The 144,179-nt window shown below is 40.3% G+C and overlaps 1 protein-coding gene across 6 annotated transcripts; it reads left to right on the forward strand.

Moving 5' to 3' along the window:
- The first annotated feature begins 12,691 nt into the window (after window positions 1-12,691).
- On the forward strand, window positions 12,692-70,454 carry pbx3 (PBX homeobox 3). Of its 6 annotated transcripts, XM_022753713.1 has the most exons (11): window positions 12,692-13,430; window positions 14,040-14,113; window positions 57,730-57,971; window positions 58,902-59,092; window positions 60,148-60,283; window positions 61,114-61,143; window positions 65,051-65,216; window positions 65,795-65,872; window positions 66,320-66,432; window positions 67,348-67,437; window positions 69,204-70,454. In XM_022753713.1, the coding sequence occupies exons 1-11, from the start codon at window positions 13,183-13,185 to the stop codon at window positions 69,294-69,296; spliced, it is 1,461 nt and encodes a 486-aa protein (XP_022609434.1). In that variant the 5' UTR covers window positions 12,692-13,182; the 3' UTR covers window positions 69,297-70,454. The 6 variants fall into 6 exon arrangements, with proteins under 6 accessions (XP_022609434.1, XP_022609442.1, XP_022609450.1 ...); XM_022753721.1 differs by lacking the exon at window positions 61,114-61,143; XM_022753729.1 differs by lacking the exon at window positions 66,320-66,432 and having other exon boundaries at window positions 69,204-69,256.
- The last annotated feature ends 73,725 nt before the right edge of the window (window positions 70,455-144,179 follow it).

Here is a 144,179-nt window from a genome sequence, read left to right on the forward strand (position 1 = left end):
TATCGATGATACGTGTAATTTCTTCTGTACGTGGTGAAGATATTTCGCTAAAAAAAAGATGGAATGAGAAACTTTCGGGAGAAATTGCAGAATATTTTTCGCTGACCTCAGGTACAAAACAAAAAACAAAAACGGGTGCTCTGAGGTAAAATGTAGAAAAGAGCCAAGGCCAGTTCCTCAAGGTGGAAGACTTTTAGAAAGATTTTATTGAAGGCGAGTTGAAACTGAAACAATTAAAAACTCAAACAAGTGACCATCTTTACCATCTTGGTTTTTGGAGTTATGAATTATTTCAGTATGAACTGGCGTCCTGAGAGAAGTAACTTTTGCCTTCTTGCTGCTCATGTGGTAACAAAAAACTACTACTTTCAATAATGTACTGCACTGGCATATCGTATATTAACTCACTGACAGTAACATGTTAGGAAAAGGATTACTGTTTACTGTTTGTCTTGTGTGGAGCCGTTAATTAACATCTTAATCAAGTGGCACTGGACATGATTACAGTCCACATTGGCAATATTTTCAAAATCTTTTCAATTAATACCTTCCACAGACATTTTATTTGCGGACTACTCTGTAAATGAATATTATTTTAAAGGATTATGAGACCATCAGCGTTGCTGTTTAAATAGCTTCGTAAACTATGCAAATTGCGTCTCTCTCTCTCTCCACTCTGTGCAAACGGGGGTGAAAAACACCCATCTTTAGCCTTGCCAACCAAAAACAGACATGCACAGCTCACGTTATTTATCTTCCAAATGAACTCATTTTTCACTACTAATTAAAACATGTTGAGATGAGGAAGAACATGGAAGAAGGGAAGCATTTGTTTGAGAACTGCACAGTCATTCATTTGGACATGTATGTTTGGCGCCTGTTTAAAGAAAGCAAAGTGATGTACGAACACAGAGCAAGTTGTTGTCACTAATAGCGGGAGGGAGTCGTTTGTATTGTTGCCATGATGCTGACACACCAAACGGATTGACAGGCCTTAAAAATATTGGGAGGTTTGCCAACCTTTTCTGGCGCCATGCTTTAAAATAGATCATCCCGTCGCCTCTTTAATGTACCTTAATCTATTAGGTACACAGCAAACCAACAAGAATATTTTTAGATGATGGGTTTTATGGCTTTGTGTTTGTGATTAATTGAATAAAATGATGGCATTTCACAAATCATCCCTTTAATTAGTCTGTGAGCGTCAGAGTGACGACGCTGCCTCTGTCTGAAAACACAGAGACAGGGGTGGGGGTACCAGCCAGAGCTCCAGCAGGGGCTGGGGGGCTTTTGGAGAGGAGGGGGTGTGGGTTGGGGGTGCGGGAAGGGGGGAGGCAGCGCAGCCCCAGGCAGCCTGTGCTGCACACCCAGGTGCTGTTGTCAGCTGGAGTCCTGCCCCAGCTGCTCGCCAAAGATTGATTTAATTATTTCCATTCCCTCTGTCCCTGCATTTCTTTAATTCTTTGTCTTCTCTACCTTGTTGCCTTTTGGCTTCTCTCCCACTCTTGACTCCGTGATGATATAAAAACCTAAAGGTCTATTGTTGTCAAAACAATACATCATATATATTCAATTCTATACATTTGGTTTCATGCAAATATAAAGCCTCCTTCACTGTGATCCTCACATTTCAAAGCAGCACACAGAATGTCAAATAGAAAAACGCACTAGATAACTCACATTTTCTAAAGCCGAATTTTGACACTCGTATCACTTCATCTACTTCTTTTCATTCGGCTCATTTTCATACATAATGACACAGATTCATTTTATAATTACAGATGTACTGTATTGTTACAGTCCATAAGTGCTGAAGGAGATTTTGGCTCCGCTCGCTGAGTTTGAGGTCGTAGGACTCGTGTTATCAATTCTCAATGATTTAAATTACTAAAGTTCTTTTTCTCTTATCTGATATTTTAAAGGGCAATGAAAAGGCCCATCTTTTCACTGAAACCCATCCTCAATCACTGTTAATGTTAACTCCATGTACACATAAGAGGGCTGATAAAGAATCATTAGTCTCGTTAATGGAATCACAGGTCCAATCCCTCCATCCTTTTCTATTGAAAAGCGCTCTTCATTTCAAAGTTGTTCTGCTTTATTAAAGCTCATTACCATTTCTCTTTTAATAAGCACTCTTTAAAGTCATTACCTGCAGTGGAGTTAAAGGCTCAGCTATTAAAAGGTTACTTTAATGTGAATAATGGCCTCCTGATATACTCAAGTTAATTACTATTGGACACTGGTTCTAGTTTAATCTAATGCTTAAACCTTAATGAAAGATATGTCACAGTACAATGAAATGGCAAAAAATTGTTCCCGATCAACAGAACTATTTGTGCTATCTCTCCTCGCACAGGCAGCCTTCCTCCATCTTCTGCTCTAAAGCAGCCTTCCAATACATTGAATTGCAATGTGCTATTTTCTCAGAATATCAATAGACACATGGTTAGCATGCTTAATTGCAATTGATGTCAATCGTATTAACATTGTCTTCATCAATCACTTTTTCGAACATTATGTTGCAGTTAGTTCTCTACTTTTATTCCTCAAGCAAGATAGATAGATAGATAGATAGATAGATAAAAGACATAAAATTAAAAGATTTATTATAATTCTTAGATCTGCCTATATAAGTGACATATTGCTGACATCGAACAAACTGTTCACCAACCGGTTTCATATGTTTTCCTGCACTATCCATTCGTATCCACTGTAAATCACTAAAAAACTTTTTTAGGTTTCACAGCACTTTGATAAACCCGCTATAATCGATATTTTCATACAGTGAATCACATGACTACTTGAGTGTGAAAGGGATCAGCTCTACAGAGCTTTTCCGAGTCTTTCAGCTGATTGTTTTGATTTTTGGACACAACCTCACTGTTTTGATTCACTTTTTCGTTTTTACATTTTCGGTCACAGCAGGCAGCAGTTTTCAGCCAAATGACTCAAAAAACACACCGCAGAGTGGCCTACTTGCCCAGCACCAAACCACACACAGACAGTGTTAGTGACTAGCTACAGAGTACAAGGCTAAAATGCTAGGTATTTCTCTCAAAAGATAGTGGAGAGAGAAACAGAACTAAAAGGAGAGAGAATATTTGACTTAAATTCACCAGGTTGCTTGAAACCTGACTCCAAATACATGCTAATGTTGCTCTGTGTCTACCTGAAGTGTGAATGAGCAGCTGGTTGCTATTTCAACTTTATAAGTTGGTGTGTCAGTGGTGTGTTAACTGCCCCCAAGTGGACAAAAAAAAGAGTTATTGTGGTTTTAAGGTCAGGAAAGGTTAAATATTTGAACTGTCAGCAGTGGCTTAAGAGCAAGACACAATGTGTTACTTTTTTAACAGTCTTCTCCTGCACTTCATAGGCCCACCATCCTCCACCTCCTCATGACATCTGTGCAGTACAGGGGCAAATTTTGTTCATTGGAAATAAAGGTCCTCACTGAACATAATCCTTACAGTAATTATGTTTCCCTCAAAACATTACTGGAACATTAAATGAATGTTATAATACATATGTAATTTCTAGGGGACAGGGCTGCATGGTTCATGGCAACGAATTAGTGCAGAAATAACGGCTTGATGAGCACAACCAGTATGTGCACAGATTTGCAAGAAAAACAGTCAAAACCCAGAGTTATTCACCAGCAAATTATTCACCACTCAGAATTCACCATAATCCTCACGCTGTAATATGAGACCTTTGAACTGTGTGTTATTTCCCACTTTGAGGGCACAGGGTCAGATGATGAAAGCTGACCTCTTTGTTTCAGACAGTTTTAATTCACAAGTGAAAAGCCTAATTGCGGCGATCTGCACAGAAGGCCAGAGGTAAAGGCTCCTGAGAAGCATTAACCTTGAGATCATGTGGTGCGGTACACTTTCCAGAGAAATCGGGGCTGCAACTTGGGAAGCAAATTGAGCTAAAATGTGGAACAAAATTTTCACCAAACACAACAAGTCGTGTGATGCTCATGCAAATATCACACATACCTCATACCTCATCTAAACAAAACCTGAACACCTATCGCCTCTCATGCTCACCAACCTTCCACCGCCCCTCTGAGGGACTGACATACATATACACAGTAATTAACGGGTTTCAAGATGCTCTCGCTAACACACTGAGAACTTCTCAAATCAGCAATTTTCTATAATTCGCATATCGTCACAAGAGAAATAATTACAGCCACGATGACATCACCAGTTAACAAATTACTACTAGTCCTAATTGCTAAAGAGCAGATTCCCTTAATGTTTAAGTTAGAGAAAAGAACACATCACTCTAATGCTCCGTTTTTTATTTTTCCAGCAGTGAAATATGTGTCGTATTCATGCACAGAATTAATGTGCACCAAATGCACCACATTAGCATTTTCCTGTGATACGTTTCCCTCTTTCTTAAGGTCATGTGGCTTTAACGGGAGGCTTAAGTAAGACTCATGTGCATGCGTATGACCCATTTCATAAATCCCATCGCCTCCTCAGCGAGATAGTGGATACTAAATGTCACAAACCAGTGGGTCAGCTAATCCCTTTTCCTCAACAAACCACATTAAAACAATTATAAGGAATGAACAGCGGCTGTGTTGGAGGGCTTCAATGTGCTAAAATACTCTGATGACAACAAACATTTTCCGTCATGTCAACAACAAACGGTGCATTCATGAATAGGTTTGTTGAGACGTGGTGGACAGATGTTGTTACAGTCGTTGGTCTCCATGCTTGACAGATTATTTGCAGAACTTCAATGTATCTTTGAAGCCCAGGGGTTGCCTACTGCCAGCCAAACAGAAATGGCACTGTCAGAGAAAGGATGGACAGGAGACTTTCAGCAAAGAACAGCATGATGAAAAGACACAACATTATTTCTTGATCAAGAGCACGAGGCTTCTGTTGAGCATTGGCTTTTAAGATCAAATGTTTCAGTTGAAAAGTGGCTGTAGCACCGGCTGTATGGTGGTGTGCTTCATAAATATTGTACTGTATGTTTCACATGAATGCCTTGCTAACAAGACGAACGGGACACAGACAAGACATGTTCACCTGGAGATGTTTGAAGAAAGCTGACAATAAAAAGTGTAATCTTGTGACTTCATAGAAGCTAAAAATAAAGAATTTTGCTTTTGGCATTTATTAAAATACTCCTGATTACACAAACCAGATTGACTGCTGAGATGCATTTGAGCTTTCTCTTGCTTTCTTTTTGTTTTCATTTTTCTTTTCTTTGAGCTCTCCATACACTTAAGAAGAAGAAGAAGACAGTTATTGGTGAATATGGTCACATTCGCACCACCGCTTGTCACCACTCCAACATTAATGCACTCACTGAGTTGTTAGGTGCCATAGGATCATTTTCTATGTGGCATGTTTTCATGGGAAATAAAGGATGACACATGTTTGAAAAAAGGAAAAACAACTGTCTTATCTACTGACATGTGTGTCAGCATGTCAAAACAAAACATTATAAAGTAAACCTACTTATCACAGTAAATGAGAATTTCAGCTCATAGAATTTTCTATTTAATAATATTAAACAAGGTGTTTTTTTTTTTAAAAAAAAAAGAAAAGCTGTTCATTTAGAGCTAACTCACAATCATCGAATTGTATTCATGCATATGTGGAAAATCTGTTAAATCTGAAAAAAGTTGTTTTATTTTGGGAAATATAGATATACTCTTTCTGACTGAGATGGGAAGTATTTTGGTACTGGTAAAATTATGCTATAGCCAGCAGCTTGTTAGCTAGGCACAGCACAAAGACTATAAACACGGGAAAACAGTTAGCCTGGCTCCTTACTAACGTACTAAAACTCACCTTTTACCATCCCTTAAAGCGGCTATTTGTAAGTTTTCTCTGCCGCCGAACATGATTTCTTGCCGGGAGCAGGTGGTGGTGATTGTTGCTTGACAAGAACTTTGGCCATTGTTGTAGAAGAATATACAGAGACAACGTGATAGAGTTGACATTGGCGTTGCTTTCCACCACTGGAGACAGCTCTTGATGAGTAAAGGAATGAAGTTTGATGCTGAACTCACAACCTTTCCTCTCGACTTCTACGTAAACAGCTGTTAACGCTAACGCTGGCTATGGCAAAACTTACAAATAACTCCTTAAAGTTCACCAATTGACATAAGTCTTATTTGTTTAATCCTTACACAAACCAAAGTGTAAAAACAACATGTTTCACCCTGTTCTTTCTGCTAAGCTACTGTAAGCTAACTTCATGTTTACCGCACAGACATAAGCGTGGTGGCAGTCTTCTCATCTAACTAAGACAGTGCATAATTTGCCAAAATATCAAACTTTGAACTTTGTCACAGGTGAAAACATTGTCAGAGTTTATGTACAAAATATGCATCGTGCCTCTTTTTGCTGTTGCTTCATTCATTTTTTATCCAAATGTGACTTTTGTTTATACACACCGCTATTCTTCCATGCACCAAAGACCATTTCAGATAAGACGAGTTATTTTTCTGAACAATATACTGATACAGCTTTGCTACACTCTTTCCCTCGATTGAGAAAAAAAGACAGTGGCGCTGTACCTCCATAAGAGCCTCATAAAAATAATGAAACTCTGACTGTAGCGGCTCTCCCTGCTTTCCAGCAACACTACATTTGAACTGTATGTCGACAAAGCAACAAAGTCATCACTATCTACAGCGCGAGCTTGCATTATGCTGATGAATGGAGAGCCCTGCCAGATTACTTGATTTGATAAGCAGTACAACCCATCGGTAACATAATACATCACAAATTGTTTTGTCAACAATTTATGATACCATTTATCAAATGACCATCGCAGTGGGCTGAGTTATGGTGTCATAGCTGGCATAATGTCAATACTCAAGCTGAGTTGAGGGCAGTCTGGCCACATTGATTTAGACACGCTACACTCTGACCTCTTCGGAGATTTTCTCTTCATTACCAGACAAATTGATGTTGAAGCGAGACAAAAGTTGTAAAATTTAATGTTTAAATCTTTACAATTAAATATATGAAGGAGATAAAGTAAGTGAGATAAAGTCCAGAGTCAATCTTGTGTATGCCGGGTGCAGTTCGATGAAGACTTCGGATTCACAAAATGAGCCTAAGTTTCAATTTTGACTTTAAAAATGAAGCAGCGTATGCTCAAAAGGAATTCAGATTAATATATTTAATTGGACACTAGTTGATATTTTTGAAAACCTTCAGTTACGTCTGAAGATCGTTACATCTGTCCATCAATTTTCCTGCAGATGATCCACATCAGTGTCACATGGCAACAGAGTGAGCACAGCGCTCCATGACATCCCTTTCATCGCCGACTTCCACCAGTTTTTTGTCACATAAAAAAAAAGTCTTAGAAATCTGTCAAACACATGTGAATTTTGCAATGAAAGCATTGCAATCAAGGTCTGATTTTATTGTGCTCCTGAGAATCAATTTGGGCTGCAGCCTGGATAACAATTAAAATGTAAGGCCTTAAAATGCCTCCCCAAGTCAATCCCTGTCTCTGGTATTGACCAGAATATATGGCCCGTGTCCAAGCCACCACCACTGGCTGGCCAATCTTAAAGGTTACTGCAACCACTACATGTACCCACATTAACAGGACACTCACCTCTCTGGGTTTATGGCCTGTGTAATAATTTTAAGCAAAGAGAGAAGTGCATTCAGTGGAGACAGTAACAGCGAGAGAGTCGAGGGAGGACAAGTATAGTATGATTGATCGTGGTGAGCAGTATAGCTGTGTACCTCTCACCTTCCCCCCCGATTACTGCCTGCTCCTGATCTCTCACATCTGTCTTGACTTCCTAAAGAAACGGATTCCTTACGTATAACACTGTTGGGATTAAAACTCTATCAAAAGGTTGACTTTTTAAGGAACATCCTGCTTTGTATTTGTGCAGTTTCACACATGAATGAAGTGTGGCCAGAGTGGGACACTGAGCAGCTCCACTGGAGTAGCTGAAGTCACAGTAGGTATGCTGTATTGATTAAGATTGTAGTAGTTTCGCCCAGATTTACAAACTACAAACTTACAACTAACAAAGTTAAATCTACCCCTGTCCCACAAACATGTCAGAGATGTATCAACCCTCTAATCGTGCATGTAACACTCTTACCAGTTTATTAGTTTACCTCCCACACTAACACTTGAAGTGATTTAATAACCACAGGGGGAGTTAACAGCACTTGTTAGAAGATGAAATATTTTCTGCATAGTTTCAAACACACTTTGTACAGTCAGTGCTGCAATGTAACAAATCCATCGAGTCCAGCAGGGTTACCAGTTTCTTTGCAGATTAGGATTTTACATAGAAAACATATGATCAGCTCATAAAATATGACACATTGCTGTAGATTAAAGTATTCAGCAGTATATAAAGTGTTTAAAATTAGCTCCTCCGCGACTAGCTACAACTGTAAAATGCTTATTATAAATGTATGCATCAGCACAAATTATTCAGTAATGTAATATATAATAATTCTGCTTGATAGTGTTTTTACACTGTGGCATTGCTACTTTCGCTTAAGCTAAGGATCTGAACGCTTCATGCACCACTGTCTGCAACACACAACACCTGATACCAGGAACTTTGCAGTTCAGCTCTGCTTGGATATTAGTTCACTACACGAAACCAAGGAGCAGATTCGACAAATATTCATGCTACCTCTCTGTGCTTTCACGTGTGCAACCGTAATGAAGACAAAGTGTACGCGTACCAGCGACAAATACCAGGAAATAAATAAGAATAAAGTATCCAAACCAAATGAAAGACTGTTCATAATTGGGTTAGTAATGTCTCTGGCACCGTCTGCTCGGTCATTTCCTCCAATCTCCCCGAGCAACAGGGGGATCATACAGGCGACATTCAGACCAGGAGGTATCTCGCCGCCGTGTGACAGGCTACCTTCACCAGCATACTTTCACTGTCTTCAAAACCAATTCTGATTCGAGGAAGCTCAGAGGAAAGACGAACGTCATCTTCAGATGTAATACAAGCAGCGATTTCACAAATCTTTTAATGATTTGTGACCCCTTTGTGGACAGCAAAATTGTGAAATCATGCACCCATAACTTCTCACTTAATCTGTATTACTCTCATCACAACAGAGCAAGCCACTCTATCAGTAAATGCTAATCTCCTAATTAACAAGCTAATTAGGCAATTACAGCTTTGCAGAAGGATGCCTAAATGAAATATGACAACACAGTCACTTTCTACAGCACCTGTGGGTCTTTTCAGATGTCACAATGAGAAGCATGATGACAAAGTGTTGTCTCTACACTCATAGGTGCTTATTTCTATGCCTCGCTTAGCTCATTTGTAAAAATATTGTCATTTTATTTAACCTAATGCACGGTACATGTGGAAACAACTTGTCAAATTACATGTAAATGATTCCTCTTCAAAGAATCAAACCGGCAGCATTTTAAAGACATTTTAGAAAATGAAGTGTACAGAAAACAGTGGGTAGCACAACCCCTTGGTTGTGTAAACATGGTTTTGTGAACTAGTAGCACCACAGTGTCTTACTGTAAGGAGCTGTCACATACGGAAATGAATTATGTTGACATATGGCTGAAAACAACGGTGAATAGCGCTGCTATGCAATGCAATGAAGAATCATGCACTGCAACAGAGGAGAGGAGCCGGAGCTGTACCTTTGAGCCCTTCTTGACAGGTATGTAGTGTGACTTGACAGCTCAGTATTTCAATGATAAATGCAGTAGTCCTGGGACTCCCATTTACTAAACTCAAGAGTGTGTTGCTCCGATGCTTCAAGGTCAAATGAATGAGCAGAACAACACAGGCCGCTAAATACAATCTGTTTTTTTTTTTTTCTTCAAATATTGAAATCTTGTGATATTTAGATCTATAACTTCAGGTCAACATTACTTATGTCCTCAAGTTTTAAGGACAAACTGAACACTTGTATGAATGTCTGAAGATACTTATCAATAAATTCAAAATATATCAATTTATTTTCATGTAGTGTCATATAAAACTAAATGTACTAAAAGTAATGTAATGCATCATTTGTTCTCAGACCTCTGAAGTTTTGACTCATCCTCAGTTGCTGAAAAAAAAACAGACAGGGTGATGTCCCCTTCATTGTCGAGCAAGATAATGAAACATTGTGAGCAGTTATTTGAAGTAATGACTCACTGTATCGTGACTACAGTCGAACTTCTCGAAGTAGAAGTTGTTTCCTTTTCTGAGGATAAATCCGGTCACTCAGTTCTGACGCATGAAGATGATTCACAACCTAACACCAGGTAATTCCTGATCCGTCCAACATTTTTTTGACCAAAGAGAACATGTTATTTTTAGCACAATATTTTTGATGGACGTACTTAACTCAGTATTCGTCAGAGCTTGCAATAATGACTAATAACAAATGATGGAATTTAATAGAAATGGATGAAAATTGTATTTCATTATCAACCCTGTGTCTCACAAATCGTGTTTATGTCTGTTTGATCTTTACTGAGAAAAGTGAGTTACAGTCTGAAGCTTTGTGTAACACTGTAAAACCAAGAGCTTCCCTGTCAGAGATGTTGTTGGTGTTTATTTCATTTAATCCCAAACCAGGAGCTCAGACTTGAAGGTGATGCTCTACTTGGTGTCCTGCAAGTTTGTTTTCTTTTTACTTTTTCATTTTTTGAAGGGGATAAACACGGTGTTGCAAGACATTTTGCAGATGTTTTTGACCAATTTCACAATCTTATGAAATTGTTCAGCTCCCTTTGTGTTTTCAAACAGCAAATGAAACCAAATACCTAATGACGGTTTGTCTGTTTGTGCATAGTGTAAATAAATCTGTAAGGATGGATCACACAGTGCCTTTAAAAGTGAAAACGTCACGTCCTTGTGTGTTAAAACCTACCAGCACCAACAAAACCTCTTGGAACATGAGAAATGTTTTTTTTTTTTTTTTTTTTCTCTACCAGCCTCCTCAGAATAAACTGTGCTCTTTTGTCAACTTTGTCTGAATTCTGGTCCCTGTTTGTCTCATCAGTGCAGCAGTTCAACAGTGCATCAGTTTAAAAAGAGGCTAATGGAAACAAAAAAGCTCAAAGTGTCACACATCTCTTCAAATGAATTTTACGCTGTTTCCTCTCTCTGTTTTTTTCTTCTTAGCTTAATTAAATATAAAAGTTCAGTGAAACATTGGAAATATAAAAGATCTCTAAATAATGTGTCACTATAAACTACTTAGAAGCCAAACTTTAACATATTTATAGATTATCTGATGGGTTTTCGTAGAAATTACACCCATAATGGTTATTTTGGCTGCCAGAGAAGATAATATCTCATGTGAGCGAACAGAACTGTACATGACGTGGCAGATTTGTCCTTATTTATGTCGACTTTGCCACTTTATTCCATAGTCATCATCAAACCCAAATCAAAGAAACCCCTTCTGTCAAAAGTTCAGCATCATGACATGCTGTCTTTCTATAACACTCCAGTGTAGGAAAATCTAACCTGCCTTTAACTCTTCTCGCTTTAATCCTGCGTGAGTATCATGAAACGCCTACAAAATGAAAGCAAAACCCCATTTTTCCCTCCTTTTTCTTTACAAATCCACGATCTAGATGCTTATTGTGGAGGTGCACAGTGTATTTGCTGCCTCGCATCCAGCTCAACAACTTGTCTGCTGCCATAGCAACTGCGGAGGAGCACAGAGCAGCGCCGCCTGCTTGTGCAATGGATGTCACTCGTAGCAACGACCAATCAGAAGTTCCCATCCTTTTGTACCAGCAGTGTGAAGATGGAGGGATGGAGTGGGTGGGCTTTCGCCATCATGCATCTGCCAGTAATAGGACACTCGGATCGTCAGTCTCCGTCAGTCTAGCCCGGGATTGGTCGAGGAGCTTGACTTTCCAATAATATAAACATGTCTACTGCTTGCCTGGCTTGAACCAAGGCTTACAGGGGACTGTGCAGTTCTACATCAAACTGTATAAAAACTCTCATTATGTATTTGGCTGTGTGGTTGCAGGGCTAAATCTTTATCACTGCTAGAGAATATGCACATAGCTGCACGTGCACGCGTGAGGAAACGAGGATACCCTGCTGCCGCCGCTGCGAGAAAGAGAGAGGGGGACTCTGCCGTGCTTTCATCATTATAATCACCATCCTAAGTACTAGCTCTTAACATTTTGTTTTTCGGTGTTCAGGCGAGAAGTGACAAGAATATAGACCCCTCCTCTGCAGGGCGGAGCGTGCATTTTCATTTCGTATTTTGTATGTTTTTTTTTTCTACCCCTGTTCCCTGCTCTGACACGTCTGCACTGAGTGAGTGGCATTGGCACACTGTCAATCGCTCACTACCGCTGCCATCAAACAACATAAAACACACACAGGCAGAGGCTGGAGCTCATAAATTTCAGCAGGGCGAGATATTTTTTTGCGCATCGCCTGTACACAGCGTTGTATCCTAATTAATTTCTTCTCGCTGTTGCCTTTTTTTTTCTAAAGAGAAACCCCTAACTTTTTGTACATTTCATATTTTTTATAGTCACATTTGGACACCTTATGCAGCAGATTGTGTATATATTTTTTTAAATGCTGTCAGTTGTCGCGGGAGTCATTTCTGCACATTTATAGTTGGCAACACCTGCAAGCCTAAGATTTTTTTTTTCTCTCTCTTTTTTTTTTTTTTTTTTTTTTTTTTTTTTTGATTTGTTTACACGTTTCCACATTGGATATTTTTGTTGCCGGTGCTTCACGCGGAGGATTTGGACATTTTTTGGAGAGGAAATGCGATGGGAATCCCATATGAAGAGCGCTAATAAATGAGAGATCACCAAGGAGCGTTTCTGTCTCTACCACCCGTCAAATCCCAGAGAAAAGACAGATTGGCATGAGGATTCGTGCGGGATACGATGGACCGTCAATTTTGACAGAGAAGTTTTAAGAAGAAGATAAAAATAAAGATTTATGCATTTTTCTACAAACGCAGCCACGCGTTTTGGCACTTTGGACCGCGCGTAAAAAAGCGAGAGGACAGCGAGAACTTGGACACAAGATTTACGCTAAAACATCTCTGCTAGTCTTCATTTTAAAAAAAAAAAGAAGAAGAAAATCACCGTGTCTGCTCTGCATCGCTGAAGAAGCCCACGGCCGTACATCCCTCCAGTCTGCGGCACATGTTGTAGCCGATTTCGTATATGAGTTTTTCAATTTGTGTGGCTCAGTGCACAGACTCTTTAGCGGCTACAATGGACGATCAAGCCCGGATCATGCAGTCGATCGGCGGCGTTAGTCTGGCTGGCCACTCGGTACAAGGAGGCATGGCACTGCCGCCTCCACATGGACACGATGGGACAGACGGAGACGGAAGAAAACAAGACATTGGTGACATTCTCCATCAAATAATGACCATAACTGATCAGAGTCTGGACGAGGCGCAAGCAAAGTTGGTTGATTTATATGTTTTATTAACTTCGCCCCCCCAAAACGCTGAACGCATCATTGCTGAGTTGTGGCCCGCTTAACTTAACTCCCCCATGCATAACAATAGACTGGAGTGGCTTTAATGATAATCTTCCACTGAGGTGTATTTAGTGCCTCGCAGGGCTTTAACACATGAGAAAGTTGTCACTGAGGGAACAACAGCTTTTTATTTAAACTGCCTGTGTGAAACTGAGAGAGGTCGTGCTGTTCAGAAAGTTCATGTGCACACATGTCCTGTAGTAAATGTTCATACATCTGCACAACTATAGGCTAAAAGAAAATGAGTGCCTGTAGGCTCATTATAGAAATGAATTGCCATTGCATTGGCATTGTATTTATAATGGAGCATTATTATTAGTCTAATTTATTTAACAGATACTTTTATTTCCTTTTTCCCAACTTTGTGCAAATTCTCCACTGTTACAAATGATAACTTTGGAAAGACCTCTGTGTTGGACCATAGTGACAACTAAACTTTATATCTGAAAATATCCATTCACTTGTTAATGTTTAACATGTGATTGATCAGTGAACTTATTTCAATATTTTATCTTTTCTCATACTGAAACAGGAAACATGGACTGAACTGTCACAGAATGAAACCAGCACTCTTCAGCGTTCTCTGTGAAATCAAAGAAAAGACAGGTAAGACCTTTATGTAAAAATATCAACTCATAGAGAAATAGCACAGGAGCCTGAATGCGATAGCACATAGAGATTTCAACCTCCCAGGGATCCGATGGCAGCCTGCATCCAGGTTACAAGGGACCTCTGCCCAAATTAATCAATCACTTTTTTTTAAATATGTCATTGTGCCACACAGAAACAGTCCTGTTGTAGCAGCAGAGGTAGATTTTTTTTTTTTCCTTTTCCCACTGAAGATGCTCTTGTTTCATCTCCTCCAGCACTGGTTGCTTGGATTTAAACAGAAAGTTCAGCTCCAGCTTCCAGCCCCACTACACTGGCACTGAACAGGATGGGGGAAATCCCGCAGCATATGCTCTACATAGCTGAGATCACACAGAATTCATGCTTTATAACCTCCCAACAATTTCCACGCTTTCAACATATGAAGGCAACTATACACTCTCAGTCAGTAACTGTCCTGCACTTGCATGCAGACGCCTTCCCCACAAACGTGGGCTGTTGATGCTTGTAAAATGCAACTAACACAATCAGCTTGTAGGAAATTATTGAAAAAAAATTCATTTGGAAAAAAAGAAAAATTTTGTTGCATATTGTGCAGTTGCTCTGTAAAAGCATCAACTCTCAGGGTTGAAAACTTTCAGTGTGTGTGTGTGCACATTTACACACATATATGAGAGACAGTTCAAATTAAAGCTGTCGTTTTTGTGTCTTATAATTTTTCTTATAGCTTCAACTTTATACATTATATATGTATATTTTAAAAAGACACCTTTGTACAGACAGATTGCTGTTTTTACACTTTGCCCACAATGTTTATGGGGCGTATAATAAACTGCATCCCTTTAAATTCTTAAATGATTTTCGGTGATAACAGCTTTGTACTGACCTTGATGCTTCACATATTGAAACTGCTGTACATTTTCCAAATGATCTGTACATCTCTCAGACAAAGAGCAAATACAAATATGTAGAAAACAATGCTGTGGGTTGAGTGTAATTTAGCAAACCTGATGTCTTGTCAGATTTGTGACCTTTGTGCAGTTTATGAGGAAATTGGCTTCGGGGAGATCATAAAAGTTTATGAACTTCCCCAACACAGGTGGCGTCCACAGGGTCAGGCAGAGGGTCCACAGTGTGAGCCGAGGTGCTCTGCTGTGTTTGTGTGTGAGATCACACATCTCGCAAGATGCCAGCTTTTATTTTTGTGTGCGCTCATTGATTTAATGTGAAAGTGTCTTCCAGGACAGAATCGTTGCTGCATCTGTCGAACCTCAGTGAAAAAAGAAAAAAAAAAGATTGCTATTTATATTTTCAAACTAAAGTTATATTATCATCCTGTTACTCTAGTCACTTTAATCATCAGATGTTTTAGCAGTTTGCTTGTGGAAACTTGTCTCTGGTTTCGGTGTTTTGTACTGCCGCTTTAAGTAGCATGAAAAAGTAAATGAGAATGACAACAAAAAAAAAAAATGGATTAATATATGTTCATGTGTCAAAGAGTGTATGTGCTCGGGAATATGTGTGTGTGAGAAAGAGATGAGACAGAGAGGAGAGGGAGAACAAGCTTGTGTGTGTGTGTGTGTGTGTGTGAGAGTATGTGTGTGAGTGTGTGTGTGTGTGTGTGTGTGAGTGTGTGTGTGTGTGTGTGTGTGTGTGTGTGTGCATGGTTAACCTGTGGTTTAGAGTCACAGCCTCCCCCTCTTAGCCATTGACAGAGCTCAGCTGGTCTGGTGGCCTTGTTGACCGGCCTGTTTTTCCAGCACACACTGAGCCTTTCACTGGCTCCTGTAGCACCGTTCACAGGGCTCCCCTTGGTCCTTTCATGTGCGTTCAGATGGCACAGGGGCCGCTGTCTTTTAGCCATGGGATCCACCGTTGGCTGAAAATGACTTTTAATAATAAATTTGAAAGCCGTCCAAGAATCATCTGTGTAATTACTGCGCACATGTATCATGTTATCTCGACCTATTGTCTCGTGCGCAGATGAATGGTGGGTCTAAGGTTTAGCTTCAAAGCTTCGGACGTGTTTATTGTAAAAGTATTATGTTGCGAGACAAAGTCAAATCGGTGAGAACGATGTTAATCTTGATTTTTCTGGGTTTTAGCAGAGGTGAAGACGTGCTGTTTCTAGCACTGGAAAGCCATGTTGAGGACTTTTCAGGGTGTTTAGAAGTTTCTGGCAGTCTTCTAACTGTTATTATAGAGCTACAGCATATTTCTGCATTGCTAATGCCCTAGAAGTATTAATTCACTTTGATATGCTAATTAGAGAGCATTATGCAAGAAATGAGATTAAGTGGCAGCATGAAGTCATTTGCCTGTCACTAAATTGAGTGTTTTTAGCAGGAGGGGTTTTTTTTTTCCTCCCAGATTTTCTTGGTTTTGCATTTAGATAAGCTGCATGTGAGATTCGGTTGGCGAGTGGTGTTCTTTGTCCTTCAGTGTGTGATGTTTTTTTCTTTCTTTTGGTTGTATACATAAAGAAAAATGGCAATTAAAGTGTTTGATTCTCTCACGTTTTCTGACCGTTCCAGGACAAAGGCTGCGTTCATGCTGCACCTCTTTACCTGTAGGCTGCATGGGAAGACAATGAATGCATTGAGTGAAAATGGCCTGTGATTCAGATGAGTTTTGCAGTTACTCCTCTGTGCTGGGTTTGTTTTATCCTGCTGGCTACTCCCTTGTCTTGCTCTCATGCTTGGAAGAGAAGCTCACAGCAGCAGCAGCAGCGGGAGCGGCAAGAATAACAAAGGTGAAAGATTACCTCCATATGGTATTTCTGACCAGGAAAAGAGAGGTTCTGTAGCAGGACTCCTCTTTGATGTGAGGTTTAATCAATAGAAAGAGATTACAGAAAACTATTACAGGCTAAATCACGGAGTGCCACAGAGAGGCTTAGCCCTCTCCACAGCTCTCTCAGCTGCATGGCGCTTCTTTTGGCTGCGTATTGACTTGTTGTTTTCCTGACCTTTGACTCATCAGGTTCAGAAACGGGGGGTCTGGAGAGGCAGCGGAGAGAGAGAGAAAGAGAGAGAGAGAGAGAGAGCGGGAGAGAGAGAGCGTGTGGCAGATTCAGGCTGATAAATGCTCCGATCCAGTGTTTAAAGCAGTGGATTAGGGAGGGACTACTCTCACAGTCCGAGCCAATGTCGGCGTCGTGTTTCACATGTTTGATTTGGCTTCTGGAAACCGCTAAACATGCTCTCATGTCTGTTTATCGCTTCGCCTATGTTATATGTAATGTTCAGCTAGGAAGGACTGTGTTAACTAAAGACAGTTCAGGATGAGCCTGTAATTAACCACATGCGAGGCTGACTAAAAGCATTACCTGGAGTAAATAGAGTTAGGACTGAGGAGGTAAGCATTTCTGAAATCTACAGGGAACATTAATTTCAATGTTCCCTGACAAAGTTAATGAGCCTTCTCATTCCAACAGGGTTATTATTATTAATACAAAATTATTATTATTGTCATTATTATTATTATTATTATTATTATAATTATTACTATTAATATTATTAATATTATTATTATCATTATCATTATCATTATTATTATTACTATTATTATTATTATTATTATTATCATAAGGAAGAGAACAAAAATATATTTAATTTGACTTTATTTTTCTACCTTATGGGTTTTCTTTGTGCTGAAAAAGCTCCAGCAAAGGCATGACAGAGAACAGAAAGCTATTCAGCAGGAGAGACAATTGACTTTGGCTGCTTTTTGTCTCAGAGAGCCCCAGTGATGCGGCTGCAGTGACTAGATAGTGTTGTGCCGAATGGCTCGCGCACAGCTGGGTTCCTGACTGGCTCAATGGCAGGGCCACTAGTGCTTCCTCCTCTAAAGCACGAGGGGGACCGGGGAAAGATGTGGTTATTATCTAAGTAGCTCCCAAATACCCTCCATTTCCCCATCAGCAAAGATGAGAAGAAAGAGAGGCAGACAAAGAGGAAAAGGGAGAAAAAACAAAGAGTATACATGTCAGTTTCGTTTGGAAGGGTAAATGCTTTTGTGCCGTGGAGATGGATGCCTGTGCACCGGTGCTGCCTGGTATCCGCGCGCACGGCTCCTCAAACCTTTTTTTTTTTTTTTTTTTTTTTTGTACGATGATTCAGTGCTGTCCCTCCATCTGCACACACGGGCACCCATCTTGCACACGTCTCCCTCGCTCCCCCTCCAATCGCTCCAAGCGTTTTCTGCGGGCTCCTGCGCGATCAACAGCTCATAATTGTTTTTTGCACATACGTTATGCAAATGAGTCTTTATGGCAACTGGCATAACAATTAGCATTCTCCAACAATATTTTAGTAGGTTAATTGCGAAATTTCTGAATTGTACATCTGAGTTGTTAATTAGGCATGACAGAGGTGGTGAAATAGTTATCTTCAGGCGGTGGCAGCCAGCAGAGGCTGCTTTGGATGCAAAAAGGAAGGATTGATTGAAATTAGTTTACAGCAGTAGGAACGTGGCTGTTGCCTCTTTTGCTTTTTGCGGCATCTGTTTGTGGCTGAGTGTAGAGATAGAAACCCGAAGCTGACAGGGAGAAGCTAGTTCAAGTGATGACCTGAAACACTGAACAGAGATGTGAATGATACAACTTGTTGTCTTGTCAACATGTACTTTTTTTTTTTTGAACGCATCACTGCGGCTGTGCTCTTGTCAAAACTGTAAAAGACCTTTGACCTGCCAGACACAGTTAAACCAAACTTTCCTTTTTTCTTTTTTTAAAAGGACTTTTTACTGCTTGAAACAAAGTTAATGCCAAAACCAAAGACTTTTAATATTTCACACTTTCTGTTTTATGATGCAAAATTAAAAAAAAAGCTGACAACCTGTGTTTATGAAACACAAAGTAACAAAAAATAAAATAAAACTCACGCGTGTATCCTCCTTATTCTGTCAGCGTCCAGCTCTGTTTATTTACAGCAAAAAAAAAAAAAAAACACTCAGATTTTTTCTTTCAACATGAACTTTTCCTTAAGTCTCCTCATGACATGACGTTCATTAGTGTGTCACTCGATGGCTGAGGAGATGTAACTCCGTAGAGCCAGTTATTAGTGTAAAAAGGGTTACAGCGAACGACTGGTGCAAAGCAAGTCCTCTCTCAGTAATGACTCTGCTATTTATAGGTCCCTATTTCATTAGCTCTAGTGTTTCAGGGAAGAGTTTTCCTCATGGGACAATAGACACCATGATGTTCATTTACTCTGTACACATTACATGTGGACAACTAAATGACCTATCATTTGTGAGTGCAAGAACACTGAAGACAATCCTGCTTCTGTCCCTATTGTTGTTTTTGTCCAAGTAACTATTTCTTTATTTAAATTTTTGATAGAGAAACGGCTACTGAAATTTTTTCTTGGCAGATAAATGCCTGTATTTTAGAACATTTTGGTGTGTGTGTGTGTGTGTGTGTGTGTGTGTGTGTGTGTGTGTGTGTGTGTATTTGTGTGTGTGTATGTGTGTGTGTATGTGGAGGTGTTACTCCTACAGGTAAAACACAAGTGAGTAAATGTACACATTTTAAATCCCACTTGTAATATTTTGACACTTTAGCTTGTTGCCTGACAAAAACAGAGTGATACACTGCCGTCACCTTTCTTTTCTTTACACAAGATTGTTTTCCAAAAACAGGAAAAAGAAAAAAAAAAAGAAATCTGAGCTCTTTTCCTCATTTGCGAGCTTGAAAATGAAGCCCCTCTTCCCATTGTTCCATCTGCCATTGTTCCACATGTTTCATACATTAGAATGATATATTGAAGGCAGAAATGGGAAAAAGACTGCAATGCAATGAAATTTTAATCAGCGTCTTCTGCTGCTTTAATAAGGCAAATAATTCTTATTGGCTGCTGTGTTAAGATTTCTGATATTTAATTCATAACAAACCTTGCATTATTCTGCTTTAGCCCTGAGACAAGCTCCACTCTGCTGCCTGCCAAGAGGCAACTGTGGGGAAAAAAGAGAAGTAAAAGGAAGTGCAGACTGAGCATTTTTCTTATCAGTTGTGGCATAATACTATCACACTGATTTGATACTGCCTGTGAATTTAAATATATATTTTATATCTTTATGAATAAATGTGTTAGTGGAGTTAACGACAGACAAACTGGTCACCTGAAACTGATCCTGAAAATTTTTTTTTTTTTTTTTTTTTTTCCTCGGGGGGGGGGTTTCGTCAGTATGACCATTCGCCAAGCATACTATCTCTTTATTTTCTTAAGTCCTTGAAGTTCATTTTTGTGTCTGAAGTAATGGAAAGATGGCGAGGGGCCAGCAGCTAGGTGCTGGCTCATGTTACAGTGAAACGGCGGGCCCTGTTTTCGTCTCTCGGTGAAATGGCTTAATTGGTGTCAGAGCCCCAGGGATAAAGGCCTCTTGCTCTGAAACACAGCCACACAGGCCCTGTCTTCCCTCAAACCAGGAGGAACGGCCGGCGTCTGCTGGTGAATGAGGACTAAGCCGTGGCATAACAATACCAAATGATGTTTGGGATGACAGAAATTAATATGCGCTTGCTCCCAGAAAGCTATGATTAATGACGGCGAGCAGGGGAATGCTGTCCCTCCTTTAGCTCGTCTTTGATGGGGATTGAAAAGCAAAAAAAAAAAAAAAGCAAAAAAAAAAAAGGCTGGTTTCTCCTCTCTTTAGAAAGTGGAGGTCATCCAGAGTACATTACTGCTATTCTTCTCCTGCTTTTTCCTCAAGCAGGAGGCAGGAAAAGGACTGAGCGCTTGTAATGAATTTTGGAATGATTCACTAACGCTGTGAGCCAGTGTATTGTCCCATGGCATGTGGCTCAAAAGAGACACATACCTGTGTACCTCTGCAAAGACATTCACCCACTGCTCGTAATTTTACCTGTAATAATTAACAGTCTGAATCTCAGTCTGATAATTACAGATATATTTTTAATAACCTGTGCAGGATCATTTGAAGTGATAATTTGTACTATAAAGGAAGCACTTCTAATTTTAATAATGGAGCTAATATCTGATGTTCTGGCAGTGTCTGTTTTTTTTTTGTTGTTTTTTTTCATATGGAATTTTATACACACCCATTGATTCAGATGCAAACGTGTGAACAAAATGGTGGTGTGCTGTTGCCATGATAATGATCTGTATCTGTTGTGTCCTAGGAGGAGACACATGAATATTTAATTGTGTCTGCTAGAGAGATCCCCAGACCCTTCTGTTCATATCTTACTTTCCCTAATGTGTTTCCACCCTCCCAGGTACTTCCTCTCTAAGTAATGGAGAATTAAAGTGCACATTAAAATGATATAAATTGCAATGTAAGGGATTTCTAAGGACATTTGTCTCCGCACAACGCGGTTGAAAATTCAAATGGCAAGTTTTGACAACGGACATTCTGCTGACATGGTGTATTTGCCTCACGTTGGCTCCTCAAATAAGCATTTCCTCTGTCACCGGTGATTGATATGTATTAAGCGTGCGCTTTTTACATCACGGTGCTCTGGAAGATGATGTGGGTGCAAGGATATGAGTTTTAAACAGAGGATGAGTTCCCCTCATATTGATCTATTTGCGTTGCCGGAGTGGCAGGTGCTATACGAAGACCGTGTCAGCTTTGATTGTTTGTGTCAGTGATCCGAGCCGACACTGAGCTCTCGTACTGTTCGTCACTGCACTTGGCTCCTCTTGATGAATGGCAGCACACTGCACAGATCCTCAAAAAAACAAACAAAACAAACAAAAAAAAAACAACAAAAAAACAACTTGTGTCTATGCTGTCTCACAGACGCTGTGAATCAGCATTGGTTTTCTCAGATTATTTATCACTCGCGTGCGCAAGATTGTGGGACATCCCTGAAACGTCCCAAGGGTTTGTTTTCGGTTCTTTAATAAAATGATGTAAAAGCTTTCCCTGTGAATGTGAACATCAGTTGTCGAGGGACAGGAGGTGTGGTTCCTCTCCTTCTCTAAATATTCAAGATCAGTTCTTATCCTGTGTGTGTGTGTGTGTGTGCGTGCGTGCGTGCGTGCGTGCATGCGTGCGTGCGTGTGTGTGTGCTGGCAGGCCTGCTCGGGTGTGGCGTGAAGGTGAGGTGCGTGATGCTCTGTAAGTATGCAGAGCACGGTGGGCCTCTCGCGGGTGCTGAAGGAGAGCATGGAGTGGCAGAGTTAATTTATTTAATGACTGAGCGTCTTATATCTCCCCAGCCCTGATTAGAATCCATGCTTGATGAGGGAAGCGATAGAGGGGTGTGCACTGCCCCTAGGCCCTAGCACGTACGTTCATGGTTTTCTTTCTCCAGTGCCTATTTTCCCTACCCCCAGTCCGCTGGGTTTTGCAAAGAAAGAAAGAAAGAAAGAAAGAAAGAAAGGATAATTTCCACTTTTGTCTGTTGCAATATTATGTGATTATGTCTCTACGTGTGATCATTTTGTTGCACATTGACAGGGAATTCAGCTCTGAGGCTGATTAAATGTGTGTGTGTGCGTGTGTGTGTGTGCGTGTGTGTGTGTGTGTGTGTGTGTGTGTGTGTGTGTGTGCACGCGCTCCGTGATAAAGACGAAGCGCTGTGGAGCTCTATGAACGTGGGAAAGCCAAACAGAGTGTGTCACTTTGGCAGCACGGGCTGTCAGCATTGGGGAGCTGCAGTTGTAAAAACCATGACCTTCCTCTTTGCCAGCATGTCTCTTGCAGAGCCAAAGCGCTGCCCTGTAGATCTGGGGCTGGCTGTGGGAGGGAATACAAACACAGAGAAAGGACAGACAGTGGAAAAAAACGGTAAGAGCCATAATTGTGAAGAAGGAGGGGTGGTGGGTGGGGTGGGGTGGGGGGTTGAAGTAATGAAATACTTCTTGGAGCTATCATGACTGAGAAGGTGAGGGAGGGAAAGCAAGAGGACTGGCGAAGAGGGAAAAAATACTCCTAGGCTTCCAACATTTCCATGAGCCATCATCAGTAATGCCGCAGCAGCCTCACAAACCAGAAATTATTTCTTCAGGCGTCGCTGTCAAGTGTTATTCAAATAACACCAGCCTCACATTTGAATAACAGCCGACATTTTGAATTAATTAATCAGACAAGATAGTCTGGGCCTTTTCTCATTAGTCTACAGGTCAGGCTGGGGAAGATATATGCGCTGGTGATGATATACTTGTCTTTAATAGTGATTTATGGAGATTTTGGATTGTACTCGATTCGTCAAAGGGCCCAGTAGCAGAAAAATAGGACAGTGCATATTTCATTACCTAATCTTTGATATGTTGCGTGATGCTAAAAGATACAATCCTGTTGTTTAGATGCACAGGAAGCTCGTTTATATTCACTCTTCTTGAGTGAAGAGGCGCAAACACACACTCACACACTCTCACACACACACATAGACACGGACTTGCATGCACGTACACACACATACACACATTTAATCTCCTCTCATAGACCTCTCCCATTTTACTTTTCCTATGCAATTAAGCGAGGGCTGTAAATTATAACTGTGTCGTACTTTAATTATCATGGTGTAAAAATAGAGTTCCTGTCTTTGAGAGGATTTCATTAACTTACTCAATATTCCATGTCAGTTCAGAGAATCACAAGATTGCAGTGAGCTTTAACATGATCCGAATCAAGTGTGTTATTTACTTAGATGTTATTTACATTTAGTTGAAAAATAAAAAATAAAAAAGTCGGTTTACATGTAAACATACAGTATAATTTTTCAACGCTGCATTTGTGGATTGACCTTAGCGTAGCCTGTTTGCTGGTGTGACATTTTATTTTGGTCCAGTATAGGGTGATGTGTGTGACCATGGAGGTGTAAATGGAAATATATATTTTTTTGAAAGGATTGCTGGTGCTAACAATGTAGTGTCACCTGCTTTATTGCGTGTGAAATATTAATGAACACATTCTGTTTAGCGACACTGTACCTACTTTTTTTTTCTTTTTCTTTACATACACAGGTTTTAATTATCCAAAGTAGACATGTAGCACATGCAATATGCATCTGTGATTTTGTGCTAGACCATGTGTGTCTGTGTGTGTGTGTGTGTGTGTGTGCGTGTGTATGCGTGTGTTAGAGTATGTATGTGTGTGTGTGTGCGTGTGTGTGCAGTGTCAGGAAGCTACGAGCTGTTGCCATTCCGGTGAGCAGCCCACACAAAATGCACCAACACCAGTGTGACAAAACATTCAAATAAATTGCTGTCAGGCTGCTGAAACACCAAGTGCAGCGATTTTTATCTGACATGTGGAAGACCCAGACATGCAGTCCTGACAAGTAACGCCGTAGCACCTGTGAGAGACGGGCGATAAAAATCAGGATGTGCCTGATCCTCGGCATAACAATACCTATCATTACGTGATATTATTACTCTTCTTTAAGAGAGAGCTCCAGATGGAAAGATAGTACGCGTGTTGGCTCTTTTAAAGCCTGGATAGTAAATGATCTCAGGCCGTTGTTTGTGCAGATGCATTTTAAATTTACAGTTAAATTGAATTATGCAGTCCGATGGCATATCAACAAGTACTAAACTGGCTCTCATATTCATGCAGAATTGTTTATCATTTAGAGGAAACTGCCATGTTTTTGTCTGCACGCTCATTGTAAACAAAGTCCAAGGTGAGGACATTTATTTATTCTAGTCCCAGCATCATAATTCGCAGATGTGCTGTTTAAAGAACATAATGCATATATGAAGATTTTAGTTTTATATATTATATATATATATATATTTTTTTTTTTTTACAGTACAGTGTTAAAAAAAGCTACAAAAAAAATCTGTAGAATAAATTCAGTTTTTTCAGTTCTTTGTAGTTTAAATTGAATTTGGTGCAAAATCAAGCCGCCTGATGACACTGATTGACTTTGTTTTACTGTTCCAAGTAGCATGGAGGCACAAATAAATACTGAGAGAGCCTGTGTTGCTTCACTTATTTTCATTGAGTCTACAAAATTGACTCAGTAATTCTTAAATCCAATTGAGAAGCGTAAAAAAAAAAAAAATGCTTTTTAGAAACTCTGAGACAAAGGACTCGCTGTGCAACGCGCCATCCATTCTCTACTGTATTGTTATTTTCTCCCTTATAGGTTACTAATGAGGAATCGGCCCTCATTATGATTTTAAGGATGAGAGAGGAAAGCTTTTAATTAATGATATGTAAATGGTTCTGAATTGATTATGTTAGAATATCAAGAGAGATGGGTAGAAGCTGTGGTGTAATATATTTTAATTAAGAATTAATTAAAAATGATGGCAATTTTATAGAGGCTCACAGAAAATAGAAGAATTTATTCTCTGTCACAAGTAAATCAGCCCTTGATTAAATAAACAGACACATGCTGTATTCATTGAAGAGTTATATTTATACTTTGCCAGGAAGAATTATCCTGATTATTAAAAAAAAAAAAAAAAAAAAAAAAAGAAAAAAGGATCTGTGCGGTATGTCAGTGGTCGACCACAAGCTGGGTTCTCCGGGGGTTAATGGTGATTTATCTCATTCCTAATTCATGAGATCCTCCTGGTCTGTGTTAGGTGGATCAATAAAGCTGTGTTTCCTTTTTGAATTCAGTGTCTACTATTAGATTTGCAGCGTGGAACACAATTACAAGTAAGACATGAATGCATGTTTTTATCACTTGTGGCAAGTGAATGTGCAACCCCCCTATCAATCTGTTTAATGGAGGTAAAAGAAGATTTGTAGTGAAAAAGATGAGTTGTGACTAGACCCGTGGACCCATCGTTAACCTTTTTAATTGCTATTTCTGCTTTCTTTCATCCATTCTTCAGGGCGGGGGGGGGGGGGCAGAAGATGTTAGCTGCATTAACGGCGTGCGCCACTATTAAAGGGAGAGAGGTCTTTGTTTTCTGCTAACGGTGGCATGCATGCTCTGTGCTAAACTCTGCGATCAATGGCAGAGAGGCTGCTATCACAGCGCTCAGAGCAGGCGTAGCTCAGGGGGGAGGGAAAGGGGGAGGGAGGGAGGGAGGGGTGGGGGTCCCTGGTGGTTCATTTTGATTGGAGCGCAGAGTTTTGTGTTGAAAGGCGAGGGAGAGACAGGCTGTTGGAAGCAAATCCCCCTGGATCAGTTAGAGCTTTGCAACAAAAACACCTTGATATTCCTGGGAACATTTGCTTAGGAAAAAGAATGAATTTAAATAAACGGGCAACGAGAGAACGAAATGATCTAAAGCGTTTCTGAAGGTTTGTGTGTTCAGAGAAAGCTCCTGTATCTCAGGCTTAGAATTAATTTAGGAAGCAGTGTAAAAAGGGGAAATCAGTGTAACTGTATTCTGTCGATATGTTGTTCCACATTCCTAAAGAGCTGTTTTTTCAAAAGAATAATATATATATATATATATATACAGTATATATATATAAATATATATGTATGTATGTATGTAAGGAGATGGTGTGAGGTTGATTACAGTACAGTGGCAGTGTGTGAGTGTGTGGCAGTGGTGAGCCTTTATGAGCTAACCAATCTGTTATGGGCGACAGGGAGGATGTGCTGCTTGGGATGGAGGGAGTGTTGAATGGATTATTAGTCTGATTCCCCCCCCCCCCCCACACTATACCAGGTCACATGTACAGACTTACAGGCATCATGCACATTCACACATCAAACGTCTGCGAGAGCGCACGCACGCACACACAAATATACACATACATGATGTGCAGTGGGACGCACGTTCGGAAAATCACGCAGGGGCACAGACGTGTGCATGCATGCATATATACAGTGCATGCACACCAATGGCTGGCAGAGCATCTCCTTTTTGACACCTGCAACTAGTTGCAATACATCACTGTCAGGATCGCTTTCTCCACCTATCCGCATTTGCGCGTTAGTTATCCGCGGAGGCCTTCGTCAAAAAGTTGAGCAGTCTTGACATGAGCTCCCTAGTGGGAACAGAAAAGGTGAAGTTGTGCTGGGAGGTGCCATGGCGGGTGTCATCGCCATGTACTCTCTGCACCCAACAGCATCCTAATGACAACTGAAGAGAAAAATGATGCTTTAACATACAAACATTATGCCACAATTAATCTTGTAATTGACGCGTGAGGTGAAATTCTGAGCGGCAAAAGCAAACATCTTGTTTGGTTGCTGCTCTTTATCTCCAGCTACACAGAACGCCGCACTGTACACATACTGTATTTATGAAATGAATAGCAGGGAATGACATAATAAAAAGCCAGGCTGAGGTTTATTTTGTTTAGGGCCTCTTGTAGTGAATGTATGTTGCTTGTGTAATTTACAGCGAGTGTGGCTGTTGAGGAGGAAGTGAGGGCACGGCGCCTCCTGTGTGAGCTCACTGTGGAGATGAGGAGAGTCTGCCAGTGGCACTGCTAGTGGTGAGCACCAACAGCTCTGGCCATGACAGAGAGGAGGTGGGGAGTAGTTGGGGGTGGGTTGTGTGTGGGGGTGGGGGGTGGGGGGTCAGCGTCTGAACTGGCTGATGGGAGCCAGAACATGAAACAATGCCGGGGGAACGTCTGGTGGGTTCGCTGCACAGAATTACAAGCGAGGGAGCAGGCCTGCTGAGGCAATTACAGCTTAATGGGGTCATTTGGAAGGCAATTGCCAGGGGTTAATGTAGTATGGAGAGATGAGGTGAGATTGAAGTGAAATTTTTGGCTAGAAAATGTGTTCAAATGAAAAGGGAGCAGGCAGACAAGTCGCGCGCTGATGGGGTGGGAGGTTGATTGGGGGAACTGGAATACAGGCTTTCACTGCCACACAGATAGACGCGAGGCCCGGGCCGCCCGCTTGTATGTGCACCAGTGCAGGCAAATGCACATGTCCATACAGGTGCTTTTGCGCTCTTTCTCCTCTCCACAAGCCTGTGCTCACTTTTTCTGGCGTCTCCTTACTGCCCAAACCGTGAACAAGAGCTCCTCTGTTCCACTTTGCTGCTGAAAGCTGTCTGCTTTGCTCACAGACGTAGTAGCTGTAGCTGTGGTTTTTCTTTTGTCTCGGATTACCTGTGATATCATTTCCTTTATTAGAGAGTACCAACCACCGGGACGCAAAACAGAAAAGTGTTACAAGTTGTTTTTAAGTGATACAGAGAAAGATGTGTCAGAGAAACTACAACAGACCGACACCCTAGAGAACGAGGATAAAAAGGATCATTATGCGCTGTTACGTTAGCCAGTTCATTACCTTAATTGCCCAACATAATCCGGTGTTGGAAGGGTGCACTGGAGCTTTGGGAAGGAGTCTTTGCCAGGACCTCCGAGCCCAGGTCTCATCTCCCTGATCCCCTGATCTGTAGCAAGCAGACCAGTGGTGCTAACGTTAAACTTTGATCAAAGCCAAACTTATTTAAGGTCAGCCATGTGAAATCCCCTGGGAGCCGCCGTGTGCGCTGAAGCAGACTGCGATATAGGAAGTTGTACAGCACTGTGCCTTGCTGCTGCTGCCTGTGACCGTGCTGGATCACTGGACAGCAATAGCATTATCATCAGCCCTTTCAAGTCTTCAGCATTTTTACGCGATTATGCTCAACAGTGGAACTCAACATCATCCATGGGTGGAGATTCCTTGAGAGTGTTCTCTCTCCCTCCCTCTCTCTCTCTCTCTCTTTCCCTTCTCTGTCTGTCTGTCTCTCTCTCTCACTCTCTCGCTCTCTCTCTCTCTCGCTTTCTGTCATCTCTGTGAAGTCTATGCCTCCCCTCTCCTCCCCTTCCCCTCTACACAGGGTTTTGGCCAAGAGCCGGCCACTTCACTGAGGCAGATTTTCCCAGGCTCCCCAAAGGCTATTTTACCAGGATTCCCATTAGGTCTTTACCCATTACCAATGTTCCAAATCATTTACAGAAGAATCTATTTACTTTATGTGGTAATGGATTCATTTTACATGGCTTGCACTAAGGAAACTCGACATTTAACATGCACTTTCCCCCAGTTGATTCTTTTTACTGTATTTTCTACGTTTGGTTTATTTTTATCTGTTATCTGTCTCGCCTTCAAATCCTCCTCACACTGTGCTTTCCATTACAGTACAGTATTGCACAATGTGGAGGTGGTGGAGCATTGTGTCAGTGCTGCAGGAAAAACAAGTATGATGCAACTCTGTTGTCATTTTCGAGTGACAAATAGACAGTGGCAGACAATCAGAAAGGGGGAGAGAGTGCAGTGGTGTCGCTGACAAACTGCTATGACCTTTGGGTCCTTTGGCCTCCAGAGTGGCACATACAGTGTTTACCTCAGGTCAGCAGCAGCGTGAACATGCTGGTGTCCCCCCCACCGCCCCCCCCCCCACCCCACCCCCGACTGGAGAAAAGTCCAGCCTATTGCACTCATCACATTTGAATCGTCAAAATCAATAATCAGTCAGATAACCTTTGGTCAAATTGGAGGCATGTGTCTGGAATAAGCTATAAAAGGAGGGTGTAGAGTCTGTGTGTCATTTTACATTTTAAAATACTATTAGTTGGCTATGCTAAATCATACTTAATGTATAAACGGTCCATAAAGCAAAGCCTTTACTACAGCAACAGAGAAGCATAGCTCCTAAAGCTACTGAGCCCTTCTCCTTCCCCTATTCCATGTCACCAAAGCATCCCATCAAAGCCTGCCTCCTTCCTGTTGTAAGGTAGAAAAAAAAAAAAATCAATGCCGCAATCTTTTCTTTTTGCCTCCTCCAATCCGTAATTGAAATGGAAAATCAAATGAACGGCAAGCAGATAATTGTTTTATCAATATTCCCTGCCTGCCCTACAAGGGTCAGTGCAGAATGATCATGAGTCGGGGATATGACGAGGACAAAATGTGAAATTGAACAGCTAGGAGGCAATAAATCAGCCTTGACAACTAAGAGTGACCAGCATGTAGCTGCAGCAGGCAGCTCTCCCTTCAGAATTTGTCCTAAAGCTGTCTACACTAAATGGGGAATATTCATCTCATTATTGTTGCACTTAATATTGCTATCAAATATTATTCTTAGAGTCCAGACGGGAAGTCAAGGTCACTCGTTCTATTATTGTTGTCATTGTTAGTGTGTGATATTGAGAGTATAATAGAGGGCAAAGCCATATGGTCGGCTAGGCTTATGAAGAGGCAAAGAATAAATTTAGTCATTTGTTAGAGTTGAGGAAAGAAGTGGTTTCCTTTTGTCATGTTCATGACTATTACTGCTGCTTATAAATTGCTATTTAAGGTTAAAAACCAACAAATGTACAAAAACACAAAGAGCAATGTTGTCATCATCATCATCATCAATAAAAAACATTTTCTGACAGATAACAGAGCATTTATGCAGTTGTCAGGTTTCACTGTCAAAATGTTGATTTCTGTGGTATTGTGTGTTGAGTCAGAAAATATAAATGAATGGATTCAGATGCAATAAATAAATTAATAACCGATAATATGCATGGTAACAGTTTGAGCGTTGATGATTGCAGACTGAAAGTCTGTGGATATTTGTTTAGACGTAGAGGTTTTAGACAATAATAAACCATCTCAGTTGTTTATTTTTCTCAACCACCAGTCCAAACGGTAACACAGTATAATGAATATAAAATATGAATAAATGGTTTATAACACAACATAATGTAGTTGCAATCAGAAGTAAGTTGTTTATTAATGCATTTGTTTTTAACTGTAACTCTTCCTATGGGCACCCAGTGGCGTGGAGGCTGGTGTATAAACACATAATGACAAAATTGTAAAACACAGTTGCAATAATATGAAATATGTCTTCATAGGAGACAGTTCTTGACATATACTGTACATTAATTAAACAGCTATATTGGCCTTATATCTGCTTACAACCACAGTATAGTACGTTATAAATAATTTACTCCAAAAATAGTTGGTTTACTAAGCTATAAGAGAAGCAAACGCTCATAGTTTACACGCTGATGTGAGATAATGATTGACACTGATAATTAAAGAAATGACTGAAACGATTAATCAACTAGTAAAATAATTGCCTTTTAATTCTCTGTCAATCAACTTATCAATTAATAACTGATAGTTTCAGCTCTACCATAATGTATGTCAACTTATTTTTGCTCCTGCCCCATTATATGTCTTTAAATAAACCCATCGTGTCAGCTTTCTAAGTCTTGTAAAAACTGCAGATAAAACAGTTGCCAGAAAATCGACATCCTAAATCATGTGACGTCCCTTCCCATCTGGCTCATCCAGTTGCAAGGCATTGACAAAAATATGAAATTGATTTGGTTGAAGGGTGTTAAAGAGCCGACAGGAGAATGTCACAAACAATGAATGGTCACAGCTTGGAGGAAAATCAATGACAGAGGTTGAAGCCAGTCTAGAGTGCTACTTGGCAGTGCTACACTGTTCCTGGAAAAGAGCCGTCTTGTGGCCTTGGTTGTCTGATCAAAAGGAAAACTTGATAGGTTTAATGAAGGAGGATACAATAAAACTGACAACGGAAATATAGACACTGTTTTACTTCAATGTAGGTGGCGGCTATATGTTTGCACTGTTTGAAAGTCATTTGTAATTTGCTGCTGTGGAATGACTTTCTATTTCCATATGTATATGCAGGATTGCAATGCAGAATCAGTGACTGCCCTACTAGCTTGTAGGGCAATTGCTGTCACCTTGTAAAGCTCTAATGTGTACATATGATTATAGCGTTTGCAGTACAATTTTACATTTTGGAGATATGTGACAACATTGCTCCATAAATCATACTGGAGTCAACTGATGAGAAAAAATGTCTCTAACATGTATTTCAAACATGGTATGTGAATTGTACTGTGTACAGTAGATTATGATCCTTGGAAGGAGAAAAAAAAATGAATTGGCAGAGTGTCTTTCAAGTGGACAAAGTGATGAAAATCCCCCCTACTTTGTTGGGATTGCAGTTGTAAGCTTTGCACCATATGCTACTTTCCTCTTTAGCTGGGATTATGCCATCATTATTGCTGATAAAAGCTGTTTACTGCCTTGGCTCCAAATCGATGCTCGGGGCGCTCTGAAACTGGCATTCCCTCTCCAGAAGAATTCATTCCATGCCAGCTGCTCAGGATTCAACCCCCTTTGTTTAAGATTTCACAGTTTTTGTGATGTTTATTTTCTATTTAGTTTTTGCCCCCACCCTCCCCACACCCACCACCCCCCTCACCCTCACACATGAGGTTTTTCCTGCATTAGCATATGTTTGCAACAAATTGACATTTACATTTGATTTACTTACAGCAGATTGAAGGTGTCTGAGACATGCTTATACAATACTCTTGGTGCTACAGTGCTAGTTAACACAGCAGAGGCCGTAGAACACAAATAATAAGGCCTGATTTGAGGCGATGTTTTTCGGTATCCAAAATGCAATCACGGTGTAGAAAAGGCTCTGAATTTGGAGCAATGTCCTAAAGGCTGCCTTCTCACAGGGTTACCAATCAATGGCATAATCAGTCAATGCAGATTCAGCCCGACAGCTGTGTTAAGATAACAACTGGTTCTCATGACTATAGCGGCCCCTATGACCTTGTGTGCCTCAAATTAATAATGTAAAATCAACACAAGACAACCACCCCCCTGGTTCCCATGCAGACAGTGATGAACTACCTTTTCGCCTTACCATCAAAGGCCACTCAGACTAAGTCATGTTTCAAGGCACAGAGCATAACGTCACCTTTTTTTTTTTTTTTTTCAACTTAGGCTCCATGTCCCTTAAATAATGTCTCTCACTCTTCCTCTACAGCTCCCTAGTACCCAGGGAAATCATACTGATCAATATTTCCCATTTTAGAGGAACTGCAGCAACATTCACACAGGATTTACTGTAGTCCCCCGTTAGACTTTAATCAAGCTATAATTTAGATCTAACAAACAAAAGGTTCAGTTGAAAATATATGGAAAGTCAATTAGCTGATAAATGATCTATCCATCTATCTATCTATCTATCTATCTATCCATCTCCCTCCCTCCCTCCCTCTCTCTCTCTCTCTCCCTCTCTCTCTCTCTCTCTATGGATTTTTTTTTCCATTTTCTTATTTTTCAGCAATCGTGTGTGTTGGTGTTCATGCATGTGCTTGCATGCATTCATAATGTCTTCACAGGGCATAAATCAGAACATGCTATCTCAGTACTTCTTTATATTGGTCAAGGGCCATTGAGCAAAACAGCTTAATGCGCCCTTAACCATCTCAGTCATGGCAGGAAGTGGAAAGACTGCTGACTGGCTGACTGGCTGGGGTCGACACCTTCTGCAGTCTGTTTATTGTTTAAACATAGTGTGTCTGAAAAACCACACCACAACAACAGTTGTTGAAGACTTAACAGAGTGGAACAGTAGTAAGCATAGAATTTGGGTACATTATAGGCTAAATGCAGCTAGCTAACCATTTGGTTAAAACTTCACTTATAGCCTTTCATATCAAGGGCTTCTGCTAACCCTAGTAAAAGGCTAGTCTTTTACTCATCTACCATCTTCCGTTTTTTAAATCGCAGTGTAAAATGTCAACACATTATGTCTTGACCTGCAAAAAATAGAAGCAACCTGAAAAAGAGAGAACACAATGATGGATTAAGTGTTTATCTGGTTTGTAATGCTAGCGTTTTGGCAGCTGATATTCCTTTTATACCTCTTGGGTATTGTGTAGCAGCTCCACATCCATACACGACTGTCGACACACAAACTCAAGCTTAACCCCGTCGAAGGAGCACTACCAGAGCTCCCAATGGTTTAGCAAGCTCAGCCAGGATGTGGAGGACTGGAGTGGAGCTGAGGCAAATCCATAATGAACATACAGATGCAATTTATGGGACATGTGCACATAAAAGGAGAAAGTGAAGATGGGTGCATTCAGGTGGTGTATGGCGTACTGCAACTCTTTTTTTTTTAGTCAAGAGTTTTTGCTGAATGCATTATTGCATTATTAACTCATGAAAACTCTTCAAACAAGTATGGCCGCTGTGCCTGTTATGTAATGGATTTTCTGATGGGAGACATTTGGTTTTGCTCTTTGATCTCTGCTTGAACTTGCTGGTAACCGGGTGACCAGAGTGCAGACTGTTGTTGACTGTTCTCCATGGCAGGTGGTGACAGAGCATGTGTGGTCCCCATCACAGGCGTGTGCAATTAGCCTGACAGCTAGTCCTGGATTGCCACGAAATAAGACCCTCCACTGTTTATGTGACTGTGTGTGCGCATGTTTACGTGTCTGCTTTTGTGTGCATTAGTGTACATACTAGTTACCAGCAAACATAAACTGCTGTGTCACCACGAGATCCTTTAACAAAGCACCACGGTGCAGCAGTGTTTGACGCTTTCATATAGTACACAGTGTAGCTCCAAACTGTCTAGGTCTTGTTGCGAGCTTGGAGAATCTGTGTGTCATTTATTCAGCCTCCTGTAATGGGGAATGGACTTGGAAGAGAAGAGAGGGTAATGTATTGGAAAATATCCCTTTCAGCACCTCAGCATTACTTGTCATAGGTCAGGCTTAAAACGTAGCTTGATACAGTTATTAACTCTAATCCGGGCATAAACGCAAATCCTCAAGCACCAGCCCAATTAATAATTTGCATAATTAACATGCATTTTAAATAGAGGCTGGTCTTGTCGTTGCCAAAGCAGGGATGGGGGTAATTAGGGCTAACGGAGCAGTGCCTAGGGCCCTTACCCGCGGACGTGCTGCAGTCGTTTCCAGGGAAGGGATTGACAACAGCAAGACAAGCTCTCTCGGCTTAGAGTGAAACCCCCTTTGACAGAATTAATAGTTGACAAACTGCTCCTAAAGCCCTGGCATTGTTTCTGTCAGTTGTTTGGTTTGATGTCACTGTTAGACATTATAAATCAATAGTGTCAGGATTTAGTAATGTTTATAGCCAGCCATGGTTTATTATTTCATGTGACTGTCATGGACAAATAGTATTTATCATAGCTGTCTATAAATTACTGCAGACAGACTGTTGGTTTACCCAAACCCACTCTGCTCTTACAGGGCCCATTCCAACGTCCACTTACATATTTAGAGTAATTTATTTTCTCAGCCGTAGGCCCACATTAACCCCTCTCTTTCCCACACTCCTCTGAGACTTATTGTGGCTTGATTGCTGTGCCTCCGCTGACACATTAACACATCAAAAAAGCTGATCAAAGCTCGTTCGAAACTGCTTGTCGCGTCTATTTCAAGACTCAACATATTTTATCTGTGCATGTTTTCAAAAAGGCCTTAAAAAACAAAACAAAATTGACAGCCACTTCCTTTCATGTTTTGACATTATATACTGTCATTGTCTCCTCTTTCTCAGGTAGAACTGGGTTATTATGTGGAGTTAACTTATTCAGTGAGAAGCAATTGTTAAGTGCTCTAGTAAAAAAGTCCAGTCCTGCTTCATCAGTGTCACACTTCAACGTGAGCAATTTATAATGCATTCATTCAACCAGCCGGCTTTCAATATAACAAAACGGTCTTAACCTTTGCATCAGTGCCACACTCATCAAAAACAATTAGAATCATCAGTTTTAATGAGATGATTGATTAGTGAGCTCTTGCAACATCTTGTCAACACAGAACGAGAACACAATGGCTGCATTCAGTGTCAGGTAACATTACTTACATTAACACATGGATTTGTCTTGTTTACATTCTCCATCATAATGAATATGTAACAATGACACGTTATTGACCAATGTGCTTTGTGTTCAGCAGTCACCATTCAGGTGTATTGATCAGATTTTATTCCCTTTTTTCTTATTATAAAATAAATATTAACACATGAGACGTCTATGATAATCTGGTTTAATATTGTATTAAACTGCCTTTAATGTCTTTTCCAAGGTTGTGAAAGGATTTCAGTGAAAACTAAAAAGAGAGAAGAGAGCGTAACCTGAGCTGGAGCGGTGATATTGATCAGCTGTGCCATCGACTATAAGGTCCACTTTCAGCAGGGAGGTCATTAGTTACTCCTGTGTGCTAATTCATCCCCGGGTTGAGGCGTATCCGTTAGAATGCTAATTCACTACTATGATCTGACAGCTGGGGTAAAGAAAGGGGCAAGCAGGCTGCCGCAAAGAGAGAAGGGGAGGGGGCTGCAGCGGCTTAGTGGTCTGGTCTTGTGTTTGGGTAAAGAGGAGGACTTCAGTACATGGAATGTGCACGAAAAAGGGGTGCGGAACTGACCCCTGCTGTCTTTGCCCCCTAGCAGTAATGATGTAAAAGAAAGATGACATTTGGTGTCCACATTTAACTTGCATTTGCAGTCCACTTGAGAGGTCCAGTATGCGTGACCTACCTTGATTAAGCCTGAGGCTGCCTAGGACTGTACCCTTTAGACTGAAACAAAAAGTGGAAGCTCGCAGGAGAAAGCTGAGCCTGTATAATTGGGCCAAGTAGAGCTGCGGGAGGCAGCCAGTCTCCGCTTCGCCTTTTGTATATTCATGACCCCCCCGACTTGATTGATGGAAGGATAGCATTTGGTGACACTGTCATTTGCAAGTTGAAAAGGTAGTGCAGTGGCTGGAGCGGCACTGTGGCTGTGCCTTAGAAGGGGCATCGAGAGGAGGCTCATTTCTATGCTGATGATATCCAGCCCCCTCTCATTTTCTTTGTCTCCGTTAGAAGGACATCTGCTGACAACACAGAGTTTAAAAAGAACCAAGTTGAAAATGAAAAGGGGGGAGAGAAACATACATCTGTGTGTTTGCATGTGAAAAGCACATGGTTGAACTGCGATTTTAATCAGTGCAAAAGTTTGCTATGTGATATCTGCATAAATGTGTCTTACATTTCAAAGAAATGGAGCATTTTGAAGCAGATGGCTTAAGAAACAAATGATATAGTGACGGAAAGACACACACAGACTGTTTTTGATGTTTTGGCTTTGAACTCATGCTGTCAAAGAATCTAATCACCAAACATTAAGAACAGGTAGCTTTGATTCTGACAGATTAAAATCATATATTTTTCCAAGCACCTATTTTACTGTACTGTACTGTATCACCCATAACTCCATGTAAAACCTCTAAAGTTTCTGTTGTACTGTTGTCAAGGCTATAATTAGGATTTAAAATGAATAATGACTTTTGATTTAACTTTCTGTTTACACTCACAGGTTGCCTACAAGAACGTAACACAAGAGTAAAATTAAGGGAATGTGTGGCCCGATAATTGGCCGTGATTATTGACTTAGACAACTACATTAACAGCATTTTTGTCTTTGCACATCTTATTCAGAGTCACGTAGTGGTTTAAGTCACTACTCATGACATTTTTTGTAACCATGTGACAATTTTGAACAAGATCATATCCATGACATTAACCCAGACAGTGCTGATACCCAGTGACATTGATATACAAGCAATTATTCATGTTAGTTTTACAGTGCAAACACTTGAATTCTTTCCTACCATGAAGATAATATGTATTATTAGTATTATTATTATTATTGTTGTGGTTGTTGTTGTTGTTAAAGTCAGAAGTTACAGCTATTTTAGTTCCTTGTTGTTAGTCCTGATCATGTCATAACACAAAAGCATCCCCCAGTTGTTGAGTCATTTCACTGCATTCAAATGGAAATTCTGGAGGCTGGGGTTTTTGCCGTAATAAAAAAGAGGCCAATCATTATATTCCTATTCCAGTAAATAATATGCTATAAATATATATATTCTCTGTTTGAATGAAGCGGTTGTTGCAGATCTGGTAGAAATGTAGAACCATATACCCTCATTTAATCCAGGATGGAAACACTCTCATGTCTTGTAAATGAAGTTGACAACATGGTCTTGAAATAGTGACATTTGACATCCAAAGGTACATGAGACGTTCAAAGCCAAACCGTGCAAAGATGTCTTAAGCTGTCCAAAAATGTTTCAAAGTACTGTGCTTTGAATGTGTAAACAAGAAAGAGGGCTGGTGACAGAAATATCAGTTTCCTAGAGACACTTCTGCTATTCCCTCAGTACTACAACCCACACTTATCAGAGCCACAATTTATAGCTGCGGTGTGAAGTGTTCGCCTGCAACTCCCATCTTTGTATTTACACCAATTAGCACATAAACTCTAATTACCGAGATCAAGGCAGCCGGGAGTCCATAAATGCAAAGCGACATGGAGAACACAAGTCAGCTGACAGAGAGGGAAGGTGACAATAAATAGGGAAGTATCAATTAGGCATCAATGACGCGATGATGCATGTGCGTGCTGGGAGGTGTCACACAGAGGGAGGTGGGAGTGTGAAATGTGTGGGGGCAGCAGGGTCCACAGAAAGTTGCACAGGCTGTGGGGTCTTGTAACTCACACGCTGACACACAGCGCGGTGACACGTTGACTGTACAACATGTTTCCATATTAACACCATAGCACAATCAGGCACTTCTCTTGTGTCTCAGTGAAAAGTAGTATTTATCACAGCACTGCGCTGCGTATAAGGTAACAATTAACACAGACTAATTTAAGGGGCACGTTGCAAAGTCGAAAGGTATAAAAGTTCAAAATAAGAAGAAATTAATACGTTACAGCGAAGGGTCATTAAAGAGCCATCACAAATGGAGGACAGGTTTGACAGTTTAAACTTGTGCTTAATTATAAGGACTAGAAACTCAATCACAGCTGGAGAAAAATAGAGGCTTCTTATAATGATTTGAAATGGATCGTAGACCACGCTTGAACCTCAGGTTAATCCCAATAAATTGAACTTGATCAAAGACCATAGCAGTAAAAAAGTATGGCTCTGCACATTAATCTAACAAACGCATAAAACAGGACTGGCTCAGCTCTATAAATTAAACTCTGGCTGCAATAACGCTGATCAGGGGAAATTTTGCCAGCATTGGCTCAAGCCGCCTCTGTATGCCTGAAGTCTTGTTATCCCCTTGTCTTGATCTGGAAGGGTGTTATCTGTTCCCTTCTCCTTGTGCAGCTTGGGTTTTTTTTTTTTTTTTTTTTTTCACAGGATGGCCCAGTGATGGATTTGCAAAGAGGCTGTTTACAAGAGAGTGTAGAGCATTAAAGAGCTGCCAGAAGGTCCATTAACATAAATGTTTAAATCAGACACACAAACTTATGCCCCCAAAATGAAGATGTTTCCTGCATTAATCTGCCACATCTGCCTTTGGTCCAACAATTAGTCCCCTCTAATCCAGTGCCATGTCTCGCTGGGTGACCAATGTAAGTAGAAAAAAAGACATGGAGCAGCAGATATGACGCTCAATGTCACTGCTGAGGCTGCAGCTTTCCTGGGGCCACACCAGGATTCAGAAAATAATTGTCAGTCTTGTATATTACAGCCAAGTTTGTGGCATTACTGTGAGGTCCTGGTGTGAAGCACTAGACAGTTTACTTCTTCTTTTTCCTCTCTCTATCAACACATGGCTCCACTGCTGATTTAAGGCCTTGTAAAGATGTCTCATTTTAAATACTGTTCGCATGCGGGCCCCTGGACGACATTTCATGCTCACCAGATTTACATTATAGCCATTATGATGATTTTATGATGCTGAAACCTTAAAAACTATTTCCTCAAAATGCTTGGGAGCCCTTAGAGTATTGGCAAGTGTAAATATTTCCCTACACTATGTCTGAGTTTCTCCCTCACCAAAAACCGGAAGGTCCCAGATATCACCGGCCACTTTTTATTTTTTTTTTTCCTCAGAGGGATAAAAGCTTCTCTCACTGGAGGTTAATGACATGTTTTTCCTTGACCTAAAATCAATGTCAGGGTTAAGTGAACTTCCCAGAATTTAGAGAAACAATGAAAAATTAAGTGACACACAATAGATTTCCTACCAGTTTCCAGTGAGCGACCTTAATCATGACAAATTCTACTAGAGTTTCATGTTCCTCACCTCTTTCCTGTGAGAGCAGATTGAATGGTCTGATTCTTCTGCTGCTGAAATCAAGGATAAGATGACAGAGGTAGATTAGAGTTAGAATTAGCCTCTGCTTATGCTTATCCTTCACCCAGCCTCATTTCCTTCCATTATCTTGTGTTTGGAGACATCACACCCGTTTATCAAAAGTTACCGTTCAGGGCATATTTCACCGACACTGTTCTCTGTCTGCTTCATGTCCTGGAAGCACTGTAGGAAGCAATCAAATGTAGCCGAGGCCGAGAATAAAGCATGTGAATTGATTCCTCCATCACCTGGATAGGCTGTTGATTTTGGGGAGAGTTATCGCTGTTTTCCTAAGTGTGGCGTGGAGATTTGCTGGAGGGCTGAGTGATCGATTCAGCAGCCTGGAGCATCCTAGTGTGTTTATACATGGCTTGTATGGCAGCTTTCATAAGACATTTACCCCATGATTTGCGATGAGCTTATGTGTGAATAATTAATGGCAATTAATCCTTAATTACAGTAATTAGGCAAGTCACAGGAAATTAGGCTGCAGCTGGAGAAGCCCGTGCCTAGGAAAGGGAGGACTGGGGCTGAGAGAACGTGCCATTTAGTGACAGTGGAGCCATGGTACAATGATTGTGTGGCAGGCCTGCACCAGCGTGTTCGCTTGCCAGCAGAGATAAGACTATAGGAAGACGCAGATGCTGCCGGCCAGCGAGCCAGGCCCTGCAGAGCAATCACAAGCACAGAGCACCAACACAGGCAATAAAACCTACCAAGAAAAGTTCCAGCGAGGCGACCTTTGACCTCAGCAGCACTTAAGTTTGCTTAGAATTACCCGTTAAGAGGTGATGAAACAGGTTGTGACTGATGAGCTATCAGCAAGTGGTTAATGCTACACATCCAGCACCTTTTTTTCCTCACTTTTACAAAACTAGATTCACCACTTTATTGAGGCCCCCGAGGCTGCGGACTTTAGCACCCGGTGTGCTGTTAACACCAACTTTATGAATCTGCCGTGGCTGGAAGGAGACACAGTCCAAGAAATATTTATTTGTACTTTCTAATAAAACAATTAGCCCACTTGGACTTATTAAAGGAAACTACAGCAGGCGGAGTTGTTTGGTTGCTGATTTCATTGTTTGGTAATGGCGGGAGAGATTAGGTGGATCTGTTCTGGGCAAAGACAGCGCAGAAGAATAGGGATGGAGCTCTCTGTGTCTCGCTCGGAACTCATTTGTGCTTTTCCATGCTTGCCTTGATGAATTTCCGTTTCTTTCTGCTCCTGTTGCTTTCAATTACACTCTTATTCACAATCCTAATTGATATGCCAGTCTCAGTAGATGAACCATGGACTTTTTACAGTCCATTTTTCTATTCTTAGACCAACGTTTTTCCATGATAAAATGGAACTATGGATACCACAGTTGCAAATTTCTCTCTTCAGATGTTATTTTACAACACTATAATAATGTATTGTTTGATTAAAAACATTAAAATATGATATTCTTTAAATCTGTCAAACTAATTCTCTTATGGGGCCTGTGAAAGATTAGCTTTTGGAAGTAACGCTTTTGGACTTTTTGTGGGCCCTCTGCCGTCATGGACGCCGCAGTCGTCACCTCCTTTCATGCATTGCATACTTTTTCTTTCATTTTTTTTTTTTTTCACAAAAGGACTTTTAAGCTAACAGGGAATGTAAGTGAGTTGAGGAGGCATCCAACTGTGATATTACATTAACCCATAGTGCTTGGCCATGTCTGTCAGTGACTGCAGAATAAAGAGAACATGCTCTGCTCTACTCTTTAGCCTTCAGAAGTGCTATTAGAAATAATGAGGATTTATAGTAAGATAAAAGACGCTCTCCTTGCTCCTGAATTCTGAATGGCTGGTCATATTCCAGCTCCAAAAGCCAAATAAGGCTCATTGGTGATGCATACACAGCCATAATGATATGATTAGTGTATGCATTGTGTTAGATATTACAGCCTTTCATTTCTGACGCATTTAGAAACAAGCTGGATGTTCAGAACCTTTGCTGTGATATGAGCTCCCGCTGTATATGTAATAAAATCTTTTCTCTTCAGAGTTCAATGGGCATGGTCATGTTGCGATTCAACAAGCAACTGCTCTGCTGTCACACTCCCAGGCCCTTAGTCCCTCCTTTATGTATAACACAACCAAGGAGCCGCTGAGTGGTTGGGTAACAGCACCTGAACACCAGCAAGGCTCCTCACTAGCACGGTGAGATGCTGCTAACAGTGACAAGGTCAGCATGTTCTACAGGCCCCGCACATACATTCTTCACTATAAGTAATATAAATGAGGCTGCGTTAGCCGTAAACTCACAGCATGTTGCCTGTAAGCTAAAGGGTAACTGCGCAAGAGCAACGCCTCCAAATCTCCTCTTGAGCAGGTCGGACCGTGCAGTGGGGTCTGCAGAATGAGAGATGGAGCCACCTGCTCGAATCGCATCTCCTGTGTGAAGGATTTTGCAGAATTGAGCAAATCACAGTCATTCCCAGTCAGTTTTCACCAAACATGGTTAAATTGCAGAGCTGAGTATATACACAGAGGCTGCTGCCGGATTTTTTTTTTTTTTTCTCTTCCATGATGTGTGTGACAGACTACAGTGCAGCATTAGCATGTATCCACAAACTCAACTAAATTTGTCGAGCGTACAGCTTTAAGTGGGAGCAGCAGAGTTTGTTGTTAGGGGCATTCTTGTATCTACAGTGGTGTTTACTCACATTGGTAATTAATTATTAATGCAGAAGCACTGAGAGGTTACAGCGATATGGCGCTCAGGCTTTCCAAGCACTGTCTATATATGAACAGTCAACATAGTGAGAGCTTCAAAGGAGCCCTCTGAAATGTTTCAGACTCTCATGGAGAAAGCTTATTACAGTTGAAATGTTTTTCTAGGAGCCCCAGATATTCTTTGTGAATGCTATTGCCTGGAAAATATGGGGTATTTTTGTTTGTCTATATCAAGAAACATGTAAACAAAGAGACAGTCAGCACTTGCAGCTTACTTGGCGTGAGTATAGCAGTTCACAAGCGAGAACTTGTTTGTGCAAAAAAAAATTGTTTTGCCAAAAACTGTGAAGATTTGACAAAGAGCAAAGATGTAGGAATCCATTTACCAGCCCAAAAAAATATATGTATTTTCTAATACAAATCATCACACATGGCGTGTGCACAGTGCAAGGCTAATCAATTTCGCCCATTAATTTCAGAGATCATATGTCCAAGTAGGCACAGGCTGTAAGGGTTTTTAATAATGAGTCCAGAGATACACATCAATTGGCAATCTGCTCTTTTTGAGGCGTCCTCGTTGCCTGCAGAGCCCTCCTGATGACACCTCTGTGGATCTGCTAATGGAGGGAGGACCTGTAAGGCTATCCCCTGGCCTTTGTCTGACCCCTTTGTGGAGCTGAATTCTTCAGATGTTTGCAGGATCAAGTCACTTAATCTGTAGCACAGACTAGGGCCAGGAAAAAAAAAAAGGACAGGGGGAGCGTAGTAGAGGGAGGAGGGGGGAGGAGGAGGAGGAGGAGGAGGAGGAGGGTAGCAGACAAGCACCTCACTCTGTCTGAAGGCAGAGCATTCAGCGCGCAGAGTAAAGAACTGCAAATGTCTGCCTGTTCTGTTATGCACCATTGTTTCATACAGAGCTGGAAATAGACAGAAACAGTGTAGCAGCAGAGCTCTGGCAGGCAGTGCGTATCATTACTGCTAGACCATAGACTCAGACATTAGTGAATATGGCTCATTAAATAGCATGGAATGTTACCATTTTACATAATTCCTCCTGTATCGTTGTTGTAAATGAAATCCTGCCTCTGTCTCTGACTGCACTCCAGTCACTCAACAGCCATTACAGCTTTCCCATCAGGCCCTAGCCCTCCTTGAAAGCAGCAATCTATAATTTCAGGTCTGTGTCACACACACAAAAAGCGTGTTCTCTACAGGCCTAATGGTATGGCGTGGTTGATGTGAAGAGGATAAAGCGCAAATAGGAGGAAATCTGGAGAAATACTTGAGAATTAGGCAATGATGTATTCAGATGGCTAGAGAGACTAGGGTGGGCAACAAATATAAATAATGTATGTGGCAGGGCTCCTAAACATAAGCTGGAATTTGCTGCTGTACTTTTTGTTCTCAATCACCTTGATGAAACAATCCCGAAGCAATGGCTGTGTGAATGAGACCACTGACAAGCTGATTTTCCACCCCTGGCATGAGGCTGCTTTCTCCACTTAATGTTCTCCGATAAAGTGTAGCACAGAAGTAAACTAGAAGAGCCTCCACTCCTGACACATGTGACAGTATTTGCATCAATTATGCAGTCTACGGCTGCGGCAGGAGGGAGCGGGAGAGAGGGGAGGAGATAGGAGAGAAAAGGGTTTGTGACAAGATGCAGAGGCAGAAATGCGAATTTCTCTTTAAAATGCATTCTTTAGAAAATAACATTCAAGATCATTTACATGAAAGCGGCTGCAGCGGTGAACTCGACAAAGCGGCAACAAAGTCTGCGGAGCGTTTTGACACTAAAGACTTTGGCAAACAGAGTACAGTGTAATGGAGAGTTCTTTGTCTCCTCTGTATTCACTGTACGCTGAATATCTACCCTGAAGAGTAGTGGAGCAGACAGTGAAATGAGGAGGGAGACTGGGTTAGAGCTGAGAGGGAGGCTTGAGTCCCTTATTGCTAAATTCAACCAAAGGAGTAGAGTGTACAAGGCCAAATAAGCCAAATAAACATTGCACTGCACGGGCTGGACTTTACAGCCCAAGTGGTGATCTTCTGTAAATCAAAAATCCAGATGCATCAAGAAATGTGCTGCGATTGCATTTGACGATTTCATATTGTGCAGGCTAACAACAATTTGCAAAGATGTGTGCGTGTGTGTGTGTGTATGTGTGTGTGTGACAAATGATATTTGCAAACCAATGAGGTTGTGAATCCCTTTAAAACCACAGTGGTGGAGAGAGATGCCTGCTTATCGGCAGAGGGAATAACTTTTAAAGCGTGTCCCAGTTTTAACAGACTCTAGCACAGCATTTTATTTCACTGTGTCCAACCCTATTTCACATCCTAGTTAAGAACACTTACAAATCTGCTGTGCCATGGTTTCTAACTTCTCATACACATGTGAATCCACACACACGCACACACACTCACACACAGAGTCACATCACCAGGCCTGTCACTGCCTTTTATCCATCGTCAACCTTCAGCTGTATGGTTTATCCGTAGTGACACTATAGCAAAGTGCATGACTGCTTTTTGCCAACAGACTGCAACACTTTAACTGTACTTAGTCATGCATCATTATGGCAGACTCAAAGCGGTGTGTCTGGGAACGCCTGCAGATGGTGGAGGCTGAACCATTTGGAAAGGAAAGCTCTGTGACAATGATGCTTATTGCATGAGTAAGCGTGTATGGACACAGGAGTGTATCTGTGTACAAGTGCTGAATAGAAAACAAGTGTATTAAAAAAAAAAAAAAAAAAGAAAAGAAGAAGGAGAAGGTGCCCTGCTGCTAATTCAACAGGCTTCTCTTTGCAGTATCTGTTTGCGAGATATGATATATGAAATAAACATGCAAGTCTTTGTTAGAGGGAGTCTTTTATGTGTGTATTGATCAGTCATTGTTTACTCCAATCGATGCTGACTTTGTGAAATGCAGCCGCCTCTCTGTGAGCTTCGTAGAGATTTAACCCTCTCTGCATTGCATTGCGTTTCACCGCTTTGTTCTCCCCTTCAAACCTTCCTTCTGCTGAAAATGTGATAGCAGTTACTGTCACTTGTCACTTTCTCTTTATTTCAACAGATGACAAAGCTTTTACATTGAGAATTCTGCGCCACACATGGGTATTTTCAACAGATCTCTCCTGCTATTGAAAGATAAATGTTAACTTCATTCAACAGAAACCTCATTCATGGTTCATACAAAGCTGGCTTCTTTATTCTTTAAGGAAATGAAGAAACCATTAGCGAAATATTCACTCACGGAGAAAGAGAATCTTATCTTTATTCCACATGACCATGCAGAGCCATATTCCTTTTGACATCATTATGTAAAACCAATTTCTCTTTCATATCATTTCCGCTGTGCTGCATTACCACATCTATACACTCACTATTCTTTATTACAAAGTAGGTGGCCTAGAGGAAAATATATGCATTTGTTCCCTATGGCATAAAATATGCATATAGGTGCCTCATTTCATCTCCAATCTGTGTTATTCCTTTAAAAATTCACCACTGCCTGCAGTCCCTCTTCAATATTTAATTTGACAACTTTTTAATCTGTCTTTATGCAATGATGAAGTAATCGTCAGCTGTCACAGAAATGATTGAATCATACAATGGGATTGTAGAGACTCATAGGTTATAGCCTTCATTATTTGTCTGAAGTGTGTTAGTGGTGTGTTATCACACACTAATTTATCTTCTATCTTTATTCATCTTCTCTCCTGGGCCCCTGCGCACACACACACACACACACACACACACACACACACACACACAGCAGAACTATGTATAACATTCATACATCATTCATGCTTTGTTTACTGGCTTTTAGTTTGAAGCAAATCAAAATACAAGAGCCTGTTGGTATGTAAAAGACAGAGAGTATTTAATTGTGAATCCATGCTACTTGCTGCTTTTTCAAAGTCCTTCACTTATTAGTGGGAACCACAGAGCAATGATAATTACTCCCAGTCTTTTCTTAGCTCTTCTGATCTTTAATGATCACAGATTATCCATCACACTAGCTAAATAATTAGTGGAAATGTCTCATGAACAAGCCACCGACAGATGCTCCAACACCCACAAGGTGAACATTGGGCGCACTTCCTCCTCAGCGAGGTGACCGAAACGGATTCGTTTGGAAAACAAAACAAATAGATAATGGAGCAACTTGAACAAATGAATGTTGCAGCAGATGAGTGATCGGCTCCTGCTAACTCCGTAGCACCACCTCTGCCGGCCTCTCTGGCAATCTGGCCATGTTGGGCCCCCACTGTGGAACAGCATGGCACTGGGAGTTGTGGTAGCCAGTCCGCCCATAGCCCCAGGCTGCCTCTACCTTTGCTACGCTACTCAAGGTTAAAGGGATCCCAGTTGGGTGTTTAACAGTGTTGTGCTCAGATCCAAATGCCCACCTACCCCCCTCTTTTTTTTTTTTTTTTTTTTTTTTTTTGACACTATCTGCACTGTGGAGAATGGACCTGGAGAACTACACAGAACTGTTCATCTTTGGAGCATTTTCACATCTACAATGTAGATCTTAGTTCAGTATTCCAGCGGTAATATTTCTATAGCAGACCTTTAAATCCCTGCACCGCTGTAATACTCTTATAAAGTAGCAAGGGTAAGTGATTTGAACCGTTTTACTGTGAGGATCTGCTGTTCGCCGTACACGTGCAGCTTTTGCTGACATTCATTTTGAAACCACTCGGAGCACTTGCGACTCAGAGTAACAATGCTGGGGGAAAAGTGTCTGCTGAGCTCTACAGTGAATATACCTCTGACCCAGACCGAGGAAAGGGAGATTTATGAAATCCACATGTTTAATACATTTCATTTTGTCCAAGGGATTTGTATTGCTTACCACAGTATTTTAGGGTTGAAACATTCTGTATAGTCACAGCTTGTATTGTCTGAGGAGAATAAACCCTGTCCGGTTCTGCCTGCTGAAGATTTGTTTTATAGCACCCTGCTTTCCTTACACACGTCAGCCGTGCACCGTCTGAGGTATTGCATTTTGTTGTGCTGAGGTGTTAGGTATACACGCCCTTAATCTTTAATGCATAATCCCCTGAAAATCCGCCACATAAATGAAAAAGATAACCCTCATATCAGTGCAGTGACAGAAAATAAGATAGCTAGGTAATTTAATAAAGGATTGACGCTGGCCCCGGCGTGATATGGTGTGTGACCTCTGTGTATTCATTGTGTAGCGCTGAGCAAGTGAGCCACTGCTTGTAGAGGAGTAGTTCCTCCTATTCGGGGGAAAACTCATCCTGGGAGTGTAACATCTGCGGTGACAAACAGAATACACCATATGGATTAAAGTGCAGGGAGGGTAGTCACTGAAATATTTGCCTTCCCAAAGTGTTGACACAATATGAAAAAAAGGAGAACCATGGCTGTGCTTTCCCCCGCTTGTAATCAGGTAGCAGTTATCACAGTGAAGTGTTTACCTACTTAATGGTGTTTCCATTTTGTGTGGGTCTGTGTCATCGGCTTCCCATTGGGATCTGCCCTCTCCTATAGTAAGTGCTACCCTACCGAGGATTAGCGTGTAATACTCCTGTGTTTGTTCTGTCTGTGTGAATCAACAAAAAAAAAAAAAAAGACAAACTGGTGATTTGGGTGAGAAAGAAAAGTCCTTTAAAAACATCACAACCGTGGTCAGACGCCGCTGCAGGAAGCGTTTAGTTCATTTAGCCGCTGACCACATGCAGTCATAAATACTCTTCCCAGGGAACCCTTGTTTTACATCTAAAATGCACTTGAGTGTAATGTTGACAGATATAGCTTGTGACGAGTGATAGTCTGAATGTATGAGCTCCCATAATGCCGCTGTCAACCATTGGTGCCAGACTGAAAAGAAGCAGTTCACCTCTGTTTTCATTCAGGAGAGTGCAGCAGACAGCGCGGGCTTCTCCCCTGTATTTATTGACTTGTTTTACTAGCCTGAAACAGGGTGCTTTTATACGGGCCTGCTCAGTCTTAAGACTCTCCAGACATTTACATTATTCCTGACTGAGTTACACACACGTATAAAGGAGCACGTCCGCAGGCTAGGTTAGATATATGCTCTGCTTCCACCTCTCTTTCTCTCTTACATTCATACACACTCATGCACCATTTTATTACCCCACCATTTTAGATATTGTTAGACTGTACTTTTCTCCCCCGTGCTGTTGCTCTTTGTGTGTGTGTGTGTATATTTCTTAATTGTCTTTCTCTGTTTGAGATGGGTATTAAAAAAAAAATAGCATACTGTTTTTCAGACTTGATAAATTTGAACACTCATGTAAAAAAAAAGCTTTTTTTTTTCTATTTATGATGAAGCTGATTCACTAGTATGAAAGCATAGATTTCACGAGGCTCCAAAAATCATCTTTCGCTGACTAATCTGCACGACTGCAGAGGAAGATAATGAAAGCCAACACCAGAGTCACAGCCGACACCATGATCCCCCCCCACCCCCACCCAGCCTAAACCTCCAGCAGTATTTACATGATATTTCATTTTAGAATAAACCTCTTTTCTCTCCCACTGTGAAGATATTGAACTCTTTCGCACAGATGTCATCTTAACCAAAGCTTATTAAAAAGATGGACATCAAAGTTGTGGGTGCCCATTTATCTTATAGCGCTCTAATTGGCCACCACAGGCAAGAGAACAACTAACTCCAAAATAGGAGGCGTCGAGTGGTTGGGCTAAAGAAGAGGATGTCTAAAGACCTCTCAGTGGATTCATTGCCAATAAATCCTCTGGAATGAAAGCAGGGCTTTTCTAGGGGGGGCGGGGTTGTTTGGGGGTGGGGGTGGGGGTGGGGGGTATGGAATTTCGCAAATACATTATGAAATGTGATATGCTGAATTAACTGAACACTTATGGCTACAGGGTTTGGTTTCTTTGTTCGGGTATATTTTTGTGGCTATATTATCCTGCGCCTGAACCTTGCAACCTCAGTGTTTGAGTTTCTTTAACATCATGGTTGGCGACATGTGGCGGTACGCTCTGAAAAGGTCATACACCACAGTAGCCACGAGCGAACTGAGATTACATTTCGCTAACTCTATATAGTATACTGCATTGTTTTGAACTAACCATTCACCACGGTGAATGAAAGCGATTCTTTAGCCAGAGTCGCCGCCACTCCATCAAACACACGCTCACAGGCCTGAGGTGAATAATGTATTATGTTTTCCACTCAAGTGGGCAATAAAAACACAAAAACAAAGTCATTAATTGCCCACATACAGTAACCAAATGCCATCAAGAGCCTGTGCTCTCATTAACCTGGCACCTAATTATCTGCCTCCAGTCTGAGTCCTGACAAGCCCCGCCGTCTGAACCCTCAGCTTGGTTGTGGTGTGTTGTGTTGTGTCAGCGCTCGCCAACCGCAGCCAAGGCACCATTAGGTACAGAGAAGACAAAAGCTTCTTGCAGCAAAGGTTCCCTCTGCACGTGCCGCCACAATGTTCGTCCTGTTAATACCTTCCCTTCCAATTAAATCTGCAACTGTTAATTATTGTAATTATGAGAGTGAGCTCCCAGCTCTACACCCCAACCACCCCCCCCCCCACCCCCCCAACTCCTCCCTCGCCGGTGTGCGGAGACGCTACGGGAGCTGTTGTGTTGCTTCAGTGGCGCCTCGTCTATGCTCCAGTGGAGCCCTAGCAGGGAATTGGATGCGGAGGGGGACTTGGTGCACATGACAGGGGTGACGTGAGGGAGATTGCACGGTTCATCTTGGATAACTGGGCAAGCAAGTCACAGCCAGTGGCCACGCCTCCACTCTAACTCATTAAATGGTGTGTAAAGTACATGCTGGGAATAATTAGCACCAAATAACCTTTTTTTGCTACCTTGCTTGCAGGGTACTGCACAACAAAAGAAAAAAGGTGGAATATCATCTGTAGGTGAACAATAAAACTACTCAGCTGGTCAAATGAAATGAGGGAGATGATATTCTCCCAGCAATCACTCATTTGCTTTGAAAACTCAACAGTTATTTCGTTCCTTTCTCATGATAATGTGAAACTCCATTCTTGCCGTGTTCTTTGAGAGACACTTGCGATGGATCCGAAGTGATGTGTTGAGTATAAGGAGAGCTGAAAAAGAGTGGATGGCAGGCCGGCTGCCTGTTAAGTCACTGCGTGTCTCAACATCCTCTTTGGCCTGCTTCTGTCACAAGCTGTTGTTTGGCCTGGACCTGATCTGCCCAGCTACTCCTTGCACTGCACTCTTGCAGACCCAGCAGTAACCTGCAACATCAGGCTCAGGATGCTTCCAGAAAACAGCGATCTTGTTTTGACACTCGAGGTGGATGTGTTTTTTGTGAGCTTTATCAATCCTCACCACGAGATGCGCCGAGAATCAGCACGTCAAGCGCCGTCTTATTCCGGTGTCATAACCTCAGTTGCCTCGTAGCAGAGTCCCTGCGCGTTAGCACAGCTAGCAAAGGACTGTGGCTTTACAATTTGGAGCTGAATTCTCTTCTATAAAAGACACTGAAGGAAAGAGCAGCTCCTTCTGCTTCAGGCAATGCAGCCTTTTCGTGGATACACTGCAAAATCTAAATGATGGACTGTCAACTCTCTTGCAGAAATGCCACTGCAAAGAATAATCTCTCTGGCAGTGGATCATGGTTGGCTGTATGCTACCAATGCCGTTTCTTTGTTTATGCGAGCATGTAGCATTCACACGCACGCATGCAGACATGGGCGTATGCACATGCACAGATTTACACACATGCACGTATGCACTCGCACGCGGAGGAACACACAAATACAGGACACACACACAAAACGCTTCAAGCCTAAATCCTTTCTTTGGAAGCATACAGTGAAATATATGGGATTAATAACCTGAATAGCATTATTTTTTCACCTCTAGCCTTTAAAATAATGCATGCTTGGCTTGGTGTCTGGATGAAGTTTTGCCTGTGTATATGCCTGGTTATCGGTGTGTACAAGACCTGCTGTGTGACCTGGTTTCATGCAATCTCCATCTTCTAATTAGGAGGCTGCAGAAAAGGCTGGAACGAGAGGAGGAGTGATTAGTTGCCTTTGGGTATTTCATAAGTGGCTTTCAGTGCCACATTTGCATTATTTGCTTGAGGTCTGAATAACAAATCAGCCTACCTTTGCAGCAAATTGAGGCTAGCAGCTAAAGACCATTAATACATGAAATATAAAATGAAACTGAGGAAAAGAAAGAAGCAAAACATGCTAACATAATATAGGGGCGATAAAATGAAATATTGAAACACAAGATGCAATAACTGTCTCTCGACTGTGAGTCTACCAACAGCACAAAGTGTCCTCTGACTTTTTAAAATAAATATATTTTCCTATATGTTCATCACAGATATGGGATGCCTGCCTGAATAACACACGACTGTCTCGGGGACTGCAGCTCATTCTGTGACTAGCAGACCATGTGAGCCCTATGTTGGAGCCCCATGCTGTATGTGTCCTGTAGGGTCAGTCAGTGTGCTGATCTGTACCGGAGGTCCTGTCCACTCATTTGGCCAGTCTCCCCAACCCTCTGCGTGCGGCCGCCACCGCCAGGCCTGGTCAGCCATCACTACACCACTTGGCCGTTTGCCCACACTGAGTCTTAGAGGGCAGGAAACAAAGCGGGCACTCACACACGTCCACGTATAAAACAACATCGCACACACACACACACACACACACACACACATGATCACAGCAAGTGACAGTGGCTCTTGTTTACCCAGCCCTCCCACCCTCCCTCGCTCTCCTTTCATCCTCTCCCTCTAGTCTGTCATGTTGTGTGTCACTTCCCACAAATGTCAGTGCCACCGTGGGACAGTGATTAATTTTGGTGTGCTTGGCAAAATGTCTTCAAGATGTTTGTTTGGGTTGTCTTTTCCCACCCCCTTACCCACCCCCGCTCCCCCGCACGTCTTGGAGTCGTGGGTCGAGAGTGGCAAGCACCCACCCCACCCACACCCCTCCTCCTCCTCGCCTCTCCTCCCGTCACACCCCCTCGCCCCCGCTGTCACAGAGCTCCTTCTCTTTGGTGGGTGGGGGGTGAGTGTGTGGGGGGTGGTGGTGCATCATCATCGTCATCATCATCATCATCATCATCATCATCGAGGGACAAAGGCTACCTGAACTGACAGAGATCTTCTTTTCGGACCAGAGCCACTTTTTGTCACTACCCACCACCACCACCTCCTCCATGCGCTGTCTGTTTAGTGTGTGCTGGTGGTGTATGATGGGAGAAGTCTTGACCCAGCACTGGGGGGCTGTAACACTTCACTGTCAGCGCGGCTGATTAGCTTATCACTCACCGCACTGGGAGGAAATACATCATCATTCTAGACAGGGATTCCCCAGTTTAGGCCCATTCCCTGCCTCCTTTTACTCTGCATTTAATCACCAGCCTCTCTGTCCCCTCCAGTATTTCAGCCTCACTTCTGAATCCAATCCGTGGTGGTTTACACTCAGAACTTACTTACTTTAAGGCCTGTAACAGCTACATTATACGTGTGAGAGTACTTTTTTGCGTTGGAGGGCTTACTCTCCATTGCAGATACATGCATGCGCCGATATTTACTGTGTGGAGGAAAACAGAATGAGCCATTTTTTCCCAAATTATTCTTTTCAGCTCACTCTACAAAGAAAGTGAGACACAAAGTGGCAAATGTGCTTTGGCTTCCCCACAGTGTGGTATCAGGTATGGTAATTACTCTGCCATTAACATTGGGAATAGTTAATGTGTATTAATGTGTTAATGGCATGTTAATTACTGTACATGCTAGAGAGAGCCCGCAGGCATTCTCTCAGATTCTTTTGTGCCATGTGGATGTAGGCCAAGCTTAAAAAAGCCTTTAAGAACATCGATGAAAGAGGATCCTTATGTTTCATTTGTCAGAACAAAAGATTTTCAATGGTAATTTGATCCAGCGCCCCGCTTCTGGAGCTGAAAGTCACTGATCCAGGCGCCACGACAAAGGAGATGATATGAAGTCAAAGGAGACGTGGAACACGGCTGCAGTGACACTGGCCTCTTTGTGAAATGGATACTTTAAGCCCTCTGTAGTCTCTAGTGTGTTGCTTTGGCAGTGGGTTTTAATAACACGGTGGATTAGAAGCCTTGGATCATGAGTGCCAAGCCCGAGTTAAAGCTCACCTTGGACGAGCCTCAGTAACAGGCTAGATGCCACGGTCCTCCTCCTCCTCCTCCTCCTCCTCCTCCACCTCCTCCTCCACCTCCTCTCTCTCCTCACACTGTCGACTCCACGGCTTTAAGAGAGATGACCTTTGCAAATATTGACAGAAAATAAATTCTGTTTCGATTAGTTAGCTTTGGGAGACCTTTGCGGATCAATGCAATTAGATGAACAGAGTGTCGATACGTGGCCGGAGCCGCTCACTGGAGGCAGTGGGTAGGAGAGGAGCTGCAGGAGGTCAGGGTTACTTGTAATGAACAGGATGTTTTAGAGTCACATGGGTGTAATGTCAAACCCAGGCTAAAAAAAAAAAAAAAAAAATCACTTCACTGCATCTCACTCTGCTTGCAGCACGGATCATTTTACTATCTCTGAAACATTGCATTTCCAAAAAAAATGATTAGAAATAAAGAAAAATCTCTGGCTTTAACTGCAGGAAGTGCTGCTCTTGGAGTGTATTGTCTGGTGCCTGACAGTGCAGTCAGTGCAGCAGAATGAGGTGGAGAAGCCCGGAGCCACCCCTTCCCTCTTCAGCAGGCCACATTAACCCAGCAGGACTCTGCCTTTATGGCTCTCCTGCTCACACTTCAGTGATGAGAGTAAACAAGCAGCGGGCCAAAGGTCAGCTAAGCCCACAGAATAAAAGAGGGCACAGGGGGGAAAGAGGTGGGAGGAAAGGAGAGAGCGGCCCGAAGCAGTGCTCAGATCACTGTCAGGGCTTCAAGCAGGGAATGATGTACGAGACAACAGCCCCGAACCGGAAATGATTATAAACAGAGAACAGGGGAGAGTATATGAGAGAAAAGGGCTGCATTGTCTTTATCTGTCAAATTTGTTACTTCCTTGGATCTGATACCGGCGGTGAAACCTGTAAAAAATGAAAAGGAGAACCACCCCTGACTGATAGGGATGGATTAATCACAGTGTCTCCTTTTGTCTCAGCCACAGAGGAGAAATGAGGAACAATCATATAGGCAAGTGCTTTTTCCCCAGCTACTCCACCTGTATTGTTGAATGACAAATGAGGCCGATTAAGGACATGTTGCATTATTATTACAATTTCACATTTTTTTCCCCCTTCTTTTACATCATTAAATGCGTTCTGGTAATTAACTGAGCCAGCATCATCAGAGTTATGTGAAATAACTAGACCATATATAGATTTTTCATTCTCAAGTCCCCGTTGCTCGCAGGCTTTACCAAGGTGACACGACTCCCGCACTTTCCCTTTGCACTGGGATTAATCCCACTTTGACTGTGGAGGTGGATTAGAGCTAAACTCGGGTGCCCAAACTTGTTTTAATACCCATATCATCAGACAAAAACAGGATAAAGATTTGAGCAGGCAAAGCAGCATTGCAGGGCTAGAATGTGACTGTGGCTTTGCAAGTTACTATACAGATTTGTCAGCCACACAGCAAATTAAAGATATTATCTTGCTGGAGCCTATTTTGTGGAAGTTGTGTGATGATGCTGAGTTTAGACAGTGAATCCACAATCTGTAGCTCCTCCAATAAAGAGACAGAGATACATTGCACCTGTTTTTAAAATAGTATTTTTTCTGTGGACTAGGTTTTTTTATTTTTTTTTTCTAATTTTTAGTATTTATGTGCTTTAGACGGAGGCATCTTCCCTCCCAACATGTGTGTTATGAATGACCAGCCAGAGCTGCTGTGGCACAAATACACCCTGGTGGACTCCTGCAGGGCCGTCTGCTTCTCAGGGCAGCGCAGTAATCATTTTTATCCTGCTGATTTCCCAAATAGAAATGGACACGTATGATAAAAATGTCACGGCCACTCCACATGTCAGTGGACTAACAGGATTACATGTCACTTTCTAATGTCTCGCTCTGTATTCCTTTGCCATGAATGGCCACATTATTGCACAGAGGAACTTTGTGGTAATATATGGTAAGAGACAAGTAGCTCTTTATGGCCTGTGATTATTTAGTTGGAATGAAACCAGTGATTTATGCCCATTTAGCTGAAAAGCCCTGTAAATTCCCTCAGCTGCATTTCCCCTGGATATAGAGTGAGTGGAGTGAAAGTGACAACTGGGTTTGGTGTGGAAATGTACGCCGCGTCCCAGAGTTATATTTAATATACCTGACATGAAAAACGTGCCTACCTACTTACCACCACCCACAGCACAAAGAAAAGTGTAAACCTGCTGAGCTTGTGTTGAATCAGAGAGTGGGAGTAAATACTGAATTAGGAAAATATGAACCACGGTGGCAGACAAACCACCAGCTATTAGAGCATGTTGAGATATGTAGCCAGGCATCTGGTCAGTCAACATTTGAATCATGTGCCATTTTGCTTCATGCTGCACAAACTGGAATAGAAACAGTCGAGCCTGTCCAGAACGAGTGCTTTGGGTGGAGTAGTGCAGATGCAGTGTGATGTGGACGAGGGTTAGTGGAGCAGTGGCATATTGTCCACATGGATGGGCTTGGCTCTGCAAGCCTGATGGAGCCTTGTCCAGCATCTCAATGTCTCCAACACAAATAGCCACATTCATCCACTCCTCTCACACCATTACACCTAAAAGACTCAAAGCCAGCCGATCCATAAATAGAGCCAAATTTGTTTTTCAGCGGCACTGCAGCCGAACAAAACACCAACAACAGAGATGAAAACATCAGAGGAGTGGCTACAATATGATGTGTTTCCTCTCCTTTTTTTCTCTTTCTTTTTTTTCGAAATTCAGGATTGTGTTTATAAGAAAGATAGCAGGAGAAAAAGGCGTGTTGTCCCTCCAGTATTTACTCCTGTGGATGATGTGCAGGGTCAGTCGGTCAAAGCGTGGTAAAAGGGCTTCTCTGATTGCATGCCTACTGGCTGACACAATAGAGCCACTAATCTTCTTATTTAGAATCCAGAGGCTGGCCATATCTTAATGAAGCTGTAATGAGCTGTTGAAAATCCCTGAATTGCAGGAGGGATTATTGAATTGAAACAACTCTGGTAATCATAACGTTCGAGTAGCCACTCAGTATTTACTGCCCATTGAGCCACATTTTTATCCACTTACTAGACTGGATTGCTCCAGCTTGTTTTTGTTGTAATTCTGACCTGCAGTCTTTTTTTTTTTTTTTTTCTGTGTGTGTGTGTGTGTGTGTGTGTGTGTGTGTGTTTGTGTTTGTTTATTCTCTGTAAATCCCGGCATCGTGGTTGCATTGCCAATGCATCCAGGTGTGCGTGTATGCTATCTGCTGGGTGATTACGACTTGCTGACAGACTGGCGAGACAGAAAACCAGAGGAAATAAACAGCAGGATCTGAGAACAAAAACAGGATTCATGAATGAGCACTTTACATAAAATTGACTTTGCACTCATTTCGCTGTATGTAGATTTTGATTCCGCCGGCACATTTTTATTACGTCTTAGAATGCTGCAGAATCGGGGCTGTAAAATAATACGAGATTTAAACCTTATAAGAAAACAGGAAGGAGGGAAACAGTAGTTACTTTCTGGAGTTCAGAGCATTCAGTGTGTCAAAGACAGAGACACTTACTAGAGGTATAGTTTTCTGTTTAGCATCCTTTCACAGAGTAGAAGTGCCACTTCACCATTGAGCATTTGTCAGTTTATGGATGTTGCTGTCATGTCAGCCTTCCCGTACACACAGTGTGCAGCGCAGTGTGTAAATAAAAGAGAACAGGCAAAGACATGGGCGACAGGAACACAGCACATACACAGAAGGCACCCAGTTCATACCTGCGGGGGAAACATCACACTATAGCACACTACGCAGGCTAGTATAATGCTTTTAATGGCACTTAACACTTCAGTCTGGGCCTGTTTGATCTGTTTTATTTGTTATTATTGGTATTAGTCTTAACACTCTGGAGGATGTTAGCTGACCCCGTGTCCCTTCTTTTGTGTGTGCGTGTCGCTACAGGTCTCAGCATCCGTGGCGCCCAGGAGGAGGACCCCCCGGACCCTCAGCTCATGCGCTTAGACAACATGCTGCTGGCAGAGGGCGTGGCGGGACCAGAGAAAGGCGGCGGATCTGCCGCCGCCGCAGCTGCAGCCGCAGCCTCGGGCGGGGCGGCCGACAACTCCATCGAACATTCCGACTACAGAGCCAAACTCACCCAGATCAGACAGATCTACCACACAGAGCTGGAGAAATACGAGCAGGTGAGGTTGAAATTTCCTCAAGAACAGCTACACCTCCTAATGCACTTTTCTACATCCGAGGACAGGAGAATGACATGAATTTTGTCCTGAATTCACCATCAAAACGTTTAAATAACCACGTGACTACCAGCTTTTCAGAATTTCTTTTTGCATTCAAATGGACCCATTGAGTCGTACATGATACTTCACATTGCTACAGAACACCCAGAACAGCTCATTCCCTGCATTAACAAGAAATTGCGATGGAGGAAAAAAAATTGCAGTATTATTCATTGTGTTGTAGCTGATTATAGAGATCCAAAGGAGTGCCTTAGTCATCTGTGTTAAATGAAAGTATGATCAGCTTATTCACCTAGCACTTTGCGCCTGCCATTAAACACAGAGGCATTGTGGGTGAAAGTAGAAGGTGTAACAGTGATGCCTCAGCAAGCCAGTGAGGTAAATTAGACTAATTTACTCCGTGCTCTCTGGGAGAGGAGGTGGGTATGTGGGGGCATACAACACTTCGCCTGGAGTAAATGCATCTTTCTTAAGGGTGTTTCCAGGTTTTAATTATCTAAATGTAAATACTTAACGAATTTTACTCAGAGTAATGAGCTAAAGTGTGCACTACGTAAATGAGTTATTCTAATTAATCATGTATGAACTACTGGTTTAACGAAAAGCTGTTTAAATTCACTCTGCATTAGGGCCAAGCCAAATTGCAAATCTGCATTTAGAGTATTTTCAAAGATGACTTCACCTATTATGTCATAAAAGTAACATAAAAGACAGAGCACTCAGTTGAAGCTTTTAATAAGAAGAGCTTGTATGTAAAAATATATTTTTTTCTGTACAACTTTAGATGTTTTTTAAATTCTAAAAATCTCAAATGTAATGTGATTTGCGTCACGTACAGGACTCACTTTGTCTCTTGTTGTCTCTTGGCAGGCATGTAACGAATTCACTACCCATGTGATGAACCTGCTGAGGGAACAGTCTCGCACGCGGCCCATCTCTCCCAAAGAGATTGAGCGCATGGTGGGAATCATCCACCGTAAGTTCAGCTCCATCCAGATGCAACTGAAACAGAGCACCTGTGAGGCTGTCATGATCCTGCGCTCCAGATTCCTTGATGCCAGGTCAGTGTATCTTGTGTGTGTAGTGCATATACTGTATATATATATGTGTATGTGTGTGTGTGTGTGTGTGTGTGTGTGTGTGTGTGTGTGTGTGTGTTTGTGTTTTTATGTATCTAGAAACTTTTATTGCTTATGTCCCATATAAGCAAATCCATTGGGCAAGGTCCCTTATAGTCTGAAGTTTGTTTTTTCTCCCACTTTTCTGGCACAGCACACAGTGTGAGCTCCGCAAAGATGCATGATTTTAATTAAGCCCATGTTCCATGCATTATCCATTTCCAAGACAATCATGCCCTCTCACACCTGAGAGCAGTTACGACCAAATGAAAAAGGGGGCCGAGTCATGTGTAATGGATGGAGGGGAGGTCATCGGCAGGTGTTGTGGATTACTCTAATCACTAACAGTGTGGAGCAGTGCGGAGCTCAAGTTCGGGCCAAACAAGCCGAGTGGAAGCACATTTGCTGCCCACTGCCTGTGTGAAGTGCAGTAAACAAGGCAAAATAAGCAAATGCTCAACAACATGATAAGTAGTGCCCTTGGGAGGGAAGGGGACCCAGATCTAGTTAGAGTTTGCTTGTTTCTACTGGAGATCCCTGGGGCTGTGGCACTTCAGGAACAATGCTCAACTGTGCATGCCGTGATTTCTATAATGTACCGAGATGCACTCCGACTGGGCTTTGCGCTCCATCACGAAGCCCACCCATCCGCTGCACTAAACTCTACACATTACACGCTTGGACTGGAGATTGGAGACCAACAGACCAAATTAAACATTGTATGTGTTTTGTTACTGCGTGTTTGTTTGTGTGTGTGTGTGTGTGTGCGCGCGCGCTTGTCAGTTTATTGGTTGGAGTGTGGTCTTCTGTGTGTTGACGGGACTCTTGGAGCAGGACACGATATTCTGCTCCTGAGGGCCCTTAGAGCCCATTCCTCATTATTTTCACCATTTATGTGTGAGATTGATTGTGCAATTTGTGCGATCCAAATGGATGAGTTAATGCTGGTCCCACTAATAGGCTTGCTCGGCCTTTCTCTCGTTTTGCTCCCCACTCAGGCGGAAAAGGAGAAACTTCAGCAAGCAGGCGACGGAAATTTTGAACGAATATTTCTACTCGCACCTCAGCAACCCGTATCCGAGCGAGGAGGCGAAAGAGGAGCTGGCCAAGAAGTGCAGCATCACAGTTTCCCAGGTGGGTAGTGCTCATCTAACAGTAGCTGGTGGGTAATCAGGGTGGGAAAGGCTAGAGCCTAGAGGGATAGTTACCGTAGGTCACACCACCAAGACACAATGTCCTTAGCTAACCTTGACATTGTGACTGCCTAATGATGCTTCAGTCAAGGCTGGTCCCAGTCAGTCAGAGCAGGGCCACAGGGAGGGGAGGCCTATATCATCTTGGCCTCAATCAAAGCACTATGCTGTCCTTCCTTAGCCACCCCAACGCTGGGTCCCCTGCCATTTTTCCCTCTCATTCCCATCCACCATGTGTGCTCTCTCTGTTGCCCGGTCAGACGCTCAGGTCATAAGCTGGGAAGAAAAAAAAAAAAAAAAGAAAAAAAAAAAATGGCATCATCCATTACTTTAAGAAAAGCAGTTAAAGTCTGGTGCTTCAGAAGCGCTGGGTGATACTGGCTATTTATTAGTATGTTTGCTGTTCAGGTGACCTTGCAGGACTCTGCTAATTCACAGTTATATTTTAGACTTAAAGATGTGACTTTCCCACTTTATATATAGCATAGCCTCCTTGTTGGGTAAACCTGAAGGCAATATCTCTCACACCTAACCCCCACATCCAATTATTATCCTGTGCTCTTTTCATGCTATGATTGTGACTACTATCTAGATTTCTCATACTCTATTGTTCTATGGTTGTCCTCATGAGACACAATATCAGAGAACCATGAATCTATACAATAATCTACAGTGTTTTTTTTTCTGTGTGGGGAGGGGGTGTTGAGGGGTATATTGAGTGTAGTCATGAAGAGTCAGATACTGTAAAAGCCCATTCTTTTTTGCCTTCAGGGGGTGGGAAGCACCATCACAGTATCACAGGTATGTCATAACTTCTCCTGATCCACTGTTTTCATTTTTTTGTATCTCCTTTGTTTATGTATGTAATAGCCTCACAGTTTGCCACTGCACAGAACCTCCCTCCCTCACACTACTGGACCAATGCTAATGTTATCATCAACTACAGTATTTTAAAATTTGAATTTACATTTCTGAAAGAGCGGATAAGAATTTTCCAGCATTTACATCCCACCTTTAAGTCACACAAGAACACAGACTATTTTTTGATTGATGCATTTTTTTTTTTTATTTTAATTTTTTACACTACACTCATGTTATCACCATATTCTGTCTGTACAAATGTGTCACATGAAATTTTACTTTTTTGGCTATTGTTTACCACATTATTTATTTATTTATTTATTTAATTTATTTTTGTTTGTTGTAGAGCGTCGACTAATTGTGTGGTCTTTGGAATCTTCAAACTGCACTCTGAGTTTATTTACCCCACACCCACCCCACAGTGATCACTGTGCGCTTTATGGCGGCTAAAGAATGGCCACCGACCCTCACAAATGGAGCTCCACTCCACTGTTTTCTGAGTGCCTTGCACAACAGACCAATGTAGCAGCTCCCATGAGAACAAATCAGTCCATGCAGAAATTAGAGGGCTTTTAAAAATTCACTTGAACTCATCTCAGGCCCCATTTGCGGCGTACTCCTCGACAAGCGGAGGCCATGGCAGACATTCTTATTGACTTATTCTTAGTGCTTTGGCTCATTTTAAGTGAATAACAAAGTCGGATGCTCGACATGAGGCCGAGCGCACCGTAAGTGTGTTATCCCTCACCGTGCCCCGGCCTTTCAGAGTCACAAACCACTCGCTGTGGCCACGCTGAGTGCTCAGCTAAGTCATTTTTTCAAACACCCCCAAACTCTTTCTTTTTTTTTTTTTTTCAGTGCTTTGTTAATTGCACAAGCAGTTCATTAAGTAAAAACCATCTATTGTGAATGGTATGCCAATATCAGTCCGTAGCTTGGCTCAATACATCATCGCTGACGAAACACCCTGCACCGTTTCAGCGGGGATCGTTTCAGATGCAAGCGATGCAGTCGTAAAGAGCAAAGCCTCTTTACCTCGGGAGATTCCTGCACTGCAAATCCGGTCTTTTATTCATGCTACAAAAAGAATGTACACATTGATCTGATTAATAGTGAATCCCGCTTGTTTATAGCAAACAGCTGCAGTGCAATGAGCTGTTGGCATTGTTAAGCGTGGCTCTCTAAACGCAGGACGCCGTCTTATTGCCTCTGTCACCTTGCATGCGCCATGCTGGGCTCCTGAATGAAGGCATGGGATTGGATGGCTGTGGTTTGTGTCAGGGTTTACAGAAGGCAGTGTTTGTTATAATCTGTGTGAATGGGTCAACATTTTAAGTGCATTAAGCTTCATATACATTATTACACTTATTTCAGATCAGTGAATTTATAGAAACAAAGACTTGAGTTATTGATGCAGCCTGTGTGACTGATGGTATCAGGGCCACCTTTGTATATGTTATTTAAGACCTACGGCATTATTATACCTCAGATATATTGAGATCATAGACAGATCATGCATTGCTGTACATCAGCCGGCGAGGAGTATTGACCTGAAATAGAGTGAAATAGTTTGAATGATTAACTACAGCTCCGCAGCCTCTGGAGTGGGCAGCAATGAAAGCAATGGTATCGTGTACTTGCAAGGAGTCTGCGTGGTCATTATACAATCGCTGCCTTTGAGGCTGCTGATGTCAGGTAATTCAGTCTCACAACCTGGTTCTCACCACACATAGGAGTCAATTGAATGCATGGCCTGCCACGAGATAAAAGGGAATTAGTTCTGTAGATTGGGTTGTGCTCCACACCTTCCAGTGCCGTGCATTTGTTCAATATTTAGTTGAACCTGAGAATCACTAAAGCCAGAGTTCAGTGGGCAGGAGAGAAGTGTGTGTGTGTGTGTGTGTGTGTGTGTGTGTGCGGGTGTGTGTCTGTAGAACAGAGAAGGGTGGTGTAACGTCTGGAGGATTTGATGCCAACTCTGCTGAGACTGTCCAGGCTTGTAACACCATATAGTGGTAGAATACAGTCATAACACTCTTCGTCATGAAGGACGAGAGCGGAATAAAGTAAATAACATGTTTATGTTTCACTGTTACCATTTCTCGAAATAATCTGTCTCGTTTTACTAGAACACTTTAGAATGAACACGGATCACTGACATATTTGGTAGAAAGTAAAATAGTCTGTATCAGCCACTTTGACAATGAACGAATGAATATGTTTTCATGTGCAAACACTACAGCTGACATTCTAATAAATGCAGTTCTGTTTAATACACTGTTTGCATGAACATGTTGCTAAATTAAAGACAGATGAGCTTTAGAAAAGATTTGCTATGATTTTCAGGGGTTTGTGTGCGCTCTGCGAGCTGTCTTAAACAGCGAGAATATTGTATCGTCTTTGGCTCTACAATCCACTATAAGCAGGTTAAGTAAAAAGGATGATGGCCAGGGCTTTCATTGCTTCCAATTAAACCTTGCTTGTTAGTTTAACCTCTAGGTAAACCCATCAAACAATTGATGTCAAGGAAACCCTGCCAACAGTGGGCCTCGCCTGAATGGTCATTAATTTTAATTGCCTAGATATTAAAGATTTAGAGCACAGAGACGTGCAGGATAGAAATGATCTGATGTCCTGCAAATCCAGTCAGTTTTCACGCCACAGCATTGGCGGGCTGCTGGGGATATTAAAATTTAAGCACATGGGTGGAAATTAAATAAAGCGTCATTAGGGGCAGCTGCTCTTTGGCTGGTCCAGCCGTGGGCTGCAGGGCCTGAGAGGGGGGCAGCAGCACCACGACAACACACTCTAATTTATAGGACCATTAAAAACAAGCATCATCTCATTATTATTCCACTGTTATTGCAGAGCCAGCATTCACACATAAGGCTCACCCCTCATACAACTTTTCAGTGTCTGACTGATGTTGGATGTCACCACTGCAGTCCAACGAAATTAGCATTTCCTCCTGCTCTAAATCTGAATATACCCAGTTTGAGACATTAATTTGAACTCAGTACTTCCTCGTGCCTGTAGAGTTCAATTTCACCTCAGTAAAATATTCACTATACTTAAACCACATCATCCACTAACAGTGCCAGCCCAATAATCTGTGTTTACTGCTCCACATGTCTGCAGGTCTTTACCCTCCAACTCTTGTTTTTGATAAAAAAAAGTTGCTTCCTCAATCACTGAGCATGCATGTACACATACACACACATACACACAGCTGTTTCATCAGCTTTAATTTGTGTTAGTATTAATATTATAGTCAAATATGAACATTTAACACAAATTTTCCAGTTTTCTCTTTGTGGTAACATGCAGGCTTACATACGTAACAGCTCTATTTCCTATCGGCACTTAGTTAAACGATTGAACACATATATTTTAATTCAAATAATTGCACATGTATATTTAGATTAGGTGTCAGATGATTAGACTCACTTATCTGGAATCAGTGCTCATTCTTCAGAGGGTAAAATATGAAGATTCATATATTTCACTGAGGGAAATGTGAGAATTCGTATCCTCAACAACAAATGTGAGGAATATATATAATACTTTGACGTTAGTGTCTGAGCAGTGGGAGCCCCTTGTGTTTTAGTTTTGTCAGGAGACAGATCTGAGAGCATGTCATGCTCCCATCCATGAGAAGACACAAGTGGCTCCTGATTATGGCTTAATTAGCTTGTGTACCCGGCGGACATTACTGCAGGGGCTGGGAATTGGGTACTTGATGGACCCAAACATGACATCTTGAAACAATCACACTGCTCAGTGCACGGTGCTGTGGCTGCTTGACGTCTGACTCCTCTGCTCCTCCTCCTTCTGCTCTCCCACACAGGTATCCAACTGGTTTGGCAACAAAAGGATCCGGTACAAGAAAAATATCGGCAAGTTTCAGGAAGAAGCCAACCTGTATGCCGCCAAGACTGCTGTAAATGCAGCACATGCTGCAGCCGCTGCAGTGCAGAACAGCCAGGCCAACTCCCCTACCACACCTAACTCCGGTAGGCACTCCTGCATATAGACAAAAAAAGATCTGCCCTCTACCTCAGCCTTTAACCTGCTGCCTACCTGCCTCACTCTCTCATGCACCATTCACACAGGCAAGAGTGACAGGCTCTGCTCCCAGCTTGGGGATCACAGTGTCTCCTGTCTATAAGACAGTTGATGCCAAGCAAACTCATGCATAAAGAGAGCGTTCCTGACTTGTGAACCGAGAACACATGTATTTTTGGCAAAATAGAAAAAAAAAGGCAAGAATTCAAAATGATGCCATGGGATTTGTTTTCCCTTGACTTTCTGTCAACTTCCTGTCATTTGTAATGCAATGGTATGTAGTTGTAGTCCCACTGAGCGGTAGAGCTTTTTTCTTTTCTTTTCTTTTTTGCTAAATAAAGAGAAACATAATTGCTGGGAGTATTTTACCTACAGTAATAGTGTTATATAAAAATGACATATGCAGTTCATATTGAATAAAGCCCAAAAGGTTTAATGAGTGATGTAATGATGCTGAGTTTGGACTAGGTTGCCCTGCGTCGGGATGTGGTAAGCTTATGAAGTGGTCCCTTTTTCTTGCACCCAGGATTCCAGATGAAAGATGAAGAGTTTCAGCTGGATTCTGCAGAGAGCAAAAACACTCTTTTAAGCAACATGTTTACTGGTACTGGTCTTTTCATAAGCTTCTTATTGTCCTTGTCATTTACCATGTGATATACCTCCCTGCCAAAGTTAGACTGGAAGTAGGTGATGTGGAACAATTGGGAGCTTAAGCGACCAACCACATATAGAACTGGTCCCTTTGTGTCATGTGATTTTCATTTTCATTTGTGTCCACCGCATCCGTGAAAAGATCCTCTCCAGTCCTCTTCTGTTTGTTTCTTTGGTTCCCTTCCTTCACCCTTGTAGTTGCTTGCTTTATGGGAGTCTTCCTTTAGTGCATTTGTCTGCCTGAGTTGGGTCTGTGTATGCAGACACACGCGCGGTGTGTGTGTGTGTCTGCGTTACTTGTGTGTGTGTGTGTGTGTGTGTGTGTGTGTGTGTGTGTGTGTCTGTGCTTTCCCTTTATAGCCCTCTCATGTATTCAGCTACTTACATCTTCCCTTTCCAGGTTCTTCAGGTTCTTTTAACCTCCCAAACTCTGGGGACATGTTCTTGAGCATGCAGAGTCTGAATGGGGATTCTTACCAAGGGGCACAAGTCGGAGCCAATGTACAGTCACAGGTAGGATCAACAATCAGGGACAGTTCCTGACTACCAGTGCAGAGAGCTGTGCTTGTCTTGCCTGTGTACTGAGCCATCCACAGTGCAGTCTGAAGCACATTAAACCAAAAACAGAAAATAGGAAAAACATGCTGCTCATGGGAGGGCAGTTCAAATTACCACAGCGAGGCCTCCACTAACCTCCGATTGACTCAAGTGTTTATGACTATTTCGCTTTGGATGGAATATTTTGGCAGCCAAAATATAATCCCACCCCACTGCTATCATAACACAAAGCAACTTCCTGGTTACTATTCCAAACATTTTGTGAATGCATTTGGCTTTGACTTGAGCTCTTGGGTTGGTATTGGGTTTTTGGTACTGTGTTTCCCCCTCCCCCCTTTTTTCTGTACTCTATATTGCTGTCTTCCTGTCTCATCTTGTTATTGTTTGTTGTTGATGTCCTCCATTTTGTAAGTTTAACGCAGCTACACAACCGACACACAATCACAACCATGTGCTTACGAGACAATAAAAAAAAAAAAAAAAAAAAAAAAAAAAAAAATAGATGCTTATTCATGATTATGGTAAAAAAATAAAAAAAATAAAAGCTAATTTAAAACAGCCGTAGTGTATGTTACGTTATTGTCACTTGTGCTTTTATTTTTGTTTCTTATTCCATAGCCACTATAGATGTAATAGATGTAATAGACAGCATGCTAGTGATACCCTGACATTACATGTTTGTTTGTTTCTTTCATTAGAAAATCTATTAGCTGTGTTACAAATCTGTTTAGTACATTTGCTGTCTCCGAAGTCCCTTTGTGATTTCACACTAGTCACTATCTGTTGCTTCACTGAGCATGTTTACAGTTGGTGTTGGACGGCTGCGAGACACCCAGTTGACCAGCTTGCACACCTTGTCTGTCCCCTCAGGTGGATACCCTGCGCCATGTTATCAGTCAGACGGCAGGATACAATGATGCTCTTGGGGGAAACACGATGTATAGTCCACATGGCTTGAATGTAAGTAGAGCTTTTTTATTGGTTGCACATGTAGATTGTTGCAGTGTGAAATGAGTTACTTCTGTTTTTCATCATGAGAATATTCTATTTTTAATTATAAGCAATGACGGCACAGTCCATTATATTCCATTACACACATGTGAGATACAGACAGACACACGCTTTCATGCGTGTCAGCTTCCCGAAGCGTGCGCAGTAAAATATTACACATTGTGTCTTGTCACTTTGCCACCTGATATGAATAAAAGTTGAATTTGATAAAACATATTACACAGCAGGGGAATGAAACCTCCAGTTTTACTTTAATAAACATCCTTTAATACTTTGTTTGACTCAAACCAAAAATGAGATGGAAAAAAAAAAAAAAAAAGAAGTCCTTTCACTGTCGGGTATCTGTTGCATTTTAGCTGTTTTGAAATGCTTCACAGAATTTTCCATAGCCTTATCTTCATGATAAAATATGAACATGTGATCGCCCGCAGCCCTTTTCCAGACATGAATTCCATCTTTCTTGATGAGATTTGATATGGCGCCTTTTTGTAAAGCAGCGCATAATCTGAAGCTATCAGAGTAAAGATTAATTTCGCTGATGAGAGAGGATGAAGAGAGAGGGAGAGAGAGAGAAATGGTATCAGACAGCTCTCTCTCTCTCTTTTTTTTTCCTCTCTCTCCCAAAAAAGACAGAACCTCAGTATTTGCTCTCTTTATGTTGTTATGCCTGTTGGGTAAAATGCATGCATATTCACACTAATACTATTGAAAGCTTAAGCATCAAAAAATAAGGTGTTGAATTTACATCAGTGTTGCTGGAAATTTAAAAAAGAAAAAAGAAAAAAAAAAAAAGATGTCTATGAAAAAAAATGAACATATTTAATGTAAACAAATGGTGGGGGCTGTTGCCAGCGTTCACTGCGTTTGGTGTCATTTTGGCTTTGCTGAAGCTTTATTGCTATAAGCTCTTTAGACATGTCAACTCCTCACAGGATCAAGTGTTTTTCACTTTCTCACAAGGTTTCTCACTTCCGTGTGCAGTGTAGACCTGTGCCTACTGGCTCTCCACAGCTCAGTGTGATCCCTGTTCAAACAGCAACTGACGGCGCCGAGCTACCTTAACGCATGAGAACAGAGAGTCAGAACAAAATAGTAATACAGTAATGAAATATTTTTGAGCAAGTCAAATTTTGGCAAAGCTTCTGTTTTGTAGCAAGATCCCTGAAAGTGCCTTAAAGATATATTAGCATAGACTAACCTTTAGCTTTGTTGGCGGTGACGTAGAGGGATCCAGTAAAGGCTAGGTCATGCCTGGAGCAAAGGAAAGTCAGGCTGGCTAAGACTGGCTCTCTTGGAGAGGCCCTGCCCTGTCACTTCCACTCAGCTCTCCCCACCTCACCCTGGCCCGAGCCCTCCCTCTTCTTGACTGACAGGAGAATATGTAGCGACAAGCTGTCGGCCGCTGCTGAAATCTGCTTAGACACTGATTTCGGGGACTGCTCCCATTGGTCGGGACACGAGACAAATTTGTTTCAGAGAGTCTCTGTGCTGATGCTACTGTAATGTAAAGAGTGCTCAGAGTCTGGACTAATCACACGGCATCAGTGTATTTGCAACATTTTAATATCGGCTGACACATTAGTGCAACCTATCAGTTTTATTCTGTTTCCTTTCCATTTCTGGAGTGTTGTGTTACATTTTGGGGATAAAACTGCAGCGAGCTCATGTTGCAGAGATTGTGATTGTAATCTCAACCTCTCCCATTTGTGTCCCAGGCTAATGGGGGATGGCAAGATGCAACGACTCCGTCTTCTGTAATATCTCCGACAGAAGGACCTGGAAGTGTGCACTCCGATACCTCGAATTGATCCGCTATTAATGCATCTTCGCCTCAAGCTGGGCATGGACTCTCTCTAACTGTCTGACCAACTGCAGAGGATATTAAAAAGAAAAAAAAATCACTACAAATTTGTTTTCCTGTACCTTAAAATTTCCCACGACCATGCCACACAAATGACATCCTCCATCACGAACACTGAGTGTTTTCCTGATTGTTCAGTGCTTTCTTTCTGTCTTCATAAATCAGCCGTTAATCACCGTGCCCTTATTTGTTTGTCGTAGGAGTAAGCACACATGTGTACAAATAGAAAAACAGCCCTCAGATGTTACTCTGTAAACTTTCAGGATAATTGTCTCCTCCGAACTCAAAATACTGGATGACACTTGTGTATTTAACGTGACATTTTATGACATTTTAAATGCCCATTTGTTTGATTCTTGATTTAATCACTACCCTCCATTTTGATAATTGCGTTCTCTTTCAGTTCTTACAATACATAGATTAAAGCAGCTGTTTCTTTGACTGTAATGTGCTCGCAATCTTGTCCGGCAACTCAACAATGCTACTGTTGACAGCTCAATGGCAGCTTTGTAGTTCCTTTCAAGATTTATTTTCGCCTTACAGCCGTATACATTAGTACAAGGGAATGACTATTCAAACTCTGGAGCATAAAGAAGTGTAATTGATTGCTTGACTATATCATGACACCATTCCATATTTTATAATTTGATGTTTAGTATGTACATATGTAAACATTTTTTTTTTTTGTACTGCTTATGGAAATCAACAAATCCCCCACAGTAGATCATTCCTTCATGGCACAGGAGCAGGCCCCCATTACACAGGAAAAGTTGTACATAATATAGCTAAAGAGTAATTATACATCCCACCAATCAATCCACAGCTTTATTACCTCATTCAAATCCATAGAAACCAATAATTTCCAACTTTTTCTGTAGCTTAGAGTGCTCACTTACTACCTCTAAACAATATCACCACCATCGTTTCTTTTGCCCTTATTTAATGTTTTTATGTAGTTATTTTGATTACATCTTGTAACACTGTAAACTCTTCACTCTCTATGTAATCTAATGTATATTTTAATCTTTTAATAAAATGCTGTTGCTGGAACCGCAACTTAAAATGACAAAAATAAAAAAATGAAAATGATAACAATTAATTAATACCATGGAAAATAGCGCGGGGAGGGCGCGGGCAGGGTGAAGAAGAAGTTGTTGGTCTGTGGCTTTTACCGGGGGGGGTGGGGGTGTGGGGGGGACGGGGGTGCGATGAACATTGTTGATAAATTAACACCAAACAGTGAAACTGTTGTAAATACTGAAGAAAAAAAAACATTTTGAATGTTGCTCATCTTGTTACTAAATCATGCAAAAAAAAGAAAAAAAATCACTATAAAAACTGTAATGCATAGAGGTTTCAGTATTCAGAACTGTAAATTTCCAGCTCTGTTCAACAGGGTTCAAGACTTCTTTTCTCTTTTTTCTATTGTATGTGATTCTGAAACTGAAAAAGTCATGACAAATGATTTGTGGCAGTGATTCTAATGTATTAAAGATGTTTAGTGTTACTTTCTAACCAGACTACACCCTGGACTGAAAAGTCTTCCTTGTGGTAGTTGTGTAATTTCAAACATGAATAAACCTTTTGCTTTCATGACATCAAGGTGTGTTTTCTTTCATGTTTGCTGAGTCAGTACCAAAAGCTTTGGCACTTTTCTCCATCATAAATACACCTGTCCGCTAATATTACCTTCAGACTCAGATTTAAGATGCTTTTTTTTCCCTCTCATTAACGATAAAAACAATTAATTTTGCGTATTTTTAAATAATTTATCCATCATTTGCATGCAGTGATTCCTGCACGTATGAGACCTTTGCTCTCATTTCATATGGTGGGTAGAAAGTAAAGGCTTAACCTGGTTTGCAGCTACTGTGGAGCTGACATGGTTAGTGCAATTAACTGAAATGTCAGGCACTTCTAATTCGGGCTATTTTGTCTGTCTGTTGTGGAAAGGCTGCCTTAATGGATCATTGGTTACCAATTCCACATGGAAATTGACACCCATTTATTCTCATTTTCTCAGCACAGTTCTTCATTCCTGTCTTCTTCCTGTGCTTGTGTCCGATGTTTGTGTCTCTCAGTCATGGACCCTCCTGCTGTTAATCTGTGCTGAAACGCCAAGTGTTTGTTACACTGCTGCAAGTGGAGGAACTAATTTAATACTTTTGCGTGTGTGTGTGTGTGTGTGTGTGTGTGTGTGTGTGTGTATGTGTGCGCACATGAGCGTGTGCACGTGTAAGTGTTTGTTTTGATTTCAACACATGAGCGTAGATAGACAGGAAAAAGAGGAAAGAGATGTTACAGCTTCACATGAGTTTAATTCAAGCGCAATGCACAGACGGCTTCCCGGGAGAGCATATTTGTCCACTCAACCAGTGCAGAACTTCATTGAACACCTTTCTCTGGAAATCATATCTTCATCCCGATATCGCACACCCGTGCCACAGATTTCCAAATGTATGGATAATCCTTTTTGTATGGCAATTTGAGTGAAAAAAACAAAACATTGCCTTTAAGGTACATCAAAAAGAGAAGCGTAATGGATTTTCATACCTACTTTGCATACCACTTTTTCTTAGCATTATTAATATGGATTGGATTCTGCTTGAGGGATATTTTGCAACACGTCGTCGTTGTTTTATTTAACATTTAGTGCAGCCACACAATGAAAGTGGAGTGTGCATAAGCACAAATACAGTATTCCTTCTTATGAAATCATTTAGAGTTTGAAGTCCAGTCCTGCTGTACCCTGCCATTTGGATTACAATCTATTTGCTCACTCTACCTTTACAAATAGATACATTTGCTTCCTCAAGACTTCAACTATTGGATTTTAAGTACTGCACTCAGCAAAATTGGCCTCAGAACCTTTTAAATAAAGAAGTTACATTTTCTGAAATTATGCCTATTAGAGATTTTTCTAAGGTTCATTAAAGACGACATTTTCTAAGTAAAATTCACCGTGAAAAGCATGCATCATTAAATATGGAAATCCAGAATTATATTAGCAATATGCACCAAGCTAGTGCCAATTAAATTAGAGAAAGATATCATTTATATTATTAAGGTAGAGTTCATATTAGATTAAATATAAAATGTAATTCTTTCACGGTTTGATTTATTGCTTATAGTGCATTGTTCACAGACCCATGTTATACTGTATTTCAATGGAAAGATTGTTTATATTAAAATGTAAAAAGCTGTAATTGCATCACACTATTGCTAAATTAAATTGGTTCAAACAGAAATTCATAAGATGGCATATATATTTTTCCTTCTTTAATGTGACTCTTAAGTATGCACAGTGGTGTGCACACAAACAACTATTTTGTTGTTAACTTTAGAGCTGATGGAAAAATGTGTACTTTCTGTAACCCTTAGAAATTTGATTTCAGAGCGTAAAACAAATTAGTCTAAGTCGAGTCCAAGACAATACGCAATAATGTTGTAGCTTTGATCAGACTGGGGGTAGTATGCGGAAACATAGAAACCCAAGTGATCATAATTCATTGGAAATCATTAGGAGGCTGTTCCGGATGCTGATTTGAGTTAATATATAACAGCTGATAAATTTTTTGTGCCTGTGATCATTGTTGGGCATTGCTAATTGTTGATGATCAACAGTTAAGATGACCTAATGCATCTGAGCTCAAAACAGAGCAGTGAAAAACATAAATGTGAAAACATTTATCAACTTTGAATTTATTTGTTTAGTGCAAAACAGTTGAGAAGAATATGTTTCAATATGAGCATTACAGTGTTTTATGATTTACCACCAGTAACACAACAGTGGAAATTACTTGAAAAAATCCTTCAGACTGGTTGTCCGCCCCTTCAAACATCCACATTCAATAAAATGTCATTTCATTTTTATTTTAATCAGTGTAAATAACATCTGAAATGGAAATGTTATTCTCTCAATATGATGCTATTATCTAAATTTATGTTTAATGGCTTTGTTTTAATTGCAAGTATATTGTATTAAAACAAGCAAATAACGATGCAAAGTATGTAAGCAAACAAGTCAACTTATATGTTATGCCAAGGGTTTACATGAACATACTTAGAGTAGCATAACCATACATGCTACTCTAAGTATGTTAATGTAAACCCTTGGCATAAGGAGAGTTTTCTTTTAGAACAGAATTTGTGATTTTCCTGAATTTTGATTTAACAGATCGGGTTAACTAATCCTCCCTTCTGGAATAACCCCTTTAAATAACACTTTTGCTTTGTTAGCGCTTGCTTCATGATATGCTCATAAAGCCAGAGACATGAGTCTGAGACTAGTGTACAGTAGTTTAATTTACTGAGTATAATGGAGCAGAGACTCCCTGCACTGATCTCTGCAGCAGCACTGACTTCTATTAAGAGATGAGTCCTGAGTGTCCTTTGAGCTTAAAACAGTGGAGTTAATTAACATTTGATCCTACCTCTACTTACATCTTTAGAAATTCAATTTCAATTTCATTTTAACCCATTCATCCATTTTGGTGCTGGAAGATTTAAGACTGCATGTAGCCTCATCTCTGAACCGATGGTGGCTTATCATAGCTTGTTGGGCAAAAGCAGGCATGTGAAGGCTTGTGACAGGAGACAGATGTTCGCCTTACCTCTTAGCAGACGCGTGTCAGCAAGCAAGGGCCTTTGTGCTGCTCAAATATACTGACACCAAGTCACAAAAAAAAGAAAACAGCAAAAAAAAAAAAAAAACAGGAGCAGTATATGTCATTCTTTCTTTAGTTCTCTGTGTCTGTCTCTCTCACATGCACGCATTGCACAATAAAAATTAAATAATTATATCATGTTACTTTATTAAATCAATGGCCGCTTTAATTTAAGGTTTGGACCTTTCTAATTTGGCTTCATAAAGACTTCATTACTGAGCCAAATGTGTCACCATTCACTTAACTGCACAACTTACAAAGCAGGTGCAAAGTCACAGAGGCAGATGATAGATGTAGCATATAGTATGGAGCGCAATTTCATATAAAGCCACAAAAGGCTCAAGCATAGTAATGTAAAAAGGATTGTGGTGACAGCTCTTAAAATCATTTGATCTATAGAGGTGCAGCGTCTGCTTTTGATTAAATTTGGTCCTTTGTGGCCTCATTCATATTTGTTCATATTGTTTTAAGGAACAAATATGTTAATACATGTGTCATTTCTAGAAATAAATAAATAAATAAGTTAGAAAAGATGTGTTTTCCAGCCACAAAAATCGTACATTAACACAATTCAAACATAGCACCTGGCACCCTGAAAACACACCACAGAACTTGTGGTTCATTTGTCAGTTGCATGGAACACTCACACTGATGTTTTCATCTTAGGGCTGAAGCCGGAAGAACAGCGATGCTTTCCATATAAACATGTATTCCAGCTCAGTTCATTGTGTTTCGCTGATTTTTATTAAAGCTCAATAACTAAACGGGTGACACGTAAATTAACAACAATAATTACCCACAAGTCTTTGCATAAAAATTGCGGGTTATTATTTTAATGGACAAATATTTTGAGTGCCTTGTTTTGACCAAACTGTAATAAATGTAATATTTCACAAACATAATGTCGCTCTAATCTAGTGAACAAAAAAACAACCAATATATGTAATATATTAGAGAACAACAACGCTTCCAAACAACAATCTGGAAATCATGATTATTTTCAATGTCAAATTACAAACAGCATATGAGTTTTCAGCCAGAGCAAAGTGGTGACGAAAAAAGTTGTGACTTTTTTTCTTTTTTTTTTAAAGTCATGCTGAAATTGTTGTTATTGCTTAAGTTACTTAAAGGTTCCCTGTGGAGTTTTTGACCACTAGTTGTGCTATGGGGAAATGTTTGTATGAATGGATGCCTGTATTGTCTGTTTCACGCACTCGCATGAGGACACACCCGCTCTAACAAAGCCAGTGAAGAAGACAAGGTAGCATACATGGATGTAAATAATGTGCAAATTAAAATATTTTGAATATCGCCTTCACAAGTTTTCAAGGAAAGTGGATTCAACTCATTTGTTAGACCTCAAACATGTATACAATGCATACACTGTAATGTAAATATATACAGTATATATTAATTTTTGATTGCTTATATAACTTTTTTATTGTTTATAAGGAAATTGTAAGGTACTTGCAGGCATCTGATTTTGATGATTCAATGTGAAATGAAAAACTGTATATTGTGACGCATTGTGACGTATATTGTATCTTCCTATCTTTCAATACTGTCATTTAAAATATAAACCAACTGCAGTAAACTGCAGTTTACGCACTCACTGTTCACTATACGTCTTGTACAGTGTTTCCTAAAGAAAACTCAAGGACAATATTATTGGAAGGCCGTGGGTATTAACTGTGAGTTGTTGGTGTTGGCGCACAGTATGTCAACCAAGAGCTGGCAGAGCAAGCCCATGGACGATTGTATAAGTGTTAAGTGGGATGGAAAATGCTTGATTAGATTGGCAGGACAAGGTAAACTGGGTGCTGAATCAATGCTACACCCTAAATTTGTGCTTGGGCAACAGCTGTGGCAAGAAGGATGATCCTGAGAATGGGACACACAGATATCTGTGTATTGAGGGCACCTACTGGAAAAAAAATAATGTGCCACTGGAAATAAGGTAGGGGCTCTGGGAATTTTGATTTTGCCACCTTGATTCTGGGAGATAGTTTTGCCCCCGCCATGTCTGATAGAGGATATATCAGGGAATATATCTTAATTACTAATTTAAGAAAAAGACTTTAACCGGTGGCATATGTGATAAAAATGTTACTCTTCAAAGGGGTGTCTAAATTCTTCTTCCTCTCTCCCTGTGTTTCTTGTCTCTGTCTGTTTTTGTTCGGATGTATATCCTGACATCCAAAAACAAATGATCCTGCTGTCAACATCTGGAAAAAAGATAAAGCGGCTGAACCAATTTGTTATTCAAGATTAGGCAAGTGGGTCATTGACTAAGTATACCAGACAACAGACTAAATTCATTTACAAGCTTAAAAAAAAATGTATAAAGTGACAAGTCTACCTAAAGTGACAACATGTTTGTGACTAGCTGCCTCTGATGTTTTTTTTTTCTCTTTTCTGAAACTTAAGATGGTCTGTTAAATATCCTCTGCAACAGAGATGGGATGATTCAAAAGAAGATGGCGACATGCTGAGAAAGATTATCAAAAGCTTCTGCGAGTTACAAAGTAGTTTTGAGCTTCTAAATGAGCTCTACCGTCAGAGTTATATTTGAGTTTTATAACTTGGATGTAACTTATTGTTCTCCCGCATCAGTATTTACTGCTGCAAAAGAGCAAATGTTGTTTGAGCTGTAATTTTACATCTCCGAGAGTCTACAGAGAGGCCGGAGCAGTCATTTGTTCTTAGTGCAACTACACTCGGGAATGAGTACACTATGGAGCTCTACCTAACCCATTGTCTTTGTGCGTCTTTCCAGCAGCACGGATACAGATCAGCACTTACAGTGTGTTCTCAGTGTGTTCTCCTGTGTGTCTTTGTCTTCGTGAGCCATGTACAGGTTGTTTTTTGTTCTGTGTGCTGCATTATGTCAGAGGGGAGGCACCATGAATGAATAACTGCTATCAGTTCGGTTTAGTTTCTTTTCCAAAGCTGATCTACATGACCACTCCGTCTCAGTTCCAAATAGACCCAAGTCTTAAGTTCAGACAGAGAGCAAGGCAAATTTTGGAGGGAGTGTGACTGCATACAAAGTCAGTGGAAAAACACAAAAATATATGTGAATTCGGTCGGGCTGGCTCAAGTGACACCAAGACGTATCAGTGCAGAGCTGAAATTGTTTCAACTTGAGCAAAAAATGTGCACGTATTACAGAACCTTATGAATCTGTTTCGTAAGCATGTGAAGACAAGAGGAAAGAAGAGAGAGAGAGAGACGGGAGGGAAATAAAAGACACAAAGACAAACACATAAACACACAGTCAGTGCCTCCACTGCTAGCAAGCTAACAGCTACAGTCTCTACAGTTTTTGTGAAAAATGCAAGGCAAAAATTTGTTTCACTTTCAATCTGAACACATCTGGACTAGCACAAATTTGTTTTCAATACCACTCACCTGTCTGTTATATGGAAAGTAGCAGCCATTTAGCTCAGCATAAAGACTATAGGAGAAAACAGTTAGCCTGGCTCTGTCTGAAATGAAAAGTTGTGATTTGTCTTTTAGCTTTCGACAGAACCAGGCTAGCTAGTCTTTATGCTAAGCTAAGCTAAGTGGCTACTGTTGTCTTCATTTTTAAAGGGCAGATATGAGAGTGGTATCAATCATCTCATTTATGTCTCAAGAAAGAGAAAGTGGAAAAGGCACTTTTTCCCCAAAATGTTGACCTATTACTTTAACTGTGATGTCTTCACTGAGACATGCTTGTTGTGTTCATTATGATTATTTAGACACACCACATTGTTATGAAATGTGTGAAGAACATCAAATACACACTACTACGTTTCATAACAAGCCGGTGAAATGTTAATTTGACTGAAATCGATCCAAACCTGAGATCCACCACCCAGCTGCTTTGATTCTGGTAATTACTTGAAAGAACAACTAATTTTTACAACACATTTTCCCTCCTTCATGCACTATCTAGTGCAGTGTGGCTATAGGCTACACTGTGTAATGGGAAGTCATTAGCTTTTGGTCTGATGCAGTTTGTTCTCAGTCCCTCGCTGCTACATTTATATTTCATATCTTATGTTTCACACTGTATTAACAGCTGTGGGTTGTTTTTGCCATCTGCAGACAATTACTTTAGTTTACTTGGCTTTGTAATAATAACATGTTTTCTTCTTGCAACTCTCTCAATAGACAACATACTGCAAATTCTTGACAGGTGCTGAGGCATTTGCTCGGGAGACATGGTGAGGAGGATTATTACTGCATTATTTAGTTCTCCTGAAATAAACAAACACATTCCCTTCCTGGCATCATGTGCGACTATCAAGTCAGCATTGTGTTTTGCATCGCTCCAGCTCGCAGCAGCCAATTATGATTTACGTCGACTACCAAGAACCTCAGTGCCCCTTTTCACCTCCAACAAGACCCACTTAGTGACGAATATTTTCCCTTCCATACCCTCTCATTTGCTCCATATCTCCTCCCTTTATGACCTTTTTACATTCACCTTGCCTTGTTTCACCTACTTGCTATCACCACAGTGGCTCAGGTTCCGCTCCACAGTCTAGTTTCAGTATAATAACTTGACACTTCACATTGCATTAGTCTTAGTCCCGACAACAAGGTTATGTGACCTATAGTGTCAGAGAGCATACACCATACTTGCCTGGAGTAGCTATTTATCAAGACAGCTTTGGGCCACCTATGATTCAGAGCAGAACAAATACAGATGTGAGGCTGTTATACTGAGGACATATTTGTCCAGCAACCAGAGCTTTAGCTAGCAAACACCATCACACGGGTTCCTCGCACAGGGACTTCAATGGAACTTTTAATCCTGTACAAGTCACCAGGATGTATGGATGTATTTAACACAATGAAAACATTATTATTATCCAATCTTTGAATTTCCCATTAAAATTCCCTTGGTTTGGTGTAATTGGTGCAATCTAAAGACCGAATGTAATAATTTACTGCTGAATTAATTAAGACATGTATACAACTTATTTTTTCATATCAATCAGTTGATGTTGCATATAGTCATTCCTTAAATTCCATATGTACAATTACACACTCGTACCTCAGGGTGTAATAATATTTGTACATTTTCAAACATTTTGGTGTAGAAATATTCAAATATTAGATATTCTGCATGTGTCAACTATTGATGAAGAAGAATTAGAGGCGATGCCTCAGCCAAGTGTTTAGGCCCATGCACTGGGTGGAGACCCTGGGCTGCAGAGAAGGAGGCCAATTCTGAACCCCGAGGAAGTCATTAGGAGACCAGTGACCTCACTGGTGCAGAGCTCAAAAAAGCTGCCCACCGGCATAATGTCATATTTTACATGCCATCAGTCATTCTACCACCCCCGGCTATCAAACCTGATGAGCATACAGATATTGACCATTTGAGAAAATTATCATGAAGAGGATTTGTGGGTATTTCCTTTGTATCTGATCATGACTTTTGGACATGCAAAATAAGTGCCCATTCTTTAGTGCACAACTGGCCTTTATAACAATCTCTGACATTATAATTGAAGTTATAGGCGCGTAAACCCATTTTAGACATGAAGCTGGAGTTATGAAATGCCTGTATACATTCACGACTGTTAAGCTTTCACTCTGACTCAACACACTGGCTTTAGCTCTTACCAAGTTGCCCTTTTCTCCTCAGTACACATCATATGATGAGGCGACACGTGATTAGCACTGCCCATTAAAGGCATACATATATATTTTTCACTGCATGTCAGCCACTGTGGCTACAAGTGGTAATTACAGGATCAAAAACTATTTAATTTCCCTACATTTCCCAAAATCCTTGTGATTCTGTTGCTTTATAAATGTGTGTATTTCTTCCTTTTTATAATTATCCTGGGATCTCGAACTAGGTGTGTGAGGCAGGTTTTTAAGGAGTCTGGAAGACTATACGGAGAAACTGTAGACCCATTAAAGGGACACTGCAATAATTTACAGTTCAGTTTACTCAGGAGGAGTAGCTGCTATACTCAACCTGTGAAGACAGAAGTTAAATTCTTTTCTGTGGCTCTGGAAGCAGCTGTCTGAAGTCTGAGGATGATGTCATCAGAGAGACTAAATTTTTAACCAAAACCCTGTGTTACAAACCACATTGCATTTACCAGTCAGGGCAATTCTAACAAAAGTTGCTATTAAATTGCATCATAGTTTCCAGCATTTATGTTGAGACATGGGATGTTCATGCTTAAAACTGCATTATGGGTGATATTTATTTATTCAAAGCGAACAAGTTTGACCAAAATGCCAAAATTCAACCATCAACTACATGATGGAAGAAGAATCATAAATATAATCTATATGCACACATTTCTTTTTATTGAATTATATATTTTATTTGATTTTTTTATTCCCTGTGCATTGGTTCTTACAATACAACATCAGATAAGGGTCATCAAGCAAGCTTAAATTAAACTTCACTTAAAGCCACAGATAGCAACTGCATTTTGTGAACAGGAGTACATAGCAACACAGCAGTCTAACTGGCATTGACTTATCATGATTAAATCAGAGAACGAATAATTGTAAGCTTTGTGGCAAACCAGGCAGAGGCATTCAAACAACACTGTGTGCTTTTGCATTCATCAAAACCCCTTGAGCCTTTTCACATTTCTCTGCATTAAGCTTCAATGTGCTTTAAGAATCGCCCCAGAAAGCTGTGTAACCAGTGTGGCTACTATGTTGATCTGTGCTACAATCTGCACCACTGTGCTGCATAATTTATTTTATTGCACGAGAAATAAACCCCTATCACTCTTCCACACAATCGCAGCCTTAGTAAATGTGTTTATCTTGTTTATTTCTCTCTCTCTCTCTCTCTCTCTCTCTCTCTCTCTCTCTCTCTCTCTCTCTCTCTCTCTCTCTCTCTGGGTCTCTGGGGTCCAAGCAGCCCCTGTCTGCTTCCTGGTGGTGTCTGGGAGCCCAGGTCTATGAGGCACCAGGATCATTTTCCCTCTGTAGTTGTTGTCACCAGCATGGACCCAGCTAATTCATCTTGCTAATGGCAGGTGGGTCAGTTGAGCGCTATAATTGTGATTTCCATGTATTTTTTTTCTGCCTCTCTCTCTTCTTTTTTTTGTGGTTGTAGTTCCTTGATCTAATAAAAATAGCAGAACTAGGTTTAAAAGAAGACAGCTCTACCTGCCATCAACATGTTCACTCTCAGTCAATTGTGTTTTCAGTTAAAAGCAAAGAATGACAAATTGCCAAGATTCAGAGTTCAGTGTTTTCAAATGACAGACACTGGTTGTTTGATTAACTATAAAGACTTTTATTCCAAACTAAAATACACATTTTCTAAATTAAAGTTGCAAAAAATTACAGTAGGATTTAAGTAATTTAAGACCTTGAGTAGCACTTAGATTATATCTGTATTAGTCAGATATATTATAAAAGACTTTTTTTTCTGAATGGATATAATGAACTCCATGCTTTTGAAAGAGTTAACAGATTCTTTTCAGAGTAACCAGAATGAAGTCAGCAGTCAGTTGGAGTCACTGGGGCATGAATCTCCAGAGAGCGGTGGACATGGAATGAGCCCGGGCTGATTTCAGTCAGGAGGAAGGTCGTCAACACACAAATGAAAAACATGAGAAGTGGTTCAAGGTCTAATCAAGTCCTCAGACTGCACTCACTGGGAGCAATTAAGTTCCTCCCTCTCTCTCGACATAGGTAACCAGATCCTCCTATTGACATTCTCAATAAAAGGTCATTTACTGTATGGATAAAATGATCAGTCTCCATTGCCTGAGAGCCTTATAACATAAAATGAACTTGAAAATTGTGGTCAGAGCAATGACCAAAAAAAAAAAAGTACGTTACGTTATTTGCAAAATTATGAAGGACATAAAATCGAAGAAATGATTCACATAAAAGAACAAGAGGAATATATTTAGGAAAGGCTTCAATAATAAATAAATGACTGCGCTGTGTATTTTGAATCTACATGCAGGATCTTCACTGCATGAATTTCAAGACCTTGGCACCGAGTCCAACCACAGGAATTCATTACCATCATTGCTAGTCTGACACAAATTAAGTCCTGGTACTTTCTGTCTTGCCTCTCAGACCACAATACTTCATCATAAGTCATCCTTAATTTGTATGGTTGTCGCAGGCACTTGTTGTCAAGTCTGTTAGCGTGCAGCTCCCTTTGTCAAAGCCTGTCAGGGCTGCACAAACTGGCAGGGAGAGAGTGACGCGATTTTCACACTCTGATCCCACCTAGAATGCCTACAAAACACTTGTTTGCCTCTGAGCCAAAACCTAAAATATAGTCCTTGCATGTGCTTGTTGTGCCGTCTGCCTTCACATTTTTTTTTTCACAAAGTGTGACATCATAGGGGAGAGACTATATATGATACCTCCACAGACACGATTCTACACAATCCAAACTGTAACATGATGCCATTTTGGCTTTAAAATCCTTTTTCAAAACAGGATTTTACTGACATGGGAACATGTTTCCTTTTTCCGTCTTTCACCCCCCAGGAGGAATCAACCTGTCTCTGTTTCTTCTCCGAGCATATGGCTTTTACAACACATCCCTGTTCAAATTAAATGCAACTTTGATGCTCGCCAAGTACAACTGAATAAGGGGTGAAAATGCTACATGATACTATAAGAGCCTGTTATTGACAAGGTTTCATCCACAGAAAATATACAGATTTAGGTTTGAATTGTGAGTCAGTCTATTCATTTTTGCCAGGGTAATAATGAGCAAATATAAATTCTCTTAAGCACATCTAGATCATCTTAAGCTCTTACACCATGAAACGGAGCAACACATATTATAGCCTTTCTTGTGGGCAGCTCTTGAGGGTTAACAGCCTTATGTCCCTAGTCAAGCACACATAATGGAAATGGGATGAGAGGGCTGGGATATCACCCCGCATTGCATTCTGACCAAAGGACTGACACAGTCATCGCTAAACACTTGAGAATATTAACAGAGGAGTCCTATGGAATCTAAAAATAGCTTTTTACATTATACGGTATAAATACTCTGCACTCCAGGACAACATTAAGAGGAAACAGCAGGAAAAAAAAAGAATTAAAATGTCTGATGGTGGGGAGTCAGCCGACATTTCACTTGAAATTCTTTAGCTGCCACCCCTCCATCTCTGTTAATTACTTCCGCAGCAATACAGAAATTCCCCTGGGCTCTTTACCAAAAAGCAATAAACATTGTATCACACTGACTCACCAATTGGCAAACAACTGTAAAAGACACAAGAATAAAAGTAACCAATTAAACAGAAAACCTATTTGCCCTGATTGGTAACACTTTAACTTTTCTGACTGTATTAACCTTGTTACAAAAATAGTGCATGCTTATGAAACTATTGGCTGTTTGTACTGTAAGTATCCCCACAGTGATTATAAATCTGTTCTATCGGATACATTTTTAAACATGTTATTTCAGGTTTGTATGCACACATTGGTGTATATTTCACACATCATTTTCTTGCGAAGAGTTAGATGAAAACATCTATACCGCTCTTGTTTCTGTCTGTTACACATGAGGCTAAAACCAGCAGCTGCTTAGCTTAGTAAAACTTTGAAGGAGCCAGGCCAGCTGTTTCACAGTTTCATGTCTTTATGCTAAGCTAAGCTAATATTAGTTTACCTTTGGCAAGAAAGCACATGAGCATTTTTCCCCATTCTTTATGATATGTAAATTTTTCTTTTGAATTTATTATAACACAGCAGTGTAACTTTAACATACAGGAACATACACCTTTGTTGACTCAGTTTAGTCTAAAGACTGTTGCAATGACTGTTGTCTTTTGCTAGCATGTTAGCGATGTTAGTGAATTTATTGAACATGTAACCAAATCTAAATTCTATAGAGGATGGTAATTCTGTTCTCTGTAAAGACTCTCCTCAACTTCTAGTTTTAGATTATTCAGTTTCTTCAGATTTCATTGTTGCTGTTTTGTCTGAGATTTAATAATATAATGGAGAATAAACAGAGACAACATGAGATTCATTTTTTACAGAGCACGACTCATTTCAGCACTCTGACTCTTGTGCAATGTGCAAAATCTCACAGAGCATTTTATTACATTAGGGAAAATTGTTTCTAGAGCAATAAAACAAATTCAGTGTTGCATGTAGTATTCGCCTTCAGTTGTTGAATTCATGTTTCACATTATTTGGAAATAGTTCATAATTTCCTAATTTTTACAGCAAGTTCACCTACATGCATGCTTTATTTTACCAACTAGATCAAGTAGAAAAGCAACCATAGGAAACAAAGGCACAAAGACTTGGAATGTGGCAGCAAGTCAATGGCAGATATTCTTCATTGTTTTCTATCATTTCGAAACACAACCAGCAGCCCAGCAGGCAGTGTTGGGACTAATTCAGAGAATATTGTGTACTTTTGGTCTGTAAGTGAATTTGGTCCAACTTCAATGTGCAACATGCCGTGCTCTGGCTGGGTTTCCTGTAGCACAGAAATAAATGCCAAGTTGCCTGTTTACTAGTAAGTACTGGTGTTCCTCACATTTTCAGTCATTCCAGTTTAATGACTGTTTGAAAGCATGACGATTGTGTGTGTGGGTTGCACAAAAAGACAGGTCATAATGGAGTCATAACGGCCATAATTATCAGTTACACTTATGCAATTTTAACAGTGTATGAACAGTTTGAGAAAGTGTTTACTCAGAGGGATAGATAGAAATATACTTATTTATTTTCTTCCTGAGAGTTAGACAAGAAGATCGGTTAGCTAAGCTTACCATACAGGAAACATGCTAGCTAGCTTGGCTCTGTCTGAAACTAACAAAATCCATCTAACAGCACCACTAAAGCTTTAGAAAGATGAAATAACTTCAGAAATTTGCCGGTATTTTGGACAAAGGTAGGATAGCTATTTCCCTCTGTTCCCAGTATTTATGCTAAGCTAAGCTAGCCGGCTGCTGCCTGTAACCTCATATTTATTTCCCATGCGGACATGAGAGTTTTCTGATTCAACTCTCAACTAGAAAGTGAGCATAGCATATTTTCCAAAATGGCAAACTATTCATTTAACATTATGTTTTACCAGGAATTTTTCTTATGTACATCTCACAAATATTTCTACTGAGCTACAACCTCATTTAACATTAATATTATCATATCAACATCCCCCAGTGTCTGTGGTATTCAGAAGAGGAGACAATGCAGCTGAGTCTTTTGAATAAGTAAAGAGACTCTATTACTTACACATTCATTTTGGCACTATCAGCAATGAATCATGGATGTGGTGAAGGGCTGTATTTATCTGAGAACAGGACAGGGACTAAAGAGGTTTATCAACACTTTCATACATCCACTGATTCCTTTTGAAGTGAGACGCACCATGCAGACATAAGAACAGGAACAACAACTAGTTAGAAATGCTGGCAAAATCGTGGCCCTGTAATTATTTATGGAGCAGAGCATTTAAAGTAATTATGAGGTGTTCCTATAAAACAAGCCAGGCTGTGAGGTCTTCATATATTTATTGTCCACGTCAACTGGTTTGTTCTGAATGGCTTCAGTGGAAAAGCACATTTCAGCAAAAGGTGTCACACCCATACATCTTGTTATGTGTTCATAGTGCTTACTTGCAAAGTGCCATTCTTATTCATGTCTGAATGGGCATATGCCACACAAAGGACACCTCACACAGAAGTGATTTCACTGCAAGAGTGCACGGTAAGTGGAAGTAAAGTAGTTGCACTGATGCATTGACATGACATCAAAGCAAACCTCAACATCAACACATAGCTGGCTATCTTTGGAAAGTGATGATGATCTTAGCTGTGCTTCTCTTCAACAGTGAGAAAGATTGCAATGTACAGCCGTCTGCACGCCACATCCCATCTGACATGTTGACACAGTAGGTCCTTAAAAGTGCATGTGTCAGGAACTCGGAACTAATAGTGCAATGTCTAACTTCAGAAGATTAGCCAAGCAATGACATAAGCTGCGGCTGCTCCGGTGTTTAGGGGCCCGTTTTTGAAAAATGTGTGTGGCATTCGTACGTGAGGAGAGAGAAATGAAGTTGATGGGAAAAGCTCTGCAAGAGTGGAAAATAAGTGAAATGTAAGTCATAGGTAGCAATATTTTGATAAAGTAATCATGCTTCAGGAGCAAACCTCGGACTCTGAAATCAGCCTTTGGTGATTCCGCGGAGCTCCTCCGAACATGGCAGCATCAGATTTACAAATTGAAAATCATTAATAATTCTAACCAGGATGTGATAAATCTGGAATCACTCCCGATGAACCTGGACACACTTTCATAAATCAAAAAGATTACTTGGAAATTTTTTAAAATCTGACGTCAAAGTGTCAGGCTTACTAATGGTTTTTGTAGATCCCTTACCGTGATATATCATTAATCTGAGATACATTTGAAGTGTGTCACCGGGGCAATATGTGATCCCTCTAATATTAGGAATATGCTGGTCTGTGTCAATACAGGAGCTAGAAAGGGATAAAAGCGGGCGGGGGGGAGCTGGGGAGTAAGTTGCCGTGGTTTACATTTTGATAAGGCAGTTCAATGAATATTTCAGATGACCTTACACAACAGAAACTGATCATCCTTACATCTGAATGTAACAACTGTTCTGGGGATGGTGCATTCTGGTAATAGTGATAATGATGATGATGGTGCATAACAATCAAAACAGATGAGCTACTATAGAAATGATAATGTATTTTAATGCAGCGCAAGTGTTTCCCTCCTAAATCCAGAGAATATCCGCACAGAAAACTCTCTATCCCCAAAATCCACATCACTGCTGAAATACCTTCTTTATTCTGAGAGCAGCGTTGCTGCGACTTAGGAGTGCTATTGTGAAGAAGGTGGTATTGACTGTGATGGTGAACAGGGCACCTCTGTAATCTAAATGTCATTCACTGAAAAGCATCTCCCACACAGCCAATGGCTTTCATCTGAATGTGCCTCCAAAAGATTCAATTACTTTTTCTCCCCTTCTATTTCTTTCACCCTCTGATCTCCACCCTCCTTCCCATGCACTAGTTGCTTATCTGCTGTGATTATAGTCATTATGAAGCAGCCGTGTCTGTAGTGAGATTTCAGCAGGAGCAGACACGCTCAGCCAGCTGCCTCTGCAACCAGGTCCTGTTTTGTAAAGGAGCTATGCAAAGAGTTACCTGGAGATGTTATGCTGGGTATTTCAGCTGCTCCTTGGCTTACCATAGATTCTGATAGTCAGGGCATAACAGGAGAGTCAGTTACAATTATGTATTCTGTGCCATATATTCGGTAAACATTATTCACATTAACATGACTGGCTCCATCTACAAAAGCGTATAAAGGTTGTGTACTGCAGTAGTACACAGCTCCGACTGTGTTTCCTATTCTGGTGAGGCAAAGGGGAGAAGTACGGCAGCCTGGGGATAGAGGGCTGTATCAGCCAACACAGCTGCTCTTTTCATGTTCAAAATCTGTTTCTCGCACGTCTCCGTCTAGGTTTCAGGAGAGGGGGTGGAGTTTAAATGCGATGGAACAAAACTCATTTTTTGACAATGACATCAAAGGAGATGGCTGCTTTTGTGTTTGAAGTGGAGCATGTTTGAAGTGTTCTGAAGACAGTGGAGTGGTAGGGCAAGTTCATTGTTGCTTCGCTCTGAGGATGATTATCAGCTGCTATCGGTGCGAATCTCTGAAACAACTGTCAGCATGACATGTGAATAATGATCTCCCTTTTTCACCTGCTGACGCCTAACCAACTCTGACACCTAAATACCTACAGTACTACTAGAGTTCAGACATTCATTTCGTCTTCCTTTCTTTCTTTGGCTGCAGTTTTATGCAGTTCTTGGAAATTATTGAAATTATGGCAAAACTTTATTTTAAACCACGCTCCTGCAAGGACTATATTTTAAATACATCCATGAACAGTTAACAGGTTATAAAAGTTACACACAATAACACACTCTAAACTTGTTATAAGTAATCTATCACTCTATCTGCTGAGTAAATCCTGGAACCTCAACAAAAACATCAACTCATGTTAAAAGGGCTGCTACAGGAATAAAGTTATCCAGATAATTTAATAAATGCACTATAACTATTTAGTAATCTTGTGTTAACATAATTACTAACCTATTAACTATCTAACCCTTAAAGGGTAACCTAATCTAAAGTGTGCATTCTATATGCTTAATAAAAACCCATTAGCTATAAATCAAAAGTGCAAAGTTGTACATTTTTCTACAGAATTTCATTATGCTGAGCGTGAAAGTGCATCTTGTACAGAACTATGCAATATGAAGGGAAGTAAAAAAAAAAAAGAAAAGAAAAAAAACTGAAGACATTACAATTACAAGTATGTTATGGGCTATATACGTTAAGTGTTTATATACCAGTTATTAATGCTTCATTAAAGGTGTTACAGTTATTAACAAAGACATAAATAAACCATTTAATGGGCTCATATATATACTTACAGTGCAGTCTCATCGTTAACAGCTATGTAATCATACAGTATATGATTACATAGCTGTAAAATATACCATGTGTTTCCAGTTTATATTGTGTTTATAAACACTTAAAATGTCGCACGTACATATAGTAAGTTATAGAACATTTATATAGTGTATATCTGCTGAATAGGACAGGAATAACATTTTCATTTTCAACTACTTTTATTATGGATGAACATCCTCCACTTTCAACATATTTGCAGTATTTACTGACTGCAGGAAATGCCATGTTTTCCATTTCTCTCTGATAACAGTGCGAGTCGGAGAGCAATGGCTAACACTGCCCCTAAATATAAACCAGTCTTTGATATTAGCTCCTATCATATAACTGTGTGCCCTTAATGGTTACATTAACCTAGTAAAACAGACAAGTTAACAGTCCTCCCAATATGTATAGGGAGCTCTAGATTTAGTTGGGCCTCTAAAATCCTCCTCCGCTAACTATTATTGTACATGGGTTGGCAGTCTATAGTCCAGCCTGTAAAATCTTTCAGGAAGGGTCATTAAGGATATTTCATTATCTCCATATTGCCAAGGTCAGGTTGTCCATATATCCACTTTACGGCTGCTAGGGGAATATGCTGCGACTGTAGTATAATAGACCAGAAAATGTCCACACCAGGAATGATGGGAAATCAATATTGGGCCCAGCTCATCAATACAAACCCCATTTTCACAAGCAGGAAGAAGGTACTCGGGAAAAAAATGTTGAGGAAAATAGATTGAATCAGAGCAAGAAAATAAAATAAAACAATGTTTTATTGTTAATAAAATGTTTGTTTTTTGGTGTACAATATGCTGCGAGACTCGTCACAGAAGAGGTTTAAAGCGGTTTGGCTTGATTTTGTTTTAATCTGCCAGCACTGGATCAGGCAGTCCATAAATGTCCCAGCACAGTCATGTAACCACGTTAAAGGAGAAAGAAACATGGGTTGTGACAATGATTTGCCCCATTTGTTACAGCAGTGGCAGCCAGGGGCCTCAATCTGCCTTTGGTTTGTTAGAAGAATGTTGATGCCTTCAGTTTATTGCAGGGTAATGGCGAGGAGAAATGTAGGATGCCAACAAACAAAGGAACGTTTATATCATTACGACTTAGGGAGGATATGTAGTGGAAACCATTCGGTCATTACTTAAACAATTCCACTGTCATACTCAGATGATATTTGACACATTTTCACATCAAGTATTTGTGATTTATCAATCGAAGCCTTCACATAAATCACAATACTCCTCTAAGATGCAAGGTGTAAATATTATAAGGTGAAATTGTCAGTACATGTAGGCTATTTGTTAAATAAACATAGCAGAGCATGTTGTGGTCCAACAAGGAATTTACAATGTGCTATGGTGGAGAAAAGAGAAAACAGCCTGTGGTTGTTTAACCAGCCAGTTGTAGCCTTGGGCGTTGTTTGTTTATGCAGCACAGCTTCCAACAAATGAATATCACACTGGCAAACTGATGTTGGAAAAAGCTAGGACTCTGCATACAAAAGCTTCTCCATGCCTTTCCAAACAACCACCAGCATCAAAACAAGCCCAGATACTTCAAGTGAGTTCTATCTCTCCACAATGTAAAATGTATATTTGTACCCTGAATTATTGTATAACACAAACACTGACTCACTATACTGTTACTGTACAGTAGATACATTGTCTTTGCGTGTGAACATTACACATTGTCTGCTGCATGTTAATGGCTTATTGACCATGTATGGTGTAATGAGACCTTGGGTGCAGGGGCAGTCATGATATATGAGGGTGAAAATTGGCCTCTGCTGCACTGATGACCTAATTTCAATATTCAGGGACTTGGGGATGGAAGTGACACTTTTCACATTTAAGTGCTTTGTATTAGCCCCTGGCTTACTGTACCTCTGCCTAATCCCGGTCCGCAGACAGAGCCGCACACTGCACACACACACATAGATAGAGAGAGAGAGAGACTGCACTGGCTGATATGGACCCTTCAAATTGAAAACCATTCATTGTGAACACAGCAAGGTGTACACCCTACAACCACCGGGCAGCGTGCACAGAGAGGGAGCATTTGACTTGTTTCTAGGAGTCACCTTCATCTTTTCTGTTCAGCCGGCTTGATGCATGCATTCAAGAAAATAAAGCAGAGGCAGATTCCAAAAGGGCTCTGTCTTCAGAGATAACCTTGAGGATGTATGGCATTTAGCATTCCGCTCAACCCCGGTCATGGCTTCCTGAAAGCAGCCATGGCTTCCCTAAAGCACATATTTTGATCCCTAGCCTTATGTAGGGAAACATTAATACCTTTTCATGCTAAATTAGAGACTTTCCTATATTTTTTTTTTTCTTAGGGGAGCGGCTTCAAACTGGAATTTAAAGACTGTCATTGCATGTTAGGGCAAAAGGGGGATGAAGCTCGATGACCTATTTGTATTTCTGTCTAGGAGAGGAGAGGAACACGAGGGTGGGGTATATAGTGGAAGGTTGTTGAAAATGCAGACTTATTTATCATTCATCCTTTATTCCTCTTGTATTAGTGAGTGGAGGTGTCATGTTTGACACATCGAAACTCTGTGTTCTGCCAAAGAGATGTGACGCCAAGAGAGGTGTTGTTTTAACCTTGAGCCTGATTTAAGCAAACATGAATATATTATGTGCAGTATCCCTCATCCACCCCCCAGCTGACGTGCTCACACTGTATTCTTGCAATGCTACTGTATATTAAATGCAGTTTTTACTGCAGACAGGAATATGAGCTGTCAGGTTCTGCACAAAGGACAGGTGAACCACAGCATGGCAGCTTTGCTTTCTTCCTTGACAAGGGGGAAAAATTCTGAAAGATGCTCTGTAAACTATAACAAAAAGTACACTAAATAGAAAGAAAGATAGATAGATAGATAGATAGATAGATAGATAGATAGATAGATAGATAGATAGATAGATAGATTTTTTTTCACTCACCTGAGTTGTCATACAAGAGCAGATGGGACACTGTGTTGGCAGCTACTGCTACGTAAGGAGAGAATGTTCGCAGTGTGTGTGTGTGTGTGTGTATGTGTGTATTTGTGTGTGTATTTGTGTGTGCCATGGGGACAGCGCAGTAGCTCATGGTGCTCCGACAGGTCCACTGTGTGTGGTGTTCTGCAGCATCAGCAGCCGGACAGGGGCCAGACGGTGGATTTATGATGCCAGGGAGCGGAAATGACCTGCTTCTGTCATTGGGTGTGTGCCCCATCACGAGAGGCCCTAAACTATATTGGCACAGCGCTGACAGACATGTTTGTCATCCAGTCAGTTTTGAAGATACCAAGCATGGGGTATTACTCCTTTGACAAGCTCCTCCACTCAATCTGTGTGTCCGCGTGCGTGTGTGCCGTCTCTGTCTTTTCTGCTTTGTTTATGTTTTTTGCTTTTTTGGGGTTTTTTTGCTTTCAGAGCTTTCAGATGCTTCACATCGGCTGTTTGCTCGTTGGTCATATTAGTCCTAATTTCTTGAAAGTAATTTAGGCATAATATATTAAAACAATACATTACAGTGTAAGTATATTACATTACAATGGCTGTATAATCATAAGTACAAACTTGTAACAAAGTAAGTATTGAATCTTTTATTACATCTTTTATAGTATGTATTTGGACATTTACAATCTTTAACCTGGAATTGGTATTTATTTTAAGATACTATAAAGTAGGCAATTGTGTTGTCATCTTAAAATAATAATATATTATACTCTCAACTGCCATGGTTCTAATGTAATTCATGCACCGCTTTCACAAACTGTATCACAAGGGTGCTTTCAACTTTCCAGGATTATGTGTGGAAGTGTTGCATGAACAGTGACACCTTCTGGCTTTCTGAAAGGCCAAGTATGACTGCATTCAAAATTTCAGTCACTACCCATTTCACCTTGATTATGTTAAGCAGTTACACAGACAATATAATTATAATTTACTAATGAACTGCTGATATTTATTGGGAGACAATCCAATCAGCCATTTATGGATTTCAGTTAGTGATTGAGGTAGTTTGTGATTGTTACATGTGCAATTCTTTCATTTCAAATAAGGGAATCCTGACAAAAAACTATGAAGACATTCATCAGTCATACTTTGCACTGAAAATCATTATATGTGAGTTAGGGCACATAAAGGCAGGGTAAATACAGACAGAGACTAATTTATTTTAATTTCATTTCTATGATAAAAGTGATGTTTGGAGCTCTGGTAGTGTGGTCATACTGTACACATTTGTATTAATATCACTAATGTGGGATTTAAACCCATGGGCGGTGTTATAAAAGTCTCATGAACATGATGTTGGAACTAAAACCATCTTCGTTAGTTGTACAAATATGTTTTTTGAAGAAGCTATTATAAATATTATGTTGATAAATTTTGGGTGCAATGTCGTAGTGTTACATATTTTTAAAAAAAGTCCACTGTTTCATATTTACCTTTCATCTCTCCACATTATCAGTGATACTGTATACCTGCATCTCCATGCCACTAAAAGAGAGAAAAGAAAAAACCATACAGTATGCACTCCTAAGAGGACTCTAGCTAATTACCTTAGCATTTGTTTTTTAAAAGCTCATTACTTAGCATTTATGGGCCAATTATCAGATCAATCTGTAATGAGCCCAATTTAGTGATGTATATATTTGTTCATTTTTACATGTGATGCAAGTTAAGCAGACAATTACAGAACACAGGGAGGACATTAACAGTGGTGCACAGTTGTAAGGCATAAGGGATGTTGGGGGTTGATGTATCTGGGAATTTGTGATCATTGCAGGAATGTCACCACGTGGATATAAAACTGGAACATATAAAGAATGATACAACTAACAGGGGCACCGCAGAACAGAGACTGCCAAGTGCATAATAAGGGATCCAGCTGTAATTTAATCATGATCATATCTTAAATCAATCTTTTGTCAGTGTAAAATGGATGAATGATGCCGTAACAAAAGCCATCTCACAACAGTAAATCACTTGATCAGCTCATTTAGTAGATGCACACCATTTATTAAAAAGGAGCACTTCATTAAATATTTTGGACCATATCTTCAATAGAGGTACCAAATTCCAGCTGATTTGTAGCATTTGTGGCCTTAAAATCCCTGACCTACTTCTGTGATTTACACAGCAGACACCAAATTCTGTTTCTATCCACTTGAACTTCCAAAGATTTCCTCCATCACCAAGCAACCATCTACAGAGCCTTGCCTCACCCATCCACTCCGATGAATATTTTATAAAGATGCAAAGATTTTCCTCCTTCTTAGTGTGTAATCAAATGCACACAGCGCTGCAGGGATTTAAGGAAGAGATATAAAGTCACATCTTAAGGAAGAAATCCATTTTTCTCGAGCCTTGCATTCATTTTGGAATCAATGTGCCTCTCAAGAGGCTGGCTATTCGAATCACACACACAAACACACACACACACACACACACACACATACACACACACACACACATACACAGACACACACAACTGGAAGCCTTTTTGTTAATTTTGATCTTCTGATCTTTAAATACGCTTAGACAGTAGCATTAATGGACTGTAGGTACTTAGTAATCAGAAGGCTATCATGTAATGGTGCTTAACTGAACACTTATGAAACATGTTAATTAGAAGACAAAATAAAGGTCAAAGCAGTGATCAGAACATAATACTTCATATATACAGTTTTCAAAAGTTCTTGTCTATTATTTTTACACATTTAGCACCAACAAAACAGACTCACTGCACTTGGTAAATTTTACCATGACTTCTAAGTTTCAACTGACTAATGTAATAACTTTTCGCATTCTTGCTCAGAGCTGATCTTTGTGATTGAATCTTACAATTTGTTTTAATTTCACAGATACCATTTGAGAAGGGAAACAGCGATAAAAGTAAAATACTGAGAAGTGATTAATGTAATACACATTATACACATTTTTCTATAATCATATTGTTTCTGCGCAGCTGTATTTCCATTAGAGTGAATTCAACACCCTCTGAATATCTGACACAGTGTTTTTTGTTTTGTTTTGTTTTTTTCCTTGGAACTGTTGGCACAGTGTGCAATCCATTTGGGTCCTCTTGTTATTTTTATTGTCATGTTTGAAATGCTGTAATGCTGAACTGTTTTAATTAGTACTCTGCACTTTATGGAGATCATTGTTCACGCTTGCCTAATTATGTTTAGATGGCCCAAATCTCCATCAAAGGAAACCATTATCCTACATCGATGGTGAAGCGACGGGATTCCATCTTCACCCCCTAGACAAGGCTATTACTGCTCTGCCTTGGCTTGGACACGCTAAATAAACACATCAATTTCATAGGTCTGGAAAGTTAGAGATTGAGGGGAGATTGTAGTTATCAGCTGCATATGGTTGATACAGATACTGTACTGTACATCACAAGTGTTTTTGCACCAGGCTAGATCGACCAGCAGAGGATTGTGCTCTCTGATTCCTCTGACCGCTGTTTAACCACAAACCTTCTTCTGATGGGAAGGAATGAAACATTATCCATCCATTACTTACATATTCCTTTGTAATGCCTTCCTAATGGTGGTATTTAAGAGCAGTGGGGGAGGAGTATGATTGGTGATGTAGTTTTTTTTTTTTTTTTTTGTATGCATCCTTGCCTGAGAGCCTAGTGAATGTGATGGTTTCAGATTTGATTAGGCAGCCCAGGGGCCTCAGCAGTCCAGCCCTGCAATGGGCCGGCAGGGGCCTTGTACAGGCGTCTCATTGCTCACCATGCCTCAGTGGTGATGTACACATCGAGTGTGACCGCCCGCTTGATTTAAACAGCAGTCCAGCCTCGATGTGGGAGTGCACTCACTCAGTGCAATATTGTGGCCCATTCATCCACTAAACACTGGACATTGGTCTCTGCCAAATACATCGGGCTTGCCACCACATTTGTGTTTGGAGTGAGTAAATGGATGGAGTACGAGCGCCATGAGACTTTATGCTTGTGTGCTTTGTTCCCTTAACACTGCACAAATCAAATTTCAGCACCTACATTGACAAGAGTAGATTAGGTGTTACAGTGTTAATCCAATCCAATAAATGAACACTTCATTTGAATATGATCTTATTCACTGTCTTCCTTGTTGACGATCTGCTTTCATCTCTTTTATGTTAGCTAGTAGACACCGCTTTATAGGTAGCCCTGGTTTGTGAGACTATGTTATTTTGACATACAAAATAAAAAAACCCTCTCTTACAAATGTAAAGTTGAACAAACAATAAACAACAAAACACACCTCTCCTGAATTCAATACAGTCAGGAGTTTTGTTGCTATCAGCCTTATTTGCCTGGTGTGACCAGAGGAGTGTAGTAGCTAATATTAGCTAATGTTGGCTAGCTTTACATAGATATTGCTGTAACTGACATCAACCATCAGCTGACTCCTCTCTACTTGTGCTACATTTTCACATGTGTTTTAGCATTCACCCTTAAACCGTCATCTCCACTTGTTCCTACAGATGCCCCTGTCCAGCAAAATGTTACATACTGTGAGCTTGCTTTAAAGGGGCTATTTGTAAGTTTTCACTGCCGTCAAATATGTTTCTCACTGGAAGCGGGTGTTGGTGATTGTCGCTTGACAAGGGATTCAAACGTTGTTGTTATAGTACAAGATGTTAGGATACGCCCTTCGAGTAGTGCTATGTCTGCAGGGCAGATTGGAGGCTACTTTTAGTCGTTATCAGAAAGTGACGGACTGGCTGGTGCTAGCTTGTTAGCATGCTAACTTCAGTAGAAGAAAAGGCAACAGTTACCATTGGCGTTGCAAACCACCACTGGAGACAGCTCTTGGTGAGTAAGTGTGATGCTGAACTCGCAATGTTTCTTCTAGACTATAAGTAAACAGCTGTTAATGTTAAAGATGGATACGTAGCAATTGCAAAATTGCTTTTTTTAATGTTAGAAACTGAATAGCCAGTAAATATAGCTTTGGTAAAAATAAAGGTGGAAATAGTTTTACTATGTTATGTTTACAGTGGTGTTTTGAGTTAGACTAATATATTTTCAAAGTATTAACTGAGTGCCTGAGAGTGTGCCTCATATTTCCATGTTCAGTTTTTTATAATATTTAACCTAGTAAAAGTGTAATACTTCAGACTTTAGAATAAAAAAGCTCTGTTTGACCCATTTTAGTGGATCCTCAGTGTATACTTATGATTGAACAAAATATCCTTTGACAACATAGTGTTATCATGGAAAAACATACTGAACTGATCTCTTTATTATGTCTACCCTTGTACAAACAATAAAATACATTATATTTCACAATCCATCAATGTATCCCTACAGTCCAGACAAAACGAGTTTAACTATTCACTGGTGTCATATAGATCATTTTAACATCAAGGATTATGGGATGCGTTAATTCTTACAGTAATACAACTTAATACTGCGCAGTAAATCCAGACATTTTTTTGTAGAAAATGACTGTGTGATGATGTTTGACCGACTGATGAAGTTACAGTAAATGTTTCTCATGACAACCACATCATCCTGGTGTCATCATCAAGATTGTGTGTTCTAGTCACCCACTGTGGGTGCTCAAGTTATGTCCAATGGGCTAAAAACAACTGAAACTATTTTGGGGTGAGATCACCCATGTCTCCAACAGTGCACATCTCACTTGCAAAGTCATGCACAGCTTGTGTTCTGCCTACGAAAGGGTAATGACGAAATGCACAATAAGGATTTTTTTCATGTTTTGAAATCTCTTATTCATTGCTCTGTACCAAAAAATGATCCTATTTGCAATTTAGTGGCCTTGTAAACTAGCCCACCCATCACACCATTTCTTTATGTGAGAGCATAGCAGCCTGTGAGCTTTTAAGTTATATTTAGAAATTCAATTCTTTACTCAGACCCTGAGCCTACAGGCCTTTGCTTTGCACAAAATGAGCAAAGTTATTTTCATTTCCTAATGGTCACCACAGCCAAGCAGTAATGAGCAGGGCCAAGGAGGATTGTTATTTTCTTAAGGATCAAATTAAAAAAAAGAAAGAAAATCCTGAGTGGTTCCATCATTACAAAGGGAAGCCTAGAGGAGATTTTGCAGTTCATTAGTCTACATGCTTGGTCCTCCTGGTCCTACAGGGTGAGGGAATATGGTTGATAAATTGTGCATCCATTCACTTCCACAGTGCTAGTTGTCATTAAAGGCCCAATCTGGAATTGGAATATAGTGCCACCTTTGAGATCCACCTGCTGCTGTAGCTGTGTTTGTATTTATTTTGTAGGGCTGGGGACTTTTATAATTCCCAGAGAGGATGGCTGACTTCCTGAAATAAAGACTACCAGGTATGTAATAGCCTTTAAATGTATTTCAAAGCTGCAAATGATACAGTTATGTAAAGTTGGATCTGGACCTGCATTTTATATGCAGATTTCTTTATATCATGCTGATTTATGCTTCTAGAAATCCTGTGTATTTTGGTGTACACAAATATATGTAATGTATGTATACATCCATAGTGGATTTAATATACTTTACATTCCATTACTGCATCTGGTTCAGTGCAGCATGGCTCATTGAGATTGCTTGTAGATACAGTCGGTGATGCTTGATTCACTTGAGGCCACTGCTGTACATCAAATAGAGGTAAAGCTGCCAGGTACATGATGTAGCTTTCACAGTTTTGGAGTCTTCACTGTGTCGCTGTGATGAAGGATGACATGTGGAGTATGACATCATGCTGGTGGGCAGCTTTTTTGAGCTCTGCACCAGAGAGGTCACTGGTCTCCTAATGACTTCCTCGGGGTTCATAGCAGGCCTCCTTCTGTGCAGCCCATAGGGTCTCCCCCTCCTCTACCCAGCGCACGGCTCACCCAACATGGTCAGCTCAACGCTTGGCTAGCCTCTCTGCTCATTGTTGTTAATCAAGAAATGGTAGGCTTAAGGATGCAGTAAGTCAGTTCATGCATGCCCAGTGGGGTCCTTTTTGTCAGACAGTCAGATGAAGCCGAGTGGAAAAAGCCTCTTGTACTGTATAAACACACATACAGAGCAGCTGTGTAGGGAAATGATGGCTACCACTGGCTGGATTGTGTGTGAGACAATCACATATTCAGCTTACATGGACATAAGCTCTTGTACTTGATGTATTATTGGATACACTTGTGATATTACAACAGCAGGTTCTCAGATCATCAAAGCAATACATTTTCAGCACACTATATATGTATTCTGCGTCCAAGTAATGGACCACAGGATGAGAGTGGGTTTTTTTCTTACTACTTGTGCATCTAAAGGCAGGATGAGAGGCATGTAAATCAGGCAGCCCATGTACTTCTTTAATATTTAACATAGGTTATTAGACAGGGCAAAGATTTGACCCCCCGAGCGCTTCTGCACATCACATGAATAACTAATGTTGGCTGATTATGTTAATCAGTAGTACTAGGCAGTGATGACCAGGAACGCAGCATCAGTGCTGCAGGAGAGAGCTATAATCTCAGACGCATCACAAAAACACAGCCCGAGCCCATCATTAGCTCTGAAACACAGTTTCTGCACAGTGTGTGCAGCACAGGGTGATTTACACTTCACACGCTCAGCTTGAATTTTCCTTTAATATGTATACTAGAGATAATAAACATGCTGCATTTGTGAAGCTACTTGCTGTGATCTCCCTTAACAGATAATCAAATATTTGCATAATGATTGGAACACTGAAGCTACACCAGGCAACTCTGCATGTCAGCAGATACAAATGGCAGCAAGAGGAAACTGAAAATGTTAAACTTCAATATCTAGAAGTCACATAATGTGGCTACAGTTAAGTCAAACACTCCAGCTTATGATATCAGCCATGCATGACGCCAAATTATACAAAAGACACAGCAAGATTATCAGTGGGTCCAACTCTTAGGAGAAGTACATATTTCACTCAAAGGTGTACATACAGTGTACAGTGTAACATCCTAATTATAGTTTGGACGAGACACCTCTGTTACGGTCTCAGTTTGTGCGACTGATAGCAGCTTTCTGTTGGAGCATTCTTCTGAGTGTGTCTGTGTGCATTCAACAGCCATGCCAGCTCTGACATTTTTATCATATGACTGAGTGAACTTTAGGTGCACTCTACAAAAATGCCTACATTTTTTTTTTTTTTTTTTTTCAAACACAACAGTGCTGATTTTAAAAGCTTATTGCTGCGTCATAAAGCAAGCGCCTGTCTTCTCCCTTGTTTGTTTTGAGCCAAAGATAAAAACATACTTTTGGAAAGCCATTTAGAGGTAGAAGTGGGTTGATCGTGGCTATATTCCATCCCCATCACCAGAGTTCTTTGGCCTCCACCATAAAGAATTCCAACGAGACAATTTTGCGCAGTGTGGGGTGAGCTGACAGGGAGTGTTATTAAAGCGCAGGGTGCTGACCGCTCTCAAAGTTATTAAAGTGCTGTGAGATTGTGTCTGTGATAGCCCTGCCGGTCGGGATGTCCTTCACACACACACAGGTACATTACAGTGGGGATGCGGTCATCGCGAAAGGGGTGGGGTGGGGTGGAGGGGTACAGATAGACACGCCAGGACCCACTATGGAGCATTGTCATTGTCTTCATTCCCCCATTAACGATAACTGTAGTAAACCTCTGGCTCAAGATTCCCTCCACTATAAGTGTAAATAATTCAGAATTATAGTCTCCAAACATTTTCAAAGTTGGGAGCTCAGTGGCAGTTCAGCATCAACGGTGCCAACTCAATTTAAATGTATTTGAAGTTTTATGAGGGTGAATTAGAATAATGTGGAACACTTGTTGCAATTGACAGTTCACCAATATAGTTTGATATGAAGCCAATACATTACATCCACACCCAATACCATCCTGAAATCCTCAAAGTGTTTCATAACATATCACAAAGGAGAATGCAGCTCTAACACTCAGAGAAGAAATGGCAAATATAAAAGCATTCCTTGTGCCAAATTATCCCAGATTATTCCTAATGTAGGACAGATAAGGCTGAAGTCTGGGACACTCATTAGAAGACTGGAAAAGTCAATGCTGGGAGCCCTTAATCTTAGTTCATACAGTAAAAACTTCTCTGGTCAATGATTCTCTATGCCAGAGTCTATGCACATGTTTGGTCATTTCAGTAATTCCTTTGTTTTTGTTTGCTGTTACAATCCCTTGTAGGCCTGTGTGTCTGCATGTTATGTGAAAAATGAAATGTTATGTGGAAAATCAAACAATATGTCAAACAAACAAAAGACTATAATTGCTGAATATAATAGTATAATTTGCAATCTGCCAAAAAATAATAAAAAATTAACCCGTACAACACTAAGATCTCAGAATAACTATGGGTATTACACATCTAATGTGCTTAAATGTGTATTTCCCAATTTAATAAGGTATCTGACTGTCCCATATTAGTGAAATCATGCTATCCCGCATTTCAAACCACATTTTCCAAAGTGGGTCAATTAAAAATTGACTGAAATAAAAAATATGAAGCATGTTTATGACATTATCGTATATTTTGATGCATGAATACACCATAAACACAATCTAATAACAATGGGCAACATTGCTTAATTTATGGCATTTTTATATCCTTAACATTAACTTATCTCAAATTTGCCTCTGACCTTTGACCCTTGACTGAACTTCCACCACCAGTACTTCCTGTTGGAAAATTGCCACACCTCAGTCTATGTCATGTGTCAAGTGATTTCAATCACATGGTAACACTTTGATGACTTTGTGCAGTAAACATGAAGCTGTTGTCTCTGTCCAGTGGCAACAAAATCTGCGTACCTGCCCCTCGTAAGCTCACTGAATGACATATTATATGTCTGTTTGACTACACATTGTGCTTTAACTGGGGGTCAAGTGCTGTATCATCTCTTTGGCATGCGCAGTGACTCCTTAGGCAAAGTCTGTTGGTAGTATCATCGTATTTAGATATGACGGTGGTATCTATATTCTTAGCTAACTCAACAATAAAGCAAACAAACACATTCCCATAATGTCAAACAATGTGAGCTTCTTTAGTTTTGTCTTCTTTTTATGTTTGTTGAAAAAATTAATTTAGCATATTAAAGAAAGTATCTCTTCCCGTTGGGCAGATTTATTTATGGGGAAGACCTAGCTAATGTGTGTTTAGAAAAGCAATTATAAGATTTTACAAAAGAAGCTAACTGTCTATGGTACAGGCTGCAAAAAAAAGAGCAGCAAAACATGATGATTTACATAAAAATGATGTGAACATTACTTGAAAAAAAAAAAAAATTGTGAAATGTAAACAAAACTCAAAATGCTCAACTATTCACCAAACTAAGAAAGCTAAAGACTTGGTGTGCTGTATGTCTTTGGTTCAGCCCCTAGGTGAGTCTCAGATTTGAATGTGGGGGCAGTTGCCTGTGTAAAATGATAGTCAAATGGGAGGAGGGCTAATGGACTGATTCTGTGGGTTTTAGAGGAGAGGGAAGAAGCCTGCAACATCAATCTGCTGTCTGCTCCTTCTCAATCTGTTTCAGCTCCACTCTGACATGACAGCATGGGGGACTACAGCCCTCGATTCATCACTGGGTCTGGAAATAACAGGACACCTCCAGTTTGTCATACTAGATTAGTCTGTGGCCCGTAACCACTGTCCTTAATAGAGTCTCCAGCGTTTCATCTGAGGTGTCCACTAGACCACCACTGTAGACCTCAGGGGGAACACAGAGGGTGTATCGACATCCCTTGTACTGGCTTATGTGTGAGTGTATTTTACTTCCGCTGTAGAATCGATAAAGAACCAAAGCCATTTACAGCTTCTGCCATTAAAAGAAAAATATTTCCTGCTCTAAAAATTCAAAAACCTGCGATCAACAAGAGACAATTTTAGTCTTTAATGTGAGGATTTGCATGGATCATCGACTGTCAAGAATGACCTGCGTGCAGCCCTCAGAGATACTCAGTCACAATTCTCCAGGGACAATAAGTCTATATCTCGCACATAAAATCAATCGATTGTAATCCATAGTATTTCTTAATTGGTGATTAGCTGTTACTTTGTGGATCACAGGTCCTGGCAGTGGAATTAGCCTTGGTCTTTAATAACTGCTTGACCAGCCAGTGGGGAAGTGTAATGGACAGTGCAGGGTTAGGCCAGGACTGTGATGCAGTAGCTCCTCACTGCTTCCCCTCCTGACCTTGACTGGCAGTATGGCTCTTTGAAAATCTAAGTGCCCATCTTACAGCATGCCTGAAGCAATTTAGGAGTCCATACACATTCATATAAGTCGTACCTATTGATTCTTTTGCTGCTGTTCACACACAGTCTGGCAATGTAGAGTTTCAATTATCACTATGTGACCTGCCATTGTCTGGGGAAAATGTGATACATAGCCGAGGAATCTTAAAGTTTGCAGAAAAAAAGAACAAAAAATCTGCACCTGTACGTATTGAATAAAGAGACCCTGTGGACATAATTTAAGAAGAGCTTGTAACTTTTTAGAAACAAACTTGATGTCCAGACTTGTATGCAGTGGAAACCTCAACTCTCCAAGTGCAAAGAGGAAATTCAAAATAAACCTCAACTAGACAAATAGACCAGTTTACGCATCAACTAAAGCTCAATGATTTCTCCATGTAACTATTGTCAGTTTTGCCTGCAGACATACCATCTATAGACAACAGAGTCAGGGCCCCTGATGGATACACCACTGCTGGGGGGTTGCTTATTTAGACTGGGATGATGTGCGCTGTCTCTGGCTCCAGAGGCTGCCCCTCTTCCTGTTTACCTGGGAGTCCTTTGGGGTGAGGTTGAGCTGAAAAGCCCAGTCGGAGCCAGTCAAAGGGAGCGTGGCGCAGTCTTGACCCTGGCGCTCCACTCATTGTGTAGTGCAGCGGTGTAATGAGGCCCTGTGTGGATATTGATATGACAGAACAAAAGGCCAAGGTGCAGTAAGGACAGCAATCCACACGTTTCACACCATTTGTTTTTCACACCGTATCCATCACATTAATGGGTCACCTTTCTGTGACAGCTCATGATTACCTGCTTACCCATGGAGAGAAAAGGGGGTGAGAGAGAGAGAGAGAAAGAGAGAGAGAAAGAGAGAGAGAGAGCCTGGTAAGTGCAAGGAGAGAGAGAGAGAGAGAGAGAGAGAGAGAGAGAGCGATAGGCAGGAAGATAGTGAGGGTGCTCCAGTACTGAGGGTAAAGGGTGAGTTGGGGTTGGAAGGGGGCTCAGGGATTGGGGGGGATGGGAACCTACTGCCATTTTTTTATACTTTCATGAAGATTGGCTCCGGCCCTGTCATCATCCCCACAGAGTGAATTTATGACGGGTCAGCTCTCCATGTAGTCACCTGATGGATGGAGAACATCCAAGTTTATTTGGGGCATAGTGGAAATGGCTGAACAATTCCCTAAAGCACTGATATATTCTTTTTTCTACTTTATTTTTTATTTTTTTCTAAGTGAAATGCATCAGAGTTACCAAAAAAGATCATTGTCACTTGTAAAAAAAAAAAAAAAAACCCAAGATCTCTTTGTTATTATTCTCTTTTTTTTTACCTTCTTTATACCATTTTTTAATTGTCTTGTTTATGAGGAATTCTAGGAGCATAAAACATCTACTATCCCTGCTAAGTGAATAATTATTGGCAATAAAATACTAGCGAGCAAAGGTTTTTTTCCCATTGATCACATATCTTGATATTTGCTCTGTTTTTTTCTCCATCTCTCTGTTGATTATTGCCCATGCATGGCTCATTTGCTGTAATGTCCAGCAATTTCTGATGCTGAAAATCTTGACTTGGATATATTTTATTGCTGCAACAACGAGTCTGCTGCTGATACTTTGAAAGGAAGATTTATACAGAATATCAATTTCTTCTAATGAAGGCAGTTTTGACATTCGCTCTGGCCTCACTTGGACATTACAAACTATTGCAGAGGTATACTTAAGTTTGATTTCCAAAAGTTCCAACACAGTTTGGCTTTAAAAAGTCAGCAGTGCAGACTGAATAGGCTGCAAAGGAGCCGTTGTTCTCACCTACACAAAGCGTTTTACGGTGTTTTCAGTTGATCTTTTCCTTGAGTCTTGCGAATATGTTACGTTCTGCTTAGCTCAACAGCTATTAATGCGTCCCGTTCCCAAAGCACCACCGCAAGTGTCATCTGTGAAATCTTAAGTCACTTAAGACGAGCATTTCAACATCTAGTCATTGCGAGAAAATGGCAAGATCCCATTTTATGATAAAATAAGACTACAGCAATGTATCTTTGGAAAGGCCTTAGCTCAGCACATCAGGTGAGAGGCCGGGGAGGATGAAAGAGGAGAGAGAGATCACTTTGTCTCAAATTAAAAGTCAGAGTGTCATCTTTCGGTCTAATTGCCTGGAACCATTATTGGACACTGCAAAAAATTGTGTCTGCATATGCATTTATTTTGTAATCCATTGATGTACCTCACTCTCCTCATAGTCTGTGGGGGCCAAACCCCAGGCATGCAAACATGCTCTTTTTTATATGAATGGGGGAAGCATTGCAGCCTATACTGCAGAGAGACAGTTTGCCATATGTCATAGCACCCAGCAGATATGAGGTGATGGTGTCAATACATCTTGCGTCTGCCCAGTGGAGGCTCACTCCGCATTACACTAAAACATGAATTATATAAGTGGAACAACGCTGTGTTGGGCTGGGACGTAAATCAGAAGGGAGAGAAATTGCTGACAAGTTTTGCTATTAAAAGATAATTGTAATCAAGGTGCAAGACGAGCAATGAAGTGGTGATAGCAGATAGATAGACAGCTGCAAAAGATGGATTGTTTTAATTTGCACCAATTAAATTGAAGTTCACTGGATCATCTTCCTCAATCTTCATGAATACTTGATTTTCTGGCCGCTACAAAGCTATTAAAAAGAGTGATTGGACTCTAACACTTGGTATACCATATTTTATGCTATACTTTCATTAACCCTTTGTAATAATACTTTTTTTTTAAGTAGGATGAACTTAAAGATATACCATTATGCACAATTCAGTATGTGTGCAGATTATTGTTCTGTGATTAATATAGCTGTAAGGTCATGTGACTTATTATATATTCTATTCTCTATTCTCTATTTTTCTTACCGTCAAAAAATTTCATGACGAGATCAAAACCAACAATCGTCCATTTGTCAGTACTCCAGTAATACTGCAGCACAAAGCTCATTGGTTCCTCCTGACGATGTAAATCTTTAAAAAAGGGTCACTGATGTATGGTTTCAGTTTCATACAAGACTGTGTAACTTCCCAAAATGTAATTTTTATCAAAAATCACTCAATCCGAAATGAATAGTGCATCTTTTGGGGACTATTTTCTGCTGTGAAACAATACATATTTGGCATGGTAGCTCTATGGCTCGCAGGAATAAGGCAAGTAATAATTAAGAGGATGAAATTATTGTTGGTTTTGGTCTTTTCATGGTATTTATTGACAATAAGTAAACTATATATCATCAGCTTTATTCTTCAACATTGAGCAGGTTGGGTGTGTAAAGATTTGCCTTCTTCTTTGTTACTTAACAACATATTGAAGAAATTACAAACCTCATCAGGCATTAGCAACATTGCTAGAGGGTGAACGTAAGTGGTCATTATAATACCTTCCTCATGGTTATCCCACGGATGAGAAGAACTTGATGTTGCACACACGTTCACACCCGCCCACATGCACACACCCACACACACATACAGAGGCACATACCTTTTCAGCTGTGCTTATGATTATGAAAAAAACAATGTATTTTAGGCAGGAATAATTTGTTACTTACTCAGACTGAACTTCCTTGAACCTTTCAAAGAAAAAAATATATCATTGCAAATACTTTTTCTTTTTTTTTTTTTGTTCTTTCCCAAATGTCAATCCTTTTATTCTGGATGAGCACATTCTTACCGATTTTTTCATGCTCAATTTAAAAGAAATCTAAACAAAGTAACAGATATGTGTATATTTCCTAGTCTGAAATCGTTCAGTGTTAATTGATGCTGATCCTTTCTTGATGGTAATGTTGTGTTGTCTAAAGGTCAGCGATATTCATGTTTTTTTCAGTTTGATATAAAAAAAAAGTTGCAGTGTTTTTTAAAATAACCTCAGACAGAGAACACAAACCCTCTGGTGCAGAAACTTCATGTATTTAAGGAAAAGTTATTTGGTATTGGCAGATGTGAATTGATGTTGTAAATCACAGTTTCATACACAGGAAAGGCGCAGAGTGTGGTTGTGAGGGTGGTGAGGCATTTCAGCGGGGGCTGGGAGCAATGTTCCACAGTGTTTGCTTCTGAGCCAGACTTGCTCCAAGGCAAGGGTGATTAGTGCTTGTCGGTAATTTGGCAACCTTGACCATGTAACCTTGCTAAAGCTGGATTAACATTTTACCCTGGAAAAGCCAGAGATGCCTTAAAACATGTTCCATTTTTCTGCTGCTTATTATGAGACAGTAGCCTACAGAGGCTATTCAAATAAGTGCCCATAGTATGCTGCATGAGCACTCAAGGAGAAACTCTTATTAGACTTAAGCATGCTAAGTGTCAAAAAAATGTTGACATATCCATCTGACTGCTTACTGAAAACATCACAGGCATATCACTTTACATATTGAGAGCATGTGAATCCCAGTGGTTAACACCCAAGGTTAATATACAACTTTAACATCTCTTCAATCGACAGGAGAAACAATATGTGCAGAAAGAGACTTGTTTAAATGATAAATGACAATGAGATTTTGTCAGTTATTAGGAAAGAAAACAAAATTTCTGTTTTCATTCTGTAAGACAGCAGCTAGTCTTTGGTCCTGTGTATTCTTTGTTTTTAGGGACTGTATGAAAATGATTGGGGTAGGAAGGGGAGCTAATATTTGACACTTTTAAAAAGCAACATCTTACCCAGAAACATTCAATATTTAATATATTTGACTAAGAGAAAAATCACAACTCACAATCCCTACACTATCTCACACTGATATAACATCATTGATTGGTTCATTTCATTTTGCCATTAATAACTAAAAGTATACACAGACTTGAAGCTATAATGTTGAACCACAGAATCATACAATAAAAGCGGAATTAGCCATTTCTAAGTATGGCTAACAGCTAATTATGGCTAGCGTCCTGATTTTTCCTGACATATACTTTTTAAGTTACTGTAGCTCTGCTCTCTCTCTCTCAAGATTTAGGGTGGCTGCTGCTATAACATAGTGACAGGTGATGTCCTCTCAGGAAGGATCATGTTCACTCACTAAAGACTCCAAAAAAAGAAAAGTAAACTACACTCCCTTAATCATTTTCATGCAGTCTCCTAAATGACCAGTTTCCCATCAGCCTTTTGTATTAATTGTTAATTCAAACAACCTCGTATTTTCACAACTATACAAGGTTGTTTGCTCATTTTAAAGTGCCCCTGTGTTTTTCTGACAATGTTGTATCTGAGGTAGGTGGTACATTGCCCTCCTACAAAAAGCTCAGGCTTATTATTGAGCCTCTTTATCTTTACTGTAGCTAAGTTGTTAATTAGCTAGACCTTGAATTAGATTATTTGCATGTCTGAACAAGGGCTAAGGTATTAATGCTCCCTCAGGACAAACTGTAATAACCTCTTCGGTGGCTCCAAGATCCCTGTGGAGGGGGCTGCATGGACGCTAGCCCCTGGAAGGAGGGAGAGAGCATAGCCATTTCATCCAATTAGCTGTGGATTATACTGCTCCTCTCCCTTTGAATCCTATTTGCTGTGATAAGGTGTTCTCCTACAGGGACAGAGCTGAGCTTTGCTATCAGGAAAAATGATTAATTCACAACCCACTATTAAAATGCAGTGCCTTCCATTTCACACTGTCTGACATAGGAGGAAGAAACAGCTCAGAAATCAATACAGGCACTAAACAACCACACAGGAAAAGGAGAGGTTGGCCAAGTAAGAAAATACCCCTAAGAATCTAAGAAAGCAAGCTGCATTTCATTCTACACATCACACTTATATGGCTCTCCATGGTATGATATGTCCTTGAATTATTCAAAACCGTCTAAACTCTGGGAATGGTTTTAAGACTAATGTGGCACAATATCATGGTCGCTGTTGTTATTGCATTGTAGTGTGCAATTTTCACAAATATTTATCTCTTTCTTCTGATCTTCCCAAGGGCATGTAGTTTAATTTTACAATTCCATGCTCCTTGCACCTCTTTGAATAACCAACACGCTCACATAAGGTACAGGGACGGGGTCATTTTTACAGACATTTTTCATGTCTTTTCTGGTCTTTATCTGGGATAGGTGTGGAGAATCCAGTGTCCAGATTTTATATTTTCCAAGCCCTCCGACGCCGCACAAATGATGTTTAAACACCCAGCACCTAGGGTTTAATTAAGTCCCTCTAATCGTGTTCCAATCAGAAGCTTGGACTGATGGGCTGGAATTCCTGATGTGCATTTCTGTCAGTCTTAATTGGATAATTGATTGCCAATTTGAACCTGGCCACACACTGCATACACAATAAAGCGTCTGGCCATGTTCCTTGAGGATTCATTTTCCATCCGAATAAAGATGCTGCTTCGATAGGCAGAACTCCAACTATTGGTCTTGCTGAAAAATAAGCCCTGGCTGCTGATGTAGATTGGAAGTCCACTTATGAATGCCTTTTGAATTTTTAGTGGATGAACACAGTTTTTGTTTGTGAAAATGCATTTGTATTGTCTTCTGGGACTTACACTGCATATGCTGTAAAGGCATATACGACTGAATAAAGCAGCAGTTGTGTTTTTTGGTAACAAAGGCCTCTCATAAAATATTTTTCACTAATAGCTTGATTACATGCTAATTTCAGACATGATGTACAGTTTTAATTAAATCTACTTTGACTCAGTTCTAAGCCACACTTTTTGCACTCACTACATAATGCTGTATATTAACACAATCTTGATACCTTACTAAAATCTCTTGCTTTCCCAAGGAAAACACACAGACACTGCAGAGATGTTTCAAATAAAGTTCAATTTGTTGAATGGAATTTTAAGAATCTATGGATTTGAAAGTAAATTGGTTCATAAAAATTGGTGCCTAATGAGCAACCTGGGTGAAATTTGCAATGCTGACCTTTGTTGATCTCCAACGGCCCAGCTGCACTAGATCCTATTACTACTCTATATATATGAACAAATTATTAGAAAGGCCTTTCAATGTGAAGTGTAAAACAACACCACAAATCAGACTGCACCACTGAGTGGAGTCAATACCCAAACAAGTTAATAGGGAAGTACTTATTCAAGGACTATTGCATTGCATTGCATTGCATCATACAGGTGTTTCTATTTATTTATTTATTTATTTTTTTTAGCACAGGGTGTTTTGTTATTGTATTTGTGTATTTTGTTAACGCAGCAATAGCTTGAAAACGATCAAAAGGTGATCCTGAAAGGGTGAAAAGGTGATAAAGAAAGACAAGGAGGATATTAATATTTATTACGTATGTGAAAGATGACTGTGAGGGGACACAGGCTCAATATTGCCGACAATTATTTTCTCCAGGCAGGTTATACCTGAGACTTTTCCTATTGTACACATTTACTTGGGTCTGCTGTTTACCTGGAGGATAAATTCACTTGAACCAGAAGATATCCAGAGCAGAACCTTCACATAATCAAATAACAGTCACATAATAAGAAATTGATGTCATTAATGTTTATATTCAGTGTTTCTCATGATAGATGAGTTTTAAAAAATTACACTGGTTTGTGAACAAAAAAGGTAAACAAGTGTAAAGATTTGTCAAAAACACATTCCAAATCCAAATAAAATACATCCGTGTTTTATATTATTTTATATTTATATAGTTTTATATTAATCTTCTTTTATGGGCTGAGTAAAGTAAGGCAGTGGTTTATTCTACAATTTGCAGGGTATTGATAATTGTGTTAAACTTTAAGTGCTGCAAAATGACAACGTGATGAAGACATGGATCTGTGAGCACAAACAATGTGAAATAACAACTTTTACGAGTCATGTCGCGGAGTGATAACATGCTATGATAATGGTGAACAGATTTCCAAATATCTTTAAGCAGTTAAACACAATTTCCTTGTCAGAGAAAATGTCTCTGGAGAATCTGAACAACAATGGGTTGATGGGGAACAGATCTGAGGAGTCACCACAGCACCGAGCTGATCTCCTCTGATCTTACTCATCAGTGAGCACATTGCTCTCTTCTGGGACAACTGTGCATTTGGTTCCATTTAACCCTCCCTGCTGAAATGTGTGTTTGATGGTGTCCTTAGCTATCAAAATGTCACCAAACACACCACAATTTAATAATTTGTAAGAATAACATTTTCTCAGCTTTTTACTGCGCAGTGAAATTCTTTAAGTTGAAGGAGCCAAAATGTTTTGACATGCCAAGGTGAAAGACTCTGGAGGCCTTATTTGTGTGGACAGCCACAACTGCCTCTGAGTCCCTCTCTGGGTGGGCTTGCACTGAGTTATTCTAGTCTCTCCCATCTACTCTACATTTTCTGCACTGTTTTCTCACAAGAAATAGCTTCCCCCCCTCTAAATAAGAATTCTTCCTAGGAGCCAAATGCTGAGGAGAGAATTCTCCTATTATAAATGGCCTTTCGCAGCCCTGTAACCTCGCTACAAGTTTTAGCACTAAAGTGCAACCCTTGGTGGGATTAGATATTTTGGCCACCATTTGTACAGAGTGAAGTTTCTTTGGAGTCTCCTTGAGACAAGTGACCAGTGCAGGGCAAAGTGAAGGCCTTATCAGTCACCCCCACAATGGTGCCACCCCATGAATTATATTAGGGACGGATGTGGCTCACCAAGCCACTGCATTGTGGACCATCTGGGTGACAATAAACATGTCGCCACATGGTTCCCTCCATCATTCAAGTGTAGATAGCAGATCTGGACCTTAACTATAGCTCACTATCTCCTGGATCTTGGCGTGACCTGTTAGAGAGATGGAGGTGAGGCTCAAGGATATCTCTCAGAGAGTCTGCTCCAACACCAGGAGGTTATTATAGCCATGCTGGGGGGAGGCAGTCCGTCTGTCTAGTGTGCAGCTCTCTCTCCATCTGTATGTGTCTATATGTTACACACACAGGGGGAGTTAGTGAGAGAAACATGTTAAAGAAACATGTTAAATATAGAGAAAAGGAGCATTTGTGGTTTAAGTTTCAGCTGTCAGCCTTCTGCAGATACAAACCGGTGGAGTTCATGAATATCAATCTTTCATTTTTTTTGCTGTTGCACATAATCAATTAGATGTGTCAAATGCTAATGTTAACTGGTCATTTTTTGTTCAATGGTCACTTTCTTTTAACTCTGTTTTGGTCCTCACAAATTAACACACAAATAGGTAAATATTTGTCCTTTTAGCACCTGAATGTTTCATTGTTGTCATGCTCTCGTGTTCCACATGTTTAAAGGCTTTTCACTATCTTTAGCTGTCTGTTGTTTGTTGCTAGCATGCAGTGAAAGTGATAAAAAAAATAATGGTATGAGAACGGTGAGAGAAAAACAAAACAGACTAGAAAACCAAAACAACAAACTAAAAGAAGCTAAAATGCTGAGGGTTAATCAAAATATTGATTAAAGCGGCTTTAAGGTACATCACCTGATCAGATTTCATTCATTAGGTAATTGTTTTAAAATTTGAATCTTATTTTGGTGAGACAGATATAAAACATGTTGATCATGGTTTTTTTTTTTTACAATAGATTGTTTTTTGATGATTTAACATAAAAAGTGGATTTTCTGATGCAAAATTAAACAGTAATGGATCAGATCTGTGATGGAGTGAAGCTATAAATGTTTGTTTGATTTGGGTCCTAGACACGTTTGACTTTGACTTCATCAGCTCACCACTTTATCTGTAAAGCTTGTCACCAGCAAGCCAACAACTGGACCTTTCTGCAGGCTTAATGGAACAGAAACTTTAGTGGTGGAAGTTTTTTGCAGCGGTAAATCCACCTGCTTGAGCAAGTGACTTACTGAGGCTAGTTACTCTCTGCTGTTCTCGCTAATAGAGAACCACACAAATTAATCATTCACAAGTAAGAGGATTCAGTGGGCTAAAATAATGTGAGGTTCCACAAATCTGGCACGAGGAAAAATTGGTTAATTTGACTTAACATGCTAACGCCTTGATGATGAAACCTGAAGTGAGACTCAAATGAAGCATGCTAAGGGCAGGCAACAGAAAAACAGCACAAGACCAATGAGGAAGTGAAAAGTGAGGCATAAACAATGGCATTTAATACAATTTCATAAAACCACTTACAGCACATGACAGGGGCTCACATGTAATCACTGTAAGTGGAGACGAGGATGGGGGCTGCGGTGTCGTCGTCACGATGCCAGAACACTTCTCCATGACACGTCCCCTGCTTCTTCTCATTAATCCCCTAAGCTACATTCATTAACGGTCACTCCCTCCGTTCAGCAAGCCTGCACACTCCAGTGAAGTCACACTAGCCATCACAAAAATAACCTGCTGTTGAAATGCAATGGGATAATTTGTTGTAGCTCTCCATTCGTAAAACTTCCATTTTAATTAATTAGTAAACACAGTTACTTTATTTATTATTGTGAGATTCAAATGGAAAAGGGGTTATTATGCATGGCTGGGATCCAGGTCAAATCAGAACAAGCACATTCAGACAAGTTGGAAAAGTGCTGGAAAGGAAACTCGTGTCCCTGTATTTCACCAGACACACGGTGAAATCTAGCTAACAGCTGACACTGAAGGACAGTTGTGTAAGGATGGCAGTCAGAGGGGAGAGGTACAAGAGGAGATGATAAATACAAGAGATTTACAGGTCCTGGGAGTGTCAGATGCACTGTGGAAATAGTGCTGGGTGTGCTGTTATCTAGATGGGCCAGTTAGTGGCTTTTGGAGGATCCCCTGTTCTGAATAGGGCTGTAGTTTCGGAGGGCAGCCTTTATGGCTCACCAGTGCACTGACCACAGCCCATTAACTCAAAGAGCCTCCACAGGAGCACTGGAGCAGGGAAAGGGGCCGTGACCTGCCCGAGACCATCTTATTACTTTAACACATTATGTCTCCCACTGCGATCTTTTTATTTAAGTGACTTCAGCAGAACGCATCATCTCAGGCCAAGCCGGGGACAGACAGGGGTTTCTAGACAAGAGGCAAGAGGAGGGGGTCAAATGATTTATTGGAAACGTCTGCTATTGGGTGCTACGGAAAGGGAGTGCAAGGATGGACAGTGAGCAAAAGTGTGGGGGGGAAACAGTTAGTGATGAACCTGACTGCGATGGGAGCTGTTTATGGCGTGGAGAGGCCGAGCTGACCCCAGAACAGCTCCTGGGAGGATTCTCAAGTTCCCACTGATGAGCTTTCGCAGCCCTCTGATGGCCACATGGCCCAGACAGTAAGGAAGCAGAAGAAGGGTGGGGGTGTGGGGGGTGCGAGGGGTGGGGTGTAAGGGGGTGTAAGGGTGTCCGGGGGTTGAGGGAGTGATTTATTTTACCACCATGTCACGCTTTATGGGCCACACCACTAGAGATGGCCTCAAATGTTACTGTCCTCAGGAGGAAGATCGGCTCGTTTTGCCTAAGTGTTGCAGCAGCTCAGACAGACTTACTCACCTCATGTGTACCCCCCCACCCCACCCCTCCCCCGCCCGGCTTTGTATGTTTGCATCAGCCAGAGTTCATCATTTAAGGGCAGCAGACACAAAGTGTATCTCACAGATGCATGGAGGAAGTCAGAGGTTAAATTACAGCAGCGTATTTAAATCTTTAGAGAGAGGGGGTGTGTCTGTAGTCTGACAAATTTCTCTCGAATTTTCAATGAAGTCACTTGTGTCACTGATGTTTGTTTTTTCTTTGTTAACCCTGATCCTGATAGGAGCACATACATGTACATTTATCGGTGCAGCATCCTTTTGGAATTACATGTATAACCATCATGGAGTTTTCTGCACCTCATGACGTTTTTCATTGGTAACATTCAGATCTGAACACAGGACTTATATTCAGTAGACCAGAGTTCATATCCGGTCATTCATTTTAGCCCTTGTTTTTTAGGTAGAGACATAATAACAGAATGTAAATACATAGCTCAAAAGATACTGACCGTAGTTGGTGTCAAAAACACGGTGATGAAATTATATCTTTAATCGCACTGTAGAAGTAGAAAGCAAGAATTTTGAAATATTGGCACTGGATGTAAAGAAAAAAAGAAAATGTCAAATAATCTAATCTGTTGTTTTGCAGAATCACCGAGGGCTGCAAGTAATGATCATTATCATTTAATTTCATTATCAACTAATCTGCTAAATATTTATTTTTTTATTAATTGGTTACCTATTTTGTTTATAAAATTAAAATTAAAATTGAAAAAAAAAAAAGAAAATCAGTTGATTTCCCAGAGCCCAAGGTGATGTCTTCACATGTCTTGTTTTGTCTGATCAACGGTCCAAAAAACAAAGATAACCATTTTATATTGACATATGACAACAAAAAGCATTAAAACCCACAACTAATAAAAACAGATGAAACAAGTAATGAATGATTTTCCGGTGATTGACTAATAGATTAATTGATTAATAGTTCCAGCTCTAGAAATGCCCCATATCATCGTTCTTGTCTTTTGAAGTTTAAAACCCTAATACACAATGAAATGAGCTGCTCACAAAATCAATATGAATATTTACACCAGTTGCATTCTTGCTTCATGGCAGCCTACAGTCGTGGAGCGCATATACTCCCCTAGAAGAGCAGGAAATTGTTTCCTTTTTCTCCTCCGAATCTTACAAGGCCCCTCAGGTTCATGACATGGGTCATGGACATTCCACTATGGCTGATTTATTTCAACCCATTAGGATTACAGAGACAAATCTGCAATCCTCCCATTTTCAGAGGCTGTCCCCTCTTTTTCACCCAGCCTTCCCCGACAACCCACACATCAAAACTACCATTACGTTCTTGTTAGTTCACACTGTCGATTAGAGAAGGGCAACATAGATTCATGCCAAGGGCTAAATGTGTTTATTCTAATTCCTCCCCCGTCTCTGCTTTGTCAGAGACAGACACCCACAAACACAGAACATCTGAACAGCTCCAGCAGCTCACATCAGAAGGACTCAATCCTTCAGGAAGTGGAAGTAACCGATTAGATTATGTCATTGCCACAATCTGTTACGAAAAATAAACACTGGGCCTTTTCATTAACCTAATGAAGACGAAGCACGTTGATGAGCTCTTAAGTCAATTAACGATATTTAAAAACAGGCGGTGCAGCCCCAAGGTAAATTAGCATGCAGAGAGTGAGGAGGACCCAGGTTCAAACAAATTGTGCGTGGAACCCTCTGGTTCAAGCCGCTTGACTCTCTCTCCCCTAATGTACACCCCTCCTCTTCTGCTCAAACAAGCTTTCATTAGCCATAATTAACTGCATGCGTTCTGTCTTTGCAATACCAAGAGAGTTCAAGTTGAGACTGAGGGTAAGGATGCAGAGGAGAAAGTGTGCTGAGATGCCCCTTTTTACACTGACTGGCTGTATTCTTCAGTCAATGTGCGGTTTGATGGGAGAATGATGCAGTTCAAGAATAATCCATAAGATCACAGTACACACAGAGCATCTTGACTCAGAAGGACTGCTTGCTTTGTTTTCATGCCTTTTCTTCTCTCTTGCTCCTTTTTTTTTTCAGTAAACTTATTTGAAATGCTCCTGGGTTTTAAACCTCTCCTTCTTTCTTTCTCTCTCTCTCTCTCTCTCTCTCTCTCTCTCTCTCACGCTCACTTGGTCTCTTGGCTGCAACAAGGTCTGAAAAGATTGCACTTCATTTCGACCCACAGTGGATGGAGGCCTCATTTAGTGGCTGCTGGCAACTCAATCAGCCTGCCTCACACTGATGAGTGAGTGACTACTTTCAGTGCACCAGTCAATATGTGTCTGCTGTGATAGAATGTCAGCACCCATGCCCTGTGTTCTCCTGACCCAATGTTATGGCTTTTTTATTTTGTCTAATCAATGATATATGAAACAACACAGACACATTTCAACAACAGATCTTTGTTTTTTGTTTTTTTGTTTTTTTTTTTCTCCTCACGTACTCACGCTCGCTGTGATTTCTGTTCATGCAACCACTGTGATGTTCAGGATTAGATAAGCAGTTAAATTTTTTTGTAGCTCTTTCCTGGCTGTCTCGATGCAGGCAGAATTCAATATAGATGGAAAACAAGCAATAAACAGTGTAGCTCGAGCGATCCAAATAAATGAAACACTTGCTTTCTTTTTTCAGCTGACTTCTTTCACAAGTGATGGCTCTGACCCCGGTGCCTTCTTTTGCACAGTTCTGGCTAATTTTGAAAAAAAAAAAGAATACCATTGTAATACAATAAAAATCACATATCTTTAATGTGTCAAAGCCCTGACCGAGAACAGTGTTGGTGCCATGTCGTACCATGTGAAATACGGTGTAGATCTTTTCTTCTCAGGTTTGTTTATACTGTTTTCTGTGCTGTGAGTAAAGAGCAGCCTATATTTTGAGGCTGGTCAGATGAGCTGAGCTCACTGTCCCCTGTGTCCTTTATTTCACACAGCCCACTGCACATGCTCTGCAGTCTGCCGACCTCTTGACCCACCTGTCACTGTGATGGCCTCTGTTATCTGGAAGTAGTTATTTCATATAGACGGTCTCCCTCACTGCAGGTCTTTTATTGAAAATAATCTTTAGAAAGATTACCCCGGGAGGAGTTTGAGCAATGTTCTTTAAAGCAATATTTTACTTAACACTGCAAGACTTTTTTATTGTTATTATTATCTGTACACCCTTATAAATCCATTAACAGTCAGCTATCAATGCAACTGCACTCCAGAGCATGTCTAGTGACTTTAGTTCTCCACCTTTGAGGAGAAATTCTGTTTTCCCATTTTCCTGCTTTTTGAAATTTTAAATACATAGTAAATGTACATATACATATATATATGTATGTATATATGGGCCGGCTGGTCCTTCTACCTGATGAATGTCTTGAAATGTTGTAGATAACCAGTAGAAGAATAAGTTGTAGATTTTATTCATCTGTAAAAGACTAGTTAAGTTAAAATATCACAGAGTGAATTCACTATACTGCTTGTCACACTGGGAAGGTTAACATTTACACACTTTGATATTACATCAATCATTTGACACTTTAAAACTATTTCCCATCATAATATTACTGCAACAGTCAGCAGAAATCTTTGTAATGTTATTATTTATCAGTTTTCATAATCTCCATGTTTGCTGGTGGTTTCATTTTTTGGCCATTGACCCTCAACATCCGGGGTCTCAGACTTTCTCAGCAGAACATGAAAGCTCTGTCAATTAATTCCCTGGTTTTAAAGCTTTCTGCCCTTTTAGGTACATCACCGCAATGGAAAGAAGTCATGCTAACATGCTAACTGCTTATTTGAATAACTGGAAATCAGTGGCAACCAGAAAGGAAGTCTTTAAAAGTTGGTCAGCATTAATGTGTGATTTCAAAACACTGTTTTCACTGTTAGAAATTCTCAGTCACTGTCTGTGAACTTTATGATTATTACAATGTCATGTTTTTCTTTTAAAGCTTACAAGATGAATATTTCCCACACTATCTAATGTCACAGTAAATGCTGAAAAAAAGGCTTGTAAATTGAAAAAAAGCACATTTGGCAAAACCAAATATCTGCACCAGATTATATAAAGGCTATGTTAAGTTCTTGTTATTCCCAATGGAGTTGGGAAGCCTTGAATTCATGTGAGGCAGGGGTGGAAATTACATAACTGGAGTTCAAATATTCTTCACCCAGTCTGATTCATCCTGCAGACCTTTAGGTTTAATTGGATATTACCAGTGATGACTACAGATATGCAGGATAAATCAGACTTAGAGGTCAAAGGTCAGAAACCTGCATGAGCGAGACATATGTACAGGGAGAAAGCAGAAGAGCAGTGAAACTGCCATAAGTGTCCAGCAGGATCATCAGGTTACAGCAGCATTAGACTTAAGATGTTCAGACACTCTGGGTTAGTAATACTGAATGCACACACAATGGTTTTAGATCTGAGTGAATGAAAAAGTGTTGTAGATACATGACATTAGGGACAAAAAACACTAATAGACAGTAAATCAATCAACTTCAAAAGTCATCTGAGGCTTTTTTTATGGATGTCCTGCCTTCCTTGCCTGTCTCCTTTAGTGTGTCTATCAGTAGATGCATTCAGCAGAGATTTCCAATTTATTTCTAATCAAGCTTTATCTAATATTCTCCCGACAGGCAATTAAAAATTCAAACTACCCTGAAAAGCCATTGCTCACTTTTCACTCTCTCCCAGTGTTCATTTAAGGATGTTATTTCATTAAAAGCTCTTGTTGATGAGTTTGAGGTAATTTGCAAGCACATTTGATTACCATACTCTGCATTCGCTATTACCATGTTCCTCGGGTATTGTTGAGATTCTTATTTTCTCTTTTTGGGAGAAAATTTTCTATCATCTGACAAAAAATTTGTACCTTAAAGGAGTCGAAAAACTTCTGTGCACCACTTGAAAAAACGCCTGCAGTTCAAGTTAGAAAGTGGCTTCCACAGCCGAGACAAGGACAGCACTGATGTCCCATACAGACCATTTCATTTGTCTGCAGTGTTGCCTTTAGAAGGTATATCGCTGTCATGCCTGGTGCACTACTTCACCAGGTTTATGACCAGCCATGCACAAACTGAGTCCTCTCCCCAGCAGATAGAGCTTTGAAATGGCAGCAAATAATTGCAAAGGGTGAATTTGTCATTACGAGTCATAATGAGATTCTCCTGGCGAGAGGCTTTGTTTGGTGGTGTGAGAAGCTGCTCCGTTTTTAAAGCCTCGTAAACAAAATGCCACAATGTGCTTTTTCTCTTCCTAAAGGATTAGCCACGCGCTCTTGTATTCTATACATCATTCCAACTTGTTTATTTAGAGAATAATTGTGTCCTTGTTTATCCTCTCAGGAGTGAAATAATGTGGCTGCAATTAAATTAACAATAAGTCTAGAGTTGGTTTGGATTCGTACTGAGTAATCATTGGATGTTAGACCTTGTTAAACTCCTGGTTTTACTCAAGATGACAGTCTTAATCTGTGTTTTGTTTTGTTTTTCATTCCCTCCCCAATTTAATCTGATATCGAAGAAGCGGTACTAACATCCATGTGGGAAATGTTACCGAAAAAAAGGATGGATGGATGGATGGATGGATGGATGGATATGGATAGATAGATAGATAGATAGATAGATAGATAGATAGATAGATAGATAGATAGATAGATAGATAGATAGATAGATAGATGCTGTCTTGCTTAAGTTTCTTAATCACATTGCTTCTTTGATTTTCATGCACTGCTTGCCGTGATGTTGATCGCAGGGGCGTGCAGGGCCTACAGCTAATGTGAAATAAATGCCTGGAAGGGCCTTGATCAGTATGTGCTGGAGGTGCTTGAAAGAAGAAGAAAGGGGGGGGGTAAAAAAAAAAAAAACACATGGAAAACAAACCACCCTTGAGTGCTGCACGCTCTTCGCCTATTTAGGGCAGCCATGTCCAGCAGTGGATTTGAATATGCATGACTATCCCAGCTACCCTTGCAGCACAACTCCGTGTCCAGGCACCAGCCTCTTTTCAGAGAAAGAATACGCATGCATCTCATTTGAATATGTTACAGCCCCTGTCATTCACGATAAATACATGTCCATGTAAAATATTTATTGGGTAAATGATGGTGAAATAACCCAAAACTACTCCAAGTGACACAGAGTTCTTAGAGCACAGAAGTGAACTATAATTTGATGGTTTCAGGGTTTTTAAAACTGAAAAAAAATGTTGTTTTTCAGCTATTTCTCTGAAAATGTTGGGCACTTTCTGGTAAAGGAATACATTTACATACATTTTGGGAAACAGGTTTATTCACTGTCTTGCCGAGAGAAGATTGATACAACTTCCTCCTATATGGTAAATATGAAGCTAGCATGAGCAGGAGCTTAGCTTAGCTTGGCCTAACACCTTGTAAAACTGCGACATGTTGTTCCTATGCTTCGTTTTTGCACATATTAAACAAACAAGATGTATATTGTAACATGTTTTTGACTAGTGAGCTTAAGGGGTGCATGGGCAGATTTAGTTACCTTTGAGCAGAGCCACGCTAGCCGCTTCCCCCTTCTCGTTTGCAGTTTTAGCGCTAACTTAAGCCAAATGGCTGCTGGTGCTAGCTTCATATTTACCATAGAAATATGATGTTGGTATCAATCTTCAACTCTCAGCAAGAAAGCAAAGAGGCAAATTTTCCTCGAATGTCAAACTTTTTTAAGTTACCAGCAATTTCATGCCTTTCATCATTTGAGATTATGACATAAAATCATGTATTACACAAGTGTCAGGGATACAAACAAATTAATTAACTCTACTTTCAAATAAAGTATCTTACATTTATCAAAGAATTGTGCCAGCTGTGTTAATTCTGTGGCATGTTAATTTGTAGTTTACTGAGGTCATGTCTTGATGAGTATATCAGCATGGCCATTGCCTCAAATCCCTCTTGAACACTCGGCAAAGATGAATCTGGATGTTAGCTGCTGGTATGAGAGAAGCCAAGTCTGCCACATTGTACCTCAGAGCCACGGGGTTTCTGCAGAGAATCCGACTCCGTTCCAAGCAACAAGTATTTGTATAATACACTACTTGTAAGCCAGGGAGCAGGAGACCTCCAGTTTACATCTTGGAGACTTGGAAGGTGGCAACATAGTGGATGTGAAGCTATCTTCCTCGGTCCCTGTGCTAGACTGGCTAATTAAATACTAAGGAAGGAATAAAATCTTAATGAGAAACACAAGCTTGTTGTGGTGTTTGGCACTGACCAGCTCCCTCTTATTAGGTGTACTTGCCCATATGTGCTTGGGTGAAGTGCCCATTAGAGCCTTCCCTAATGGATCTTCATCCATGGCACTGAGATGCTAGTGGAATGTACATTTCTGCAATTTCCAAACTTGGCAGATGAGAGGGCCCTGCTATGAAATTTCTTAGCCACAATAAATATTTTATGCAAATCAAAATTAAATTCTTTGCTTAGTTTAAGCAATTTCTCCTGTAAGTAGTGTATCTGTGAAGGAGATTACAACATTTGCTGGTTTGTTTATAATTTAATTTTTTATGTTGTGGCTGGCGGTGGGGAAAGACAGAACACCTGTGAGTGTTTATAATGTCCCATCTCCCTCACAGCTGCTCCTTTTCAAAACACCTCACTGGTGCAATAATTTCATAAAATTTCATGATTTACCATCTGGTAGACTGAGCTATAAGCACATGCAATAAGCATTTGTATGGCGCCGGTCCCAGAAAGGTACAATAACTGTATATTTTAACTTAATGGCTTTTCGGGGCATGCAAATTTCCACAGAGCAGATTGCAGAGATGCTACAATGTAAGTCTGGCCCCGTCTGTCTGCCTCTCTGTCTCTCTTGTCCTCTCTCTCCCTCACATTCCCGCCTATACAGTACATGCCTCGCCTATCATGTGCTATAAAACATCCACACACAGCAGCCCTCTATTGCCTGTGTCTTTGACTGTGAAGCAGCCCATGTCAAAATCTAGATATCAAACTCTGGAGAATGAGAGACACAGTAGGAGGTAAAAGCAGATTATTTTCCTTTTAGCATCTAATGTCTCTGCATTTGGGTAATTAAAATGATTACTACAACAATTACACCAAGTAATTAGAAACTAATTACACTGGCATTTTTTGTGATTACAGGAGCAGATGAAAATAGTGTTCAAAATTAAATTCATTGCATATTCATGGAAATGAAATTAAATAGTGCTGGGTGGATGAGATAATAGAGGCTCAGAGAATGGTGTTCTGAGGGGTTTGGGGAACCGTCTGTGGCTAATGCTCTGAACAGGCATTTTGTTAAATCAGTGATAATCTTTTAATGGCCTTAAAAGAAGTTCATATTTAGAATACTGTCAAATGCACTAAAGGGTGTGATGTTTTTCTTTTTCTGCCTCCTCTCTATGGCTCTGGGAGTGATTAAACCTTTCAGCTGTACAGCACAATAGAAAACATTAAATCATTATCCACTCAAATGAAGGAAGAAGCAAGACTCTTTATGCCTCCTTTATGTTGCTTCATGCACAATGATTAAATTAAATATCCATTCCTGAATTCATTTTTTTTCTGTGCATCATCTTCTTTCTCTGCGAGCCCTTCCCTTCTTTCTCCCTCTCCCCCCCTCCCACCTCCCATCTATCGACAATAGTCAGGGCTTTAGCTGCTGCCATGATCGTGTAATGAGATTCTTCAGATTAAATAGATTTCCTGTTAAACTTGGGGCTTGGTAGATAGGGTGTCAGGAATGAATGGTTATTAACATTTAAATATATCACAGAATAAGAGAGAGTGGGGTGTGAGTGAGTGAGTGAGTGAGTGAGAGGAGGGAAGAGAGAGAAAGAGCGACAGAGAGGGATGGGGGAAGAAAAAAACAACAATATGAATTTTTCATTGTTATCGAGTATGGATTTTCCTCTTCACCAGATTTCTTGTAGGACCTGATGAAACCAAAGTAATTAGAGAGACACAAGTGGGGCACCCAAGAGCCATTACAGCAAACAGAGCTCATTGTTTATGGAGTAAAGCCAATACAGCTTCTCTGGTTAGAAAAGTAAAAAGTCCATTCTTGCTTTTATCTGCTATCCCATGCCTGTGCTGTAGATTATTACACAATATTAACAATGTAAATTTCTCTGACTGGCTTTGCTTATGAAGGGACTCGTAATGAAATTGATGGTCTTGTGATCTATCACCATCTTGTCAGCACAGTTTTCCCATTTCACCATTCCTCAAAGAGAGGATGAAGCCCGAGAAGGAAGCGAGAGTGATTGTACTTCAGTATCAAAACTTGACTGTGATGGAAAATGACAGCATTTGTCTTTGTAAATGCGTCTGTGGAATGCTAATAGACATTATTACAACTAATACAGAGCAGGGGTAAAATCGAGCAGCGCCGCCAAAGGTTGTAGGTCATTATATGTCAATGCTCAGCAGCCGCAGAGCTGCACGCGCGGTTCATTCAGTCACTGACAGTAATAACTTTTTGTTAAGATGATTTTCAACAGTGTTGTTTGTTAAAAATTCATATTCCACTTTTAATGTGTGCATTACTGGCTGTAGTAAAATTATAACTCTATTTGCATATTAAAGTTTAAATTGGAGTATTCTGTCTTACAAGTCTGATTTGCCTTTTTTAATAATTAGCTGTTATTTTTTTAGATATTGGGGGGAGGTATTACATTTTTTTTTTTCTAAGTCAAGGGAAGGGAATAAAATTTCATCAGTGCTGGGGAAGTGGAAGGTCTTGCTTTACAAAAAAAGTGAGACCCGTCCCCTCCCCAATAATTTTCATGCAGTCCCTCACTGAACATTCTCACAGATGGTACAAAATGCTATGCTTATACAATATTTCAACCCTAAAAGACAGATTTTTCCATAAGCTGGGCACGTCAACGAGCAGACAGGTGTGCTATTTACATAACACTGTGACTTGCTGGCAAGCAGTCTCTGTAAGTAAATGTCACATATCCGCTTTCACCTGAAGTCTAGCAGTCCCAGCTGACATCCATCAAAATTTAGTCCAGTCCAGTCTGTGATGTGTCTGCATCCTCTGACATTGTTCACTGGGTAAATAGCAGCTTTGGTATTTGATCCAGAATGGTCAAAAGTAAATGTTGCCTCTCATATTCTCATCTGTCATTCTGAGGAAAATCTGAGAACACTTAAATCTGTTTTTGTGTTTGTGGAGGGAGGTACGTTTAGGACCATAGTGCTTTTTGTTGTTGTTCTTAAATGTAAGACCTCACATAAGTGTCATTCAGAGAAATACAATGCAGAGCCACCGGATGTGACTTGTTAACCTTACAGTAACAAATGTCAGTGATAGGTTTTTCACCTGTGTCTATAAATGTGTGCATTTTGGTATGTGTGCAAACAAGACTTATTCTAAAGGGGAAATAAATAAAGTCTTCTAACTCTTTTGTGTTTTGCTGACACTGGCTATACTTCCTCATTGTTTGTGATCCCACAGACAGACACTACTGTATGTGTAAACTTAATAATATAGTTTCTGACCTCGTGTAGAAAAGTATTGCCTTTCCCTGGCAAAATACAGAAATTACACTATTGTTATAGCACCAAATAAGATTTATAGTTAGGATTTGGGAGGAGTATTGCTGTACCATCCACACCGTTAACAGATACAAAGCATATAAAAAATCCATTGTATTTAATCATGACTGACAGCTGACCTCTGTGAGAGGCAATACATTGTTTTCTGTAGCACACTTGTGACACATGGCATCAGTTCAAAATTATGCTCATGAGCGATTTTTACAAAATTGGGAAAAGCTATGAAATACACAGCTAATAAAACAATGTGAGGCATTTTTTTTTAGCAGTTAAACATTAGGATTTATCATTTGATCTGTAATGTTTCACATTGTGAAATGTGTTTCCGTACTTACATATTAAATAAATTGTGATATTATATGTATGTAAGACTGTTCTGTCTACCATAGGTAACGTAGTTGCATATTATCCTCCAGGAAAATGTGCACAGTTTGTCAAAATATAGACTCAGACATGTATCAGATATGTAGACATACCTGTGTTGTTCTCCAGTGACAGACGCTACCCTACTAAACTGTAAACTACACTGTAATTGTGTTGCAGTGTAAATCCTGTGTTTGCACTTTTGATGGGACTAATGATGACAAAGCTGCAGAATTCAGCTGTTTTTGTGGTCCTCAGCCATAGACTGTTGTCAGAAACTCTCGAATTATCAAACAAACAAGACAGGAGTTGCCGGCTTGCTTTCCCTGGAGTTCAGCGCACTACAAGTCATCCTTCATGCCGGGCCAGCCTGGCTCTGTGAATGTGGAAGCAGGTGTGGTGGCAGGACAGTGGAAGGCCTCTCTCCGGCTTTGCCTTCACTGCTGCCCACTTGTTAATGACCGGGCTGTGGGAAGCTAGTCCTCTGTGTACGCTGTTATAAAGCACTCAAAGCCTCCAGGATGGCAGCAAGCTCACTCCTTGGCCCCAGGGCACTCTATGGAGAATAAGACACACCTCATGCTTTGTTTTCCTGCACCACGGGATCCCACACCAGAGGAGAGCCAGAGTATAAAAGCAGCAGAGTCTCAGTTCTTTCCATTAAAAATATTCCTCTGCTTACACATTCTCTCAGGAAAAGAAACTTTTTTTTTTCTTGTCATGCACAGTTTCTGATGTGTGAAAGGATGAATTAAAAAAAGTTGCTTCATTAGTAATGTTAAGAGTATTAAAACATTAAAGCTAATTCCAGTTGACTGCTCCCTGTATGTTTAGATTGGTCTTGACAGGCTACAATTTGTCTAATAAATTTGTGCATAATTTAGGCTCATCACAGAGATCCAAGAAAGTCAGGTAATGCAGACTGCAGTTCGCATCATGCTGTTAATCTCAGTAATATCTGAATACTTCGAAATATAAAATCACAAACTGTGAAAGAGGTCATTCATATTAATGAGCCGACAGAGATCATCACCAGATCACCAGGTTTCACCAGCTCCCCTCAGTTTTATGGAGATTTCTAGTGAGTTTCAGCTCATTGTTTTCACTGTTTGGTTCAGTCTCACATAGCGTTTTCTGCCACAGTAGGCAACTGTTTTCAGCAACAACAAAAAAAACCTGCTCACCAAATGGCAGACAGACACAGTTAGCAACTAACTGGTGACCATAGATGAGCATTTACCAGCAAAAGAGAGTGAGTAGAGACCCATAAGAGAACTAAAAGAGGGTGAATAGTGGACTTTCGTTCACAGGTGGCCAGAGGTACAACTCCTAAGGCCGCGAACACACTGGCTGTGTGGCATATGCGTGGCAGCTGTGTCACTGATCTGCTGCGCCTCTGCTACTGCCAGCTCTATCTCTCTACATAGAGTTTACAGGCTACTTGAATTTAGATTTCTTTTCATTATAAATTAACCTCTGAATTATTTTTGATTGTCACTGGCTCCTCATGCGGCTGCTAAAATGGTTAAAAATTTTTTTTTGTGTGTCATTTTCAGATTCAACCTAGACATTGACAACTACAGTGAAAGATACCAGTTTTAATGTAATGTTGCTTGTGTAATGTCAATATAAGTATCAACAGGTCTTTTCTCTGTTTATTCTTGCTGTGAAATGCGCATATTACGCGTAAAAAATTAGTGAGATGCTGAATCTATAGATAACGCAACAAAACCGCAAAATGTGTTACTCAGTGTGTCTGCTGTAGTCTGTTAACATGGCTGCCGAAGTGAAATACAAGATGTTGCGCAGCCGCCACGCGCAGCCACGCAGCCAGTGTGTTCCTGGTCTAACTGCTGAATATGTAAATAAGCAACTTTTTGCTAACAATATCTACCTCAAAGGTGATATCATGTAACTGGTGTGTACACAATCTGTTATCAATGCCCATATGTGGACAAAAACTCAGTTATTGCAGGTTTAACGATGAGTTGTGCCAGATGTTTATTAGCATTATTTCCTCACCAGGGGGATGTGGACAAGTTATTATATTTAGAAAGTTTCTCCCATGTGTTGTGTGGATATCCTCTAGAGCCCAGCCTGGGAGCCAGCAACATCAAATTTTACGATATGATGTTCAGGTGTGTGTTCAACAGTGTGTGGCACAGATTCTATAAAGTGTGATCTCATTTGATTTCCAAACTGTATGTCCCTCTCAAATTTTCTCATTTTCTATGGATCAATAACAGTTTCTGTACAAGTTCATCAAGTTCAGCTCTGGTTTGGTTTTTTTTTAACCTCCTGTTTTTCCATCACAGACCACGGGTTTATTCAATTTATATTTAGGCTCTCAGAATTACACCCATACATTCATTTGACATTGTTATCAATATTTATCGCATTTATCGCGCAAACATACAGGATTTCACTGGTCAGTTACAGAGACAATAAGACTGCGGACCAAGAACTCATAATATTTTGGTTCCAATTACTATTGATTTTACAATTGGTTTGCAGCAGGATGTTGTTTTATTACTAATATATTTAATGTGCAAATCAATATGAACACTTGCTTGGCTCATTCATGGGAAGGCCATAAAATCAAAGATGCGGACTTCAAACAGCTGTGGACGTTTTTGATCCCTCCAGTAAATGACCGCAGCAGATGCTTTAATGCAGTTGTTAAGGGCTTGTGTTGCTGAATAAAGACAAGCAGGACTCATTTAACCACTGGCTTATAAGACAAACACATTTCAACAAACTATTATCCTTACACTATGCACCCAGCAACTAAAAGATGTGCTTTAGGTTAGTAAATTGTCACATGTACGAGAGCACTGTGACTCCACTGGCTCGTAGCACGGGCTAACTGAGAGCCAGCTGTGGGGTTTATCTCAACAAAAGACCGTCAAATGTAAGTGCAATTACTGCCACAAGCAATAAAACAACCACTGCATTCCATAGCAACGGTGAGAGGGCGCCTAGGAACCTGAGAGCTCCGCTGGCCTTCCCGTGTGGGCCTCAGTTTGAGTGATGACGGCACAACATGATGGAGTAAGGCATAGAGAACCAGACCGTGTGGAGTACATTTATAATCTGTAATTGATAATGTAATAAAGGCTGTGAATAGGTTCAGAGTGGCTTCTCTCCGTTTGCAGTCACTGTCATGGCAGACTTGTGTTTTTCATGCCTGGATGGAGGTTGCTTGGCGATGTGGGTTCATTCTACCAAAATTACCAGCGTTTCTCTCTCTATCGCTCTGCTTTCTGTCAGCTCACGCTTTATCACAGACTACCTCTACCTCTTTTTTCGCTACGTGGACTGTGTGACACGGAATTGACATGTAGGTTCGGAGGCAACATGATGCTATTGAGCTGTGATGTAAAGGTAGCTACCAGGCTTCCTAAATACATCCATGCTAGAGCGGGCATGGAGCTGGGGAGCAGGCAGGCAGGCCTCACCGCTGGGTTTAGCTCAGCTGTAGGCCTGTTAGATCCAATGAACCGCTCCATGCTTCTACACCAGCAAGGTCAGGCCAGGGATCTGTAGTGGAGGAGGTCACGTGACCGTGTGGGATTTGAGGCTGCTGAGATGGAAGTCAACATTTATGAAAGCTGACAATGATTAACCACGTAGGGGTGTTTTCACATAAAACTGAAAATATGGACTTTCAAGGGGTCCATTGGAGTGACACAATACATGGCACTGTTATGTAATTGGAGACATTTGGATTAGATGCCTGGGACATATAAAGGATCATTAAAAAGGAACGGTGCACAGCTGTGTGAGTGAGTGGCACACATTGCCAATGGACTCTTCGGAGGCTGCTCGCTATGTGACAGTGTGTCTCGCTAAAGTGTCGAGGTTGGGGGTGTTGGTTGTGGGGCTCTAAAGTGAGATGGAGGTGCACACTGGTCAAATCGAAGGGTAAAGTGGGAGCTTTGGCTGCACTCCTTCCTAATGCCCTACGGCACCTCCACCATTAGCATTCCCCACTGTGACTTGAGTTCATAAGACTAATGGAGTTGCTACCTGGGGACATTAATTGTGCGTGACACCACTCGGGGGCTTTTGTGCACTCACACTAATATCACTGCGCCTGCCTGACAAAGCGCCCGAAAAGATTACAAACAAAACCCAAATAACTGCCAGTGTTGTGTTGCTGTTTGACAGGAGAGTATGTGTGAGTTTGGTACATGTGTGTGTGTGTGTGTGTGTGTGTGTGTGTGTGTGTGGAGGGGGTGGGGGCTCAGGTCCACTTACAGCATGTTGTACAACCTAAAGAATCAAGTGATATGTTAAAGAAAAATAAGTGTCTTCCCCAAGTGTAAGGATGACTTCATCATTGCAGGACAACTCCCTGACAGTGTTACGGCTCACATCAAACTTCCCCTTCGCTGTGACACGTGTATGACATCATACTGCATCAGGCGGCGTGTGAAGCCACCCAAGAGCGTCCTCAGTCCACAGGGCACAGCAGGCAGACATGTAATGGAGACGATATAGCTCTGTGTCTGTAAAAGTTAAAGCATATTAATATATGTCGAGCTGTTAGTTTATCAGGACCACTTGTGTGTAATCCATTACAACAGAACGGCAATAAATTCTACTGTAGCTTTGTAAAGCTTATCATGTTTGTTTTTAGTGATGATGTGTTGATTTCTTTGATTTGTTTGTTTGCTGTTTTCTTTGCGCTGGACTGTATTATAATTTAAAGTTTTAATGTTTTGTCTACGTCCATGTACATACATGAAGGGGAAAGAATATGACACCTCTCGTATTAGGTTGCAATAGATTGTACAGGTGTAGCTAACAGTTTATACTGAACTTATCACTCTTGTTTAGAGGACATTTTGAACCTTGGAAATAAAAAAATTAATAAATAAATGAAATTAATTTTTTAATTCAATTTAAAAAATTAAAAAAGCTTTGGAAACACTGGATATGTGGTACAGTATAGTATGAATTGTTTTATGCAAGAGACAATTACAATAGCTGTGCTCACATATAGTATAGGACCTATGTGCCCATGCAGTGGTATACTCTTCTTTATATACTGTACCATACAGGTTGTTCAAATGACTGGATGTGAATATTTAGCATATTTAGCTATAGCTCATGTCCACTTTTGTCCAGTGATGGTATCAACATGCAAAATGTATATTATCGTAAAGTCAATCATGCAATATATTAAGAAGGAGTCGACAACAGCTAACACAGGTTTAACTTTTACATTTATTTTATATTTCTTGAACCTACTGTTGCACCTGTAACCTACCTGCACCTACAGTGTTGGACTAAAGGATTAAGAAATGACTTAATGTTAAAATGGTGAGGCGTCGTGTGGTGTAGTGGTCTAAGCAGGCGCCCCATGTGTAGAGGCTACAGTCCTGTCCCCGGTTCGAGTCCAGCATCGGACGGCCTTTGCTGCATGTCATTCCCCCTCTCTCTGCCTCCCCATTTCATGTCTCTCTCTACTATCCTGTTCAATAAAGGCACAAAAGCCCCCAAAAAATATATATATAGTTGAAATGGTGAGCCTTTTGTTGGTCAGATCGTATTTTGTTGATGCCTTGGACAAGGAGAGGCACGTTTGCCTGAATTTGACAAAGTGATGGGAAAGTTACAGTCACACATTTATTTAAATACATTGACATTACAGTGGCATTACATATATATTAAGCTGAATAACAAGCATGTAATATATCTACTGTATCTCTGCTGCATGTGCATATACAACAGAAAACTAACACACAACAAAGAAAAAAACAAAATTTCAACTGAAGATTTCCTCAGATTTGTAAATGACTTGAGAAGTTTGTTCCATTTTGAATCTTCTTTGCATATGAAAGCTGATACGTACCACAGTAAACAAGTCAAAGCCCTCGCATTAAATACAAAGAATTAAGCTGTAATCATAAACATAGTAAGAGGATTAAAGCCATTAACGCCAGCCTGACATTAACATTCTTCCAGTATTCAACAACTCTGATGAGACACCACAGTGGCTGTAGAGTATCATCGTGTCTATTTAACAACTAACACAAACATGAGGTAACAAAACTAACGAGATATCCAAGCGGCTTTTATTTAGATTCTTTTTTGTATTTTGTCACATGTTCTGTGAATTTAATGTGAACAAAGGGGTAAAGGGTAGTGGCCTCTCTCCAAAGAGTCAAACCAATTTACACTTCCATAATTACATTTGTATTTACATTAGGACACTGAAAGTTTGATCTGTCATTTCTGATCCATTTCTTTTTTTCTTTCACGTCCATTCTCCTCATTGCCGGCTGGAAAATCATTATGCCCTTTTGTCATAGCATGTACTAGCAAGCCACAATAAAGCAAGAGTCATGTAATGAATGTCAAAACTATTTCCATCAGATATGGTGAAATATGGGTTCAGAAGACCCATTCAAAGAGATAATATGATAATTTGATTTCTCAGATAGGCTGAACGGAAATGCCTTGTCTGGACATTTTGAAAAGCAGAATCCATTACTTATTCTTAATTCACCCTGGCATAAATTAAAGGATTTCTGCAGGCCATTAACTCATCCATTAATACCCAGGGTCAAGATTATTGAAGCCCAGGGTAAGGCAATATGAAGGGCTATTTCTTCAAGATGTGTCATCTAATAATTACAGTAGGGTTCTGAATCCTCTGCCATTAATTGTAAAATTATCTCCTCCTTTTGCTCCAGATAAACAGCAGGGAAAGATAATAGTCACACGGGTAGATAATCCTGTTGCAAAAAATTAATTTCCATTTCATTTGTTTTGTTATGTTTCAGGCAATTTCAGGGCCGTGCTTGATTGTTTCGGGGGATATGAAGTGTAAGAACAGGGGAAACCACTGAAAGGAGGTGTAAAATTAGGTTTGTGTCAGCACAAAATAGAAACCTGCTGAGCTATTTTTAATTTGGAGTGTTGGAGTGTATGATGAAGGTGGCTCCAAATGCAGACGAGTATGAAAAGATAAAATTAAGGGTGCAGAGGCTCCGCGTGTGCACAAATTGCTGTCCCGCTTGCCACCATAGACATAATATATACTCATCCTAATTTGTCTCATGTGTCCCCGCAGTGAACACACAATTGTCACACAATGTGCTTCTCACTCCAGTTTACTGAGAGCTGTAGTTTCTTTGTTTTTTTTTTTTTGTTGTTGTTGTTTTGTTTTTTTGCCTGAACAAATCCACATGGAGAGTAAAGCTTCTGTTAAAAAAAAACCCTTCTCGACAAGCTGCAGAAATATGCTCAGGTGTTCAGCAGCTCTCTACTGATTTGGGACCTGTGCAAAGGAAGATGAAATTAAGGCAAATAAAAATCATATTAAAGAATATTACAGCCTAACTGCCATTAGTCTGCAGCTTCCTGTCAGCTTTTGATGGATTCCTCACTTAGTTCAATGAATGGTGTAATGACATTGATAAAATCACTTGCAACCAAATAGAAAGCCATTGTGTTCCACTGATGCACGTGTGATACAGAGAGTAAATTCACTTAAAATGTTTACACTGATTCATGATCTTCATTTTTTTTTTTTTACAGAATATTTACATCTTGAGAGAGAATATAATGCAAGCAACCCCCACAGAAAAAAAAAGCAGCTTAAATCTTCCCCACTAACTCCCAGGATATTCAGCCACACTCTGACACACTAAGGGGAATTAATTTTACAAGCAGGGAGTTCCTCCTTATTGCTTCCTGCTAGTGCTGAAGCGTCTGGCTTCAAAAATGATCCTGACATACACATGCACAATAGATGAGCTGTACGGATGCTCACAGCCCATGAATACAAAGCCGGACCCGCAGCCAGCGGAGTTGAGTGGACTGGAAATCCTTCAGTATTCACTGACCTCTTTGCTATTTCATCCTCTCCCAACTATTTTTCTAGTTTGGGGAAAACACTTTCTATCACTGTCAGGTTGGGCGAGGATAAAAACTCTCTACTAGCGGATTAGCTGTCTGCCCGCTCTCACCGCTGTACTGCAGCAATAAAACACAAGCTTGCACAGATCTCACACAGCTCCCTTACCTTTAGTTTGAAAGCTGGATTGGGAATTGGATTTATTTTGTTTCATAATTTTAGCAGACAATGACTCCCACTGTGATAAGAGTATCAAATTGTGACCAAACTAGGCTACACAGACACAGAGAGGATTTACAATGGTAGTTTAAAAATTACTGGCCAGAAGTATAGGCATTTTCTCCGTGTGGAGAAGCTTTAAAGACAGAAAGCCTATAACCCTTCCTCCCCTTTTATTACACACATTATCGGCGAACGAGCTCTCTCGCCTTGTTTGTCTTAAAAAGTTGCTCCGAAATGTGCAAATATGACGGCACATTTCTCTGCACCCTGCAACGTGACAGTGCAAAAAGATATGAAACCGTTCAATCTATTTAATTAAGACAGCTTAGTAGTGGCACTCGGTTGCAGGGTGTTTAAGCTAATTACAGTATTAATTACAACATTAATTAAATGACATAATTGCCTTTCAAAACAATGACTCCTGTATCCCTGGTAAGGTAAAGGGTTAATTTACTGTGGAAGCAGGCATGCATTATTTACATGCTTGGATGAATAATACATTTAAGAAGTGGGCTTATAAATTTACTGGCACAAAGAAAAGCAAAGCTTAGTAGCTAAGCAAGGCTGATTTAAATATCTGTCTTAAATGAATATTTCTTTGAGTTACAGTCGCACCACAGTGGGGTAAATCTGTGTGGTTGGTATCTCAGGGGAATAAACTTCACTGTGTAAAGAAATCAAATGTGTAATTTCATTATTCTCCGCTCTATATATACATTCAGCGCTGTATGATGAATTAAAATATTATTTGCAAATGTAATCACAAGATATAAAAGACAGTCATAGTATTTGACTATGTCCTGGTGAGGTATCATCATCCACATCCACATTCTCTGCCAAGTCTTAAATGAAGAATTTCATTCAGAATCCATCCAGCAACTCACTGCGCTTGTTGCTGTTTAATAAACTTTTACGTCTGGTGTGTTGGAGATTCACAGTTTGACAGAGGAGCAGAAAATGTTGTATTGTAAGTGTATGTAAAAAGCAAGAGCATGCTCACCAAAGACTGAAGCGGTAAACACACACACACAGACGCACACACTCACACAGACACACAAATACACACAAATAAAAGAAAAAAGGAGTGAAAGGTAGAGCTGAGGAGGTACCACACTGAGCCAAAAAACACTTTCAATTTCCATGGAGCAGACATATGAAGGAAAAAAATTACATCTCAGTCTGACGAGTGACTAATCAAGGCGAGCGAAATGGCGCTGCAATAAATTACTCCACTGTGAAATAAACCACACAAACAGACTGATGATAATAAATGTAAATTATTTCTGGGGAGAAATTTTCCTGGTACATGAGTAATATGAACCATCAGGAAGGAGTCTTCCTTAACATTAATTACAGAAAATGACAAGTGAGCTGACAAGTAGGAAGGCTCATTATCTGAAAACATATTCACAACTTCGCAATTTGCGCAAGATGGACTCCAGCTAAATTAATCTCCTTTCTTTGCATGAGCCCCTTCTAATTTTCATGTTATTAACAGGTTTGCAGTATCACTCAGTGCTTGTCACCCTAATCAGGTTTTTCGGCGTGTTCGGGAAACCGTGGTGTCATTTGAAAAGGATCAGGCCTCATAATGTGCTCTCCATCACGCGTCTGAATCTACAAGGTTGCTTTTAATAAGGTTCCTTAATCATTTCTCCTTTTTGCTCAACTTTTGGCCTGGTTGGCTTCTATTATCACTCTTTTCATGGAGAGGCATCATTAAAAGAAGAGCTGGCTTATCGAAGAACAGGAAGCGTGGAGAAGACATTCATGGGGTCGTTATGGGATGGAAATTCGTGATGACCTCCTGTAACCTACATGTAAATAGGATCACATACTGTTTATATGTGAAGATGATCTAAATCCTCAGTCAGAATACATTCATCATTTTTGAATCATATAACATTCGTTTGGGCTTTTATCTAAAAATGAACAGAAAATGTTTTTTACATTCACAAATATGGTCTCACACATCCACATAAATATATGTATACATCTAACTGAACACAGACCTTGATGTAATTTAATTATATGACATACAAAACATATAATTCTGAATCATATTACACCATATATTGCCACATTATGTCACTTTGCAGCACTCATTAGCTTCTGTATGAAAAGGTGTGGAAATTAGCACATTGATACATGTGCTTTCTGAGCAAACAAAGCAAACATGTTATATATTTGCACACGGCATACTTTATGCATCGGTCCAAAAATGCAAAAACATTTAAAATTTTAAGGAAATTTTAAAGAAAAACCCTGTTTTCTAGAGATTATGTTTATACAGTACTAATTTTGTGCTAACTTTCAACAACAAACACGTTTGAAAACAACTGTCACCCAGTTTATAATTTCAATCAACATAATGACGTCTTAATTAACATTCACAAAATGTTGATATTTCTGCAAAATGTTCACTGACAACATTTTTTGTTCATTTTAACAAATACACCATCTGCCTGTAGCAACTAAAGCCTGATTTCATCCTGAGGTTCAGGCACTCGAGTACGCAGAGCTAACCATAAAATCATTGTGATCACAGCACTCTCCTAAGGTTGGAGTAGAATCGTGGTCTTTGTTAAAGACTGAAACAGTCAACGGTGACTTAAAGCACAAAAGAGGACGTGTTGTCTTTATTAACATTTAACTAACATCACAAACTTTCCCCTAACATCTGCACAGGATGAGGATGTGAACTCGGATCCCTGGTGTCTTGCACTTTGTTCGCCCACCATCTCCCCAACCCAGCTCATGGTGCGACATTGCTGCTGTAAATGAATGTAGCGTTCATTCATCCATTCAAAAAAATATGTTGCCCCTGAATATTTTTTTCTCTTTTACAAAACGTATTTGCTGTTGCAATTTAGTTTCATATAAACAGACAGGCTTGTTCTATTTGAGACGCTCATCCACTTTGACAAGAGGAAAAAAAAAAAACATAGCCTGAATGTTTTCCTGATCAAATGAGATTTTAAGAGATACCTGTAAATGTTTGCATTTGCATTTGTATAAAATAAGCTTTAATATTCTCTGTTTTGTGGAAATATTCCTATGTTTCTCATAATTTCAGAATTCCCTTATGAAGCAGTTTTTGTATCAATCATCCCCACACGTCTTTCCCTTTCTCTATCCACCTCATAACTTGCATATCAACATGCACAGGGCCCCTGCAGCAACAACTGCAGGTAATGTTGTGAGTTTTGTCTGGTTTGAATTAATAAATCATAGCAAATATGAGATATCTGCATGTCCAAAATGTAATCTGGAAATTTGCTGTATTGCAAACCCAGTTTAATTCACAGGTAGCCTCATGATAGCTGAAGCAGAAATGCAATATGTCATGCAAAATTAGTTCAGAGAGAATAAGTTTCAGGGGGAAGCAAAATGTTATGAGGGAGTCCATAATGGCAGAGGCAGCTTTATCTGTGCTGCTCTCTCACACACACTCTAATTACATTTCACAGATTGTACTACAATAGCTGCTGGTAACCTTTAGTGGATGGGCTTTTCAATAATGCAAAGTACACATTTTCATATCTATTTTTCCCACTGTGCCTCCCATTTATTAATTTGCTGAACACAATAAAACAAAGACTCAATGTAATGTGCTCCTTTGCTCAAAAGGCACCCAACAAGATAAAAACACAAAGCCATCTCGCTGTAATGAAGAATGGGCTTGCATGTAAACCAGCAGCATAATGTCTGACGTTTTCAATTGGAAAGGCCATTTGGTTAGTAACTGCAAAATGGGCGCAACATTGTTTTTGTTTCTCGAACTTCTTTTTTGTATTTATCTCCCTGTTCAGAATAATTCATATCCTTCTCCCACAATTTACTGTGTAAAACCCAAATAAAACACTGCGTTATGTACAGATAATACTGGAGCATACATCAAGGAGAAATTTAAAGACAAATGTTCCACCGACAGTACAACTGTATTTGTTTGCTGACATATTCCTGCAGAGTTAGGGAGCTGACGATGTTGTGCAGAGGCAACTGGACATGCTGATACTTGCATTAGAGATCAGAGGCATAGTAAGGAGTTAGCGGTTACCTACAAGATGTGTGTGTACTTGCAGCAGGGCTCACCAGATATCTACAACCACTGCCCTGTCACAGTAGACGTCCCCATGTGTGCTTAACTATTATAAAGAAATGAAAAATACAAATGTTCATGGCAGGGAAATGTTGAGTTTCCATGGCATTTATCATCATGGAGCCAGCTACCTAGATGAGTGGCTTAATTCATTACTTATTTTGTCTTGGTCTGCGGATAAATGCAATATTGCACAGGTTGCACTTTTTAGGTGCATTTTGACAAGGAACAAACAAACAAACAAACAAACAAAATGTAAAGTTTAAGTTTGTGAATCCTCAGCTTTCATTGTTTGCTCATTTACAAAGCAGCATAGGCAGAAAACAGAATTTCCTAAAACATTGTCATTATTTGAATTAGGGTTAGGCAATTGATAGAGAGATAGATTAGATAGATAGATAGATAGATAGATAGATAGATAGATAGATAGATAGATAGATAGATAGATCTTCAAGGTGCGTAAAGTGTTTTACATCAGACAGATACTGACACCAGCCAGGAGCCATGTCCAGCAGCAGCTTGCTGGTGTTCTCACATCTTAACACAGAATACAGTAAAACAACTAATACAATTCTATTCTTCAGTGTCTTTCTCCTCCATGTAGATACTGGCATGAGTCTACTGGTGCGGTTTTGAAGCTCAGTTAAAATCATCACTGACAGCATTTGTATGACAGAGCTCGTGTGGCAAAAAAAAAACAAACATTAATTGTAACTACTAGAATGAAAGCAGAGAAATCATCATGAGCACATTTTCAATGATGCAGTCTGCAGGTATAATTATACACGACTCTCTGCAGAAAGACTGGATTGTAGCCCTTGGTTAAACAGTTTGCCTCATACCACAAATAACATGTTCCTTTGATCCAAATCAACTGTGGCAGCTGCTACAAGGGATTTTTAATTGAATGATTATTGTATTAAATAGTTGCTTTTAATGGAGCGTGCACCTCTGCAATTATTTCCGCTTTAAGAACCTGGACCCTGGGCAGGTCTTTGCAGCCACAGGCGTTTGGTTCGCTTCCAAATGAGTGGTCACTGTTGGTGTGGAGTCAGCCACACCAACATAAACATACAGTAGGCCCTGAATACATTTATGTAAAGATGCAAACACTGCACACAACAATCTATAAACAAAGTTTGTCCATAAATGCTTGGCTGTGACTTGGGCCTGGCAGCAACACTGAACAGATTAACAGCACAGAAGGCCTTTTCAAGTATTAAGACTGTTTTGCAAGTATAAAAAAAGAAGTCTAACAACTACTAATAGAACAGATCTCAGTAAGTTCCTTAATCCTGTGATATTTTTCTGTGATAGGGTCAATATTTACCAGAACAGTTCCCTTATCCACACAGTCTGATGAAATATTGAATGTATGAAGGAGGTGATGATGTTAGCCATAGTCTTTTTCTAAAGCCAAGCACGATCCCAGATTATGGGATCATTTATGAGAGATTCTGCTGTTGTCTGAGATGATATTTTCCCTGACATCAGATGGATGGAAAGCCAACACGATCAAACATCAGAGAGAAAGCCCCTTACACTACAGCGAAGGCACTAAAGAAAAGCTCCAGTGTTGAATTTCTCTTCATTTTAGCTTCTACATAGACATATACAATATATACAATACAAACTTTACATAGCTTTAGTGTGTGTGTTTCAGCATTCCTTCACAATTAGAGGAGATGTCTCATTGGGCATGCTGGGGACGAGGCTTGGGGACAGCTTTCGTTTAAATTTATCTATATTATGCAAAAGTCACCATGCATCAAATTGAGCTTGTCTTTATCAGTGTGAGGGTAACTTACAGTTGTGCCACTGTTAATAATTCTGCTTTATTAATGACAATGAGGAGGGATTAATTGATTTGTTTACTGTAGGAAGTCTCTTCACCTGGCTAGAAACTGTGGGAGGAAACACTTGATAAAAAAAAAAAAAAAAAAAAAAAACCTGACTCTGTTGTCTTTAGTGTCTGTTTGTTTGGCAGTTACTGCATATTCAGTCAATGGGTTTTCCACTGTTTCATGATATAGCTTCATATCAGTGTTAAAAGTGAGTACGGTCAAATATAACTTACATGTTATGTTATATAACATTTACTGTAGGTTTAGAGAACACTTTGATAAGACAGTTAATGTTCTAATGTTCAAATAGTTTTTTTCTTCTTTTTTTTTTCTTTCTTCAGTATGGACTTGAAGTGTTAATTATGGAGCCTCAGTGCCGCTGGTAGACAGATTTTGTCATCTTTAGAGCCAGGCAAGCTGTTTCCCCCTCTTTCCAGTCTTTGTGCTATGCTAAGCTAAGCTAAGCTAAGCTAAGGCAACCATCTCCTGGACAAATCACCAGTTCATCTAACCAAGATTTCTTTAAAAGAAAGTGAAGCTTTTGGTCTCTCAGCCATGTGGCTAAATAAGGGCTATCCCACAGCCATGCAAACATTTTCCATTAGGCTCACTTTTGGTAGTAGTGTGTTTTTTTTTTTTTTGATAGCTTTGGTTATTTGGTTATCTTGGACCAAACCAGACTCTCAGACACCCCCAACTGTGGGCCACAGCTTGGAGGTTTACATGGCTCACAACTCTATTAAAAGTCATTTGCCAAATAGTTTTTTATATACACACAATGGCTGCCTCATGGATTACAATGCAAGTATTGCCAAGAGACAGCATGTACAGTCTAAAATGCCAAACTGTTATTTCCAACAGCCAAATAAGTCATATTTCACTTTTTTTTTTTTTTCCAACATCACATCAAAGTGGTCGCACTAAACCAACCAGCCAGTGTTGCCAGGCTCAAACAAAGGTTGATTAGACACATCAGTCTATAAAGATAATAGATAGGCTTCACATTCAAAAAGCTGTTTCCTGCCTAGAACCATACAACTAATACTTTCACAACTGGCCTCACACTAAATAATACAAGGCGCATAGACATATAAAATGTTAATGCTTTGGTAAATAAAAAGGCCTACATTTTTCTTTACCAGCATCCTGTGCAATGCTGACATTAATGTAAATACATCAGAAATTCTGGTTTTTACTGGACAGGCAAGTAGAAACGCCATCTGTGTCCAGAGATCGCCATTATATCCAACATGCCTGCGAGGCCATTGTGATGTGTGGACCTTATGCATGTGCAAGACAACGCATAGATGGGACACACAGTGCTGTGGCTGCAGGGTATGGAAATCTGAAGGTGGCGGGCAGAGGCTCAGGGCATCAGTTGTCAGCTTTTTTTCCACTTTCAGCTGCTATGCTTTTGAAGCTACATGGGATCATGTGACCACAGAAGCCAGTGCAAGATGTAGAGCTTGGGGGGAATTATGATGTTGAGAAAAAGAGACAAAGCCAAAATGCAATTCATTCTGTGCATTCACCTAAAGTTCATTTAATGGAACCGAGAAAAAGACTGTTTCCATAAGATTTTAAAATACACATCGAAAATTAAACATGAAGAAATAATTTTCTAAAGTATCATGATGTTTGGCTTTTTAGGAGTGCAACGAGAAATCAGTCATAATATTTAAATCAAGTGGCCAAGTGGCCATGCTAGGTAGAGTAGCAGTCGGTGGAGCAGGGGTAACATTAAGCACAGACAATATTATTTCCTTCCTACATATCTTTGAGTCGGACAGGACCCATTTCTCATTTCACTGTCTTTGATTTAATAATGCACCCATGCTCTGGAAAATGAGAAGCACGAGTGATCGCTTTCTTACTTTTCTCTGAAGTTAGCTTGTCATCGCTCTCTCTCCTCTTTAACAGCCCTACCCAAACTTAAGTCCACCTCTTCCCTCTTCTGCTCTAAAATCCATCACCACACATCTCTGTCAGTGCCGGGGAGACTCGGAGTCGGGTGCACTGAGTTGTCCATGCTCACCCAAGCACCAGTGGACCTCCGATGGGGAAATGCTTGGCTGCAGAGAAACCTGCACGAAATTAAATTCTCCACTTGGCTGACTAGGGTGACTCGTCCTGGTCCGCCGGCCTGTTCCTTCATTATTCCTGGGCTGATAACTGACTGAACGGGATGTCTTGTCTGTTTAATGCCAGCTCAGCTGCTTCATGGGAGGAACGGGCTTGTCACTCTCTGCTATAACACACTGTATTACCATCTCCACTTCATTTATTTGGCTGAGATTCTGTACGCCCGTCAAGCCACCCGTCCCCCCAAAGACACTTTGCAATTCACTGCTGCTCAACCTTCTGCATCTTTTAGGAAACTATTCAAAATAACCTGTCTAAAAATTTCATTAAAATGTCATTTAGATGTCACACCGATGATTTAAATTGGAAACAATAAAGGTGACCTTAATTGTAGCTTTTCATACCCCAACTAGTTCTCTGTAGGTGGTTGATTTTTCTTAATGTGCACCGTGTATCTACGGATAAAAAAAATAAAAAAAACTTCTTGCATTAAGCACAAAAACAAAACAATGAAAAAAACCCGCTGACCACAACAAATATAAGCACAGAGGTTGTTGGTGCTGGAGCACACAGTAAGCTTTGCTTCCCTGCATTTATGAGCATTGAGTTAAAGGTTTCTGCATGAGGGCACTGCATGATTGAACGTTGTGATATGGAAACACAGGCAGGCAGCCACTGTCAAAGACACGGCTTGCACTTGACCCCACAAGCACTCAGCCCCTGGCCCCCACCCACTTTAGCGGCTCTAGAAATGGCTTTCTCTTCGCAACTAGCTTTGTGGCATTTGCAGAATTAAAATGAATATGTCCCTTCCTAATGCACTGGTATGCAGTATGCTAATCATAATTCATTGCCTTAATGTAGGCTTTTAAGTGCACATGGTGGTGTTGGGCTAATCAATGGCACATGCTATTGTCTTATTGGCACACGGTCGCTCAACACAGAGCATCAAACATAATCGAAGGCTCGCTTTAGAGCAAAGCCACCTCAGAGTGAATAGTAATAAGTGTTTGAAAAAAAAAGAGAGAAGTCAGTATTTGGAAGTCATTAAACATCCAACGCCCACCCCTTCTGTGTAACCACAAAGCCAATAGCATTGTGGGACAAAATGCTTTCCAATGTGACAATTGATTGCTTTTTGAGGTAGTTGTTGGTTGATTTCATAATTGGTATAATTTTTCACAAGTACTTGAGTGTCATGCCATGATGGGCTTTAGAATCCTGGTAATGCAATGGCCCATAGTTCAACCTTAAGATCAATAATGTATTAAAACCAAGAGCTTATTGAAATAATAGAAGGGTTTTCACCGGGGAAGAAAGGCAAGGAAAGAAAAATGCACCAAAGAGAAGTGTTTGAGTCTATGCCAGGCCTTTACTGTGAAGTGCATTGTTTTCATGCCAGTGCTTTTACTCCAAGAAATAAAAGCACAGGGAAAGGCTTAGTGATGTGAAAGCTCTGGACTCTGTGGTATTGACATACAGTAATGTGCGAGCGGTATAAAGCAGCACTTGATAATTCAGAGTCCAAATGAACTGCAAAAACCAAAACTGTGAACACAAACTGTTCATTTTTTCTTATTTGGATAGCAGTCAGCGTTGTGATGAAGTAAACGATCCCAGACCGTTTTGCCTACACAGGTCATTATTTGCAGTGTCTGATCAGAGTATAACATTTGGCAATCTGTGGTTCCCTGCTGCTATCTCTTCCTGTTGGATCTCCCTGTTTTGACAGTGTTTGAGAGAGGAACACTCTGTGAGGTGTCAGGTGAAGACTATATGTGACAGATTTGGAGGGGAAATCAAGAGAAGACAAACAGGCAGCTAAATGCCTGGGAAATGTCTCAGCGCTCAGACAGAAGGCGATAAGTGCTGTTGACGTGGACATGACAAGCTAGCAACAGTAAACCTCAGGACACGCAGTCCCACCGGAGGCTCAAGAGTGGACACAATTCTCGATGACTGCTGAATGTGCTTAACAGCTCTTATGAAGAGAATTAACAAGAAGTGGAAGCCGCCGCCACCACCACCACCACCATTCACCACACACATACACACGCACACAACTTCAACCACCTCTGCCTTTCTACTGTAGGCTCTTTGATGTTTCCCTGTTTCTCGTCGACAGTCAGCTTCGGTTTTGATCAAGGCTTGATTTCTTGTGACATATCTGAATATCTGATACATATTATGAAAGCAATACAAGCCCTCATAGAGAGGCAGGGTGCCTCTAAGCTTTAACTGTTGCAGAGCAGCATGCCGAACAGGGCAATGACAGAAGTACATCTTCTTTCCACACTGGTAAAAAAAAGAAAAAAAAGAAAAGATAAATCTGCTCGTAAGAAGTCATACAAATGAAATGAATGTATAAAGTTTCCTCACAGTGGTGTTGATTTCTTTTCAAAGTGGTTATGGCTGTACACTGTCATGAGAGTCTGACAGGGTGTATTGTGCTTTCATTTTTAAGAACATCAGAAAACCTTTTTTTTTTATTCTATTTTCTATTAAAACTTGGAGGATCAGTATCACATACAAGCTATAAAAATAAGACCTTATTAAGTAGCTCTTATTAATGTAATATCAAAACAGGATAAATATGTGATGTCATCATAAGTAAATATATATTTTTTATAGACCTTGACTGCAGTGTTCAAAGGTAAATAACTTAATTTACTTATTTAGCCTACTGTATTTTTGTGCAATTTTGAAGTGCTTTACTTTAGTATTCCCACTTTATTGTATATGTTAAGGACAATTCTTCCTTTGTAGATAAGATAAGAATTTTACTCACAAAACATACTGCAAGCTTCTAAAATGTAAATTTTACTAATTACTGAACAGTAATTTAAACTAATATAACTTACCCATCTACATTACATTATTTGATAATTACATTGGAGTTGATGAGATCCACTGTTTGGCAACAAACAGTTTGGCATTGGAAAATATCTTCCATCAATGCATGCTAATATTTGAGGTAAAGCATATGCTACATGGCTAACAGTAC

Source organism: Seriola dumerili, unplaced genomic scaffold (genome assembly GCF_002260705.1).
Source record: "Seriola dumerili isolate Sdu_G_001 unplaced genomic scaffold, Sdu_1.0 BDQW01000017.1, whole genome shotgun sequence".
Classification (NCBI taxonomy): domain Eukaryota; kingdom Metazoa; phylum Chordata; class Actinopteri; order Carangiformes; family Carangidae; genus Seriola; species Seriola dumerili.

Coding starts and splice junctions, on each gene's coding strand:
- pbx3 (XM_022753713.1), top strand. CDS start 13,183: ATGAGTTTTTCAATTTGTGTGGCTCAGTGCACAGACTCTTTAGCGGCT. Junction 57,972..58,901: donor AGCTGGAGAAATACGAGCAG/GTGAGGTTGAAA, acceptor GTCTCTTGGCAG/GCATGTAACGAATTCACTAC. Junction 60,284..61,113: donor GCAGCATCACAGTTTCCCAG/GTGGGTAGTGCT, acceptor TTTTGCCTTCAG/GGGGTGGGAAGCACCATCAC.